The following is a 141,284-nucleotide window of genomic DNA, read 5'->3' on the forward strand; positions in this document are numbered from 1 at the left end:
GAATTATACGGACCTCTAACCCCGGAGGACACATAACCTGCTTTGCTTCATATGTCGTCTCGGGCAATGTGTTCTCTTCAGGAAGCATGGCCTTCAGTATTCCCAAAAGTTATGTAAAACTCTTGTCTATCCATCCACTACTTGTATTCAGCTTCATTAGGTCCAAGGTAGCTGACAATTTGGTGTGTTTTGGCTTGCATCCGTCGTATAGAAGTGTCTCCGAGTCACTGACCAACCTGCTGAACTTCATGAAATCTCTCTCATTGTAAGTTGGGTCCTCAACATCTCGTGACATGTCTTGCAGCAGATCAGGGTCCACATCAACCATTTCACCGCCAAATGGAGACGGTATAAACATGTCATGCTCATCTTCATCTCTTTCTTCATGATTGTCTGCACTATTTGTGTCTGCAACTGCACCACTTCCCGATTCTTGCTCTCCATACTTCACCCAACATGCATATCCCTTCATGAATCCTCGTCATATCAAGTGAGCGTGTATGTCCTCCCTTTTTTAAACATAGTCTCATTCTTGCAATCGCTACATGGACAACACATGTATTTGTTGTTTCTTCTTCTCCTATCCTCCTCCGCGGCGTTCATAAAGCTTAATATGTCATCTCTATACTCCTTGAAATGATGTTTCGAAGTAGTCGCATACATCCAACTTTGGTCCATTGCTGCAAAAATAAACAAAATATTAGTTAACATCTTATAAGATAAGTACTACTAAATTAATAAGAAATGATTAAGCAACTTTTTACATACTTTTATGATTTTCCTTTTTTCTTTGAAAAAAATGACAAAAATTCGCCTCTTCAACCTCCCAGCAAAATAGTGTTCCGTGAACACTGGGATAACTTCAGACAACACATGGGTGGAGTATTTATAGTGTGCAAAACATATCTCAATCGGGCCAAAGAAACAAGATCTTTAACGAGCGCACAATTATCTCTGAAGGACATAAATAAAAGCCCGTCACCGATATGAATCATTAGTTGGGCTCGATTGAGATATAGGAGGTAATCTCAATCGCCCTAACAGTGTGCCCATCACAGATGAGTGTCATCGGCGACGGGGTATAGGTATATGCACCTCGATTATATCTGTACGAGTACATATACAACGGTGTAATTTTAGGCTCGATTAAGGTGACTTCTTTCTGACGGCCCACGTAGCCTAGGCATGTGAGGGGCTGTCACAGATGAGATTATCTCTACTAGTGGGAGGGACCGTGTGGTTGAAAGCTGACTGATAATGGAGATTGGATCTGATTGGTTGTTGTTGCTTGAGGATGAATGGGACGATGACAACAAACTACTACATCTTGATGGGGTTGACGGCTTGATGGGATGGCCGCCACTGGCGTGCCGGTGACATGCTTGGACTCATCCACTGGGAAGGAAGAAGATAAGGAAGAGTGAAAGGAAGAAGATGAAATTGATGAGTGGGTCCCACGTGTAGTTGAGCCAATCATCATATATGATCAGTTAGAGTGAAGTAGAGTCCACATAAGTAGTTAAGAGGATTTGCTTCCCACTAGCTGCATCCATAATACTATCGCTGATATTGGATTGATCGGAATAACAAGATAAATTTATCAGGCTTACTACTTCCTTCGTTCTAAAATATAAGTATTTTTGGATTTCGACCCAGTCTTCGAGATACTAATTTAATCAACAATATCTTTATATATTTTAAATGAAATGAGTTGCATATCACTATAAGAGTTTGTTTAATGATAGAGTTTGTTTAATGATAAGTACAGTAACATCAATTTTATATGATTGATTTTTTTTATCTTTCTGCTATTAATATTTAAAGTTAAGAATACAAAATCTCTATCCAGATTCGTGCTACTAGATGGTGTTTAATTTAGTATATATTTTTTCATGGCTTAGAGCTTGAACACATATTAAAAAACTCCAAACTAATTATAAACTTAAAGATTCAAACTTAAGCTCAAAAACTGGTAAGGCCCTCCAGTTTTTTTCCCCCCTGAAACCTCCCGATCATTTGCGAATATCAGCGAAAAGCTCCAAACTGACATATGCTACTACAGCTTGTCTAGAGCATTTCGGCGGAAAGCTCCCCGAAAACTAAAAATTTCCCCGCCTCTTCCCGCCTCGCCACCGCCGCCGCTCGCCTCACCGATGACGCCGTCGCACGGCGCCGCGGCTGCGGCGGCGTCGTCCTCCGCCGGCGCCGGGCGGAGGGCCGCGACATTCGCGGGGGCGAGCGTGTTCCTGTCGCGGAGCCTGGTGGCACCCGAGGTGTACGACGCCGTGCACGACGCGCTCCGCCTCAACGGCGCCGAGGTCTTCCTCTGCGCCGACCCCGCCCGGACGGGGCCGCTCGACTTCCACGTCATCTCCTCCTCCTCCCACGTACGCGAACCTAGCTCCTCCCCAACCCCCCCACATCCGCGCGATGATGCGGCTGGCTCTTTCGTTCCCCAAAACCCTAACAAAATGTTGGCTTCCGATCTGTTGCCTTCTTTTGCAGGAGAGGTTCGCGGATCTGAGAGCCAAAGGCTGCAATTTACTCGGTAAAATGCGCTGATCTCCCTGCAGTTTGGCGACGCGGCTATTAATTTTCTGTACTGGCTGTGAACTGTTAACCCCTTAGTAGCGGAATTAGCCCAGAGCGTAATTGTACTTAACTGATTTGAATACCTAGAAAATTGGAAATAGAGCAATTTGTGGATTGGAATCTACAAGTTTGTGCATCCATTACAGATTGGCTAAGGTTTTCGTGGCTAACTGTGCTAATTGCACTGAAACTAGTTGGTTTGGAATTGTCTTACAATAGAGGTTAGTTCTTCAGATTATTGCAGTACTAGATGACAATAGCTGAAGGGTTTGAGAGCATTTTAGATATGAGGGTTAGAGGATGCAGTTTGCTTGTGGTCAGCTAAAATTTTAATTTAGGGCTACCATTTCTTAAATCTGGATAGCATCTTCGAGAAGACGAGAATAGCTTACGACCTCAAAATGTAGTGAAGTTGGCTAAATTACTTTATTTAAGTAGCTGAATCTTCAGATTGAGAATCTGAGATTTCGGTGTGGCTCTGTCTGATAATGATTACTATTACGAGTCTTTTTCAGGACAAATTCCGTTATATTTTGAGTAAACATGCCTTTTTTTATGACTTAAATTTTCGTATGCTATACACTGCTTATAGTTCAGATATGTTGGCGCATGTTTTCACACCTGATGTGGAATAGTTTGGTGGCTAAATGTTCCACTAGTTTGTATGCTTCTCTTTCATAATGTTATTAGTTACTCCCTCCGTTTCATGTTATAAATCGTTTTACTTTTTTCTTAGTCAAAGTTCTTTAGGTTTGACCAAGTTTACAGAAAAAATTAGCAACATCTACAACACCAAATTAGTTTTATTAAATTTAATATTGAATATATTTTGATAATATGTTTGTTTTGTATTGGAAATGTTAGCATATTTTTCTATAAACTAAGTTTGACTAAGAAAAAAGTCAAACGACTTATAATATGAAACGCAGGAAGTACTAAAGATCGTTATTTTGAAAAAAATCAATCTACATAAAATGTTCTTGCAACTTGAAAATTTGATCTCATACATGTTTCTCTCTTCTATCATGCCTCTTGTTAATACAACTAAGATATGACATGTTTTCTAATTGCTGTAGCACATAAATTTTTCTAAGGTTGAAACCACTGTCAACCAAAACTATCACTTATTACCAGTGTTGTGGAAGATGCGATACGGGTGGTGGGCGGAGAGGGTAGTAGGGTACCGCCAAATGATTTATCAGAATTTGACGGAAATTTAACGTTATGCAAATATATGTATATATTTGATAATAATTTGCCTTTTTAAGAGGTAAATGCATACACCTACATATGTTGATCATATTCCTATAATAATGTTTAAATAGAACATCCATAACGTTCATAATGCATAGCTGTGCCTTAACTAAAAGAACTTCAAGCATGCACATCTGCTTAAGATTTAAACAAAAGATCAAAATAAGATCAACAATACATGAGAGATTATTGGATTTGGAAGAGAATTAGAGGGAAAGAAAAGAAACAAATGTACAGGCTGTACAACTAGCTATATACTACTAGTAGAGAAGATAGCTAATGGGCAAGGGTAGTTGTTTTGCAGACTGGGCCTTGTGATCACAATGGATTATGTGGCCGATTAGTCGGAAACGGCTCATTAATTGGCAATGATGGTAATTATGCGTTCTCAAACGACTAATGAAGACCGTTTTGCAAAAACGTGACAGACAACTCACTGACTCAGATTTAACAGCCGTTTATATGGCCGTACCAACCGTTTTCCACAACACTGCTTGTTACCACTATTGTTCTTAATTTAGCTTTAAATGTAAGACCAGGTTTAATTTGACAGGACCACAGTGCATTCTTTCCTGTGCGAAGGAACACCGCTTCCTACCTAAGCAAGGTTATACTTGTTGTCTTGCAATGGATGGGGTTAAGATACTTTGCTCAGGTTTTGAAAAAGATGAGAAGGTATATGTATCATAACTTATTGTACTGTCATAGTTCCAAATGCACAATGTATTTATCTCTATTTTGTTTTTGTTGTTCCAGGCAAAGATTGAACAATTAGTGACAGCTATGGGAGGTACTTTACAAAACAAAGCATACACGGATGCTAACTTTGTAATTGCAAAGGATGTATTGGCTGCCAAATACAAAGTAAGTTACGCTTAAAGCAGTTAACATGGAGCGGACTTGATTTGCTAATTTTGCTATTTCACTTGCTGTAGTATGACAAATGGTATATGCTTACTTTACACTGATATTTTCTATATAGCTTATCTACAATTAGGAGTAAAACCTTTGGCGTTAATTAGTTGTTAATAACTTAATATAGAAAATTGCCATGGTATATGTACTGTTCAAACAAATTCCTTCACTTCTGTTAGGAAAATGTTCAGGTCTGTCCATAGTTGCTGTTTAGTCCTCCTAAAACTAAAAGCATTACGCATTTGTGGTATTTCATTCGTTGTTATCTGGTCCTATGCATACCTAGTGCCCTATTTAACTCTATTGCATTCCTTCATTATCTCTCCTTTGGTTACCCTCTAAAGTTCTTAAACTAGAAATTACACTAACACATGAAACTGAAGCTTGGTTTATTGCCTTTATTTTTCACTTGCATTTATAACATGAGATGGTTCTGATTTTGAGGGGTAGCTTGGCATTGCTGTGCTGTGCCATGCTGGTAAATCTGGTTAGATCAGAAAAGCAGGTCATTGACTATTAATTTAAAGATATATAATTGACACTGCTGATTATAAACCACCGTAGTGCCAAATTATGCCATAATTCATCTGGTCTCCATCTCACCACAACCTAATGGATACCATTTTCTGGGCTTTTGGGACTTGTATAGCAAACCTTAACAGAAAATTTTGTTTGATTTATTGCTCATATTGAGGCTGGCACTTTTGTGCTGAACAGAGCCATTTGGTTCAACTAGATAGGGTTGATTATGACTATATTAACATTTAACATGAGTAATTTTCATGGAAGATTTATGTATCTTCTTACCTCTCCCTCCGTTCCAAAACATAAGCATTTCTAGGTTCTTTAGCAAAAACTAAGTTAGAGGGAAAATATTCTCTTTTGGTCATTTCAATGGTCAAATTTTGAACTTTGAATTGCCTAGATTCCCTTCCCAAGCATCTCATTTGCTGAAAATGTATAGATTTCCGTGCATGGGAATCAGTGCCCCAGAAATGCTTATATTGTGGTATAAATAATGAATCCTATAAATGCTTATATTTTGGGAGTATTATTTTACCAGTTGAGCTTCTGTATCACTATCAAAAGCTCTTATGCTGTAAAACTAGCAAGACTAATTATCTGCTATCTTTGGTTTCTGATAACTTCTTAAAATCTGGAAGGTTAGAAATTATTGTTTTGTAACTTGACATCACACTGTTACTGCGGTTGACATGATATGACTAATAGAGAAACTGCAAAATGCTTTAATATTTTTGTTTTCTGCAGTGGGCTGTGAATACTCTGAAGAAGCCTATTGTCAGCAGGAACTGGTTAGAGCAATGTTGGATTGAACATCGTGTTGTACCTCATGAACCTTACAGAATCCCTCCTTTTTCTGGGTTGAATATTTGCATCACCAAACTGAATGTAGGTAGGTGCAGCTGAATTCTATTTTAGCTGGAGATGGAGTGAGCTCAACTTTTCTTAAACAATTCATATGCTTTATTTTGTTTAATCAGACGAACGGAGGGAGTTGGCAAAAATAATAGTGCAGAATGGTGGCCAGTATTCAGCAAATCTTACACGGCGGTGCACTCATTTAGTTTCAAATATATCCTTTGGTGTTTCTGCATATAGTTTTCCTGATTTGGGATTTTGTTTGTTCAAACCAGTCATTGCATCTCTTTTATTTTTAAGCTTATACTTCTAATAAAGGATATATACTTTGCTGGCCAATATTCAGCTAAAACAAGTAGTATTGCAACAAGATAAAGACCATCCACATGGCTTCAGTGAACACATCCAAAGACATTCAGCTAAAACATCTGATGATTAATATTTCCATATACGAGGCCAGAAATATTAGTTCAAATTCCTGCAGGCCATGCATCTGACACATCCATCCCTACAATGAAAACTACCATTGGTAGAAACTAACTCTAGATTATGAGAATTGACTTAATTTTTACTGTACTGTTGGTGGCATGTACTGCTTAGCACACAGTAAGTGTTCTTCATTTTATCGCAATGCATTTATATATTATTGTTAGAAATTTTAAGAAAACTTTTCTTAACATGCCATTTTACGAACCTGGAGGTGACAAGTATGTTGTGGCCCAAAAATGGGGTAATATCCACATAGTAGTTCCCAAATGGATCGACCAATCTGTTGCTCGAAAAGGTAAAACAATCTACCTACATGGGCTATTATTGATTTTGCTGGTGTGACATGTTTGTTTCTCCTACAGAAACTCTAAAGTTTGTAAGGTTAAACTAACTTCATGATTTCTTTCTTCACTGAAAAACAGTTTGCCTTGATGAAAGTGCATACCTTGTTTGTCAGAATTCCACTAATATTAATGGTGTAAAACATTCCCTTAAGGAACAACACAACCCTGAGATCAGTAGTGCAAGTTTTCAACCTGTTCCAACAACATCTGTAGATGACTCAGTATCAACGTCACAGTATGTGCCTGCTTCATTTGATGACGCTTCAAAGATCTGCAGTACTGATATTGGCGCACCTAGTTTCCAAGAGACAAAAGAACTACAGGTTGATAGCCATGTTGCTGAGGACTCAGAGGCAGAAGATGATGACCTTTATTTATCAAATTGTAGAATTTCTCTGGTGGGTTTTGAGGAGAAAGAGTCGTCAAGGTTAGTCATGATGATACGCAATGGTGGTGGATCCCGGCATGTTATGTTAAGTGAGAGACTCACACATATTATTCTTGGTGCACCATCAGAGGAGTAAGTTCATCCTACCATGTCTTCTTCATTTGCCAGTTTTATTGTGAACTGGGTAAGGTAGCAGCAAATGATACTTATGTCTTAGCAGAGAAAAAAAGGAGGTGAGACGTCTGGCTGCTTGGGGTGTAATCAATGTGGTAAAAGCAACATGGTTAGAAGACTGCAACAAAGCAAAAAAGGAGGTGAAAGTATCCCCAAGTTATGTGGCTAATGAGTTGCTCGCGAAAGGTATATATTATAGAATCACCAGGTCTATTTGTATCCATATTATTGAGATGAATCACACTAAATCATATTTTTTCCTTGACTTCATTTTCTATTGTGTTTTCTACCTTTTGAACTCAGAGTTTTCATGTGCGGTTATGGAAAAAACTGTTATGCGGGAAACAAAAGCAGCCAAAAACTCAGGTGGAATTTTTCATATTCCAACCGTCAATGACTTGCATGATAAACAACTTGGAAACGATCTGTCATCTGAAAGAAAATCAGCACGGGGCAAACATGAAACCATGAATAGTAACCGGACAGCAACGAAGTCTGCAATATCAAGTCAACAGAATGGAGTGGCTAGTACTAGCGAGTACCACCCCAAATTTCAAGTAAACTCTTCTGCAATAAATCGGCAGAGTAGCAGATCATCAAATACTTTCAAAGGGAGAATATTTTGTTTCTCAAATTCATTTTCCCACGATCGGGTATGCTAAGGCATTAATATGCCAATAACTTCTGCTGTTGCTATCAATTTTTTATTTGTGCCACCTCCCTTTTCCACTTAAGATGACTTACAATCAAATGAACAGTAATATGCTGTTAAAGTAATACGAGTTGCTTCCTGCAGAAAAAGAAATGTTGATCCTTCAACATTTTGTTCCAGAACTACAGAAAAAAAAGCTTAATCATATTCATCTATGTGTTGTATTCATTTGCTGTATTTTCTGTTAACACAATGGCCATTTTCATCTTTGATCAGAGAGCTCAGGTTGTTGACTGGGTCAGAGAAGGTGGAGGCATTATGGTGGATGATGCACAATCAACAGTTGTGGATTTCATTATCGAGAGCCACGGACAGAATAGCATGCTCCGCGACTCTTCTCATTCAACTGCTGTTTCCACTCATTGGATACGCTCATGTTTGGAGGTACATCCCTATGAGAATGGTCACTTCTTCACTCTGTTATTTATTTCAAGAAGCAGACAGTTGATGTCCTACACTTGTTTCAAATCCTTACATTAGAAGTTTTGTGTAGGAGGGCTGCTTCCAAGATGTGGGAAGCCATCCTATTTTCTCACCTTTGTGCTGTCGCATCCCGTTTCCTGGGTTTGAAGATTTTCGTTTCTGTGTGTCACAATATGAAGAGAAAGATAGACTTCTGCTGAAGAACTTGTGCTTTATCCTCGGAAGTAAATTTACAGAGAAAGCAACAAAGAAAGTGACCCATCTTATCTGCAAATTTGCAAGTGGTCCAAAGTATGAGGCTTACTATAGTAGGGGAATTCCAACCATAACAGCAGAGTGGCTCTTTGAGTGTGTAAGACAGGTATCATCTTTCATGCAATCACGCATTTTTTTTTGTTGGGTGCTATGGTCTTGTTGATGATGGTTTGTGAGTTGTGACCATTGGATTGATTAACACCTAAAGATATATAGCACACTGTTTGCAGGATAGAATTGTCCCTTTTGACCAGTTTCAGCCAAAACCACCTACTTCTCAGGACAGAGATGCTGGTCTATGCACTGTTAGTCAATATCCCACACAGGCCGCAAAGACAATTTCCAGATTTGACTGCTCTGAGTCGCATACTGAATCTCAATTACCAAGAAGCAGTTCAAAATACAACTCCGGTAATTGTTATTGTTACATGTTATGAGAAATAATTTCCTTTTGTCAGAACAAACTTATCAGTGTTAGATTAGCAGGTAATGCCTCTGTTAATGAGGAACCAAATGATCCTGGTGTTAGTAAAAGGAGGCGATTATCCGAGTTTGGCAAAGCTAATGATACATCTGGAAACATAGGAAGAACTGAGGAACTCCAGGATAGTACCCCTGTTCCTGATGTTGCAGATGCAATAGAGGACCTACTGGTTCAATCATCCAAGGTATATAATTCGTAGATATTACTATTTCAAGTAGACAAGAGCATGCATTGATGCATATGTTTATAGCACACTGCCTAAAAGAGCAACCTACATCGTTCTTCTCATTGCAGATTCAGGACGTACAACCTCCTAGGAGTGTATCCTGCACATATTTGAGATTTGTGCTTGATTACTTGTTCTTTGCTGTTTACTCTCCATACTTAAGTCATCATTTCTAGGATCCTTAACTTCTAATGCAGATTTTTGCACCCGATGATTCTGTTCTTAATCAAGATCAGGAAAATACACACTCTTTTGGCATTTCAAGGCACTGGTTGAACATGTAAGTTGGTCATTGTTCAGCCTTTTCCATCATGTCTGTCATACAGGAACATCGAAACTTCTGATTTTTGTATATTTCCTTAAAGTGCACAACTACATGGGATAATGGATTATTCTGCAAATATAAACTTCTATGGCTACTATAACTTTCCTTTTTTTGTTTATCAAGCTGTAGATCGTCCCTAATTGTAATAGCTTTTGCAATCCTGTATACACCGATCTATTCAATCACAGATATCTGCTTGCTAATGCTTGCAATGTTAACATGCAAATTTGAACAGATCAGCATGTTTCTCTTTCCTAATCCTTATCTCACATAAAACAACATATGCAGTTACTATCAGAACTCAGCAGAAATTTTATAGTTGCATTGTATTTACTCACTTGCATCTCAATGTGTTTCCCTCGCTGCCATCTTTTTCATTCAGGCCACAGAAGCTACACAGCACCCCTGACACGAAAGTTCAAAGTGGGAACTCAGCCACCACCTCTGCTGCCCCTCCTGCCGCAGCCACTGCCTATTATCCTTTCAGTGAAACTCAGACTGAGTCTCAGGTTTGCAGTCTATTGTGCTTCCTATTTGGCAAGTTTATACCACCAGTGCCCAACTCATGCAAAGCACCGGTCTATTGCGCAGGTCGTTGGCTATGAAGAAGATTTGACTGGCAGGCAAAAGATTATCGACAGAGTTCGTTCTCAGAGCATTAATGTCACCCCGGCAGCTGAAATGTCTTCCGATACTTAGGAGACGATCAGATCTGTCCATAAATTGCAGTGGAAGAACAATAGTATCATGAAATCTACCTGTCCAGCCTTGTTGGTATTTTTCAGCAAGACAGCAAGAGTGCAAGACAGATGGAATATAATCTGGAGGCTATTCCAAGGCAGAGAACATGTGCGAATGGTCACCAAGTTCAGAAGATTCTCATGGAATGTCACTGAGCAAAGTGCCTGTACCTCAACTTTGGCATCCAGTAAATCTAACCCAGCTGTATATTACCAAGAACGTTTCTTGATTATTAGATCCGAGGGTAGCAAAGCTAATGGAGACGCTCTTTTTTTTTTTGGTTGAGTACAGTGGCTCTGGAGCGTGTAGCATGTCAAAAAGGCTGTACACTCTAGTATTTAGCAGCTCAGTTGGTGACTTGGTGTTATGGTTGGCTTATGAAAGCACCAGAGGCCAAATTTTGTTCATCTCTCGTATGATGTACAGGGGCAGATCTGAAAGACGGAGAAGCAGGTTAGAGTCCAGAACTGAAGGGCCAAACTTTGTCCTGTTTCGAATTACAATTTGGCTGTTTTGCACAATTCAACGGAAAATTTAACACAGGCAAGTAATCTGTCTGTAAGTAACACAACGTTGCGTGATCTATTCTGGTCGACCACACGAGCTACTGACTTGCAGTTGCAAGTTACGAGTAGCCTCCTTTGGAAATTAGAATGCGGGATATTTCCTAATTACTACTTAATCAAATTGGGGATAAGAATGTGGGATATTTCTTAATTACTTTTATTCAAATTGGCATGTGTTTCTTGAATTTGAACAGCGAAGCCATTTGGAGATGGTTTGCATGAGAAGACTTCTGTGATGATGACTTATGCCGCCGTCCTATCATGCTTTGAGACGTGACATGCCGTCGGATGAGAGTGGCATGCCTCCAGCCCTCTGCCCTACATGCAACATTGTACTCCCTCCGTCCTAAAATAAGTACAGTTTTGTACTATTTACGTTCAAGGTTTGACCATTCGTCTTATTTGAAAAATAAAATTAGTATTTTTATTGCTATTAGATGATAAAACATGAATAGTACTTGATATGTGACTAAATATTTTTAAATTTTTCACAAATTTTACAAATAAGACGGACGGTCAAACGTTGGGCACGGATATCCACGGCTGCACTTATTTTGGGACGGAGGTAGTAGTTGTCTTGTCTTTTCGCTTATGCTTATCAGCTAAAATTTAAATATTCAACCTTAAATTTATTTGGAGTTGATTTTAGGGTTTTTTTTCATTGAAATTTATTTTTCAGCCTTTGCTTTTAGATCACTAAGAAGTAAGAACACGTATATAAAAGTTTTATTCAATAATTATTTTTCGTTTGTAAATATGCTGCTCGAATAAGCGAAACAATGGGGCCGGTTTCATCCTACTTCTCACGATTCACAGGTTAGGACTATTTAGTGGAAAACTTTTATGAATTCCTATAAGGAGTTCCCTTGTGTAATGAAATACTCCCTTCATAAAAAAAAAAGGTCCAATTCTAAGCAATAAACCTTATAGGCAGTGAGTTTATCTAAATACAAACAACAAGGCACTATAACTTTGGACATAACACGAGTGATTCCTAACTTCTTCATCCCCAAAATCCTCGACAACACAAATCATTTTCACCCCAAAGTTCCTAACAAAGGATAAAGCCATTTATTTCTTTCCTTTTTTTCACATCAATTTAACTGAACTACAACAGTCTAGAAACTCAACCACATATTGTGGGTCCATGATAATCCCCAACTTGAACCTCATCCATTTAACAAACCTCCAAAAATGTCAACCTCAAAAGAGAAAAAGAAAAGCCTACAAAATTTTTCCTCCTTACGGACTTCTTCCAAGTTTTATTGTGTACTACATCTTTTATTATTTCTTTCAAATTTCATTGTTTTTTTTGTGCTTGTGTTGTGTGTTCTTCCATCTGGCAATGGCATCTGCAGCAGCATGACCCACCGACTACTATAATACTCCCTCCGTCCCACAATATAAGGGATTTTCAGTTTTTGCTTGCAACGTTTGACCACTCGTCTTATTCAAATTTTTTTTCAAATATAAAAAACGAAAAATTGTGCTTAAAGTACTGTATATAATAATAAAGTAAGTCACAAATAAAATAATTAATAATTTCAAAAAAATTTGAATAAGACGAGTGGACAAACGTTACAAGTAAAAACTCAAAATCCCTTATATTATGGGATCGGAGGGAGTAGATTATACTAGTATAATAAAAATAGTATTACCTTTCTTACTCCCTCAAAAAAGCCACGGTTTTTTAAGTTTTTTACACACGCACCGCCGAATACTTGTGTGGATGCCATCGGAGAGCGCGCCGAGAACACAACCTCCGCGACAGCGACGCGCTCCCTCCGCCGCCGCCGCCGCCGCCGCTGCCACGCGAAAGGCTCCGTCCTCGTCCTCGCCGGCTCCGCGGGACCCTGCTTGATGCTCGCCGTCTGCGCGCGGCACGGGCCCGCGAAGCTTCCGCCGCCGCCGCCGCCGCTCGCCGGGGAGCGGGCGGCCGCATGGGTCGTCGGGAGGTGGTGGTGGAGGCCGGCGGCGGCGGGGCGGCGCGGCGTCGTCGCCGCGCGGGCGTCGTTCTTCAGCTCGCGGATCGGGCTCGACTCCCAGGTTCGTCGGTTCGATCGCCCGCCGCTCGTGAGCATTTCGTCGAATATCTGCGGGGCGGTCCTTGCCGCGCTGCTTTCTGGGGGTCGTTGCAGCGTAGTAGTTCTTGATTTTTAGTTATCAATTTCCGTTGCTTTCTTGTACATATGGCTGATGAGTGATGACCTGTGCTTTTGTTCACCTTGAGATCATCTGGTACTCTGGCTTGGGGTGCATTTAGTACAACAGTTTGATAGTACTCTACAAATGAGCTTGAATTTTTGTTTCTCGATTGTTTGTACCGATAGCTGCATATGAAGTTTGATTTCTAGTTCATTAGGTTTGAAGTGAAATGATTATGTGTTGATTGATCAAGTGATTTCTTGTAGAATTATCACACAAGGGACCTGTCCCAACTGTTGTGGGTGGGTCCGGTGCCCGGCGACATTGCAGAGATTGAGGCATACTGCCGCATATTCCGTGCAGCTGAGCAGCTCCACACTGCGGTCATGTCTGCACTCTGTGATCCAGAGACAGGGGAGTGCCCTGTCCGCTATGATGTGCAAACCGAGGACCTGCCAGTACTGGAGGACAAGGTCGCTGCCGTGCTCGGATGCATGCTGGCATTGCTGAACCGGGGCCGGAAAGAGGTGCTCTCAGGTCGATCAGGTGTTGCGAGTGCATTTCAGGGATCTGAGGACAGCACAATGGATAAGATTCCACCTCTCGCCTTGTTCCGTGGGGATTTGAAGCGATGCTGTGAGAGTATGCAGGTTGCACTTGCCAGCTACCTTGTGCCAAGTGAGGCCCGAGGGTTGGATATATGGAGGAAGCTGCAGAGGCTGAAGAATGCCTGCTATGATGCAGGTTTTCCAAGGGCTGATGGTCATCCTTGTCCAACTTTATTTGCGAATTGGTTTCCGGTGTACTTTTCAACTGTGCCAGATGATTCATTATCAGATGAGTTAGAGGTTGCATTCTGGAGGGGAGGGCAAGTCAGTGAGGAGGGACTGGAATGGTTATTGTTGAAGGGATTCAAAACTATTGTTGATCTACGGGAGGAAGATGTTAAAGATGATTTGTACCTTTCAGCAATTCATGAAGCTGTCTCATTGGGAAAGATAGAGGTGGTGAATTTGCCTGTTGAGATTGGGACTGCGCCCTCTGCTGAACAGGTTCAGCGATTCGCGGAAATTGTGTCTGATAGTGCGAAGAAACCCATTTATCTTCATAGCCAGGAAGGGATTAGTAGGACATCTGCGATGGTTTCGAGATGGAAGCAGTACGTCACTCGTGCTGAGAGACTGGCTACTCAGAACCGTTCATTAAATGGGAATGGTAAGCATGTGAGGAATGATCAAACAGAACAGCTCACAAACAGCCCAGGTTTCTCCTCAGAAGGTAGCGAAAACGGTACACCTCTGGAATCCGATAGAACCATGGAGGGGGAAACATGTGACATAGACATTGAAACAGCACGTCATAATCTGGAAATCACTAATTCCCTTCCCAGTGAACAAAGTACTGAACAAGGTGAACTGCATGGCACCAGGACAGAACTTCAGTCAAACTTTAGACTAGAGAGTAATCCTCTTAAGGCACAATTTCCTTCTTGTGATGTTTTCTCCAAAAAGGGGATGACTGACTTTTTTAGAAGCAAAAAGGTATATCCAAAATCTGTTTTAAACCCTCGGAGACGGTCGAATAGCTTGTTGGTCTCAAGGAGAAAACAAAGTCTCAGTGCTGAACAAAATGGAGCCATTGACTATGAAGCAGCCGAATTTAAAGTTCTAAAAAGTTCGAATGGAGCATCGTTCGATAATGATTATATTCTATCAGTTGCTTCAGGTATTACTAATGGAAAACCATCCAACAATGGAGCCTCCACATCTGTTGAGGACAGGGAAATGGAAACCTCAGTTGTAACAGTTGATCCTAGGACATCTGATACCAGCAATTCTAATGGCAATGCTCCACTTGGATCACAAAAATCTGCTGAAAGGAACGGTTCTCTTTATGTGGAGAGAGAAAAATCAGATCATGTTGATGGAAATATGTGTGCATCTGCAACTGGTGTTGTTAGACTTCAGTCAAGAAGAAAAGCAGAGATGTTTCTAGTACGCACTGATGGATTTTCCTGTACAAGAGAAAAAGTAACTGAATCATCTCTGGCTTTTACGCATCCTAGCACCCAGCAGCAGATGCTTATGTGGAAATCTCCTCCAAAGACTGTCCTACTATTGAAGAAATTAGGTGATGAGCTCATGGAAGAAGCTAAAGAGGTGTGTACATAATATTTCCCTGCTTATGGATGTATCTTTAACACTTCTAATCACATATACAGCATACATCTTGTGTCAGGTAGCAAAATATAGTTGAATCATCTGAAAGGAAACATTACATTTCCTGCTTATGGATGATATACATCCATATCATTGGCTTGTACGATGCATATAGTGTTAGAGAATATATTTTTTTTTGAAAGTTGTATGCTTCATGGTCAGAAGTCACTTACTTTTTTGTATTGGTACTGAGCAGTCAGCATTTCATTGGTTTATAGTAAGATGCTGGACTGCAACAATTAATTGAAAGCTCTTTAGGGTTATATCAGGAATATTTTGATCGATCAACTGTTCTGATTCAAGTTCTTGCGTCAAAATTCAAATGAGCTGTATGAATCAATATGGACATGTCTGGCTGGTTATTGAATTGATTGGATAAAATAGCCCTTTTTCATGTGCGGTGGATTTAACTGGTAGAACTCATTTCATGGTATGGATATTTTGTGTGACTTCACAGTGTTGTGGATGAAGTAACTCTTAAGGATTTAACGTGTATAGCTCATGCAGTGTATGTTTTTCTTTGGCAACATATCTTTGTGAGTGTCAAAGATGGTCATGATTTAGTTCTCTTCTAAAAACTGATTACTACTGGCCACTTAGGCTATATGTTTCATGTATTTCCACATAATTCCCATCTCTTTTTGGAAACAAGCATAGCTTTTGATCTTCTGTAAACCTTCCAATCATTTTTTTTCAGGTTGCTTCATTTCTGCATCATCAAGAAAAGATGAATGTTCTAGTGGAGCCTGATGTTCATGATATATTTGCTAGGATTCCTGGTTATGGTTTTGTGCAGACCTTCTATACTCAGGATACCAGGTACATCTTACATATATTTCAGTTTCTGATCCATAAGTTACATTAGTTTCCATATTGATATTTACTAACATTGCGTCTTGCTAAAAATCAGCGACCTTCATGAGAGAGTTGATTTCGTTGCTTGCCTGGGTGGAGATGGCGTCATTCTGCATGCGTCAAATTTATTTAGAACTTCTGTACCACCTGTTGTCTCTTTCAATCTTGGATCTCTTGGATTTCTGACTTCACACAATGTATGATTTAACCTCCTTTCAGACAACACTTTATCATGTTAACTTGTTTATTTGTCAAATCTAAGCATGCTATCATTTTGTTTACCTCAGTTCGAAGGTTTCAGACAAGACTTGAGGGCTGTCATCCATGGGAACAATACACTTGGAGTTTATATAACCCTTAGAATGCGTCTACGATGTGAGATCTTTCGCAATGGAAAAGCAATGCCTGGAAAAGTATTTGATGTGCTAAATGAAGTTGTTGTTGATCGGGGTTCTAATCCTTACCTGTCCAAAATTGAATGCTATGAGCATAACCATTTAATCACAAAGGTAAGATTCAGAAGTTATTAGAGAAATACATTTCTCTTAGCATATTTTTGCTTAGTGGCTGTGTTCATCATGGTGTTTTTCTTTCTGTTATTTCTGTTTGGAGATTTAATGGTTGGAGTCATGAAGCTAGGCCCTTTTCCCAATTGTATTATGCTTGACAATGTTTAGGCAGCAGCTGCATTGAAATAGAAAAGTCACAACCACTTTGTTTTACACTGTTTGTATGATAAAAACATATATTAAGTTCATATTTCTCCAAGATGAATTTGTCCTTCACCACATTCGTTAATGAGATCCAATGTTTCACTTAGGGAGACAACTCCTGTCACTTGATTGCATGAACCAAGCGTTTGTGGCAACTAATTATTAAATACTAATGTAGACACACTTGAGCAGTTAAGTCTGCCTGCTTCACTCTCATAATCTTGGAGATTATATAATTGTTGTTCTATTCTAGCATTTATTTATAAATTCAGGATTTTTGTTGATATTATTTTAGCTACTTACTCAAAACTTTTTTTTTTTAATCTGATGGAAAATATTTCTAGGTTCAAGGTGATGGGGTGATAGTAGCAACACCGACTGGCAGTACAGCATACTCTACTGCAGCAGGAGGCTCAATGGTAGGTTAATTCTTACAAGTATAAATCCTGGGAAACACTAAATCAACCCATGTGAAGTGATAAATGCCCATGAAACAAAAATCATGAAACAAAAATGTCTATAAATGTCCATGGAAAAAGCATTGTGCAGTGTTATTGAATCACACCTATTTGTTATATATCTTTTCACTCCATGTTATAAATAGATATTTGATATCTCCCATTGATGAAACACATGCCAAACATTTTTACATGAAAATACACATTTTTTGTTGTATAAATAGAACTTCTCTCTAGTAATGCATACTGTACATATTCAAGAGGAACATCTGAAAAGGCTAGTCATGCTTGCTAGTGATTCATGAAACCTTTTTGCTAAGCTTCAAAAGAAACATTCCTAATCAGCATTTACTTTAATAACAATAGTAACATCCAATCTCCATCACGTATGAGCTAAATATCAGTTTCTTCTTAACTGTCATCAGAAATATATAACATTGAATCTGGTTCTTGCACTGAAGATAGTTTTCATTTTTTATGCTCTGCGAAATCCAGTTTGGTATTTGAAAGCTAAACAATGAGAAATGATGGGGTTGATTGTGTGCTTCTATGGTGGTCATGTGTTCTTGTTTCATTCAAATGCGTTGTGTTCAATATACTATGAGCGCTATGCAATATGGAATCACATGACGCATGTTTGTTAGCCTCTTCATATCTGCCAGTGAACTGTTCCTTTTCAAATGCATGCTACATGTACCAATTGAACCGAATAGTTGTTCACTATGATCATTGGTTTTTTGTTGTCTAGGTCCATCCAAATGTCCCGTGTATGCTGTTTACTCCAATCTGCCCGCACTCGCTATCATTTAGACCTGTCATCCTTCCTGATTCTGCTCGTCTTGAATTGAAGGTACGGAACAAATGGCATTCAACAATGGATGAAATGTCTTATCATTTTCATGCAACCTTATTACCACCTTAACTATGATTATTCCACTGGTTAGCTATACCTCATCAGTTTGCCTTTTGGTTAGCTAACTAGTACACTGTTTTGGAACTTGCAACTTCCACAGATTCCAGATGATGCAAGAAGTAACGCCTGGGTATCATTTGATGGCAAAAGGAGGCAGCAATTATCAAGGGGAGACTCTGTTCAAATATCCATGAGTCAGCACCCGCTCCCAACAGTTAATAAATCTGACCAAACTGGTGACTGGTTCCGCAGCTTGATCAGGTGCCTGAACTGGAACGAGCGACTGGACCAGAAGGCATTATAGGCATTAGAGGCTAGTTTTCCCTTGTACATACATACATAGCCCTACACATATAGATACACTTTTTAACAGGTGCAATGGCTAATCAATATCGATAGTATATAGTTCCAATCCGTCTCATGTCCAACCCGACCACCAACCAACTACGTGTTCCATGGATTTAATTGTTTATACATTGCTCTTGTGCCAATATTATACTCACCCCGTTCAAAAATATAAGCGTTGTAGAATTCAAAATTTGTACCACAGTATAAGCATTTCTATGGCTTTTATGGAGAACCTAGAACTGATCTAGAGGCAAGTCGTGGGTGGCCCTGTGGCACTAAGACTGCAAAATAATCTACCATGGCTCTGTGCTGGAGATTTTAATGAAATTGCACGATGAAAAGAACAGAGGTTTTTGGTTTGGTGCGAAAGTAAATCAAAAATTTGAAAAGAGAGCTAACCGAAGCAAAAAACCAGAGGAACTGGCATCTTTAGATAGGAAGTCATGTACAAGCAGCGCTTTCACGTCAGGAATGGTTGAAGTCAAGACATAAAAACATGAAGCAAAGTTTACCCTTTGAGTTTGAGTGAAAAAACGAAAATGCGAGAAAAATTCCAATCCCTGTGACGTAATAGTGCACCGACACGCTTTTATCGATATTGTTTTTTTACCAGAAGACCTAGAGTTAACTATCGAGACTTTGGGCTATCTAGACAATGTTGGCAACTTTTTTAGCAAGAAGACAATCATGATCGCAATACCTAAATACCTTGCGGTGATATAGAATCACCAACCACCTCAATCCAGCAAAAAGCTAAACCAAGATGGGTTTTGATAGATTAAACCGGCTAGCGAAGCCGATTTAGATAGAACAATGGATAACTACCTGTCTCGAGGGCAAACGGAAGGTTTACAGGACAAACCTACAAAGGATTTTGCACTCTCACAGCGAAGGCGGACGATTTATGGCGCAAATCGATAAAGATGGATGAACTAAAGTAGAGCTATATAAAAAAAGTAGAAGTAATATTGAAAAAGAAAATTCAATTGATTGTGTAGATTGTGAATACATTGTTTGAACCGGCCTTATCCCTTATATAGGGATTGGTTTTGCCTCCTACAGGACCTCTTCCACGTCCAACTCGGGGTAGAAATAAAAGGAAACCCGAAACAGCCTCCTGAGACCCGACGAAAACAGAGTTTGTCTTGGACTCCGTCGGTTTGGCCGGCCACATGCCGCCAGTCTGACCGGCTCTCAGGCTGCTGTCTAACCGTCCCTTGTACGGCGGTCAAACCTACCCTATGGAGGAAACCGACAGATTTCCCAAATCTTGGCAAATTTCCCTATTTCGATCCTAGATGGCAAATTTGGGTGTAAACATATGCCCCCCCTGCCTTTTTGATGAACATTGTGAATCTAAAAACATAGAACATGCTGTCTTAGGGCGATAATCCATTTACCGACCATAGGACCTCCTAAGCATCTTGCCAAACGCATGGAAAGTATTTCTTCAAGTATTTCCTATTGATTGTTATCTGAAAACGCTTTCCTTAAAGTGTCTCCAAAAAAATATGCATTTCCTCGAACAATCCTGCACACTCGGTAAGGACCTTCCCAACTAGGTGACTACCTATCAAACTCCTTAGATCGAGAACCCAAAGGCAAAATTGTCTTCCATACCAAATCTTCTATTTGAAACAACTTTGCTTTCACCCTTCGAAAAGAGAGCTAACCGAAGCAAAATAACAGAGGAGCTGGCATCTTTAGATAGGAAGTCATGTACAAGCAGCGCTTTCACGTCAGGAATGGTTGAAGGCAGGACATAAAAACATGAAGCAAAGTTTGCCCTTGAGTTTGAGTGAAAATTAGAAAATGCGAGAAAAATTGCAATCCCTGTGACGTAATAGTGCACCGACACATCTTCATCGACGTTATTTTTTTTGACCAGAAAACCTAGAGCTAACTATCGAGACTTTGGGCTATCTGGACACGTACTTCAAGAAATGGTTTATGTATATTTGTTACCGGGTGCAAGAAGATCCAGTTGATAAGGATAAAATACCCTTCGTATTTGTATGGATTTCTGGAATTGATGATCGTAGAGAAAAGCCCTCTTTACCATTCTGTATAAATGGACTATTCTATTTGTATAGATATGATAGAGGGGCGTTTTTCAACCTCCCTTTTATCCACTAGTTCCTCTCTCTTTTAAGGCAAGAGCATCACATGGAAGAGTAATTAATACTAAAAGGATTAGATGGATCGTTTGGTTGCCTGCACATGTCTTAATTATGAAAATGAAAGGAGGTATAATCTCACCTTCAAGAAAAGAAGGTAACCAAACTCAGCTTCATGCAACAATCAAACAAAATCTGTAACCTCCAATATGTTTTCATGCAAGCAACCAAACAACATACACTGATTTTAACACCGAAGGTACAATCCCTAGCTAGAGCTACTCACCCAGTTTATACCCATAAGTTTATGCAATATAATCTCCTGTACAAAATTGCTTCAAAAAGGTTCCACCAAATAGATTGAAAACAATTCTCCTTAAAGTGCATTTGGTCCTGATAGGCTAATTAATTACTGATATTAATTATTTTCAACGCATATTAGTGTATCCATACTTTGCTGAGAAGGAAACCAAGAATACCGCTTTGTGCGGTCAAACTACATACTACAATGAAAGCTTATATATGATCGATCGGGTGAAACGACACTTGGCCTGGAACTATGCATAGAAGGCTTGGTTTAGGCTAATCAGTGGCCAGGCTAAAAGCTATTACAACCAATGTTTAAAAAGGACAAGACGATGAGAAAGGAAAGGAAATGAATGGACGACAAAACTATGGGCGACCATGGATGCAAAACTTGTTGGTCAAATGCATGCATACGCGTACGTGCGTGCTGTTAAGTGTTAGCTATAGAGAGAACCATTCATGCATGCATGCAGATGCAGCGAGAAATAAGGTAGCAGGAGTAGTTGCTTGCCTCCTGATCGATCCCCACTAATTAACCCATTGATTCATTGTGTTATATATGCATAAGCATAACGCAATGAGGAGCTCACAGCTCGATCGCAGGGAGTACGTAGCAAATGGCGGCCGTCGGCCTGTTAGTACTACTCCTGGTGGTGGGCGGGTGGGTGGCGGCGCAAGAAGCAGGTGATGCCCCGGCGAGCATCGTGGGGCCATGCTCGCGTACAGGAGACAAGAAGGCGTGCGTGGAGTTGTTGTCGGGCATCCCGGAGGCCCGGAAGGCGACGACGGTGGGCCCTCTCGCGGAGCTGTACCTGCGGGCAATCGCCAACCAGACGACGGAGGCCAAGGCGATGGCTACCAAGCTGCTAGCCACCATGAAGGGGAAGGGCGTGCCACCCGTGTGCCTCCAGCAGTGCACCGCCAGCGTCGACACCCTCTCCAACGCCCTCGCCGCCTTCTTCTCTGCCTCCGCCGACGTCAACAAAAAGTACAGGGACTTGGACGGTTTTCTCGTGGGCTTTCTTAAACAACCGCCCATCTGCATGAGCGCGTGCCCCATCCGGTCGTGCGATATGGAAGAGGTCACTATCGCCGACAAGTTCCACCAAGCCTGGAAGATGTTGGGTGTCGCACACGACCTCATCACGCAGATCCTAGGCACAAAGTCCTAGATACATTAAGGGGCGGATCCATAACAAGATTTAAGGGGAGGACTCGTGATCTCTTTCTTCCTTGTTCAGTCCTCTCTACTTTTCATTTTCTCTCTATTTTTCCCCCTTTCATTTCCCCTTCTACCAATGGTGGTCCAGCGGGATAGGGGGGACTCGAGTCCCCCTAGCACCCACGTTGGATCCGCCCCTGGATACATTCTATATGTTGGACATTTTGATTTGCCATCCTACTACCAGAATTTACCTATCAAATAAATCTTTCTAGGTTAGCAACCCAAATACTTCCTTACAACTGTTTTTTTATTTATTTTGACGGGTGCGCATGTGTCTGTTCCCACCTCCAATCGAGGAATAGGAATTTTTATCATACCAGTGTGGGTATTATTGTTATATACTCCTATGTTGTTGAAATAACTGAGATCGTTATTTTTAAGATGTGCACATTGTAACTATTTCTATGGGGAGAATGATTTCTATATATTGACTTGCACTAATAATATGTAGCGGCTTTTGATTCTCTTATATATTGGCAAATGTTCCCCTAAAAATATATATTGGCAAATATGAAGTTAATAACCAGATATGTGGTCATTTGACAGTTTTTTTTGAAGTGACGATTTAGGAAGGATGACACAGTTTTCTGGTCACTAATGTATTAACAGCCACATATTAGCCTAGTAGTAAGAACAACACAATCACACTACCCTATCATTGATGGTTGAGGAAAACCCGATGCTAATTATAAGGGGTTTCCTACCAACACCCCTCGCTCGCACCCATTGTAAGCAAGAACTGGTATTGATGCCAACACATCAGTTCCTCTTCATAAAAAGTAATCATTAATAATAGTAGTATCAATTCATTAAAAAATATATGATAAATAGGTAGGAAAATATATGAACCAAACCAGAGCAACCCAAGAGGTTGAAGCGATGCAGCCTTGAACGACGCCAATGCAGCCAATACAATTTCCAGGGCAGGCAGAACATTGGACTTACCCTTTCGCTGGAGATCAAAAGCCGATGCAGTCCCGTGTCAGGTGTCAAGTTCTGCCGTGATAAGTAAAAATCTTAGGAAATAGGGTGGCAATGCGCCGAGAGTAGTTGTATTGATCTATGAGATAGTTTACAATGACCTCGGTGTACATATTTATACCCATGGGTAGATACTAGTCCTTCTTGAATAAGAAAGAAACTTTCCTAAAGATAAAAGGAAAAACATAAAGTCCTTCTCGGACACTAAACACACTTTCCTAAATATAAAATAAACTAGCAAACTCTTTCTAATTAATAGATAAACTGCCATGCCGTATCCTGCTTGAACTTGGTCACTTCTGGATAAACTTTCTTTAATAGATTAATTTCCTTAACTAAATTTACTAAGAATCCGACTATTGGTGACTTCCAATCAGCTGATTCTAGGACTCTGAAGCTAATACTGACTCTAGAGCGATGATGACTTTGGGGCTTACCAAATTTCACTGTTAACACCTACTAGTACACCAAATTATAAATGTCCTTTCTTTTTCTTCTTATAGAATTTTCATTTAAATTACTTATCCGATCTATAATCCGATTACACCATTGTGTTCATTGCAATTAAATCTTTACAACAAGATCTTACGTGACTATATTTTGATAAAAGAAATATCTGTGTTGTAAACTACTTTTATTATATATGTAAGTTACTTTTATCATATATGGATGCGCTAAACCGCACCCAGGGTGCGCTATAACTAAACTAGTCCCCTCACAGCATCCCCTCCCCCACCCCCACCCTAGCCCCCCCCGGCAACCCCCCACCCCCATCCATCCCGCACAAACTCCCCCATTACTCCCTCTCCAAAAAAAAATCGTTAAGTAAATCAATTACTATCAATGGTTTTAGTTCGATAAGTGAACAAGTTACTATCAAAAAGTTCCCCACACTATCAATCCCGCAGAAAATAGCCCACACTTTTTTTTCTTTCCTTCCACACTTCTTTCGGATTGGCCCATTAGTAACAAGATTACTGAGTCTATCAGTGTATGAGTAAACAAGTTACTAACACTCCCGCACTCCCAAATTTATTTCTTCTCTCAGTAAATGGATTACTCTCAGTTGTTTTCAGCCTTCTCAATTTGGTTCCTTTTCTCAGTAAATGAATTGCTCTCATGTAGTTGTGAGCTCTTCTCTTAGTAAATAAATTACTTAGGATATTAGTATTCCCAATTGGTTCGTATACCTTCTTAGTAAGTAAATTACTTAGAATTAACGTATTGTTATCGCCACGAGATTCCTCTTAGTAAATAAATTACTATTACACCGATGGTTCTCAACACAACATATTGATCTTGCCATAAAATTTCTCGTAGTAACCAAGTTACTATTACACTGATGGTTCTCAACATTGTCTCTTAGTAACTAAATTACACCGATGTTGCCCCTTTCATATGTCGAACAATCAGCACTTCTATATGTTAGAGAATTTGGACTTATGATCAATTCTACCAATTTATAAAGTTCTGGCCAATTTTGTGTTCTATATGCTATAATATTATACAAATAGTAATGTGTGATATTATACCAATCAATTATTAGACTTCTGGAGCTAAAAAGAATTTTGTTTTACCCCTACCTATTTCGAATGCCCAACGTCTAAATCCTAGGCCCGCCCTTGCCTCTCACTTCTTGTCTCATCTTTTCCCTTTCCAGCCTGCTATTGCGTGCCCCCTCTTTCTAGATTGAGCGGCTTGTCCGGGAGGCCGGCGAGTCCAGATTGAGTGGCTTGACAGAGAGGCTGGGAAGACAGGAGAAGATGGCAGGCGGGGAGAAGGGTGGAGGAGAAAGACGATGCCAGCAAGAAGAAGGGAAAGGTAGCACCGGAGGACTCCTACTCCTGATCTGGACATGTTCCCGTTACAAAGAGACGGCGGTAAGTAGGCTCAATGAGGATGATCGCAGCGAAGGAGATTGACGACAATGTCGGGTGGCTCTGCTAGGATGGCGGCAGTGAGTCTGATCTGGTGCTATTGTTCTTGAATGGGGATTGGTTATGTGTATGCTGATTCTTTGAACCGTCCTCCCATTTTTTGTGCTTTGTAGAAGCACGTTAGTGCTGGTTCCTAATCCGACACTAATGCCACCTCCCTCATCGGTGCTCAAAGAGTAGTGCTTTTTAGGGAACCCACACTAATGAGGGTTTTTACAATAGTGTCTGGAGGCCTTCGCTATAGTGGCCCATATATGTTGTTGTCTCCCACAAACGGTGGCGCATGTACGGAGCCCTCCCTTACTTCTGGCTACCGAGCCACATATATAGGCCCCCCATCATCAACCCTGCCCATCTAGCCATATTGGCCCGGCCTGCGTGCACCTTGCCATCTTGTCATATGCACCCCTGTTGATGTGAAAAACACACACTGGCCCAAAAGATCTGCTTAACTCCTGTGCAGGTCCAAAATCTTGCTTTTAGGTTCGTGAGCGTGCCAGTTGATTTGATCCCACAATCAACAAGAAGAAAAAAAACAAGAAAACGAGGTTAAATCCATAAACGATAGCCGATCGGCTAGGAGCCGATGACATATCGTCAATCGTTGAGCCGATGATATTGGCAATAGATCGGCAACAAAGAATAAAGCAATATAAAACTAAATCTACCCGATCGGCTGTAGATATCAACGATATATAATCTTTCTCTCGATGTATATTTAAACTAAGTGCTTAGGATAGATCGAACAGCATGTCGAGACAGTATAAACTTAAGTCTAAAGATGCATTAAAGTAAGGATTATATAAACGCTTATAGCATAGCCGATCAAATAGATCTAGCATGTATCGGCAAATACTCTGATACCACTCTATATTAAGATATTAAAACAGATAAAATATATTAAACATAAAGCCTAATATACTCTAATGCGATAAGATCTTAATATAAAGGGATGATTTAGCATAATAATCAAGCATATAAGGTATAAAATAGCTAAATCAGGTAAGATCGGCTAAAACCCCGATACTATCTCTATCGATCGTCATAAAACAAGCTAGATATTATAATTATAGACAATACTTAATAGATCGAACTCAACCGATGCAGCATTAAGCATACAGATTTAGATTAATAAAGATCTAGACCAGTTGATGAAAACCTCTAAGAGATGGTGGATATGCTATATAATTTAGATTAATAACAAGATCTAACTCTATCGACTACTCTCTAACAATAAAAACCAACCGATTGCGGGTTAGATGGCGCAACTAACAAAGATTATGGAGCATATATGATAACTCGACGAATTACATAAACAAGATTAGAGTGTCATAAAGATGGAAGCACTAATCCCGAGAACGCTAACCGCCATGACAAGTTTACCTCCTGTTGAAGATCGAAATCGATACAGCTCAACCCGAAAGCAAGAACTCGTCGAAATAAATGAAAGTAAAAAGGGTGGCGATGCGCCGAAAGTATTATTGAATTGTTGTTGTAAATTACATGGGGTCGGGTTATATTTATACCCGAGATACATATAATAGGTCCTTGCCGGACACGACTATTATCTCTAACAAACTCTAAGACATACATAAGTCTTTACGACAGACTTTTACCCAAACATATCTCTAAGGAAACTATTCAAAATATCCTAAATAATAGATACAATTGCCTATCTGAGAACATATCTCCATCGTGATAATCCTTGTGTAGCACATTGATCGATTCCAGAAACGGCTTTACAACCATCTTAATGGAATCGGCTGTCCTCTGTCCGATGCAACTCAGCCGATGCAGACTTCAGCCGATGCCTCCGCAGCCGATGCGCACTCTGTTCTTCGAACACAATCCTCTGCTGAATCCACTTCGATTCCAATGCCGAACCTGGTTCATGACTTACCAAATTTGGTCGTTAACAACCCCACCACACAGTGCACTAGCATCACCAGCTCTCAGCTCCATGCCTGCTCACCGTAGAAGTTAGACCATCACTGTCGTGGGCCACAGCCTGCTCTTCCTCTCGTTATGTTTGGGCCGGGGTAGAGAATGATTTAGTGAACAGGTGGTTGGAGGCATGTGATGTATTTTAGGTGGTAGAACCATTTTTTCTATTTTCTAAATCAATTTTCCTTCAATTTACCAACTCCGAGCCCATAACGATAATATCAAACAGGAGTAGTACCACATCTTATTGATGATGGTCTATTTATCTTGCAGTATGCGGATGACACATTGATTTTTATGAAAATATTTGCTATATGTTTTAGAACAACTACCTATCCTCAATATTAATTTCCATGATAGTGAACTTTTTGCTTTGCCTAGACTAAAGACTCCGAGGAACAATATTTGTAGTTGTTTGGTTGCCAGATAGGTATTGTCCTTTTAGATATCTTGGTATACAACAATTGCAGCAAGTGAGGGCAAAATCACAAACCGTAAAAAGCAAAGGCAAAATCATAATTGCAGCAAGTAAAGGCAAGAATACAATTATGCCTAAAAACTAAATTCAAACACATGCTAAAAAAAAACATAAATTTGGTTATGATAGATGCTTGCTGTATAAATGCTGCAATTATTTTTCAGAACATTTTGTAACTATTTGAGTGATAAGGAAGCAAGCACGTGTATATGCACTTGTGTGGTGAAAAATCCAATTCCATTTGTAAGGATTAGAACACTATTTTGGACAGAATAAAAGACACATGCAAAACAGACAGTAATACAGTGAGACTCTAACCGATGGATCAAATTAAATGGGCTACTATATATATACTGCAAAAATTAGTGAAACTTGAATTTTAAATGCTCTGTGTGAAGTCTTAATTATTTCTTAATTAGATACATAGCATAGCATATATATGCGTGTAGCTAGTGTATATATGGATTCCATGTGCACTGCACTGTGTGGTGTGGTCGATCAAAGCGAATGAATTAGATGCTGCACGTAGATATCTAGCTGCTCATGGCGCCGTGGACGCTGCAGCGGGAGATGGTGTCGTCGTCTTATGTTTAGCACCGGTGGCAGTCTCAGAAAGATATTCCGGGAGGACAGCTTCCAGGAGATCCAACAAGGTCCATATATACTTGAACTTTGTGGCGAGGATGGCCTCGCCCTCCGAAGACGACCTCTCCGAGCATCCACTCTTGCAGAGCGGCAGCGGGTGGCCGCCGTGGAACAAGACGGTGAGATTCTGGTGGATCATAGGGGGCCTGTCTTCCATGTAGGTGTTTCCGCAGGTCTGGATGGCGTCAACGTCGCCGATGGTCTTGTTGCAGCTCAAGAGGCACTTGCCGGGATGTGTTTTTGTCGTTATCGCCTCGTCCCCTTTCCACTGCGGGAAGAAGGTGGCGATGATCACGGGGTCGGCGGCGGTGGTGGTTGCAATCATGGATTCTGCGAGCGATGAGGCCTCGTAGATCTTGACTCCACAGTAGTCGTACAGCCGTGTGTAGAGCTGCTCGTTATCCTGCGACTTGGCGACGTCGTCCGGGAGTGTTGGGTACACCCTGAGGCACGACGCTACGTCTGTCGTCTTGGAGCAGAATGCCTTGGGATCGTAGCTGCCGGTGGCGCCACTGACTGCAGCGGCTAGGAGGAGGAGGAGGAGGCGGAGGCGGAGGCGGAGTGGCAGCAGCAGTGAGCATATTTCTAACAGGTGCTCCGGTACCAACACTCATGTATGACGCCGCCATTATCATGGATCCTCGTCGGCTCGTCGTTGCTTGTCTGCTCATGATCAGTGACGCTATCCTGGCCGCACTGCCGCAGGCCGCCTCGCGTGGTGCTGGCTCTAATCGCAGGGACTGTTAGACTTAATCTTGTCGTTTGTGTTTTTTCATCCTATCAAGTCGTGTTTAGCTAATTAGTGGTTTGTGTCCACGTTAGTCTTTCCATGTGTGTACTGAGCAGTGAGCAGGTCAATAGTATGTGTGATTTAGTTTGATCAGGGAGGCCATGATCTGCATGCAAGTGAAGCATGGATTCTTGGCGAGAAGGCTGGATCAGATGGCTCATGCATGTGTTAGTGATTTAGTGGTGCTCTGCATGCAGCGAGTTGTGCCTTGCATGTAGGAAGGTGATTAGAGGATAATCCACGGGAGGTGCTTGCCGGTTTGTGCGGCAAGACGTGGCTTAACCTGTGCGTGTGTGTGCTCTATTTAACCAATGTAATCAGCATTTGTTAAAGTGTGTCAAAAGTGAAGTGAAAAACAAGTGTTTGTGCTGTGCGCGCTGGTGTGCAGCGTGGAAATTCCTTGCGTACTGTTCATCTTGTTCCTCCGTCAGTTCATCATCTCTGTGCGTGTATTTCATCAAGTGAGAAAGAGAGAGGTGTGTGTGCGAGTGAGTGTTTGGGCTGACAGGGACGAGCAAAGGTTGCCGAGCTCGCCAGCTGCTTGCTGCCTGCAAATAGAGTGAAAAAAAAAACAGGTGCAAATAGAAAAGGAAAAAGAAACCGAGTTCTGAAATTTTAGGAGCCACAGATGCCGGAGATGGTCACGCTGCTGACGGTGACATAGAAACGCACACTCCCTACTGGTTGCCTCATTTGAAACAAGGTGTAGAGAGATGGGAAGGAAAAAGATGGGAGGATGAAGGAAGATGGAAATGACATGTGGGTCCCACGTGCAGATGAGGAGATGGATGGGAAATGTGACGTTAGTGGCATGGTTCTAATTTTGTAAAATTTTAGTGGCATGGTTACGAATAGATGAATTGTAATGACATTTATTTAAAATGGCATGGATTGAATTAACCCTTGTAAAACGTATGGAAATTGAGGGATGGAGTCCTATTGGAAATAGGAGCTCTACACCTACTTTGAGTCGGCGGGCTTTGTGGTATAAATAGATGAGGGGTTGAGACTAGAAGATATTGACTTTTTGGGAGAGAAAAGTTGGGGTTTACTTCGAGGTTTCAATCCTAGTTCGTGAGTTGAGAGAGGAGTGCTTTAGATGCACTTTTGAAACACATATTGATGCAATGAAATTGATCTACTTTCAAGAGTTTTGTTGATACATGTTTTTCTGGATCTGACGGTTAAATCGGAGGCAAGTCGGCGGTCTAACCCAGATGGCGGTCCAACTGGCGATGAGGGGGTGGTCAGACCGGAATAAATCTAACGGTCAGATCGGCTATGTCGAGATCTCCATCAATTTGAAGGTAACTTTTTATTTCCACTAAAAGTTTTTGCCTTTTTTGTTTTCCCTACCATTCACCCCCTCTGGTAGGTTTGTTTGGTCTTGTTTCGATCGTACAATAGTGGTCCATATATGTCGTCATCTCCCACGAACTGTGGCACATGTGCGGAGCCCTCCCCTACTTCTGGCTACCGAGACGTAAGCTCCTCCTCACTAACCCTGCCCATCTAGCCATACTGGCCCGACCTGCATGCACGTTGCCATCTTGCTATATGCACCCCACCACACAGTGCAATAGCACCACCAACTCAGCTCCATGCCCGCTCACCATAGAAGTTAGACCGTCACCGTTGTGGGCCACTGGTTGCTCTTCCTCTCATTATATTTGGGGTACCTAATGATTTTGAGAACATGTGGTCGGAGGCATGTGATTTATGTAGGTGGTAGAACCATTATTTTTCTATTTTGTAAATCAATTTTCCTTTAATTCACCTATTCTGAGCCCATAACGATCATATAAAACAGGAGTAGTACCTCATCTTAACGATTATATAAAACAGGTGCAGTATGCGGATGACACACTGATTTTTATATGGATCATAATTTAGAGCAAGCTGAAAATATTTTCTATATGTTTTAGAACAACTACCTATCCTCAATATTAATTTCCATAAAAGTGAACTTTTTGCTTTGCCTAAACTAAAGACTGAGGAACAATATTTGTAGTTGTTTGGTTGCCAGATAGATATTGTTCTTTTAGATATCTTGGTATATCACAATTGCAGCAAGTGAGGGCAAAACCACAAACCGTAAAAAGCAAAGGAAAAATCACAATTGCAGCAAGTAATTAAAGGCAAGAATACAATTATGCCTAAAAAACTAAATTCAATCTTTACATGCCAAAAAAAAAACATAAGTTTGGTTATGATATATGCTTGCTGTATAAATGCTTTAATTATTTTTCAGAACATTTTGTAACTATTTGAGTGATAGGGAAGCAAGTATGTGTATGTACTTGAGGGGTGAACATCCAATTCCACTGTAAGAATTAGAACACTAACTGATGGATGAAATTAAATGGGCTACTATATACTGCAACAATTAGTGAAACATGATTCTTAAATGCTCTCTGTGAAATCTTGATTATTTCTTAGATACATAGTATATGCGTGTATATAGGGATTCCAAGAGCACTGCACTGTTGTGGTCTGGTCGATCGAATCGAAGGGACTGCATGCTTGTAGTTGCTCATGGCGCCGGGGCCGCCGCAGCAGCGACGTAGGGAGATGGTACCGTCGTCGTCGCAGTCCCAGTCTCAGAAAGATATTCCGGTAGGACAGCTTTCATGAGATCCAACAAGCTCCATATATAGTTGAACTTGGTGGCGAGGAGGGCCTCACCCTCTGACGACGAGCCGTCAAGGCATCCACTCTTGCAGAGTGACGGCGGGTGGCCGCCATGGAACAAGACGGTGAGGTTCTGGTGGATGATGGGGGGCCTGTCTTCCATGTAGGTGTGTCCGCAGGTTAGGATGGCGTCAACTTCGCCGATGGTCTTGTTGCAGCTCAGGAGGCACTTGCCTGGAGGTGTTTTTGTCGTCATCGCCTCGTCCCTTTTCCACTGCGGGAAGAAGGGGGCGCTGATCTTGGGGTCGGCAGCGGTGGTGGTGGCAATCATGGATTCCGCGAGCGACGTGGCCTCGTAGGTCTTGAAAGAGCAGTAGCGGACCAGCCGTTTGTACAACTCTTTGTTGTCCTGCGCCTTGGTGACGATGTCTGGGAGTGTCGGGAACACCCTAAGGCACGATGCTATGTCTGTCGTCTTGGAGCAGAACGCCTTGGGGTCGTAGCTGCCTATGGCAGCGGCAACGAGGAGGAAAAGAAGGAGGAGTGGTAGCAGCAGTGAGTGAGGCGATGCAAGAGAGGAGGAGCCGGCCATGCTTGCTAGGATGGGAATTGAGGGTAACTAACATATGCACATGGTCAGAATTTGATATATATACTCTCTTTCTCTCTCTATATGTAGGAAAATTTCTTTTCCCTGCATGCATCGCTGGCTAGTAATCAGGAGAGCTTCACAAGTGTTGGGTTCAGTTTTGTTATGAATACTCTCCATTCATTCTTGTACCCTCTCTCTCTCTCTTTGTTTTTAATTTCAAGATTTTCTTTTTGAGGTTCTCTAGGTGTGTTTGGACCCTCCATTCATCTTTTGATCCCATAAGCCTGATATAAGGACAAGGCGTTTGAGGAGAGTTGTGACCATTTTACCGCTAGAACCAAACTTATTTGCTATTAGACGCGCTCACTACCTCTAAATAGAGATGTGACCAACAACAACACCGGTGGTCACATGCGGAGTAATTGCTCTCGGGTTTAGAAAAATACTCCCTTTGTACCTGTTCATATGAGTACATCACCGATTCCAATTTCTACCAATTTCATCTGTTCCAGTGGCACATTTGCTATATATTTCAAAATTTGTGCCTGTTCACATAGTACATGACCATTCCAATTTCTACAAATTTCATCTGTACTCCAATGGCACGCACACCATCGATCTTCCGCAAAGAGGAATAAAGCAAAAGCCAAATGTCGACAAATTTTGGCACAACGAGCCGACTTTCTTTTTCCGTTTGCATGACATTTGCACTGTTATACGAGAACGGTAGTTGGGCATTTCAGAAAACTGCTAGGTGATAGAAGTAGCCATAATAAAAAATACCAGAAGTTGAGCAGAGGCATGATATATTCAACCTGGTGTTGAACCAACACCAGAAAAATTCAGAGAACTGCAAGCCTAACAACTAAATTTTCTTAAATTCTATAGAGAGAATCATTCGGACCAAAAGCAAAATAGCGCGTGAGCGCTTATAGATAATTTTTAGAACAAATGTGTCCTAGGAATCCCTTCAAGCAGCTATGTTCATTCAGGACACAAAAATGCCCCAAAAAGCAAACATATGTGAGCAGCTATTGATGGCTTGAATCAGAACGAACAGCCTCCAAAAAAAAGTTTCCCTGCTATCTTAATTCTCTCTTTGTGCAGGGGAGGTTAGGTCTGTGCCTAGTATGTCAGTAGGTTAATTAGCAGACCACTGTGTAGTGTAGAAGTATCCTTCTCGATCCCTTCCCCACACTAATCCCCACCATTAGAAAATATATTAATGATAATCTGGAAACAGTATTCGGTGTGAACTCGATCGCACTGAGGTAGCTAGGGTAGGCAGCAAGGATCGGCTAGTCATAATCAAGGGCCATATACTTGTGTCGTACTGATCTACTAGATCGCATATGCAGTATAGGTACTAGCTAGTGTTTTTGTATGCTTAACTATACAAAGATTTATACGTACTAAACAGGCAATTGATTATATATAATACAAGTGCACGAGCACATGGCTCATGCATCTTTATTTATTTATATATACATACCATGGATGTACGTACCAACAAATACAATATAAGGTACGTACATATGCAAACAGTAGAGTATATAGTTACAGACATACCCAAGCAACATGCTGCCTTAGCTGATTATCAGGTGTTCTTAACCTAGCCGATGCATGTTGCAAGTTTTGCTGTTGAATCGGCTGAACCGTATGTTGCCTCAGTGGTGTTTACTGATTCGGCAATGACTGTACTGGATCGGCAGTAGGTGGATTTGGCAGGAACATAGCAGCCACCTGCTCCTGAGTCAGCCGATTGACATTTTGCCCACCATGCTGTGGCTGTTCTCTAGTCAACAATCGAGGATTGGTCATTTGCCTTTGTGCTGATGATGGTGCAGTTGGTGCAGGAGCTGAAACTGATGCTGCTGGCTGAACTGGTGGTACATTGGAAGAACCCTGTTGATTGCCTGTGACCAAAGGCCTATAGTTTGGGAAAACACCACCTGGTAAATAGACGGGCCCTGTGGCTTGATGTTTAGCTATTATACCATTAACCAATGACTTCACCATGTTTGTTAAGGTATTGACTAAGACTCCTGATTGATTGATCAAAGCATGTTGCACGGCGTAGTCAATCCGATCTTGGAAGTTGTTAAACGGTGGTGGTATTCCATTGCCATCTGGACCAAGATCCTCAACCACTCGTTCCTGAAAACCGTCACCTTTGTCGCAAGGCCTTATGCGACCTTGGAGCCAGCGTCAGCGTCATGCCAAAAGACGTTTTCGACAAACTCAACTTCACGGTGTTGGCACCAACACCAATGAGCCTTCAACTGGCTAACTCATCAGTCCGTTACCCGGCAGGGATAGTGGACGATGTGCCAGTCAAGATACGGGATTTCTTCATCCCGGTTGACTTTGTGGTGCTGGACATGGACATGGAGAAGTAGACGCCGCTCATTCTGGGGCGTCCGTTCCTTAGCACCGCAGGAGCCAACATTGACGTGGGAACGGGGAGTATCTGTTTCCATATCAACGGGAAGGAGGAAAAGTTTGAGTTTCAACCGAGGACGGAACAATGCTCCACGGTCAGAGTCAAGTACGGGCCAAACCCGCAGAATATTCAAGAGGTCGAAGTGGAGCCACCCAAGACGGACAGCCTGGTGAAATTTATGTAGAACTTCCTAGAGAAGGAAACAACAATGCCTAGGAACCGTTATTGGAGGACGCCGGTAAAATCACCTGTACCGGCCAAGAAGTTAGAGCAGCCGGCTCAGAAGAAGCCATCTTCCACACCGAAATCAAAGAAGGTGTGGAAGGAAAAGCCAAAGACGCCTGCTCTACCACCTCCGGAGACGGGTGGAAAATCCATCAACTGAAACGCAAGGAGGTACGGTCTTGCACGTCGGACTTTAAATGACGCGACCTTCGCCAACAGGTAAATTGGTATGTGTCCGCATATTTGCTTTCAACAATTTGAATTTGTGCATCACCACATGTTTGAATTTCAAAATTGCATTTAGGATTTTTGAATTTTGAGGAAATTTTTCAAATGAATTTTTCGGAGCAAACCAAAATAAAATTTTCAATGAAAATTTACTGTGCCACGACCGCACTGTCCGTTGGAATCCAATGGCCAGAAGTGGGGCCGGTTGGGCCCACCAGGGGTTCGGCCGAACCGGCCAGGCCAACGGTCGGCTGCCTCTTCCTTTGAGGCAACGGCTAGTGGGCCCCACAGGTCGGTTTTGACCGTTGTGGGTGCACTACTTAAGCCAACCGGCCGGGAGAAGGGACTTCACCCCATTTGAACACATTTTCATTCCCTCTCCAAAGTTTGCTCTCAAGTTCATTCAAGCTTTGATAGTTTCCCTCAAATTCAAAAATTTAGTTGCATATATACAAGTTGCTTTGGTGAAACTAACCAGTGGGTAAAACTCTTGTCATTTCTAACCCCCGCCGAGTTAGCATGTTCTTGCTCCATTGTGCAGAATGAGGAGGCGACTGTCGCGTCCGTTCAAGGGGTCCGGTTCTCCATCAAGTTGTCATGACGAGTCTAGTACTCATTCATCAGCTGATGTCTCGATGGAAGACGCCGTAGCTCCGTGACGACTCCTAAACAACGCTGACCTCGACCTTGTCAGTGATCGGGAGAGACAAGCCTACTACATGCTGAGCGACCGGGAGTATGCTCACACGTGAGAATACTCACCGGAGTTGCTGAAAAAGATAGGTATGGATGTTGAATTTCGTTCTATTTGGAAAGCTATTGGTTGGCAGAGATTCGCTGTGGTAGATGAGCCTGGTTCTCGTTTGCTTACTTTGCAATTTATGTGCACTTTGAAAGAAATAGAAGATGGTATTTCTTTTCACTTTTTCCGTAAGGAGTTCACACTCACATGGAAAGGCTTGAGTACACTTCTTGGTTTTCACGATTCCTGTAAAATCAATCTCCAGAAAGGAATTTCTAGGTTCGAGAAAAATAGGTTTTGGGAAGACATTTCTGGTGCTCCAGTTTGCAAGAAACCTAGAACGAATGATATCCATAATCCTAAACTTAGGCTCATGCACAAATGGATTGCTATGACTTTGTTTCCTAGAAGTGATCTGAGACCCATTAGGGGAGATGAATTAATTATCATATTTGTCATGGTTAGAAAGATCAAAATTTCTCCTGTGAAATGTATGATAAGGCAATGGTTAGAAATTATAAAGTTCTCTGCTCCTGTTGAGTGCAGTTCTCTGATTACTCGGATAGCAAAAGGGCTAGGGGTTGTTAGCGACCAAATTGCTTTTATCTCAGCCGCTCGTCCACGTATTGATGAGGCTTATCTAGTGCAAGGGCATATTTTGAAACATGGAGCAGATGGATCTTTGATATACTTTTTCCCCGGTTGTACAAATGAAATCCCGTTGCCAAATGCGGGGTATCATTTGTACAACTGCCATGAACTAGCCATTCCCCTGCAGACCATAGAAGAATCTCGTGCAGGTGGAACATACAGGGAGACGCGCAACATGAAAAGGAACGAACGAGAGAGTTCATCATCCTCAACACCCGTGCAGATGTATGAGGCAGGTTGGGCACCAACTGGGGATGCCCCCGGATGGACCCAAGCTCGATGCCCTAGCATCGGAGTCTCAACCTGGGTAAGCGCTAGTGAGGACCAGTGGCATGCGCCTCATGACATCCACTGGGGGGACAACCAACCCTCCAGATCAAGTGGTGTGCCTCCATCTCCAAGTGAATGGCGTTCGAGTTCCTCTCGTTGGGACTTGGGTGAAATCACAAAGAGAATGGATACCCTTGATGTGCAGACGGGGGAAATCCAGTACAACCTCACGGAACACATAGCTCAAACGCAAGAATGGCAACAATCTGCTGATGCTTAGTTCGCCAACATCAACAACATGATGCAGCAACAGCATGATGACCTTCAGGCATACTTTCGATTTCAGGGGTTCAATCCTTATCAAGGACCCTGAGCAACAGCCAAGCTTGGGGGGGGAGACATCGCTCCCCCCACTGAGGTAACTTGTATCACATTGCATATTTCCCTTTCCAATTGTATATTTGTTTTCCAATTGCATCTTATAAAACTTGAAAACAATATAAAAATTTGCAAAGTAGAAAATACCAAAAAGATAGGATATGTTTGACTCATGCTAGGTAAGACAAGCAAGTTCTCTTTGTTGAAATGATGAATAATTGCTATGTTTTATATCTCTGATATATGGGTTCTTGGTAAATACTCTCTCTCAAAGGTTAAATATAAGTTGCCAACAATTATCCGGGAACCTGAGGTAAATGGGCAGCACTTGCTGATCTAAGTCTAAGCTGTTGCGAGAAATGAGATAGTAAATATAAGTTGCTATAATCCTGAAACTAGTTTGACTTGAATTCCGGATGTTTTGTTTTTCAAAATGATAAAATTGAAAGTTCTTCATTTGATATAAATTCCTACCAGAGCCAAAAATGTGCTATCATGATTAAACCATATACATTTTGGTTGCTTGACATTCCATTGAACTTTGTCAAACTCTTGTAACTTATGTAGATACTTCTCATGCTCTATGATCAAGATCATGCACCCACATATATGCACATGCTAAACTCCTACACTGGGAGCTAAGCAATATTCCATTCCATTTCCATATTACCACCAAAATAAATTCTCCATGCTTTCATGTACTTTCTGCTCCTAAAAAGAAAAAAATCCTTTTGAAAAAAAAAGAAAGGAGGGAAAAGCATGGTTTTGATATATATATATATATATATATATATATATATATATATATATATATATATATATATATATATATATATATATATATATATATATATATATATATATATATATAAGCATGAGCATGATGTTGAAAAAAAAATGTAGCCATGCCCTCTCCTAATCAATAAAAGAATGATTTTTTTTTGGGAGAAGAAAGTAAGCACAAAGGAGAAGCATTTTTCTTTTATCCTCATATATCATTTCCACTATATACCACACACACATTATGCATGATCTTGATCTTGAGTATGTTTAGTTATCTGCTTTAGTCTAAGATTTTGACTTAGTAATAAATGTGAACGCAAGTATGCCATGTTTGATCCCTACCGAGCCCCACATATCAAAACCTTAGATTAGGAATAAAAAATGCATCATTTGGTGAGAAATTCAAATTGATACACTTAGAGAGACTGAGTGAATCATTTGAGGAACTTGGCTTTCTTTTTCAAAATCATTTGAAAACTTCCGGAATAAGAGTTGAATAAAAATCGGGTGATTGGTGCTCTAATTGTTGTTCTGTCTTTCAACCGCCCAAGGCAAGGAGAAGCAGTGTCTCGTGGGAATCAGGGGTAAGGGTAAGACACCGTGCCAAAAATTATTTAATCTAAGAGATAGTACATATACCTTGCACCTGTATCTTTGAGATATGCAGCATAGTAGCAACTCCTAATCAACAACCAAGTCTTTGTTTCCTTTCGTCCTTCACTCGGGACGAGCAAAGGTTCAAGCTTGGGGGGTTTTGTTGACGGTCGTTATCGATCAGTTTCGACCGTCAATATTGCTGAAATAGGAGAGAACTAGTGATGCTTGCAATGCATATGTTTGTTAGAATAATAATATTCCACTAGTGTTAGGTTTACTAACCTTTTGCAGAGAATGATCATAAAGTAGAGGAGAATCGACATCAACTCAGACGATAAATCAATCAGACGATGTCGAGAACCAGACTTGTGTGTGAATAGGCCAAGAACTCAGAATTGACACGATGAATTGGGCCAAAATTCACAAGTCTACGGAGTGGAGCAATAGAGGAGGCCACCAGCCAAAATTGGGCTGGATTGGGCCAGCCCCAGGTTCGGCCGAACCTGGTGGTTTGGCCGAACCAATCCTGGCGCCGTTGGATCCAGGTTTTGGCATGGATGTCCAGGATTGTATCCAAATGACGGTTGAAGGGTACTTTGGACAATTTCCCTTCCACAACCATCATAACTACCTCTATATAAGGAGCTCACTCTCTTCACTTCAACACACACCTCAAGCAATAGCTCTCTCATTTCTCTCAAGTTTAGTGTAGTAGTATTTAGCTGGTGGAATAGAATTAGAATAGGAGTGAGGAGTCTGGAAGCCTTCGGAAGAGTTCAGGTATGGCTCTAGTAGCTTTTCTCTTCTCTTTTGTAAGCTTTGTACTTTTATTAGAATACTCTTCTATATACATTTATGGTATTGAAATACTTTCCGAGTATATGAGTACCTACTTTACATTATGTTCATATTATACTGAATATATAGCTAGCTTATCTGGGAGATGCTTTGGTGCGGGTATAATGCTTGCATATGCAATTACTCTATGCCATGACGATGATATTAGAGTAGTATCTGGTAGTTTAGACGTGGTGTCTAGATTACGGGATATCATTATTTGGGGTTATATATTGCGCATGAGAGGTGGGCCGCTGATGGTGACAGCTCAGTACGGGTATTCCTCCGCGCCTATATATAAATCTAAGTTAATTTCCTGGGAGGGTATTCCTCCGTATTTAGCCCCGGTTGTATAGTCATGACGGGCTGTCGTAATGAACTCGGCAGTCAGGGGTGGCTTCTCGAAGTACTAGGAGGGCATCGGATAGAGGGTATTAGCTAGTATATTAGTTAACTAGAATGTATGTATACTATGTATACTAAAAGTATAGGAATAGATTTCCTTTCTCTTTTCTTTCCACTTAGCTTAGATGATATATTATGAGGATGAGTAGTTAAATGCTTGTGTGTCACTCTACCGTTGGATTATCTTAACCCCTGCTTAGAATATGATTATCACAAGTAATATATAAATTATTAGTTGAGTTCTCTCTACATGATCCTTCCACGGGATAAAATAAATACGATACTGTCAGGGTTATGGATACCACATACCTAATAGTAGTTGACTAAATCTCGGCATGATCCACCACATACCATGTCTTATACGGAAACAACCTTCGGATATGGATGGAGTTCCGGATAAGGAAAGACAACCAGAGTTCTACATGGAAACGACAAGGACTACTCGGATTGTATCCATATTGGTTTCCCTAGTTCTACTTGGACAAGGGGACACCTATGGGTATAAATACAAGGCCCCCTAGGAGGAGAGGGGAGAGACACCCACCATAGACGAAACAATCAACATACAAGCCAACATACGCCAAGACAAGCCGCCGGATATCGACATCAGAGATACGCCTGGATCGACACTATCCGGTACCTACAGAAGCCGGCCATAGGGATCTAGCGCTGTCTCTGATCTCGCCGGGCACGAACTCGAGGAGGAAGACTACCCTGTTGTCGACTATGAGTCAGACCTTCAGACCGCCATGTCGACAACAGTTAGATAGGCTGCCCCAAATATTGTATTGGTGTGATTATGGTGAATAAGAGCAATATTGGCTTCGGCCAACAAGATGTAGGGTTATTACCTGACAATTCAGGGGACCGAACCTGTATAAAAATCTCTGTCTTCATCTCTTTTACCTCAGTCTCGTGTATATCCTACTACCAATGATCCCCATACTATGCAAATACCGGAATCGCGACATCAAACGTCGACAGATACCCTTGGAATACTCTCGGGTGAAATGCTACAATGGTATATTTGTGCGCTTGCGGATGAACTCTGTAACCATAATATACCAGAAGTATTTCTACGCCATTGCTGGGAATTATATTTCTAGTAATGTCGTTAAGAAATACCAACAAGCATTTCTACCGCCATTGCGGGGAAGATTCATAATAGAGATTACTTGAACTAATACTTTATATTTCTCTTTTCTTTCCACTTAGCTTAGATGATATATTATGAGGATGAGTAGTTATTAGTTGAGTTCTCTCTACATGATCTTCCCACGGGATAAAATAAATATGATACCCTTGGAATACTCTCGGGTGAAATGCTACAATGGTATATCCATGCGCTTTGTGGATGAACTCTGTAACCATATCATACCAGAAGTATTTCTGCGCCATTGCTGGGAATTATATTTCTAGTAATGTCGTTAAGAAATACCAACACTCACCTCGGCGGTGATGGCGGCGCGGGCCATGGCCTTCTCCATGCGGGCGTTGGCAAAGCGCCACTGGAATAGACGCGCGGTGAGCATTCGCGCGCGGTGCGCCGCCTCCTCCTTCTCGGGCTCCTCCTTCTTCCACGTCATCATGTCCCTGAGCATCGCCGATCCTCTGGTGTTCCCAGTGTTCTCCTACGACGACGACCCCCCTGAGCCACCACCGCCTCCGCCTCGCTGGCTCCCACGTTCCCTCGCGGCGTCCGCCCCCCCCCCCAGCTCAGGCACCGATCGGTGCGCGGGAGAGGAAGGCAAGGCGGTGTCCGCATCGTACACGGTATTCTCCTTGCTGCTCAGCTCCCACCACCCGCCGCCGCCACCACTCAGGCACCCGCCCGCCGCCGCCGCCGCCGCTCGAGCCCCCGCCTGCCGCCGGCTCATGTCAAGGGGAGAGAGAGAAATATGGGGGAGAGGAGGAAGAAGGGTAGTGAGAGAGAGGATGACATGTGGGACCCACATGTCAGTGGTGCCCATAATTTTTTTTGTGTAAATGACAAATGGGCTCCGCTTATATTTTTTAATTTTAATGTCACATAAGCGCCACGTCAATGTCACGTGGAAAGAAGACCAAGTCAACACTGCCACGTGTACGCCATGTCAGCAAAACCGCTCTCCAAAACCACCAAGGGAGTCAAATTGTACCGGTTTTGTAAGTTCAGGGGTCAAGATTTCTGGTATTGAAGTTGAGGGATATGATTTAGATTCGGTGGTCAGTTGGGGGAGTCAAAGTGATCTTATTCCCCATTTTTATAGATGTACAACGGGTGTTAGCGCTAGCTTATGGCCTGGCGCTGAGATATTGGGCCTTAGTGCCAAGGCTCATGGCGTTAAAGTAGCAGTCTATTTTCAGCTATAGTTTTTGTCACCATCTAGTTATTATATAATAAGTTTATTAAAAGGCCTAAATTGTCAAAAATGGTTGGTCTTATATTTTATACATCCCTCTTTATGTTGGTTGGTTTAAATTGAACTGACCAAAATTATACAGTTGGATACTACTGCCTCCGATCCGTTTCATATAATAAGGTGTTTAACTTTTTTCCTAATTAAATTTAATCAAATTTATTGAAAAAATATAGTAGTATTTTGAACAAAACAAATATATTATCAAAATATATTCAATGTTAGCTTTAGTGAAAGTAATTTAATATTTTAGATGTTGTTAGATTTTTATATAAATTTGGTCAATAAAGTTTGACTAGAAAAAATTTCAAATGATTTAAAATATATAGAACGGATCGGGAGTAGTATTTTTGGACCAAATCCATATTCCACGCATATGCGTGCGCTTCCAAAAGAAGTTTCATTTGTATGGAGAGAGGTAGAGATAGAGAAATTTCCTTTCAAGAGTAATTAAGAGAGGGCGATGATGTGTACATATATGCACGTGAAGGCTGGACTGATTATTGATGACGGACGTAAGTTAAAGGATTATATTAATTAGAGAGTTAGCAGCAGAAAGAGAGCTATCAACAGGAATAAAAATCTTGTAGCTGGCTATAGACAAGTAGCTAGCCTAGTAGGTTGAATCGATCGATCGATTTAGCAAGACAGACAATCAGAGAATCTATATATCTACTCCTAGATTGGTGTAGTAGGTCAGGCTTGGTAGCACATGCGCGCAAGTCCCAGCGGGCGGGCATATGATCGAGTGTATATATATACACACATACAGATACAGTTACTCCAGGAAATTGATCGAGCAGGCAAAAACCAAGTGAATCGATCGGTCGCACACACAAAAACTAGCTAGTACAATGGCTGAAAGGAGGAGCAATATGATGATGATATATGGTTTTAATTTGTTGATCGTTGCTGCGGCTGTACGGTCGTCGTCGTCGAGCATTCTCGGCGACGCGACGGTCGTCAGCACCGACGACCGCTGGGTACGGAGGAGGCTCCTGCTCATCGATGGGATGGTGGACGGCAAGCGGATGAGGAAGACCGTGGTCGTAGCGAAGGACGGCACGGCCAATTTCACGACGATCACCCAAGCCTTGGGCGCAGCGCCGCCGAGAGGCAGGTTCGGCATCTTTGTGAAAGCAGGGGTTTACGAGGAAACGGTAAATATTACCAGACCAAATGTTGTGCTTTGGGGAGAGGGCATCGGCAAAACCGTGATTACTGGAAGCCGCTCTTGCCCCATAGAAAATAATAAGACCAAGACCGACATGATGCCTTGGACGGCCACAGTCAGTAAGTGCATATATACTACTCCTTTATATACATACTCAACTGCATACTCATTTTGGTATCATCCCGCCACTGGTAGACCGTAGACGAATTAGCTAGCGTAGACTTTTATTTTAATCTATATATATATATGCTCCTATATGTTAATAAAGCTTAGGTCTAAGCTACGGACTAGTATAATTCACACCCACCGTCCCAAATTACAAGGGCTCCTATATGTTTTTTACACATATGGTATATATGTGATCGTTTTTTCTTAAGAAAACATATATTAATTAATAAAGGGTTATAATATCAACACATCATACATTACTAAACTATATATTTTCAAATATTAACATATATATAATGATAGACATGCATGGCATTAAAAGATATTATTAGCTTGGTGATTTGTTAAATATTCCAATTGTTTTACTTCCATAAAAAAAGCACCTAATAACATTTTATTTTGGAATGGAAGGAGAAAAAAATAATTATATAACATATATACAAGATTAAAATAAAAAGAATTTATGCGTTTGGCGACTCGATCTACTAGCTAGCTAGTATATGTATCGAATCAAATCGATCAGCTAATTGAAAAGCTAGCTAGGAGTATAAAGAGATCGATCGACTTAATTTGGTAATTTTATTTATTACTATACTAATTTTGCATGCGCGTGCCTGTCTGTATATATGTATATGTGTATGTAGCTGTGCAAGGGCATGGATTTATAGCTCAGGACGTGACAATAGAGAACAAGGCGGGTCCGACCGGTACTCCAGCCGTCGCTCTGCGCTGCGACTCCAACATGTCCCTTATTCACCGCTGCCGCATCGACGGGTACCAAGACACACTTTGGGCCCAAAACAACCTGCAGGTGTATCTGCGGTGCGACATCGCCGGCACAATTGATTTTGTGTACGGTAATGCGAAGGCCATTTTCCAGTATTGCCGCTTACTGGTGCGCAACCCGGGCAACGGCAAGCACAACGCAATCACGGCGCAGGGGCGCAACGACCCAACCAGCGAGGAGTCGGGGTTTATATTCCAAGGTTGCAACATCACCGCCATGGAAGGAGAAAGCCTCGCGGGGGTGGATACCTATCTGGGGAGGCCCTGGAAGAACCATTCCAGGGTGGTTTTCATGGGCTGTTTCATGAGCGACATCATCAACCCTGACGGCTGGGTTCACTGGAACAAGGCAACACCTGTGGAGGAGACGACCAGGACAGTGGAGTACCTGGAGTATGGCAACAAAGGCGCTGGGGCAGAGACGGCCGACCGTGTGAAGTGGAAGGGCGTCCGGGTGATCACCGAGGCGGAGGCCAACCGTTTCACCGTTGATCACTTCATCAACGGTAACCAGTGGTTGCCCAACTTGGTCAACGGCGAGCAGATCAACTACACCCACGGTCTCATCTAGTTACACTCTTACACCATCATTGCATACATATATCACATGCTGTGTACTGGAGTATTGTATATTTGTATTGTATTGTACCGTATCAACAATGTCCCTTGTGTATGTCTGTAACTATATACTCTACTGTTTGCATATGTACGTACCTTATATTGTATTTGTTAGTACGTACACCCATTGTATGTATATATAAATAAATAAAGATGCATGAGCCATGTGCTCGTGCACTTGTATTATATACTGTATAATCAATTGTCTGTTTATTAGTACTCCAGTATAAATCTTTGTATAGTTATGCATACAAAAGCACTAGCTAGTACCTATACGTATATGCGATCTGGATCAGTACGATTACAAGTATATGGCCCTTGATAATGACTAGCCGATCCTTGCTGCCTACCCTACCTCAGCGCGATCGAGTTCACACTAGTACTGTTTCCAGATTATCATTAATTTTCTAATGGTGGGGATTAGTGTGGGGGAAGGGATCGAGAAGGATACTCCTACACCATACACAGTGGTCTGCTAATTAACCTACTGACATACTAGGCAAAGACCAAACCTCCTCTGCACAAAGAGAGAATTAAGATAGTAGGGAAACTTTTTTTTTGGAGGCTGTTCGTTCTGATTCAAGCCAACAATAGCTGTTCACATCTGTTTGCTTTTTGGGGCATTTTTGTGTCCTGAATGAACATAGCGCGCTGCTTGAAGGGATTCGGACACATTTGTTCTAAAAATTGTTCATAAGCGCTCACGCGCTATTTTGCTTTTAGTCCGAATGACTTTCTCTCTATAGGATTTAAGAAAATTTAGTTGCTATGCTTGCAGTTCTCTGAATTTTTCTGGTGTTGGTTCAACACCAGGTTGAATATATCATGCCTCTGCTCAACTTCTGGTCTTTTTTCTTATGGCTACTTCTATCACCTAGCAGTTTTCTGAAATGCCCAACTACCGTTCTCGTATGACAGTGCAAATGTCATGCAAATGGAAAAAGAAAGTCGGCTCGTTGTGCCAAAATTTGTCGACATTTGGCTTTTGCATTATTTCTCTTTGCGAAAGATCGATGGTGTGCGTGCCACTGGAGTACAGATGAAGTTAGTAGAAATTGGAATGGTCATGTACTATGTGAACACGCACAAATTTTGGAATATATAGCAACTATGTGAACACGCACAAATTTTGGAATATATAGCAAATGTGCCACTGGAACAGATGAAATTGGTAGAAATTGGAATCGGTCATGTACTCGTATGAACAGGCACAAAGGGAGTATTTTTCTAAACTAGAGAGCAATTACTCCGCATGTGACCACCGGTGTTGTTGTTGGTCACATCTCTATTTAGAAGTAGTGAGCGCGTCTAATGGCAAATAAGTTTGGTTCTAGCGGTAAAATGGTCACAACTCTACTCAAACGCCTTGTCCTTGTATCAGGCTTATGGGATCAAAAGATGAATGGAGGGTCCAAACACACCTAGAGAACCTCAAAAAGAAAATCTTGAAATTAAAAACAGAGAGAGAGAGAGGGTACAAGAATGAATGGAGAGTATTCATAACAAAACTGAACCCAACACTTGTGAAGCTCTCCTGATTACTAGCCAGCGATGCATGCAGGGAAAAGAAATTTTCCTACATATATAGAGAGAAAGAGAGTATATATATCAAACGACATCATCACCATGTGCATATGTTAGTTACCCTCAATTCCCATCCTAGCAAGCATGGCCGGCTCTTCCTCTCTTGCATCGCCTCGCTCACTACAGCTACCACTCCTCCTCCTTTTCCTCCTCGTTGCCGCTGCGATAGGCAGCTACGACCCCAAGGCGTTCTGTTCCAAGACGACAGACGTAGCATCGTGCCTTAAGGTGTTCCCGACACTCCCAGACATCGTCACCAAGGCGCAGGACAACCAAGAGTTGTACAAACGGCTGGTCCGCTACTGCTCATTCAAGACCTACGAGGCCACGTCGCTCGCGGAATCCATGATTGCCACCACCACCGCCGCCAACCCCGCGAATATCGCCACCTTCTTCGAGCAGTGGAAAGGGGACGAGGCGATAACGACAAAAACACCTCCAGGCAAGTGCCTCTTGAGCTGCAACAAGACCATCGGCGAAGTTAACGCCATCCTAACCTGCGGACACACCTACATGGAAGACAGGCCCCCCATCATCCACCAGAACCTCACCGTCTTGTTCCATGGCGGCCACCCGCCGTCACTCTGCAAGAGTGGATGCCTTGACGGCTCGTCGTCAGAGGGTGAGGTCCTCCTCGCCACCAAGTTCAACTATATATGGAGCTTGTTGGATCTCATGGAAGCTGTCCTACCGGAATATCTTTCTGAGACTGGGACTGCGACGACGACGGTACCATCTCCCGACGTCGCTGCGGCGGCGGCCCCGGCCCCATGAGCAACTACATATGCATGCAGTCCCTTCGATTCGATCGACCACACCACAACAGTGCAGTGCATACACGCATATACTTACTATGTATCTAAGAAATAATTAAGATTTCACAGAGAGCATTTAAGAATCAAGTTTCACTAATTGTTGCAGTATATAGTAGCCCATTTAATTTCATCCATCAGTTAGAGTCTCACCATGTTACGGTCCGTTTTGTGCCTTTTATTCGCTCCAAAATATAGTGTTCTAATTCTTACCGTGGAATTGGATGTTCACCCCTCAAGTGCATACACGTACTTGCTTCCCTATCACTCAAATAGTTACAAAATGTTCTGAAAAATAATTACAGCATTTATACAGCAAGCATCTATCATAACCAAACTTATGTTTAATTTTTTTTTGGCATGTAAAGATTGAATTTAGTTTTTAGGCATAATTGTATTCTTGCCTTTAATTACTTGCTGCAATTGTGATTTTGCCTTTGCTTTTTACGGTTTGTGGTTTTGCCCTCACTTGCTGCAATTGTGATATACCAAGATATCTAAAAGAACAATATCTATCTGGCAACCAAACAACTACAAATATTGTTCCTCAGTCTTTAGTTTAGGCAAGGCAAAAAGTTCACTTTTATGGAAATTAATATTGAGGATAGGTAGTTGTTCTAAAACATATAGAAAATATTTTCAGCTTGCTCTAAATTATGATCCATATAAAAATCAGTGTGTCATCCGCATACTGCACCTGTTTTATATAATCGTTAAGATGAGGTCCTACTCCTGATTTATATAATCGTTATGGGCTCGGAAATCGGAATAGGTGAATTAAAGGAAAATTGATTTAGAAAATAGAAAAAAAATGGTTCTACCACCTAAATAAATCACATGCCTCCGACCACCTGTTCTCAAAATCATTATGTACCCCAAACGTAATGAGAGGAAGAGCAACATGTGGCCCACAACGGTAATGGTCTAACTTCTATGGTCAGCGGGCATGGAGCTGAGTTGGTGGTGCTAGTGCACTGCGTGGTGGGGTGCATATAGCAAGATGGCAAGGTGCATGCAGGTCGGGCCAGTATGGCTAGATGGGCAGGGTTAGTGAGGAGGGGCTTACGTCTCGGTAGCACATGTGCCACAGTTCGTGGGAGATGACGACATATATGGGCCACTATTGTACGATCGAAAAAAGACCAAACAAACCAACCAGAGGGAACAAAACCAAACAAACCAACCAGAGGGGGTGAATGGTAGGGAAAACAAAAAACCCAAAAACTTTTAGTGGAAATAAAAGTTACCTTCAAATTGATGGAGTTCTCGACATAGCCGATCTGACCGTTAGATTAATTCCGGTCTGACCGTCTCCACATCGCTGGTCTGACCGCCCCCTCATCGCCAAGTTGGACCGCCATCTGGGTTAGACCGCCGACTTGCCTCCCATTTAACCGTCGGATCCAGAAAAACATGTATCAACAAAACTCTTGAAAGTAGATCAACTTCATTGCATCAATGTGTTTCAAAAGTGCATCTAAAGCACTCATCTCTCAACTCATGAACTAGGATTAAAACCTCAAAGTAAACCCTAACTTTTCTCTCCCAAAAAGTCAATATCTTCTAGTCTCAACCCCTCATCTATTTATACCACAAAGCCCGCCCACTCAAAGTAGGTGTAGAGCTCATATTTCCAATAGAACTCCATCCCTCAATTTCCATACGTTTTACAAGGGTTAATTCAATCCATGCCATTTCAAATAAATGTCATTACAATTCGTCTATTCGTAACCGTGCCACTAAAATTTTACAAAATTAGAACCATGCCACTAACGTCACATTTCCCATCCATCTCCTCATCTGCACATGGGACCCACATGTCAGTTTCATCTTCCTTCATCCTTCTATCTTTTTCCTTCCCATCTCTCTACACCTTGTTTCAAATGAGGCAACCAGCAGGGAGGGTGCGTTTCTATGTCACCGTCAGCAGCGTGACCATCTCCGGCATTTGCGGCTCCTAAAATTTCAGAACTCGGTTTCTTTTTCCTTCTCTATTTGCACCTGTTTTTTTTTTCACTCTATTTGCAGGCAGCAAGCAGCTGGCGAGCTCGGCAACCTTTGCTCGTCCCTGCGATTAGCGCCAGCACCACGCGAGGCGGCCTGCGGCAGTGCGGCCAGGATAGGGTCACTGATCATGAGCAGACAAGCAACGACGAGCCGACGAGGATCCATGATAATGGCGGCGTCATACATGGGATGACTCTCTGCGTCGGGCGTCCGATCGACCGATTTACGCGAAAAACTACTTTAAACTTATTTTCTTCACAAGTTTGAAATTTAAAAAAAAAAGAAGACAGTGGAGTACCTGGAGTACGGCAACTGGGGCGCTGGGGCAGAGACGGCCGACCGTGTGAAGTGGAAGGGCGTCCGGGTGATCACCGCGGCGGAGGCCAACCGTTTCACCGTTGATCACTTCATCAACGGTAACCAGTGGGTGCCCAACTTGGTCAACGGCGAGCAGATCAACTACACCCACGGTCTCATCTAGTTACACTCTTACACCATCATTGCATGCATATATCACATGCTGTGTACTGGAGTATTGTATTGTACTGTATCAATGTCCCTTGTACTGTATGTGTGTAACTATATCCTCTACTATTTGCATACGTACCGTACGTACTCGTGCCTTATATTGTATTTGCTGGTACGTACATCCATGGTATGTATATATAAATAAATAAAGATGCATGAGCCATGTGCTCGTGCACTTGTATTATATACTGTATAATCAATTGTCTGTTTATTAGTACTCCAGTATAAATCTTTGTATAGTTATGCATACAAAAGCACTAGCTAGTACCTATACGTATATGCGATCTGGATCAGTACGATTACAAGTATATGGCCCTTGATAATGACTAGCCGATCCTTGCTGCCTACCCTACCTCACTACACTGGCCAAGGTCACCTGTGACGGGCCCAAACCCTCATCTTTGACGGCTTCGCGCATGGTCAGTGATCAGTGGTCACTGGTGAGTCCAGTCACCTTTGACGGGTGGCCGGCCGTCACAGGTGACACCCACCTCTGACGGGCAAGTTACTAGAAGTCCGTCAGAGGTGTTGGTCTCCGCTAGCCTTGAGCGAGTTAGGACCCGTCACAGGTGACTCTTCTCTGACGGCCCTTTAAATAAAGGCCGTCAGAGGTTGAGGTCTCCGTAGTTAGAAGCTGTCACAGGTGATCTACCTGTGACGGCTCCAAAAGTAAAGGCCCGTCACAGGTAGGTCACCTCTGACGGGCCTTTATTTGCTAGTCCGTCACAGGTTATGTTACCTTTGACGGATTTTTGTTCCGACCCGTCACTGATGAGTTAATTCCAGAAAAAAAATAAATGCTAAATATTGGCTAGCCTCAGGATTTGCTAGCCATGCCCTCTGAAAAATAGAAACATCACAGATATATTCCAGTCACAGATCCATCACAGATACATCACCCCCCCAATATAACATCACAGATCCCCAACAACACATATATGCAGTTCAAATGCCACAATTTTGCACAGCAAATTCACACCCCTTGAAAGCCACAATTTCGGTCGTTGCTCATAGAACCGCATATATACTTACCAAATGGATTAAAGCCATAATGTCATCGACCTGCACAACCTGTCAATAAGGAAAAAAAAAGGAGAAAACAGATGAATAGTACAACATAAATCGTAGTTGATCAAATGTGATGACAATTTAGTAAAGTACCATAAATATTGCACATATGAAAAACATAATTTTTTACATCGCCAGAAATTATAAAAACATCTTTTTTACATCACAATAAATTATCTAGCCAAGTTCATGAGTCTATTTGGCATGAAAACGTCCTTTCTTGTTCATTATTTCTGCAAGAATAAAGGCGCACAATTCGCCTCTGATAGCGGGGGGGTTGATGGGTGAGATCTTCAAGCCAGCTCTACCTTTCTGTTTAATAAATAAGAGGTTAATTAGCACGTTTTGAATAGCAATGTAGATATTGAAATGAGCTTATTCGCCATTAGCAACAACCTCAGGGTCGAAATCTTTCACCTCTCTTACAAGTGTTGACATGTTGTGGCACACGTGGAAACCACATTGGTCTCCGATCTGTTGTGCGCATGCAAACTTGGTGTCATGATAAAGTTCATTCTTGCCCTCCTTGTGCCTACCACCCTTTTCCACATATGGGCCCCAAGCCATATTTAAGGCCTTGGTGATTTCACTGAAATCATAATCTTTGGACTTATTGGAGTTAAGGTAGGTAACCCTACTCCACTTAGGTACGATGACTAGGAGAATCCAATGTCGCCTGCGCAGTGGTTATGTAGCGTTAGTACTAAGAACCTTAACTTCAAAAACAATATACACGAAGGGTATTGTCCTCTTACTCTTGGTTGTGTGCGCACATGATGTACTCCTTGTCTTGATGGGCCCATAAACACCGGTTGACATAGTCAACCACCTCAGTGAAGCTCTGTCGTAAATTAACCTCATTCACCATGGATGGATCAAGGAACCCAACCTGATTACCATGGCGACGACTCTCGATCCAACACAACCTTAAAATATGTACGTATTAGAACTAATTTAATTAGGAGATATAGTCCAGTCATATCACAAGTATAGAAGGTATGCACTTACAAGGAGTAGCATTTTAGAAGACCAGTGTCCAACTTCCGGATCCTGAAAAGGTCGAAGAGGGCATCAAAGCCTAGAGTTATATATGCAGGCGACGATAGGAACGGCTGGTGGTCGTGATGTCCAACTATGGATGACTCCCTCATTTTCCGCTTGGCATTGCTTAGCTCCATGTATTGCTTATGTAGCTCTCGGCAAGCAATACCCATCACAGCTAACACATTGTCCTCCACCAATGGCATGCCTAGCTCAAATTGGGCTGGCGCCCTCACGACCTTCCCCGATTTGCTCACCGGCATCGACGTCGCAGCCTTGCCCCTTTTTGGCTCCGGCGCCAACTCCCCGACCTTCCCCTTGCCGCGTTCACGCTTCTGGCCCTTGACAAGTGGTGGGGAGCTATCGGCCTTTCTTGTGGTCTTTATTGGAGCCAAGCTTTGAGCTATATCTGCCAAGTCCATATCAGCTCCACCGGGAGAATGAGGTACTGACAATGCCGGTCCACGGGGAGCCTCAAATGATAGCTTAGACTTGGGAGGTGTAAGCTCCGTCGGTCGACTTGGACGAGGAGTCATCTTCACAACTATGTCTTCTTTGGGCCATTGTATGAACGTCTTGCGCGCATCGCCCAAAGTCATGATTTCATCATTTGGGGGCACGGGCAGCGGATAGCCGGACCAGGTGTCCTTTACTGTATCGATGGACACCTTGGCATACCCAGCTAGCAGGTCTGCGCCGTGGACCTTGTCTGTAACAGAGGGCTTGAAAGCCATGCCCTCAGCGACTTCAGGAGCGAAAGTTGGGTGGACTCTCGCTAGTAGGACACATTGTGCTGCGCCCTGCATAAGGTGAAAGTTTGAATTTAATATTGGAATGTGTACATGTCTTTTATTACATATGGATCGGATAACAACAATTACCTCGATGTGGTCCACTGCAGCTAGTGGTGCGATAGGGAGACCAGGGGCCGGCACCTCTGTGGATGCACAACTACTCCTATGCTGTGACGGACTCGCGTCGTGTTGTACACGAGGAGTTGGTTGCACAGCAGGTGTTGTGACTCGGGGTATATTCATGTCGGCGAGGACCTTGTTAACCCTTTCTTCCACCCTTGCATCCATGCTAGCTTCTAGTTCTTGAATGACCTCAACCTTAAGTTCGGCCTTCAAACGAGCGTCCCTCTCTTCCTTGGAGACTTTCCGTTTCCTGTATTGGGATCTGTACTGAGGGAGTCCATGCTTCCAGGGCACATCGCTACCAATTCCCCGAGTTCGGCCAGGATGTTCTTTGGTTCCGAGCGCCTTTGTGAGGATGTCATCTTCGCGCCTCTTCGGCGCGGACTCAACCTCGCTTTGTGAAGCTTGTTCAGCAACCAAGCCCAACTAGAAAAGAAGATAGTCGTTTATACGAACTTGTACTTTATACGAACGGAAATTAGTTAGGTTAAGTAGTGAACTCACCAGTTCCTGATAGACGACGGCATCACTTTTGTTCTCAAATGTGACAGAGCCGTCCGGGTTGACCTTACCCCTTGCCCGCGCCCAGTTGCGAGCTCTTTGTTCAGGGATGTCTGAAAACGGGGCAGGGACATTCGCTGCTGCAGCGGCTGCATCTTCTTGGGCCCATATTGCCTCCTTGCCGATGTACCCTGCGGTGCCCAGCCGATGCGGGTGCTCATTCCGCTGTTGCAGTACGCGATGTGCCTCGCTTGATTCCCTAAACTGTTGGGTGGTCTTGAGAGAGCAGAATTCCTCCCACACCGCTTCGGTTATTTGAGGGTATTCATCGAACGGCGTATGATTGCCGGGCGGGTTGACAAACTCGGTGAAGAGCTTCGACTTCCAATTCTTCCAAGCTTTGCCCATCTTTTGGAATGCCTTCCGCTTGAGCCTATCCTTTGCTTCGGCTGGAAATGTGAACCATTTCTCCATTGCCGTCCAAGCTCGCTCTTTCTCGGCTTCTGTGACCTTCCCGATATCTTTATGGAGGATCCCGAAGTTCTCACGTGCCGCTATCCCGCAGCAGTTAGACCATCTTCCAATGACAGTCCTGGGCGCCGTGGGCCTACCACTAGCGTCAACCTCTCTTATAACTTGCACTGTGGTCGGCCATATATTATGTGACCGCGGATTTCTACTAGACCTACTTGCACTTGTCCCGCCCGACATCGACGTATGTTGTTCATGCGGCAATTCTGCAGCACAAACAGAAGGCAATATTTGCTAAGGGGTGCTAGCTAAAATTTATGTGGTCATGTGGTGAAAATTTATCCTATAAATTACCATGAATTTCGTGTTGTTGGACCGCCGTTGTCGCGGGATGACCTTCTGCAACTGCCTCTGTGGCTGGGTTTGCTTCTTCCTGGACCCTCGCAGGTGTTGGGGAGGGTGGGTTTGCGCCGGGCGTTGACATGGTTTAACTTTCGCGAAAAAGATTATAAATTTCCTACCATTAGACTAAATAGCATTAGATCCAATGTAATACGGGGTATACTATGAAAGATATGGCCTCAGTTTTGCTGAGAAATATGCATCAATTACAATCATTTGCATGAAGGGATAAAAAGAGGAAATCAGCTACTAGGAGAAAAAAGCAACCCAAAGAAAATAGAACAAGTGTAGGTAATCTGTTCTTATCCATAAAGAAAAGAGCAAGTGCAGGAAATTAGAGCAGTAGCAACAGCATGGCCATATAATAGCAGCAATAAGAGCAGTAGCAGGGCCATATAACATCAGTACGGGTATATATGCCACAGGGGCAGCAACAGCAGGGGGAGATTCACATAAACAGCAACAGCAGGGTGGAAATTCACATAAACAGCAACAGCAGAGGGAAATTCACATAGACAGCAAGGATATATAAATCAACAAGTGTAGATAATCTGTTCTTATCCATAAAGAAAATAACAGGTATAGATAGAATGTTATTAAGCAATTCATCCTTGGCCATTTAACAAGAAGTACAGGGGCAACAACAGCAGTGGTATATAAATCATGCATATATTATTGTAGATAAAAAAATGAACAAGTGCAGAAAATATGTTCTTATGCATAAAAAAAGAGCAAGTGCACAAAATCTGTTCTTATTGAGCAATTCATCACTGGCCATTTAATAAGGAACACATTGGGCAGCAGCAGCAAGGGTATATAAATCATCAAAGAATGACAGAAAACAAAATGACAGGCAACCATAGGCAGCAGCATGGGCAAACATAGACAGCAAGGCATCAAAAAAAATTATATAAATCATGTATATAAAAAGCAATTCATGCAATTCACCTATTCATAGACAGCAAGGGTATATAAATCATGTATATAAACAACAATTCATGCAATTCACCTATTCATAGACAACAAGGGTATATAAATCAACAAGTGTAGGTAATCTGTGGCCAATCTATCAACAAGGGTATATAAATTTCAAACCCTAAACCTAATAAAGTTCCTTCATTATCAAAGAATGACAGAAAACAAAATGCATGGAGAATTTTGGTGTCTAGGTCGGTTCCGTCCATGGACTACACTGACCAATCCACCAAAATTCCCCATGCATTTTGTATTCTGTGATGGTTTGATAACCTCGGATTCCCCAAAGTTCATCATTCGTTCATCCATTCCATTGCATCATTCATTCATGCATTAACTGCACCATTCCATTCATCGGCATCAGAGAGAGAGGGGTACTTGGAGAGGAGACGACGAGCAGAGGAGGCGGCGCACGGTGACGACGAGTCCCGGCCGGCGCACGGCGCACGGCTTCTCGGCACGGCGGCGCGGCGGCGGCTTCTTGGCACGACGGCGCTGAGGAGGAGAAGAGGGGGTTAATCGGCGACCAATAGTAAACGAGGGGAGGCGGGGGCCGTGGGCTCACCGTGGAGGTCCCGGTGGCGGCGATGACGGTCCTGGCGTGGCGACTAAGAGGAGGTCCCGGCGGCGGTCGAGAGAGTGAGTGAGGCGGCAGCAGTGCAGAGGGCGGTGTAGAGGGTGGAGAGGGCGGCGGAGATGGCGGCGGAGAGGTCGAGGCGGCGGTGGAGAGGAGGGCGGCGGAGAGGTCGAGGCGACGGTGGAGATGGCGGTGGAGATGGACTGCGGCGGTGGTGGTGCAGGCCGGCGTCGGGAAGGTCGACGGAGAGGGTGAGCGGCAGAGAGGTCGGCGGATTTGGCGGCGGCGAGGGCGGCGGTGGAGAGGTCGAGGCGGCGGTGGAGAGGAGGGCGTAGAGGGTAGCGGAGAGGTCGATAGGGGCGAGGCGGCGGTCGAGAGATGAGAGTGGAGTGAGAGTGGGTGCCGGATCTGGATCGATGTCCAACCCTAGGTCAAGCCTAGTCAAACTCACCTGTGACGGGCGCCAACTATGTGGCCGTCACAGGTGGCCTCACCTGTGACGGGCGCCAACCGTGAGGTCACCTGTGACGGCCCTACAGATAGAGCCCGTCACAGGTGAGTTTGCCTAGAGCAATTTTATTTCACTTTCGTTCGCAAGTGCCGGATCGGAGCTTGACTTTTGGGTTGGGAACATGTAGTACTGTAGACCACTGTAGCAGTGTCAGGGCGTCAGAGACACTGGAAAATATTGAAAGCGGCAGCCTGGACGCCGTCTATGGCCGACACTTTCCGTCGCCGTGCCGTGCGATGCCGGGCAGGGGCTGGCAGTGGAGGTACTGTAGCATGCGAATTAATGGGTGTTTGCTACGCGGGTGAAAGAGATATTTGCTACGCGGCACCAATTGTGAAAGAAATATTTGATATGCACACACATGTGATTTCTTTAATAATAATTTTCATAATATGTGAAGATTCGGACATAAATAAATGGTAAACCATACAATCCTGAAAATTGAAGTACTGAACATACGACAAGCATTATGGATAACATCACCTACCTAATGGTAGTTATTGTACGCATCATCAGCAATACAGTCACGCAACATGCACATAGCGGCCTCGCTATTTGTTGCGTAATACATATGGTCGAATGAATCGTTCAGCAGCGGCACTGGATTGCCGTTGTAGAGAGCATTAGTGAACCGATAGGTCGGATCTTTACTATCCAACCTAAAGTTGTGTAGAGCGAAAGCTGCATGAATGATGCGTGCAGGGATGTCCTCATCTCGGTAATAAGGGATTTCTTTCAATATTTTCCACATCTTTTTTGCGATGCCAAATTGTCTTTCCACGATCCCTCGCAACGTGGAGTGTCGATGGTTGAAAGTCTCTTCCCGTCCTACGGGTGGCGGGGCTCCCTCGACCGCAAGTTGATCCCTGTGGTACCGTACATGTGGGTACGGTGCAAGGAAGCCCATCCTGGTAGGAAATCCGGAGTCGACAAGTAGGTACCTGCCTGGTTAACGGCGCATAATTAAATATTAGTGCACATGTATAGAATTAAATAAAATCAAGACATTTGGCAATAAAAAAAGTGTATTGACCGATACAACTCACCTAACGGTACCCGTGGGAAATCGTAGGGGTAAGCCTGCACTGCCTCATTGAGAATCCTTTGGTCGTGAACTGATCCAGGCCAGCCAGCATCACAGAAAATAATTCTCCCATCATGATCACATATTACTAGAACATTTCTGGTTGTTATGTGGTGACGGTTCCTGTGTTGCATAGCGCTAGCTGCATTAGGCAGAACTGGAATATGTGTGCCATCGACAGCTCCCACTGATTGGTAGAAAGGCTTGAAAGGATTCTCTTGCAGAATCTGAGGGTTGTAATCTAAGAAGTTGGGATCAACCGGTTTCAATATTTTCCCAGCGAGATCATTCATAGCCTGCAAAACATGGTGGAAGTGAACCGACACTGTCGAGTTGGAGCGGACCCACCGATTGTTCGCGTCTCTGATTGGACGATTTCCACCCATCGTGTACAAGAAAATACCAAGCTTTTCCATGGAACAGACCCCTGCTGTTCCTACAAGACCAAAAGAAGTGACCAATAGATCATGCAAATTGTGTATCTCCTCTGCAGTAAGCCTGAACATTGCCCTGCATTGGCTTCGATTTGCCATCGTGTCCATCATCCAACTGATACCGGTTTGCACCGGTATTCTCCTTGGTGCCCTCTCATTGAAATCAAGGGTAGCAGCCATGTACTCAATGATGGCATCTTCTTCTTCGCTGCTTGTGTGACCGCCTCCATTCCAACTCGATCCACCCGCGCCGTAACTCATCGCCGATTTCCTTTAACATATGAGAACCGAAGAATATGCAATGTTTGTCATAATCAAAAGGATAGAAATTAATAATGGCAGTGATCTATGCAATCGAAGAATTATTTGGATATAAAAGCAATGCAATGGAATACGTAGTTGCTCGAATTGGATATAAAGCCGCAAATGTTTACGGACTCACAGAATGTAAAAATTGTTAGCACACTGAGTTCTAAACATAAATAATGGTTTATTTGAAAAACATCGCCCATCACAACTCAAAGTAAAGTACAGTGCACAAACTACCAGGTGCCACCAGATGACTGTCCAGTACCACCAGTGCGTATAAATTCCAAGCGCCTAGCGGCGTCCTTGATTCGAACAAAGCATTTGCAGGTGAATGGGTCACGGAATAGCGCACAAGCAGCATACCACACACTTCCTCCAATTTCATGGCCATCATTTTCCACCAACTCCATGCACGCATCAAGGCCCATAGACTTCTCTGCTTCCATCTGAGCAACACGACTCTGGTAGCTCTGCTCTCGGATGTCCGCAATCCTCTCCAAAGCCAGTCCAGCGGAGTCGCTTCGTGACTTCTTGGAAGAACTCCCTGAGGCAGTAGTGTTTGCTGCTGGCCTCTTTCCCTTGCCCCGGTCTGCTGCCGTTGGGGGTGGAGTTGGAGGTGGTGGTCTATAAGCAGCAGCGAGCTGCGCCATGTCGATGGTCTGCCACTGAACTGCTCCTTGCGGTGCCTGTGGGGCTGCCCCTGCGACGGCGGAGTGGTTTCCGACAACTGTGTGCCCACTGAATACCGCGTGGTGAAGGTCAATGTGCTTCAGAGGATCATTCCTGAAGCTTAAGACACCTTTATTTTGCTGCAACATAAGTAGACAGTAAAAATAAGTTAGTACAAGGCAAGTGCATTAGGCTTGTGCAAACATTGAACATAATGAATATGTGCAGTCCAATGTGCATTACTACTAAAATGCTGGCAGTAAATGTGCACATTGGTACCAAGTTATCAAATATAATCAGGAGTACATGTTACAATGGGCCACACATCTGACAGAATGAAAGAAAGATAGTTTGAACATTGTAAACATAAGATAAACTGCATATATTATATTCTTTGTAGATGAGCACATTTTTGTTCATTCTCTCTATATACATCACAAAGAAGGTGTGTACAGCTAGTTGAATATGTATTAACATGTTCCTAAATGACTTGTACAAGATCTTTCCTAATTTACTGATACACTACATATACACTACATATAGATCTTTCCTAAACATCATTTTGTTAACTTAAATACAAGGGAATGGCACACATTACTAAAAACGACATGACAGTAACAACTATGAAACATATGTGATCACAATCCTTCCATTTTACTGCAGCTAGTCATTTGTTGGCACACACAATTTGAACAAAAAAATTATTACACCTCACAAAACTGTATTCATAATTGCATGCATGTACTAAATTTCAGATAATACCAATTGTAGGCAAAATTGTTGGTTCAAAATATTTATGGTCAAGTGTACGTACCGCATTCTTGCTTTCCCACCACTCATCATCGGCAACAATGGCTGATGTATGGGGATCACGACCCAGCCCGCTTGCATGCGATTCTAGCCACACCCACCTGTTGTACCGCTTCTTACACTGCCCCCAAATGTACTCCAATTGAGCCTTGTTCACCTTCTTCTTGCACTTGGTGTACATCTTGTGTATTAGGTTCTGCCATGCCTGCGGCTTGGGGGAGTTGGAGGTGATGGTGAACGCTGCCATCTCCTCCAAGCAGCTCTCAAGAAACACACGAACCTCCATATCGGTCCACCGGCTACGGCCATCGCCCATCTACTCCGTGCAAGTCAAATAAAATTGAATCGGAAATGAACAAATTAATACAAACCAATACCTTACATGACTCTTCCTCGCGGACGACGTCCCAATCAATCGAACGGCCGACGGTGGCAGGGCTCACTCTTCGAACAAAGTCGATGACGGCTCTAGGAGACTTGGCGCAAACTTTGCAGAGGGCATGCGCGATATGAAGCACGTCGTCGGGAGCAGCCTTGGCGCTGCCAGCGTCGGAGGTGACAGAGTCGGAGGAGTCCTCGCCGGACTCCAGATCGGCGCCGCGGACAGAGATCTCCCCTGTTTGAGGGGATTGAACAATCGTCCCCTCCTCTTGGATCGACAATAGATCCCGCTCTCGCTTCCGCTTCTTCGCTGTCGTCTCCATCGGACCACGCACACGCTCGGCCTGAAATAGAGACTCCTCAACTCCGCCAGCTTGGATGCCTTGATGAGACTCTTCAGGCCAGCACTGTCTGACCCGAGAGGCAGAGAGGACGAGCACACAGGCAGCCAGACTGCTTGCTGCTTCACAGCGAGCACGCCGGCCAGCTTTTACTCCCCTCGAGGACGACGCAGACAGCTCTTCCACTTCCCCCCGATTTTGAGCACCTTGAACCGACCGCTGCCGCAAGACGACGCGCGGACGAGAATCGATTGGGGGGGGGGCACGGGCCTGCAAGCCACAGTCGAAAGGGGAGGACGGGAGCCTGCAGCGGAGGGGAAGAAAGAGGGATTCTCCGCCAGGCCTGCGTCGCATCGACGACCGCGGAAGCAACAGCGAGAGGAGGAAGAAAGAGGGATCGAGAGCATTGGATGCCCTGACTCTGACGGAAAAGCCGAGGCGCAACGGCAACTTCTCACATCCGTTAACGCCGTTAACGTCGCCTCACAAGCCGTCCTTCTGGTACTGTGTGCGGGACCACGCTTCCAGTGCACGGAACATGAACCGGATCAGGACTCGCACAACGGAACATGAACCTGTGACGGGCGCCAACTATGTAGCCGTCACAGGTGCCCTCACCTGTGACGGGCGCCAACCGTGGAGCCGTCACAGGTAATACCACCTGTGACGGGCCCAACACTCTGGGCCGTCACAGGTGAGGTCACCTGTGACGGCCCTACAGATAGAGCCCGTCACAGGTGAGTTTGCCTAGAGCAATTTTATTTCACTTAGTTCTTTTATTTTCCTTAACATATTTTCACATACACTACATATTTTTTTATACTTAATTATTTTATTTCACTAACAGTTGTAATTGCACTTCATTACTATACTACTTTAATTATTTTAGTTCCAATGCTTATACTTGCTTAATTATTTTAATTCACTTCTAGTGGGTGCTTTACTTAATTATTTTATTTGACTATTTCATTGCGAACATATTAGAGTCATACAGATAACAGACATGTAGACATAAACTACGTACATAAATTACAAAAATAATCCTTCCTCATGGTCGACACGTGCATATTGAACTTCATCTTCTTCTTCCTCCTCTTCTAGAGGTATTTCTTGACCTATGCCGTGGACGTGCTGGTTGTAATCATCCTCGTCTGCAATGTTGTCCAATCCAACAATTCTCCTTTTCCCTTCACGAACAACATGTAGTTTCTTGTTACACGGGTCAACTATGTAGAACACTTGAACAACTTGTTTGGCGAGAACGAACGGTTCATCCTTGTACGCGTTGTTAGCCAAGTTGACAGTGGTGAAACCTTCATTGTCAACTTTTACATTGCGAAGATCGACCCATCGACAACGAAACAACGGGATTTTGAACTTCAAGTAATCTAGCTCCAATATTTGCTCAACTTTACCATAGTATTGATCACGACGACCACCGTCACTAGTAGCCTCGATGCGTAACCCACTGTTCTGCACTGTGCATTTGCTGTCTTGCTTTACCGTGTGAAAGGTGTATCCATTTATGTCATATCCTTGCCAGGTGGTGGCACTCCATTCAGGACCCTGTGACAAGCACTGAAGTGTTTCACTAGACAAGTTCTGCAACCTGGCAATTCGGTTCTTCAGCCACTCGTTGAAAGAAGACATGTGCTTATTCCTGACCCAACTCTCTGATCGGCCTGGGTTCTCATGTCGGATAACTGCAAGGTGTTCGTCAACGTACGGCACCACCTCAGTCATATGCTGTAGTACCGTGAAATGAGCTTTATCGTACACCTTCCGATCCAACCTAATAGTCTTTCTTCCTACAGTACCAACACCGTCAAGCCTCCCTTCGTGATGAGATCGTGGTAATCCAATTGAAGATGTTTCTGACATGTAGTCCACACAAAATTCGATGGCCTCTTCGGTGGTGTAACTCTCGATGATACTCCCCTCAGGGTGTGAACGGTTCCGTACATAACCCTTAAGGATCCCCAGGTACCTTTCGCAAGGATACATCTGCGTCATGAATGCTGGACCACAGCACTTTGTTTGCCTCACAAGGTGCACCGGAAGATGTTCCATTATGTCAAAGAAAGTTGGAGGAAAGTACATCTCAAGATGACATAGGGTTCTCACAAGTTCTGCCTGTAGTTCATCTAGTCCCTCGGGGTCAATGATCTTCTGGCCGATTGCATGGAAGAAAGAACACAACCGCTGGATCGTGTGTCGCACCTTAGGAGGCAAAATATTCCTTATTGCAACGGGCAACAGCTCTGTGATAAGAACGTGGCAATCATGCGACTTCATTCCAACCAACTTAAGATCTTGCAGTGAAACAAGCCTACTGATTCTTGATGAGTAACCAGATGGAACCTTTATACCACTCAAACATGTTAGCAAATCAATCTTCTCTTCTTTCGAGAGAGTGTAGCAGGCTGGAGGAAGGTAAACCCTGCCGGATTCCGTGGTTATGGGATGTAGCTCCGACCGAACACCCATATCTTCCAGATCTCGTCGGGCGTTGAGACCATCCTTTGTAGTACCTGGGTTAAGCAGTAATCCCATTAAACTCTCGCATACATTCTTCTCGACATGCATCAAATCTATGCAGTGGCGAACTTCAAGATCCTTCCAGTATGGTAGTCTCCAAAATATTGACTTCTTTTTCCACATGCTCCTCTCTTTTGTCTTTTGTTTTTCCACATGCTCCTCTGTTTTTTCCTTCGATGTGCTCTTCTCTTTTCGCTTTCCAACTTTCCTCTTTTTTCCAAACTCGTTGGTTATTCCCATCACTAAGTTGTGCACCTCTGTCCCTGTTAGCTCTGTCGGGGGTCCGGCTGTATCTCTGTGTCCATTGAAATTCTTTCTCATATTCCTATACGGGTGATACCTTGGGAGAAATCTCCTGTGACCCATGTAGACCGTCTTGTGTGAATGCTTCAACCATTTGCTTCTTGTTTCCTCCATACACTCCGAACACGCCCATTTCCCTTTCACAGTTTGGCCAGAAAGGTTGCCAAGGGCCGGATAATCGTTGATGGTACAAAACAGCATCGCATGGAGGTTGAAATACTCTTGTGCATATGCGTCCCATGTTCGTGTGCCCTCATTCCATAGCCTTTCGAAGTCATCGATTATCGGTTCAAGGAACACATCGATATCGTTGCCAGGTTGTCTCGGTCCTTGAATGAGCATGGCAAGCATAATGTACTTTCTTTTGAAACACAACCAGGGAGGAAGGTTATAGTTAACAAGCAGAACTGGCCATGTACTGTGACGACTGCTCAAATCACCAAAAGGATTAATGCCGTCCGTACACATTGCGAAACGCATGTTTCTTGGGTCATTTGAGAATTCCTGGTAAATCCTATCGATTGTCCTCCACTGTACTGAATCTGCTGGGTGCCTCAGCATAGTATCGACTTTCCGTTCTTCGGCATGCCAGCGCACAAGCTTAGCTTGTTCCTTGTTCGCAAACATTCTCTTCATGCGCTCCGCAATTGGGAGATACCACACCACCTTTGCTGGGCCTCCCCTCTTTGACTTACTTCCTTCACCTTCACTCTTTGCTCGTTTGTATCTTGATGCCCCACAGATAGGGCAGACATCCAAGTCAGCGTATTCCTTGTAATACAAAATGCAGTCGTTCGGACATGCATGAATTCTTCTGACCTCCAGGCCCAACGGACATAATACTTGCTTCGCTTCATATGTCGTCTGAGGTAAATTGTTCCCCTCTGGCAACAGATCCTTTAACAGCTCAAGGAGTTCTGTAAAACTCTTGTCCGACCAGCCATTACTAGCCTTAAGCTTCATGAGTTCCAACACGCATGACAACTTGCTGTGCTTCGACTTGCATCCATCATACAACGGCATCTGGCAATCTTCCACCAACTTACTAAACTTCTCATAATCTCTGTCGTTGTCCTCTGCGTCTTCAATGTCATGCAACATTGTAGATAGACATTGAGTGTCTAAATCTATGGTCTCTCCACCTAAAGGAGAAGGTACGAACATGCCTTCTCGAGCTGCGGCGGTGTTCTCTACATCCTGATCCAACACTTCTTCAGCTGCGACATCAGGCGCCTCTTGCTCTCCATGCTTGGTCCAGCAGGTATATTTCTTCATGAATCCATTCATTATCAAATGAGCATGCACTTCATCCTTGTCTTCGATCATCTGTTCATTCTTACAGTCCCTACATGGGCACAACATGTGCATGCTCATCCTACTTTTTCTGTCATTATCCGCAAATGTGACAAATTCAGTGACCCCCTCTCTATACTCGGTAGACGAACGATGCGCATAGTACATCCATCTACGATCCATCTGAAATCAACAACATACGAAGAAAAATAAATGATGATCGATATGTTGAGAATGAATGGAGAATAATGTGTTTTTTACCTTGAATTTTAGCAAAAAAATCGCCCCCCTTGCCCTCCCAACCGATGTGTGAGCAGTACAATGGTCGGGATGGAAAGCAGTTGGCAGTTTGGGGGTATTTATAGAGCCAACACACCTCAAACGGGTTAGATAAAAAAAGCCCGTCAAAGGTATTGCTCATACCTTTGACGGGCTTGTATTCAACGGCCCGTCACTGGTATCATCTCACCTGTGACGGGCCAGAAATTAAAGCCGTCACAGGTGGCGGCCCATCACCTCTGACGGCTTCTAATGTATTGGCCCGTCACAGGTGAGGGGATACCAGTGACGGGTTGGATTAAAAACTCGTCACTGGTATACCTCTGACGGGTTTTCCTTTCGGCCCGTCACAGGTGAGGGGATACTTGTGACGGGCCGCGGCCAGATGCCTCACCGGTGACTGCATCCCGTATAACCCGTCAAAGGTAATGGTCACTACTGACCAATTCGTTTGCCCGTCACAGGTATCCCGTCAGAGGTGTGAGGATCTGGCGTAGTGCCTCAGCGCGATCGAGTTCACACTAGTACTGTTTCCAGATTATCATTAATTTTCTAATGGTGGGGATTAGTGTGGGGGAAGGGATCGAGAAGGATACTCCTACACCATACACAGTGGTCTGCTAATTAACCTACTGACATACTAGGCAAAGACCAAACCTCCTCTGCACAAAGAGAGAATTAAGATAGTAGGGAAACTTTTTTTTTGGAGGCTGTTCGTTCTGATTCAAGCCAACAATAGCTGTTCACATCTGTTTGCTTTTTGGGGCATTTTTGTGTCCTGAATGAACATAGCGCGCTGCTTGAAGGGATTCGGACACATTTGTTCTAAAAATTGTTCATAAGCGCTCACGCGCTATTTTGCTTTTAGTCCGAATGACTTTCTCTCTATAGGATTTAAGAAAATTTAGTTGCTATGCTTGCAGTTCTCTGAATTTTTCTGGTGTTGGTTCAACACCAGGTTGAATATATCATGCCTCTGCTCAACTTCTGGTCTTTTTTCTTATGGCTACTTCTATCACCTAGCAGTTTTCTGAAATGCCCAACTACCGTTCTCGTATGACAGTGCAAATGTCATGCAAATGGAAAAAGAAAGTCGGCTCGTTGTGCCAAAATTTGTCGACATTTGGCTTTTGCATTATTTCTCTTTGCGAAAGATCGATGGTGTGCGTGCCACTGGAGTACAGATGAAGTTAGTAGAAATTGGAATGGTCATGTACTATGTGAACACGCACAAATTTTGGAATATATAGCAACTATGTGAACACGCACAAATTTTGGAATATATAGCAAATGTGCCACTGGAACAGATGAAATTGGTAGAAATTGGAATCGGTCATGTACTCGTATGAACAGGCACAAAGGGAGTATTTTTCTAAACTAGAGAGCAATTACTCCGCATGTAACCACCGGTGTTGTTGTTGGTCACATCTCTATTTAGAGGTAGTGAGCGCGTATAATGGCAAATAAGTTTGATTCTAGCGGTAAAATGGTCACAACTCTACTCAAACGCCTTGTCCTTATATCAGGCTTATGGGATCAAAAGATGAATGGAGGGTCCAAACACACCTAGAGAACCTTAGAAAATATTGAAATTAGAGAGAGAGAGGGTACAAGAATGAACGGAGAGCATTCATGATAAAACTAAACCCAACACTTGTGAAGCTCTCCTGTTTACCAGCCAGCGATGCATGCAAGGAAAAGAAATTTTCCTACATATAGAGAGGGAAAGAGAGAGTATATATATCAAATCCTGACCATGTGCGTATGTTACCCTCAATTCCTATCCTAGCAAGCATGGCCGGCTCCTCCTCTCTTGCATCGCCTCGCTCGCTACAGCTACCACTCCTCCTCCTTTTCCTCGTTGCCGCTGCCATAGGCAGCTACGACCCCAAGGCGTTCTGCTCCAAGACGACAGACGTAGCATCGTGCCTTAGGGTGTTCCCGACACTCCCAGACATCGTCACCAAGGCGCAGGACAACCAAGAGTTGTACAAACGGCTGGTCCGCTACTGCTCATTCAAGACCTACGAGGCCACGTCGCTCGCGGAATCCATGATTGCCACCACCACCGCTGCCGACCCCAAGATCAGCGCCCCCTTCTTCCCGCAGTGGAAAAGGGACGAGGCGATGACGACAAAAACACCTCCAGGCAAGTGCCTCCTGAGCTGCAACAAGACCATCGGCGAAGTTGACGCCATCCTAACCTGCGGACACACCTACATGGAAGACAGGCCCCCCATCATCCACCAGAACCTCACCGTCTTGTTCCATGGTGGCCACCCGCCGTCACTCTGCAAGAGTGGATGCCTTGACGGCTCGTCGTCAGAGGGTGAGGTCCTCCTCGCCACCAAGTTCAACTATATATGGAGCTTGTTGGATCTCATGGAAGCTGTCCTACCGGAATATCTTTCTGAGACTGGGACTGCGACGACGACGGTACCATCTCCCGACGTCGCTGCGGCGGCGGCCCCGGGCCCATGAGCAACTACATATGCATGCAGTCCCTTCGATTCGATCGACCACACCACAACAGTGCAGTGCATACACGCATATACTTACTATGTATCTAAGAAATAATTAAGATTTCACAGAGAGCATTTAAGAATCAAGTTTCACTAATTGTTGCAGTATATAGTAGCCCATTTAATTTCATCCATCAGTTAGAGTCTCACCATGTTACGGTCCGTTTTGTGCCTTTTATTCTCTCCAAAATATAGTGTTCTAATTCTTACAGTGGAATTGGATGTTCACCCCTCAAGTGCATGCACGTACTTGCTTCCCTATCACTCAAATAGTTACAAAATGTTCTGAAAAATAATTACAGCATTTATACAGCAAGCATCTATCATAACCAAACTTACGTTTTTTTTTTTGGCATGTAAAGATTGAATTTAGTTTTTAGGCATAATTGTATTCTTGCCTTTAATTACTTACTGCAATTGTGATTTTGCCTTTGCTTTTTATGGTTTGTGGTTTTGCCCTCACTTGCTGCAATTGTGATATACCAAGATATCTAAAAGAACAATATCTATCTGGCAACCAAACAACTACAAATATTGTTCCTCAGTCTTTAGTTTAGGCAAAGCAAAAAGTTCACTTTTATGGAAATTAATATTGAGGATAGGTAGTTGTTCTAAAACATATAGAAAATATTTTCAGCTTGCTCTAAATTATGATCCATATAAAAATCAGTGTATCATCCGCATACTGCACCTGTTTTATATAATCGTTAAGATGAGGTACTACTCCTGCTTTATATGATCGTTATGGGCTCGGAATAGGTGAATTAAAGGAAAATTGATTTAGAAAATAGAAAAAAAATGGTTCTACCACCTAAATAAATCACATGCCCCCGACCACATGTTCTCAAAATCATTCTGTACCCCAAACATAATGAGAGGAAGAGCAACCGGTGGCCCACAACGGTGACGGTCTAACTTCTATGGTCAGCAGGCATGGAGCTGAGTTGGTGGTGCTAGTGCACTGTGTGGTGTTGTGCATATAGCAAGATGGCAAGGTGCATGCAGGTCGGGCCAGTATGGCTAGATGGGCAGGGTTAGTGAGGAGGGGCTTACGTGGCTCGGTATCCAGAAGTAGGGGAGGGCTCCTCCGCACATGCGCCACAGTTCGTGGGAAATGACGACATATATGGGCCACTATTGTACGATCGAATAAGACCAAACAAACATACCAGAGAGGGTGAATAGTAGAGAAAACAAAAAAACCCAAAAACTTTTAGTGAAAATAAAAGTTACCTTCAAATTGATAGAGATCTCGACATAGCCCATCTTGTCTATCATGTAAGCGATATCTTGTGAGAGTGAGTGCAGCCGAGGAGAAGATTACCGCCTGATAAAGCTTTCCCTAATTGATTTTAAGGTGAGAAATTCTAACTTGGTCCACCTTCAAGTGTATCTTCTACTATTTATTTTGTTGTGTATTTTCTTGGACATATGAGAATTAACCTGCAGATATTTTATATTCATCTTTGCCTCAGGAAGCTTTGGTGAGATTGCTATTGTTGCTGGTGGGTGTGATAAGAATGGACAGGTGCTGAAATCTGCCGAGCTGTACAATTCAGAGACTGGTCATTGGGAGACTTTACCAGACATGAACTTGGCGAGGAGGCTCTCATCCGGTTTCTTCTTGGATGGTTTCTACAGGTTTATGTTGTCTTTGATTTACTAATGACAAACATGATTAATAGCTGCGTTAATTACATGTTCTTGGAACTAATTCTCCGGTAATTACAAAATTCCAATTCACCGGCCGACTAAAATCATGACCCTTTTGTGCCCGAATGATCTTAATTTTCCCCTTTTCTTTTACCAGTTTCCAAGCCTGCTGGATTTCCCGACCATCCGCATAGAGGATTCGAGACCATCACCTACATGCTCGACGTACGGATGATTAAACTTCTTGTTGTTGTTGTTTCATTTCATCTTACAGGTAGATGATGCCTTAATTATTGCCTTTTTATTCATTTTAGATGATATAGGCAATTGTCAAAGTTGCATCTGCCTGCAGCGAAAGTAATCCCTATCCCTATGTTTTGTGGTTCTCCCTGTTTTTTGTATTAGTCATTGAGAAGTGCCATCAGGCTTAGTTCTACTCGATGTCAATAAAATTCAGAGTCATCTTCCTGTTCCTCTTTTTTGTAGAGTATAAGGATATTGTGATCGAAAAGAGTTTAGGCACTGTGATTTGGCTTCTAAAGAGACCTCATGGTTTTGAGGCATCAAAACAAAAGGCTCATTCATTCTGTTGTGCATGAAACCAATTGGTCTAATTCCTGTGTCTGTAGATTCTATAGTTTCAAACTGCAGCAAAGAACAGACTACAATTATAGAAATGTTGGCTTCCCAGTTCGTAATGAAGATGTGCGTATCCCAGTGAACTGTACTCTCAGTGTCTGTAGTTTTAATCTACATTGGTGGCAATGTCTACCTTATAATCTTACAAACTTCAGTCACAAAATAATCTTGCTACCTGATTTTAGGTTCTAACATTGTGTTTTTCAGAACATCCATGAATAGGAGTGAAGCATCTGTGCTGGTAATGATTGCTAAGCCTAAAGTATTTACTTTTCCTTTTTCATTATATGCTCTTCTCGGTGTCATTGTGCCTTTTTTATTGACATTCTAAAAAGTTGCTCAAGTTACATTGTTGACTGTTTTTGACCATATTGAGATAATGAGAAATCAGAGATATATATAGCAATGTGTGGCTTAATTTGGCTTATATGAGAGCATTGCTACTGGTAAAAGTACCTAGCGAAAAATATTGCTCATGGTAAACTACCTGCACAATTTCACTAGTACCTTTTGTGATGCAGTAGTTGTTTATGCACTAAATGGTGGCCTCTGTTCCTGAAGGTCCAGTCCTATATTTTTGCTAGGTTGATCCAAATATGCTGATGTTCTTATTTCGATCTATATAATTGAGCATTTGGTCCTCTTTCCCATTAATTGTACTATGTTTTGGTTTAGCATGTGATATTAATTCAGTTTCTAGCTATATTGATCTTCCAGTTTCTTACAAGCTTATCACAATTGCAGGTTTAATTATACATTCAAGCATCAACTTCAGGATCTGTACCATCTATGTATATCATCTTTCTGTTATTGATTGATCAACCAAATAAATATGTTCCTAGCTATTGTAACTTTGGTTATTGCTTTAACTGACATGAACCATGAATTGCTTGTATGCTAATTATTAATTGTAACCTCTTTACTGAAATATATATTTCTGTTGGAATGTGTTGTGCTCTTGTGTGCTTGTTGGTGGTTTATATTGTGATGGAAATAAGCTCTGATGGATATAGTAAACAAATTGCAAATAGCATATATATTTTTTTATCACCACATGTTCTCTTACCGGGTGCTTCAAACACGGTAACGCACCACATGTTACCGGGTGAATGAAACACGGTAACACACCAAATGTTACCGTGTGTGAAGGACACTCGGTAAGCCACCGGTCCGTTAGGAGCTCCGTTACACGAGTCCAGCTACGCACGGCAGCCTTACCGTGTGCTCACACACGGTATGTGTTTTGGCCTTCCCGTGCGCATAATCGTAAAACACCCGGGAAGTGCGCACGGTAAACTGACGAAGCCGCCGAGTAGCTGTTCCCGTGCACTAGCACCTGGTAACGTCGTTACCGTGTGTTTTGAGCACACGGGAGCGTGGGACCCACATGTCATTTCCATCTTCCTTCATCCTCCCATCTTTTTCCTTCCCATCTCTCTCCACCTTGTTTCAAATGAGGCAACCAGCAGGGAGGGTGCGTTTCTATGTCACCGTCAGCAGCGTGACCATCTCCGGCATCTGCGCCTCCTAAAATTTCAGAACTCGGTTTCTTTTTCCTTCTCTATTTGCACCTTTTTTTTTCACTCTATTTGCAGGTAGCAAGCAGCTGGCGAGCTCGGCAACCTTTGCTCGTCCCTGCGATTAGCGCCAGCACCACGCGAGGCGGCCTGCGGCAGTGCGGCCAGGATAGCGTCACTGATCATGAGCAGACAAGCAACGACGAGCCGACGAGGATCCATGATGATGGCGGCGTCATAAATGAGTGTTGGTGCTGGAGCACCTGTTAGAAATATGGTCACAATTCAGTATATTTTAATCCAAAATATTAAGATAATAAATATAACTTTTGCAGGGAGTTAACTAGTGATCAAAAGTAGCAAACCTGAGATCATGCTTAGTAAAGGATAAGCATAGATATTTGTCACATGGGAATGCAATGAAAACATTGTACCTAACAGTAATATATGAGAAAGGAACGTAAACGCAATGAAAACAGAGTTATACCCTGAGAATGGCCCTCCGCTGGTGTTTGAGGCAATACTGCCTCCGCTGGTGTTGATATTCGTGGTGTTGTTGCCTCCGTAGACATGGTTGAAGTTGACGCCGACGACGAACATGAAAAGAAGATGAAACGCGAGCAGTCGTGCGAAAGCACTCCCCAAAAAACTGATCGCCCGCCTACCCGTATAGGTACTTAGGCAAAGGCGTGGTTCCGGAGGCCCTGCTCGTCCCGATCACTTGTGTGCACGCGATCAGAATCGAGGAGTACAGAAGCAGCACAGGAACAGATGGAAGATGAACCACCGCAGAGTAAACGATGAGGAGTAAACGAGATCGGACGTGGAGTAAACCTCCTCTCGTCTCATCTCTGTGATTCTTATAATGCGCAGGAGGGAAGGGGAAGTGGACGAGAATTAAGTTGAGATTCCGCCTCCGTTACCGCAGTAACAATGTAATCAATCAAGGAATTAAGTTGAGATACTCCACTTTTAATCTCTAAGGTGGTATTATTGTCCCTAGCATTAATTGTGGGCCCTTGAGATTTTAATTGAATTAAATTGGGCCTAGCCCATTTATTCCAACAGCACCTCGTCACCAGATCTACCGTTGCCGCTTCTTGCTCCACCATCGTCGCCGCTGCCACTTGCTCCACCATTGTCGCTTCCGCGTGCATGCCGAGTGCCCTGGTGCTTGCGCTGTAAAAGCTCACAGCGGCAGGCACCGTCAATGCTCGCAGCGGCCATGGATGGATGGACGATGGTGGTGGGTAAGAATGAAGATGGGAAGAGAGAAGGAAGAAAACGAAGGAGGAAAGAGATGGATGAAAAACTTGACGGTAGTGGCACGATTCTAATTGTAAAATTACAATTGCACAAATATAAATAAACGAATTGTAATGGTATTTTTCTAAAATGATATATTTGCAATGGCATAATTGAATTAACCCATTTCCAAACGTGAAGTTACTACAAGAATCTATTTAATCTGTGACGAAATTTGATGAAATTTTCTTGATGTTTTCAGAGATCGTCACGGATATGCAACTATGGATACAAGGCCCATAATACTGTTTATCGATTTCTTCATAAACCGGCCCAAAACCTGTGACGTTATAGCAATTCGTCGCAATTTGCAAATATAATATTAAATACTTGAAAACCATATAAGAAATATGTAAATTTTGTGAATAATATTACTATCACTTTATCGGATGAAGAAATGACCAAAATAAAAGTTATACATATTGATGAGTTATACAATTTTGATGTTGATGACCTTTTCAGTTGAAATCATTTAGTATTTGAAAATGTTTTTTAAATTTGTCATAATTTGAAATTCAAATTCAAATTATTGAAACAGAGTCATAAAGGAAAAATGACCAAACTAAAAGTTATATATATTGATGAGTTATACAACCTTGATCTTGATGCCTTTTTCAGTTGAAATCATTTAGTATTTGAAAATGTTGTTTGAAGTTGTCATAATTTGAAATTCAAATTCAAATTATTGAAAATAGAGTCATATAGAAAAATGACCAAAACAAAAGCTGTAGATATTGATGATTTATACAACTTTGTTGTTGATGACTTTTTCAGTTGAAATCATTTATTATTTGAAAATGTTATTTGAAGTTGACGTAATTTGAAATTCAAATATTATATAGGCCAATCAAACTCAGATGGAGAAATAACCAAAATAAAATTGGTAGATCTCAATAAGTTATACAACTTTGTTTTAATATTTTAAAATTAATTGAAAGGAGGGACGCAAAATGGACTTCTCGGCGAGGGATGAGCAAAAGGGCTGGCCTGTAACAGGCCTTTTTCTCATCCCTCGCCGAGAAGTTTATTTGCCACCCTCCTTTCAATTAATTTCAAAAGGTAGCTTTCCCCAAAAAATTATGGTATTGCCCTCTCCGGCTATTTGGCAATCTAGCTACCTTTTGTAATCCAGGGAGTTGACCCTCAGAAGCTCATATTGGCTCATAACAACCTTGAGGTGTTGCGTGAAGACCTCAGAAATTTATCTTCGTTTTTTCTTACAGTGATTTATACCGGGAAGAAAACAACAATTGTCCAGTAACTGAGCTGTCCCTTGTATATTCTAGACCTACATCCTGCGTTAGCATACTAAATTTATTAGTTTTGCAATTGGAACCCGACAATGTTTTCAGTTAACTTGAGAATAAAAGTACACCATACATATTAGTGTTTCATATTTTCATCCAGAAATTGACCTTGATGCAATCCTTTAGTAAGTATGTAAACCTTATGTTTCTTTCATTTGCTATGTGTAATCAAACCTGGGCAAAATTTGCATTGCCTCTTCATGGCACACTACATGCTTCCTTTTGAACATTTGGAAATAGTCCAAATTATCCAATCAAAGAACTAGTATATGTGATAACTAAATTGCTGAATATTTTCCTATGAGATTGATTGATCTAATATCATGCCACTGCCTTATATCGGTTTGTTTTTAATTTAGTTATCCTTTTGTTTGCAGGTTGTGGGCAATGATGGTTCTGTATCCTTTTGCCATAATGTAGTATGTAGTAATGTTTCTGCAGTACATTAGCATTTTAATTGAATTTTCTGTTTCTCTGAATCTCATAAGCTAACTGCTAATTTCAGCCGGTTTTATACAGTTAGGAAAAGTGGTTTGTTGTTTTAGTCCTGCATCTTTCCCTCGCAAAATGTTTGTTTTGGCTGGCTAATATAACTAACTCTTGTGATGAGAAAATGCCAAGTATTGATGGAAGTCTGCGGTTCCATGCTTTTTCTGAGTATTCTTCCAATCAACATACTGTATACACCATGGGCATGGCCTATTATAGTAGATACATGTAGTATTTTCTCTGTAATATTCACAGATTCTTAATAGTTTGGTCTTCAAGATTTCAATCAAGCACAATCCTTGACTAAGCCTAGCTTCTTCCGTGTGCAATTAATGCTTCCTGCGCAGCCCTTGTTTTTGCTGGCATCCCCTTGACACATCTTGCAGGTAAGTTAGTAATCTTTGCATGCTCATTGAAGAAATATATCTCATAAGCTTGTGTGATGCAGTTGCAATCGGTTGTGGAGTACTGGAGGATGGTGAAGTGATTTTGGACGCAAACAAAGCAGAAGAGCAGGTAGAAATTTCTCGTTTTTATTAATGGTCTTTTGGCTTTCTTGAAGCCTTGGAGTAGAACAGTAGAAGAAACTAGGATGATATGACAGTTACTGATGTTTTATCTTGTGCATATGCAGTGCTGCTAAGCTCACTTGGAAGATTTTGGTCATGCGACATCCGGTGAAATTTTGGTTGCTGTGATTGTATTTGGAATGTGACTGGATTTGGCTGTTAACCGTGTTGTAAATTTTGTGTTGTATTGGATGTTAGTCGAGTTGTGTGGTTTGAATCTGAGATGGTATGAGAAATTAGATTGAATTTGGTGGGCTCAAATTTAATGGGTCTGTTTAGGGGGCTTTGATATGATAGTTGGTTGACAAAATAGGCCAGTTCTAAAATGGGTCTAGTTCTAAAATAGTCCTATTTTAAAATGGGCCAGTTCTAAAAAAATAATGGGCCGCTGTTAAATAATTTATGGACCAATGTAAAAAATTAATGGACCATCAAAAAAATAATGGGATGTTAAAAAAATAATGTAACACGAATTTTTTGCAAATTTTTTGAAATCACGCCCACCCTTGCCTGGGAGCGTCGGCTAGAGAAAAGCTATACTACAGATCAAGCAGTTACCCATTCCCGCTTGTGGCAAGCGCTGTATGTCTTCCAATGCATCCCGCGAACCGGTCCTTAATTACCATGGGCGCGACTTGCAAAACCATGCACCCACAGCCCACCGTAGAATCGCATTTTAGTTGGATAACTACGACCATGAAACATTGTCGGATGTCTCGAGCACACAGCTCGTTCTGAAACTAACTGGTCTAATACTGCAATTATCCCATCAACTGAGCTATTGATAATTAAGCATGGCTAAGCATATAGTTCTAGCTAGGTCACATAAGTAACACGAGCTAGTCGATTTATTACCTAAGGTAACAAAGAACGGATATCAAGTAAACATGGCACAAGCGAGCAGATAGGTAATACCCGGATCCCATGTAATTAGCAAAATAATGCATGTTTATTTGCAAAAAGTAAAACATTTATAAAGTAGGCTCAATATGCTCAAGGGGAATGTGTGACTTGCCTTGCTTCTTCAAACAATCTTTTGAACTCTTTTCCTCGTGACCGCGGACTTCCGAAATGACGGATTCTACACGCTAGCACGCAAAACGAGGAAAAACTCTAATAAAAACCAAATAAACAGTAAAAAAAGTAAACATACATGTAGAGCTCAATTTTAGATGAATTTTGCAAGTTGAATGGCCCAATTCAGAGTTCGTATGAATTAGATATGAATTTTGGAAGTTTTGAGCCATTTAATTGGATTTCTAGAATTATTATCGAATTATTGTGCAATTATCAATTATTTTTACAAAGGAAAAAGCTAGGCGTTGACGTCATCAAAGAGGGGGCCGGCGCCGACATGCGAGCCCTACACGTCAGCGGCAAAGGGGAGAGCGCACGGTGGACACGGTCCACCGGGGCGGCACAGTGGACCGAGACCACGGGAGTGGTCCACGGGCGGCCACGGGCAGGGCAGCCAGGGCACGGGCGCGCCCGACCAACCCGCCGAGCGGCGGCGAACGGCGGTGGCGGCGCGCAAAAGGGCGGCCGGCGAAGGGGAGAGAGGAAAAGGGAGGGGGAGTGCTCACCGAGGGGCACGGCAATGGAGGGAGGCGGCCGATGGAGGGAGGCGGCAGCGGGCTCCTCGGGGTGAGGACGACGGCGGCGGTCCGACGGCGTACTGCAGGCGCGAGGCGGCGGACAGCGATCGGCATGACCTGGGGAGTGCAGTGGCAGGGTTAGGAGAAAGGGAAAATGCGCGAGGAGACGGGGAAAAGTGGCCGGAGGCCGGCAGATTGAGGCGAAGCTCACCTCAATGGGGAGAAGAAGGCTGCAGCGGCGATTGGAGCCAGTGGAGCGGTGGCCGACCTTGTCCTCACGGTGGTGGAGCTAATGGTGGTCGTGGCATGACTTGGGGTGGTCGCGAGCGGCGACGAGCGGCAGCCGGAGGTGGCAATTGGCCGTGGCGGCTCGGGTTCGCGGTGGGAGCAGTGCTTCGGGGGTGGAGGAGGGAGATGGAGTGGATGCCGAGCTGCGCACGATGGCTGCGGTGCCGGGGAAGGCGACAGCGCAGCGCGAGGTGGACCAGAGAGGTGACGCGGCGCGGCTGGAGGCGGTAATGGTGGAGGTGGCACGGGATGCACGGTGGAAGGGTGGTTGCGGCGATGGAATGGGGAAACGGAGCGAAGGCCGGGTGCGGCACGGCGAGGCGAAGCCTACGGCACAAACGGCGCGGCGCGGCGGTGGCTACAGCAACGGCAGCGTGCAGCCGGAGCTCGCCGGCGGGCGGCGGCGCGCGGGGCGGCGTGGGGAGAGCGGTAGGGAGTGCGGCGGCTTCGGGAAAATTGGGGAAAAGGGGGAGGATGGCACGGGGATCATTTTTATAGGCTCAGGGAGGAGAAATCGTGGCCGGACGTGGCGGATTTGGGGCGGCATCGGCCGGCGACGTGGAGCTCAACGTGGGCGGAGTGGGGACTCGATTTGGCGCCAAAAATTGGGGAAAAGTGGGGGATTTGGTGGAGGAGATGGAGGGGAACCGGTTTCACTTGGTTTGGGCATGAGGGCGCGAGCGGGAGTGGCCGATTTGGGGCGGAATCGGTGGACAAAGTGGCGGCGTGGGCGGCCTTGGAGCGGTTTCGGCCAGGGAGTCCGAAGGTAGGAGGAGCTCCTGACAGGTGGGGCCCATGGGTCCACCTGTCGGCTAAGGGAGAGAGAGGAGGGAGCCAGGGGGTTATGTGGACTTTGAGTGAGGGGGAGTGACTGGGCCGGCGGCCCAAGAGTGGAGGGGGGAGGCTGGCCCGAGGGGGAGGGGGGACTTCTTGGGCCAAAAACGGCCCAAAGACAAGGAATGAGATTCAAATTTGTTTTCTTTTTATTTTACTTGATTAAATGAACTTTGTTCTTTTAAAATTATTTCTTGAGCTCCGAAAATTCACGGAGAATTTCAGAGAGTATTTTAGGGCGCAAAGAATATTACAAAATATTCTCGGCCAATGATTTTTAAGGGAAAAATTTTAATTCTCCCATTATTTCACTTGATTAAATTGCTTAAATTTTTATTTAATTTCTGGAAAATACATTATTAATTGATTATTAATCCCGAACGAAAATCGAGGCGTTACAATTGTGGACAGAAGGAAGGAAGATGTAGAGAACGAAAAAGATGAGTGTGTGTGAGAGAGAGATGATTCCAAGTCCACTGGCCTGGTGAGCCGCTTGGTTTAGGTCGATGTCCCACACATTAGTGATGTTAGTAGTGATATTTTTTAATGAATTGATACTGCTATTATTAATGATTTTTTTTATGAAGAGGCACTGATGTATTGGCCTCAATGCCAGTTCTTGCTTTATGTAGGGGTGAAAACGGAGAGGAGAGGATTCAGATGGATAGTGGTCATATCATATCCTAAACCATATTTTGTAAACGGATTTGGAGTGGGTGCGGATAGTGTACGGATGCGGATCTGGAGCGGATTATTTTGGATGTCGATCGGAAATGGTGCGGAATCGGTTCAGAAACGGAATAAATTTATCGGATGTTATGTGTGTATGCAATCAATACAATATCGAGTTAGCAATGCAAGGAACAATAATACAATAATCAATAAACTACCCATTGTAATAATTATAGGCTTAAGTGCTAAACAACATAAATACATGATGTCCATAATGAAAAAAATACTACTACGCAAGTGTGACATGAGACGGTGAAAGCCTCGGACTAAGAAATCTAGATAAATTGATGAATTAGGCTATTGGATGGACCAACTTACGTTATATGCAATAGATAGAGTGGTTACATGTGTTGATAATTTCGGATTATCCAAAAAACGGCCTATCGGATAATCCGATAAAAATATCGGATAATCCGCATCCGCCGGATTTTAGAGATACTATATCCGCATCCGCATCCACATCATACTATCTATATCCACCGGATTAATTTCTAAAAGCACATACCATATCCTCGTTTCGGACGGAATCGAAGCGGAGCTAGCAGATTAGATATTATCCGCTCCGTTTTCACCCCTATCTTTATGGGTGCGAGCGAGGGGTGTTGGTAGGAAACCCCTTATAATTAGCATCGGGTTTTCCTCAACCATCAATGATAGGGTAGTGTGATTGTGTTGTTCTTACTACTAGGCTAATATGTGGCTGTTAATACATTAGTGACCAGAAAACTGTGTCATCCTTCCTAAATCGTCACTTCAAAAAAAACTGTCAAATGACCACATATCTGGTTATTAACTTCATATTTGCCAATATATATTTTTAGGGGAACATTTGCCAATATATAAGAGAATCAAAAGCCGCTACATATTATTAGTGCAAGTCAATATATAGAAATCATTCTCCCCATAGAAATAGTTACAATGTGCACATCTTAAAAATAACGATCTCAGTTATTTCAACAACATAGGAGTATATAACAATAATACCCACACTGGTATGATAAAAATTCCTATTCCTCGATTGGAGGTGGGAACAGACACATGCGCACCCGTCAAAATAAATAAAAAAAACAGTTGTAAGGAAGTATTTGGGTTGCTAACCTAGAAAGATTTATTTGATAGGTAAATTCTGGTAGTAGGATGGCAAATCAAAATGTCCAACATATAGAACGTATCCAGGGGCGGATCCAACGTGGGTGCTAGGGGGACTCGAGTCCCCCCTATCCCGCTGGACCACCATTGGTAGAAGGGGAAATGAAAGGGGGAAAAATAGAGAGAAAATGAAAAGTAGAGAGGACTGAACAAGGAAGAAAGAGATCACGAGTCCTCCCCTTAAATCTTGTTATGGATCCGCCCCTTAATGTATCTAGGACTTTGTGCCTAGGATCTGCGTGATGAGGTCGTGTGCGACACCCAACATCTTCCAGGCTTGGTGGAACTTGTCGGCGATAGTGACCTCTTCCATATCGCACGACCGGATGGGGCACGCGCTCATGCAGATGGGCGGTTGTTTAAGAAAGCCCACGAGAAAACCGTCCAAGTCCCTGTACTTTTTGTTGACGTCGGCGGAGGCAGAGAAGAAGGCGGCGAGGGCGTTGGAGAGGGTGTCGACGCTGGCGGTGCACTGCTGGAGGCACACGGGTGGCACGCCCTTCCCCTTCATGGTGGCTAGCAGCTTGGTAGCCATCGCCTTGGCCTCCGTCGTGTGGTTGGCGATTGCCTGCAGGTACAGCTCCGCGAGGGGGCCCACCGTCGTCGCCTTCCGGGCCTCCGGGATGCCCGACAACAACTCCACGCACGCCTTCTTGTCTCCTGTACGCGAGCATGGCCCCGTGATGCTCGCCGGGGCATCACCTGCTTCTTGCGCCGCCATCGACCCGACCACCACCTGCAGGCCAACTAGTACCAACAGCCCGACGGCCGCCATTAATTTGCTACGTACTCCCTGCGATATGATCGAGCTGACCGGCCTCCTAATTAATTGCGTTATGCTTATGCATATATAACACAATGAATCAGTGGAGATCAGGACGGAGGCAAGCAACTACTCCTCCTACCTTAATTCTCGCTGCATGCTTCTCTCTAGCTAACACTAACAGCACGTACGTACACGTATATATGCATGCATTTGGCCAACCAGTTTTGCATGCATGGTCGCCCGTAGTTTTGTCGTCCATTCATTTCCTTTCCTTTCTCATCGTCTTGTCCTTTTTAAACACTGGTTGTCCTACATAATAGCTTTTTTCAGCGTGGCCATTGATTAGCTAACCGCATTGCCCGCCATCCTCCTTTCTCCTCGGCACTACTCATCTTATAGAAATGCATTTCTATAGTAGGGGTGGGCATAAGATTTTTGAGGATGAGGTGTTTAAAATTTATACTGATCCATTGGTGGGACGGGCATAAGATTTTAGGTAGTGTTCGGCAAATGGGAAAGAGAAATGATTTCCCACCCATCTTTAAATCCTAACCATTAATTCTCCCTCTTCCATTTAATCCTAACCCTTTATTCATTTCCCAATCCTAATTCCACCCTCCATTTTTCATTATCCAAACACACCCTTAAGGATGGGCATTGAAGATTTTGTACTATAACATCAATAAAAATATATCATTGATGAAAAACAAGATGTATTTATTAAAAAAATAATCAGCAATAATTAACGTGGGGCATAAGGTTATCTAACACAGAACACATTGAATGGGTGCAAAACCTGCTAACTAATTAATTGTACAATATATTTTTATGCTTAGATTGATAGCTATTTTTTAAAAAAAATAATATAGGTATTCATATGTGAATACCAATGATCCCCTCTATGCCTGCTCGTGACCCTTAGCATCACGTGGCTTAGCGGGCTGAGGTTGCACTGGCTGGATCCAGCGAAGGTGGAGGGAAACTGAGCGGTTTGTAAGGACGGGGGAGTGAGGGGAAGCTAAGAGGTGCAGCACTGCCTGCCAGGAGGGAAGGAAGAGGCAGAGGCGAGCATCCCTCAAGTCAAAGCTGAGACCATAACCTGTCAGCCTTCATGTCCTTGTAAGAGCATCCCCAGCAGCTCTTCTATCCAGACATCCATCCTGTGTTTGGCGTATGGAGGTGAAAAATTGCACTCCAGCAGAATCTCCATCATACACGCCATTTTTAGAGGTCCTCCAAACTGAGCCCTTCACAAGCCAAAAATGACGGTTCTCTCTCCTCACGCCATCCTCAACTGCCGACCTCGCTCCACCATATGGAATGCATACCGTGGGAGAGAGGAGGTGCGTACCAGATTTAGAGGTGGAGATCGCCGGAGTAGAGGCGGAGAGGCAGCGGATCTAGCAGTGAGGTCGCCGCCGTCCCCGCCGCTCGGGGTCTCCACCCGCGCCGCCGCTCCTCTGACCCCGCCGCCCCTCTGCCCCGCCGCTCCTCCGCCGCCTGCGCCGCCCCTCCTCCGCGGATCTGGCAGTGGGGAGATGGACACGCCGGGAGGAGGGAGATGGACTCGGCGGGAGGAGGAGGGAGATGGACCCGGCAGTCGCCTCCCGCCGGCCGCCCCTTGCGCCGCTCCTCCGCCCCTCCGCCTAGCCGCTCCTCCGACCGCGCCGCCCCTCCGGTCGGCCCTCGTCCTCCCCGTCCTCTCGGCGCCGGCGGTAGAGAAGTCCGAAGAGAGAGAGGTGGGGAGATCGGCGGAGACGAAGAGATAAAGGGGGGAGTTTTTTTTTTTAGAGTGGTGATAAATATGTGGTAATTGTAAAATATTAGTAAAATATAGGATGTTGGTATATGGAGGATGTAATATGGATGATCTGTTGGAGTGAAAAGTAATATGGAGTAGGAATCTTTTTGGATGACTATTTATATGAGAGTATGGAGGATGAAATTTAGATGAGCTGCTGAGGATGCTCTAACCGCCCTTGGGCTGCTGTAATGCTCTGGTGGCAACAACGACAAGTTCTTGTGGTGTGTCTCCACCGGGGTGACATCTACAACAGTCCAACTTCGCAGGGGAACTTGATCAGCCACCATTGTCGCTAGGTAGAAAATTTGAGATATGTCTGTAAAAAGTTAACATATGCATGTGTAGAAATTTGATATTTGCAAAAAAGTGTAGAAATTTGATATTTGCATGTGTAGAAAAAGTTAACATCTACAAAATTTGATATTTGCATGTGTAGAAATTTGAGATATGTCTGTAAAAAGTTAACATATGCATGAAGTGTCTTGAAAATAAAAAAGAGATATGTGTGTTTAAAAGAAACCGAGGCATGGCCGTATGAAAGTTTTACATGTATGTGAGAAAGCGTATATAAAATATGAGATGTTATTTTCGGCTTTTTGGAGAGAGTATTTTTCTAAACCCGAGAGGTGAGTGGCAATGACTCCGCATGTGACCACCGGGGTTGCCGTTGGTCACATCTGTAATTAGAGGTAGTGAGCGCGTCTAGTGGCAAAGAATTTTGGTTCTAGCGGTAAAATAGTCACAACACTATTCAAACGCCTTGTGTCCTTATATCAGGCTTATGGGATCAAAGATGAATGGAGCGTCCAAACACACCTAGAGAACCTTAAAAAGAAAATCTTGAAATTAAAAAGAGAGAGAGGGCACAAAAATGAATGGAGAGTATTCATAACCAAACTGAACCCAACACTTTTTTATAAATTACTACCAGGAATTTGCCCAGTAGTTATATATTAAAAGAAAAGAAATTTATGTACAGAGAAAAAACAAAACACCAAAGACAATTACATACTTTGTATATTAAACCAGCTAAGAATGGTTATGTTACGAACCCAATACTTGTGAAGCTCTCCTGATTACCAGCCGTCGATGCATGCAGGGAAAAGAAAATTTCCTACTAATTAGTGAATCTGTGAATATAACTGAATTTGCAATTTATGAATTGTGATTACTGATTAGCTAGTAAATGTGAAAGGTAAGCAACGTCAGTTCAGTTTTGTTTGGCTTCATAAGTATAGTTGACTTGAATATAGTGTGGCTAAGGATGTTAGGTTTTGTATAGAGTGAGGTAGTGGCTTTGTAATTTCCTATTTACATGTAAGATCTATGTTGAACTATCTATATCTATATTGTAATATTGCATATTTTAGTAAGCCGCTTATTGATGTTATAAGACATCATTTCTATCGCATTTTCATCAATTTTGTGCTTGTATATCGACTTTATGGTGTTAGAAAATTTTAGCATGTGGTGTGAACCTATGAATTAGGACTACCTAAGAAAATATTCATGGCTACGCCACTGGCCCTGTGACCTATAACTAATTAGCTAACAACGATACTCGTTATTACTGGTACAATAGAAATACTATTAAATACACATTGCTTATTGTTTTATTATATGGTCAATGTGTAAGATATTTTATTCTTTTTCATTCTTTATTACCACATTTCTCATAGGAGGTGTTTAAAGGGTTGAGAACACCCTCAAGGTACAATTTTGCTTTTTAAATTTTTTTCTCTCTTCATCCAAATCATGTATCTAATGGTTTATATTTGTTTGATGATGTAGCTCATATTGATGGACAACTTGGGATTTTCTTTTCACTAATGTAGATATGTAACTTTGTTTTCGATATATATATATATATATATATATATATATATATATATATATATCACATGAGTACATGTGATATATATATATATATATATATATATATATATATATATATATATATATCACATGAGTACATGACCGATTCTAATTTCTACAAATTTTATTTGTTCCAGTGGCACGCGCACCATCGATCTTCTGCAAAGAGAAATCTCTACTATTATAAAAATTGAAGATGATTTTGCCTGTATTTTGGTACGTTATCCGTGTATGAGTCGGTTTTTAAGTTCGTTTGCTTTTAAAAATACATATTCATATTTGAGTCGGTTTTTAAGATCGTTCACTTTTGGTAATATAGAAGGAAATCATATAAGAAATCTGTTTAAAAAACACGCATGCTAACTTGAAACGATCGGACTCCTAACTGCAGCTCAAGATTTCTAAAAATATATATATCGAAGCGAACTCCCACAGTGAATTTTATTTTAACTAAATCATATAACAGTAATAAGATCAAAATAGACTTCACCCGTTGCAACACACTGGTATTTTTTCTAGTAAAACAAAAGCCAAATCTCGACAAATTTTGGCACAACGAGCCGACTTTCTTTTTCCGTTTTGCATGACATTTGCACTGTTATACGAGAACGGTAGTTGGGTATTACAGAAAACTGCTAGGTGATAGTAGTAGCCACAAGTTGAGCAGAGGCATGATATATTCAACCTGGTGTTGAACCAACACCAGAAAAGTTCAGAGAACTGCAAGCCTAACAACTAAATTTTCTTAAAGAGTAAATTGCATCCACGGTACAAAAACTTGGCAGGTGGGTGTGATATAGTACAAGAACTTGAGAATTGAACATCCGAGTGCAACAACTTGACAAGTGGATGCGTTCTGATACAAGAACTTGACAATTTAGTATTTTGATGAATCAATTTGGCTAAGCATATGCTAGGTGAGATTTTTCACGATGTCAATATGCCAATACAAAGTAATCCTACGGATATTATCTTATAATATTGAATTTAATCTTTAAGAAATATATTACACATAAAATTATATTCAGTTACCTTTAAGAATTTTTTGTTTTCTTCACCTTCTCAAATGTCAACCGAAATATAATAATTCGTTTAATTGACTTTCAGTTATTAGTTATTAGGATAAAAATATAAATATGTTTATACAAATCCACGCTAGTATATTGTCAAAATACATACTTAAAAATTTTAATCCACCTGTTAAGTTGTTGCACCGTGGGTGCAATTTACTCTTTCTTAAATTCTATAGAGAGAAAGTCATTCGGACCAAAAGAAAAACAGCACGCGAGCTTATGGACAAAATTTTAGAACAAATGTGTCCTAGCTAGGAATCCCTTTAAACAGCTCTGTTCATTCAGGACACAAATATGTCCCCAAAAGCAAACAGATGTGAACAGCTATTGTTGGCTTGAATCAGAACATACAGGCTCCAATAAACAACACCCCCCCCCCTCCTCTCTTTGTGCAGAGGAGGACGGTTTGGTCTTTGCCTATGTGAGTGGGTTAATTAGCAGACCACTGTGTAGTGTAGGAATTTTTTTTTTGAGAATTTAGATCTTTATTGAACTTAGAAGCATAATACATCAACCAAAGATACATTCTCCATAAAAGGAGAAGATTCCAAAGCTGTCTTAGTCGGACAGTCAGAATGAGAACATAAGTGGGAAATATTTTGACAAACTATTTGATTCAGATTTTGCCTAGATTTATTCCTGGCTTTTTTGGCCAGAAAGTCAGCCATCTTATTAACTTGTCTTGAAATCCATTTGATGTTGAGAGCCTGTGTTCCTGCAAGGGAAATAAGATCTGAAAGTAAAGGGTTTAAGCTCCAATGATGATCCTGAGAATAGTAGTCTTGAACCTGCAAAAGGCTAACTAGTTCCTGATTGTCTGAAAGAAGAGTAACATCAATAATATTTTACTTTTGACAAATCAAGATGGCTGTCATGATTGCTGCAAGCTCAGCTTGTAAAGACGAGGAGAAGAAATTAGAAGCAGCTTGAATAAAAAGAGCTTTATGAGTATCAGAGTTATGGATGAAGATTCCAATACCAGTATTACCATCTTTCCAGGAGACATCAGTATAACAACGAATTACTGAAGCAGAATTGAGAGAAGCCCGGTTGTTAGCATCATGATTTTGAGATTTATGATCTTCATCAATAATATCAAGACAGGAAACAAAGTTTGAAGACATGATTTGAGTTGCAAAATTAACCTGTATGGGTTCCCAGATTTTCTTTTTAAAGTAGAAGTCATTTCTAGCTTTCCAAATCATCCAAAGAAGAATAGAAGCTTTTTGTAGGCTTAATTCAGAGTTGTTTGTAGCTAAAACATAGGCTAAGATATCACAGACCTTTTGCATGGAGGCAATGATGGTTGTATCTAGATGAAACTCAGACAGTTTCCAAACCAGATTTACAAAAGCACATTGAAAAAACAGATGAGCACATGATTCAGATAAACCACAATGAGAGCAGGAGTCTGAAATAGTAGGGATTCTGAAGTTCAAATTTTTTGCAGTTGCAAGAGCATTTATAAGAAGTCTCCAAATAAAGGTTTTAACTTTTGTAGGAATAAATTTGCATTTCCAAGTTTTCTTTAAAAGGTTTAATTGCAGATTTGAAATATTAGCAGAAGATAGCATAGAGTTGGTTGATAAGACTTTATAAGCACTTTGAGAAGTACAAATACCTTTTGAGTTATGAATCCAGTAAAGTTTGTCATCAGCATTAGAATACACAATATGAGTTTTTAAAATTTCATTTGAAACTTGAGGATCAAAGATCTGAGACACTTTGGAAATATCCCATTCTTTCCTATCATTCCAGAGATGAGAAACTTTTGTAGGTAAATGAAGAGCCATTGCAGAATCAGTAATATGATTAGGAAGGGATTTCCAAACAGAACACCAAGGTTGATTCCAGATTGAGATATCACCTTGAGAAAGTTGCCAGATGATAGAATTATCCAAAAGATGTCTAATTTTCAGAATAGAACTCCAAAAAGCAGATTTAGGAGTTTTTGTTGAAGCTTTCCAAAAGGATCCATGAGGGAAATACTTTTCTTTTAGGATCTTAGAAACTAAGTTATTTGGATTTTCAAGAATTCTCCAAGCACACTGAATAAGCAGACTTTTATTAACAGTTAGCAAATCTCTGATTCCCAAACCTCCTTGATCAAAAGGTTTACAAATGTCAAACCAAGATTTCCAACAAATACGTTTTTTACTGTCTTCATCATTGTTACCTGTCCACCAGAATTTCCTGATAATATCAGTTAATTTATTTAGAAGTTTCTTGGAGTGTAAAATGGTAGACATATAGTAAACAGGGATGGAAGCAAAAACAGATTTTATTAAAGAAAGTCTACCAGCATGAGATAAAGTTTTTGCTTTAATAATTGACAGCCTGGTTTTGAATTTTTCAATGATAAAGTTGTAAGCAGAGTTTCTGGCTTTAGTATTCAGAATGAGAGGATGACCAAGATGTTTGGAAGTATTGTTCATTAAGGAGACAGGGAAAATGGATAAAATATCTTGAGTGTCATTGATGGGAGTATGCGAGCTGAACAGAATAGAAGATTTATTCCAACTTAGAGTTTGCCCTGATTGATTGCAAAAAACTTGAATGATTTGGAAGATGCTTCTAGCTTCTTCAGGAGTGGCTTGACCTACAATCATAAGATCGTCAGCATACATTAAAGAGTGAATAATGGTACCATTTGGAGTTAAAGAAGCTCCTTTGACTTGACCTGTTTGAATAGCATTTGATAGCATTTCAAAGAGTTCATTTAATGCAAGAACAAATAAATAAGGAGATAAAAGGACAACCTTGTCGTATTCCTCTTTGAGCTGAAAAGTGACCATATGACTGGCCGTTAAGATTGACAGAGAAGTTTGCCGAATTAATGCAAGCAAGGACAAGATTTATAAAATGACCTTGAAACCCTTTACAATGAAGAGCCTTCTCAATAAAGTTCCATTCTAGACGATCAAAGGCTTTTGCAAGATCAAGTTTCAGCAAAAAAGCATTTTGCTTAAAAGATTTTAAATTAAAAGAGTGAACTATTTCTTGGGCAATAATAAGATTATTTGCAATGCGACGACCTTTTATAAAAGCTTGTTGAGAGTCTGAAATTAAATAAGGAAGAACGCTTTTGGTGTGATAGCCAAAGATTTAGAAATGATTTTATAAGAAACATTGCAAAGACTGATTGGCCTAAAATCAGCAGGAGAAGTAGGACAATTTTTTTTAGGAATAAGAGTAATATTAGTATCATTCATACCTTTTGGAAATTGGCCTGAAACATAAAAGTTTTGAACCATTTGAGTGATGTCAGATTTAATCCAAGGCCAAGTAGCTCTATAAAAACCAACATTATATAAGGCCATCAGGTCCAGAAGAAGCATCTTTTTTCATACCTTTAAGAATATTAAGGATTTGATCTTTAGTTGGAGGTGAAGGATCTTCTTGCTGAGTAGTGTTCAGGCTTGTTTCTTCATTCATGGATTGAGTAAATTCTGAATTACTATAAGAGAACAGATTAGTGAAGTAGTTAATAAAAATGGAAGCAATTTCATCCGGATTATGAGTCCAACCATTATCTGTCAAAATAGCAGCAATTTTGTTTTTCCTTCTTTTATGAATAGCTTGCTGAAAAAAGGAAGTATTTCTGTCTCCTTTTTGAATCCAGTGCTTTTTTGCTCTTTGTTTGTAGAAATCAGAAAGTTTACCCATGAGAGCATCATGAAGTTGCTCCAAATTTTTTTTCTTCCAAAAGCAAAAAAGGTCTGTTGGGAGAGCTTTGAATCTGCAAAATCTGACTTTCTACTTGCTGAATTTGATGTTGTAAAGGTTTTTTATTTTTTGCCCAACATAATAAATGTTTTCCTAAATGCACAGCTTTATTTTGAAAGTTGTCATTTTTAAAGAACCAGCCCTTCTTAGCTTTAGAATCAAAGTCTTTTTCTGAAAGCCACCAGTTTTCAAATTTGAAATTCTTTTTTGGTTTTCAATGAGTAGGATTAAGGATAGCAATAATAGGAGCATGATCACTATAAAGCTGTGTAGTGTAGGATCGAGTATCCTTTCTCGATCCCTTCCCCCACACTAATCCCAACCATTAGAAAATTAATGATAAACTGGAAACAGTACTCGGTGTGAACTCGATCGCGCTGAGGTAGGGTAGGCAGCAAGGATCGGCTAGTCATTATCAAGGGCCAGATACTTGTATCGTACTGATCCAGATCGCATATACAGTATAGGTACTAGCTAGTGATTTTGTATGCATAACTATACAAAGATTTATACTAAACAGACAATTGATTATATATAATACAAGTGCAAGAGCACATGGCTAATGCATCTTTATTTATTTATATATACACAAACCATGGATGTACGTACCAACAAATACAATATAAGGTACGAGTACGTACGGTACGTATGCAAATAGTAGAGTATATAGTTACACACATACAGTACAAGGGACATTGATACAGTACAATACAATACTCCAGTACACAGCATGTGATATATGTATGCAATGATGGTGTAAGAGTGTAACTAGATGAGACCGTGGGTGTAGTTGATCTGCTCGCCGTTGACCAAGTTGGGCAACCACTGGTTACCGTTGATGAAGTGATCAACGGTGAAACGGTTGGCCTCCGCCTCGGTGATCACCCGGACGCCCTTCCACTTCACACGGTCGGCCGTCTCTGCCCCAGCGCCTTTGTTGCCATACTCCAGGTACTCCACTGTCCTGGTCGTCTCCTCCACAGGTGTTGCCTTGTTCCAGTGAACCCAGCCGTCAGGGTTGATGATGTCGCTCATGAAACAGCCCATGAAAACCACCCTGGAATGGTTCTTCCAGGGCCTCCCCAGATAGGTATCCACCCCCGCGAGGCTTTCTCCTTCCATGGCGGTGATGTTGCAACCTTGGAATATAAACCCCGACTCCTCGCTGGTTGGGTCGTTGCGCCCCTGCGCCGTGATTGCGTTGTGCTTGCCGTTGCCCGGGTTGCGCACCAGTAAGCGGCAATACTGGAAAATGGCCTTCGCATTACCGTACACAAAATCAATTGTGCCGGCGATGTCGCACCGCAGATACACCTGCAGGTTGTTTTGGGCCCAAAGTGTGTCTTGGTACCCGTCGATGCGGCAGCGGTGAATAAGGGACATGTTGGAGTCGCAGCGCAGAGCGACGGCTGGAGTACCGGTCGGACCCGCCTTGTTCTCTATTGTCACGTCCTGAGCTATAAATCCATGCCCTTGCACAGCTACATACACATATACATATATACAGACAGGCACGCGCATGCAAAATTAGTATAGTAATAAATAAAATTACCAAATTAAGTCGATCGATCTCTTTATACTCCTAGCTAGCTTTTCAATTAGCTGATCGATTTGATTCGATACATATACTAGCTAGCTAGTAGATCGAGTCGCCAAACGCATAAATTCTTTTTATTTTAATCTTGTATATATGTTATATAATTATTTTTTTCTCCTTCCATTCCAAAATAAAATGTTATTAGGTGCTTTTTTTATGGAAGTAAAACAATTGGAATATTTAACAAATCACCAAGCTAATAATATCTTTTAATGCCATGCATGTCTATCATTATATATATGTTAATATTTGAAAATATATAGTTTAGTAATGTATGATGTGTTGATATTATAACCCTTTATTAATTAATATATGTTTTCTTAAGAAAAAACGATCACATATATACCATATGTGTAAAAAACATATAGGAGCCCTTGTAATTTGGGACGGTGGGTGTGAATTATACTAGTCCGTAGCTTAGACCTAAGCTTTATTAACATATAGGAGCATATATATATATAGATTAAAATAAAAGTCTACGCTAGCTAATTCGTCTACGGTCTACCAGTGGCGGGATGATACCAAAATGAGTATGCAGTTGAGTATGTATATAAAGGAGTAGTATATATGCACTTACTGACTGTGGCCGTCCAAGGCATCATGTCGGTCTTGGTCTTATTATTTTCTATGGGGCAAGAGCGGCTTCCAGTAATCACGGTTTTGCCGATGCCCTCTCCCCAAAGCACAACATTTGGTCTGGTAATATTTACCGTTTCCTCGTAAACCCCTGCTTTCACAAAGATGCCGAACCTGCCTCTCGGCGGCGCTGCGCCCAAGGCTTGGGTGATCGTCGTGAAATTGGCCGTGCCGTCCTTCGCTACGACCACGGTCTTCCTCATCCGCTTGCCGTCCACCATCCCATCGATGAGCAGGAGCCTCCTCCGTACCCAGCGGTCGTCGGTGCTGACGACCGTCGCGTCGCCGAGAATGCTCGACGACGACGACCGTACAGCCGCAGCAACGATCAACAAATTAAAACCATATATCATCATCATATTGCTCCTCCTTTCAGCCATTGTACTAGCTAGTTTTTGTGTGTGCGACCGATCGATTCACTTGGTTTTTGCCTGCTCGATCAATTTCCTGGAGTAACTGTATCTGTATGTGTGTATATATATACACTCGATCATATGCCCGCCCGCTGGGACTTGCGCGCATGTGCTACCAAGCCTGACCTACTACACCAATCTAGGAGTAGATATATAGATTCTCTGATTGTCTGTCTTGCTAAATCGATCGATCGATTCAACCTACTAGGCTAGCTACTTGTCTATAGCCAGCTACAAGATTTTTATTCCTGTTGATAGCTCTCTTTCTGCTGCTAACTCTCTAATTAATATAATCCTTTAACTTACGTCCGTCATCAATAATCAGTCCAGCCTTCACGTGCATATATGTACACATCATCGCCCTCTCTTAATTACTCTTGAAAGGAAATTTCTCTATCTCTACCTCTCTCCATACAAATGAAACTTCTTTTGGAAGCGCACGCATATGCGTGGAATATGGATTTGGTCCAAAAATACTACTCCCGATCCGTTCTATATATTTTAAATCATTTGAAATTTTTTCTAGTCAAACTTTATTGACCAAATTTATATAAAAATCTAACAACATCTAAAATATTAAATTACTTTCACTAAAGCTAACATTGAATATATTTTGATAATATATTTGTTTTGTTCAAAATACTACTATATTTTTTCAATAAATTTGATTAAATTTAATTAGGAAAAAAGTTAAACACCTTATTATATGAAACGGATCGGAGGCAGTAGTATCCAACTGTATAATTTTGGTCAGTTCAATTTAAACCAACCAACATAAAGAGGGATGTATAAAATATAAGACCAACCATTTTTGACAATTTAGGCCTTTTAATAAACTTATTATATAATAACTAGATGGTGACAAAAACTATAGCTGAAAATAGACTGCTACTTTAACGCCATGAGCCTTGGCACTAAGGCCCAATATCTCAGCGCCAGGCCATAAGCTAGCGCTAACACCCGTTGTACATCTATAAAAATGGGGAATAAGATCACTTTGACTCCCCCAACTGACCACCGAATCTAAATCATATCCCTCAACTTCAATACCAGAAATCTTGACCCCTGAACTTACAAAACCGGTACAATTTGACTCCCTTGGTGGTTTTGGAGAGCGGTTTTGCTGACATGGCGTACACGTGGCAGTGTTGACTTGGTCTTCTTTCCACGTGACATTGACGTGGCGCTTATGTGACATTAAAATTAAAAAATATAAGCGGAGCCCATTTGTCATTTACACAAAAAAAATTATGGGCACCACTGACATGTGGGTCCCACATGTCATCCTCTCTCTCACTACCCTTCTTCCTCCTCTCCCCCATATTTCTCTCTCTCCCCTTGACATGAGCCGGCGGCAGGCGGGGGCTCGAGCGGCGGCGGCGGCGGCGGGCGGGTGCCTGAGTGGTGGCGGCGGCGGGTGGTGGGAGCTGAGCAGCAAGGAGAATACCGTGTACGATGCGGACACCGCCTTGCCTTCCTCCCCCGCGCACCGATCGGTGCCTGAGCTGGGGGGGGGGGCGGACGCCGCGAGGGAACGTGGGAGCCAGCGAGGCGGAGGCGGCGGTGGCTCAGGGGGGTCGTCGTCGTAGGAGAACACTGGGAACACCAGAGGATCGGCGATGCTCAGGGACATGATGACGTGGAAGAAGGAGGAGCCCGAGAAGGAGGAGGCGGCGCACCGCGCGCGAATGCTCACCGCGCGTCTATTCCAGTGGCGCTTTGCCAACGCCCGCATGGAGAAGGCCATGGCCCGCGCCGCCATCACCGCCGAGGTGAGTGTTGGTATTTCTTAACGACATTACTAGAAATATAATTCCCAGCAATGGCGCAGAAATACTTCTGGTATGATATGGTTACAGAGTTCATCCACAAAGCGCATGGATATACCATTGTAGCATTTCACCCGAGAGTATTCCAAGGGTATCATATTTATTTTATCCCGTGGGAAGATCATGTAGAGAGAACTCAACTAATAACTACTCATCCTCATAATATATCATCTAAGCTAAGTGGAAAGAAAAGAGAAATATAAAGTATTAGTTCAAGTAATCTCTATTATGAATCTTCCCCGCAATGGCGGTAGAAATGCTTGTTGGTATTTCTTAACGACATTACTAGAAATATAATTCCCAGCAATGGCGTAGAAATACTTCTGGTATATTATGGTTACAGAGTTCATCCGCAAGCGCACAAATATACCATTGTAGCATTTCACCCGAGAGTATTCCAAGGGTATTTGTCGACGTTTGATGTCGCGATTCCGGTATTTGCATAGTATGGGGATCATTGGTAGTAGGATATACATGAGACTGAGGTAAAAGAGATGGAGACAGAGATTTTTATACAGGTTCGGTCCCCTGAATTGTCAGGTAATAACCCTACATCTTGTTGGCCGAAGCCAATATTGCTCTTATTCACCATAATCACACCAATACAATATTTGGGGCAGCCTATCTAACTGTGGTCGACATGGCGGTCTGAAGGTCTGACTCATAGTCGACAACAGGGTAGTCTTCCTCCTCGAGTTCGTGCCCGGCGAGATCAGAGACAGCGCTAGATCCCTATGGCCGGCTTCTGTAGGTACCGGATAGTGTCGATCCAGGCGTATCTCTGATGTCGATATCCGGCGGCTTGTCTTGGCGTATGTTGGCTTGTATGTTGATTGTTTCGTCTATGGTGGGTGTCTCTCCCCTCTCCTCCTAGGGGGCCTTGTATTTATACCCATAGGTGTCCCCTTGTCCAAGTAGAACTAGGGAAACCAATATGGATACAATCCGAGTAGTCCTTGTCGTTTCCATGTAGAACTCTGGTTGTCTTTCCTTATCCGGAACTCCATCCATATCCGAAGGTTGTTTCCGTATAAGACATGGTATGTGGTGGATCATGCCGAGATTTAGTCAACTACTATTAGGTATGTGGTATCCATAACCCTGACAGTATCGTATTTATTTTATCCCGTGGAAGGATCATGTAGAGAGAACTCAACTAATAATTTATATATTACTTGTGATAATCATATTCTAAGCAGGGGTTAAGATAATCCAACGGTAGAGTGACACACAAGCATTTAACTACTCATCCTCATAATATATCATCTAAGCTAAGTGGAAAGAAAAGAGAAAGGAAATCTATTCCTATACTTTTAGTATACATAGTATACATACATTCTAGTTAACTAATATACTAGCTAATACCCTCTATCCGATGCCCTCCTAGTACTTCGAGAAGCCACCCCTGACTGCCGAGTTCATTACGACAGCCCGTCATGACTATACAACCGGGGCTAAATACGGAGGAATACCCTCCCAGGAAATTAACTTAGATTTATATATAGGCGCGGAGGAATACCCGTACTGAGCTGTCACCATCAGCGGCCCACCTCTCATGCGCAATATATAACCCCAAATAATGATATCCCGTAATCTAGACACCACGTCTAAACTACCAGATACTACTCTAATATCATCGTCATGGCATAGAGTAATTGCATATGCAAGCATTATACCCGCACCAAAGCATCTCCCAGATAAGCTAGCTATATATTCAGTATAATATGAACATAATGTAAAGTAGGTACTCATATACTCGGAAAGTATTTCAATACCATAAATGTATATAGAAGAGTATTCTAATAAAAGTACAAAGCTTACAAAAGAGAAGAGAAAAGCTACTAGAGCCATACCTGAACTCTTCCGAAGGCTTCCAGACTCCTCACTCCTATTCTAATTCTATTCCACCAGCTAAATACTACTACACTAAACTTGAGAGAAATGAGAGAGCTATTGCTTGAGGTGTGTGTTGAAGTGAAGAGAGTGAGCTCCTTATATAGAGGTAGTTATGATGGTTGTGGAAGGGAAATTGTCCAAAGTACCCTTCAACCGTCATTTGGATACAATCCTGGACATCCATGCCAAAACCTGGATCCAACGGCGCCAGGATTGGTTCGGCCAAACCACCAGGTTCGGCCGAACCTGGGGCTGGCCCAATCCAGCCCAATTTTGGCTGGTGGCCTCCTCTATTGCTCCACTCCGTAGACTTGTGAATTTTGGCCCAATTCATCGTGTCAATTCTGAGTTCTTGGCCTATTCACACACAAGTCTGGTTCTCGACATCGTCTGATTGATTTATCGTCTGAGTTGATGTCGATTCTCCTCTACTTTATGATCATTCTCTGCAAAAGGTTAGTAAACCTAACACTAGTGGAATATTATTATTCTAACAAACATATGCATTGCAAGCATCACTAGTTCTCTCCTATTTCAGCAATATTGACGGTCGAAACTGATCGATAACGACCGTCAACAAAACCCCCCAAGCTTGAACCTTTGCTCGTCCCGAGTGAAGGACGAAAGGAAACAAAGACTTGGTTGTTGATTAGGAGTTGCTACTATGCTGCATATCTCAAAGATACAGGTGCAAGGTATATGTACTATCTCTTAGATTAAATAATTTTTGGCACGGTGTCTTACCCTTACCCCTGATTCCCACGAGACACTGCTTCTCCTTGCCTTGGGCGGTTGAAAGACAGAACAACAATTAGAGCACCAATCACCCGATCTTTATTCAACTCTTATTCCGGAAGTTTTCAAATGATTTTGAAAAAGAAAGCCAAGTTCCTCAAATGATTCACTCAGTCTCTCTAAGTGTATCAATTTGAATTTCTCACCAAATGATGCATTTTTTATTCCTAATCTAAGGTTTTGATATGTGGGGCTCGGTAGGGATCAAACATGGCATACTTGCGTTCACATTTATTACTAAGTCAAAATCTTAGACTAAAGCAGATAACTAAACATACTCAAGATCAAGATCATGCATAATGTGTGTGTGGTATATAGTGGAAATGATATATGAGGATAAAAGAAAAATGCTTCTCCTTTGTGCTTACTTTCTTCTCCCAAAAAAAAATCCTTCTTTTATTGATTAGGAGAGGGCATGGCTACATTTTTTTTTCAACATCATGCTCATGCTTATATATATATATATATATATCAAAACCATGCTTTTCCCTCCTTTCTTTTTTTTTCAAAAGGATTTTTTTCTTTTTAGGAGCAGAAAGTACATGAAAGCATGGAGAATTTATTTTGGTGGTAATATGGAAATGGAATGGAATATTGCTTAGCTCCCAGTGTAGGAGTTTAGCATGTGCATATATGTGGGTGCATGATCTTGATCATAGAGCATGAGAAGTATCTACATAAGTTACAAGAGTTTGACAAAGTTCAATGGAATGTCAAGCAACCAAAATGTATATGGTTTAATCATGATAGCACATTTTTGGCTCTGGTAGGAATTTATATCAAATGAAGAACTTTCAATTTTATCATTTTGAAAAACAAAACATCCGGAATTCAAGTCAAACTAGTTTCAGGATTATAGCAACTTATATTTACTATCTCATTTCTCGCAACAGCTTAGACTTAGATCAGCAAGTGCTGCCCATTTACCTCAGGTTCCCGGATAATTGTTGGCAACTTATATTTAACCTTTGAGAGAGAGTATTTACCAAGAACCCATATATCAGAGATATAAAACAGAGCAACTATTCATCATTTCAACAAAGAGAACTTGCTTGTCTTACCTAGCATGAGTCAAACATATCCTATCTTTTTGGTATTTTCTACTTTGCAAATTTTTATATTGTTTTCAAGTTTTATAAGATGCAATTGGAAAACAAATATACAATTGGAAAGGGAAATATGCAATGTGATACAAGTTACCTCAGTGGGGGGAGCGATGTCTCCCCCCCCAAGCTTGGCTGTTGCTCAGGGTCCTTGATAAGGATTGAACCCCTGAAATCGAAAGTATGCCTGAAGGTCATCATGCTGTTGCTGCATCATGTTGTTGATGTTGGCGAACTAAGCATCAGCAGATTGTTGCCATTCTTGCGTTTGAGCTATGTGTTCCGTGAGGTTGTACTGGATTTCCCCCGTCTGCACATCAAGGGTATCCATTCTCTTTGTGATTTCACCCAAGTCCCAACGAGAGGAACTCGAACGCCATTCACTTGGAGATGGAGGCACACCACTTGATCTGGAGGGTTGGTTGTCCCCCCAGTGGATGTCATGAGGCGCATGCCACTGGTCCTCACTAGCGCTTACCCAGGTTGAGACTCCGATGCTAGGGCATCGAGCTTGGGTCCATCCGGGGGCATCCCCAGTTGGTGCCCAACCTGCCTCATACATCTGCACGGGTGTTGAGGATGATGAACTCTCTCGTTCGTTCCTTTTCATGTTGCGCGTCTCCCTGTATGTTCCACCTGCACGAGATTCTTCTATGGTCTGCAGGGGAATGGCTAGTTCATGGCAGTTGTACAAATGATACCCCGCATTTGGCAACGGGATTTCATTTGTACAACCGGGGAAAAAGTATATCAAAGATCCATCTGCTCCATGTTTCAAAATATGCCCTTGCACTAGATAAGCCTCATCAATACGTGGACGAGCGGCTGAGATAAAAGCAATTTGGTCGCTAACAACCCCTAGCCCTTTTGCTATCCGAGTAATCAGAGAACTGCACTCAACAGGAGCAGAGAACTTTATAATTTCTAACCATTGCCTTATCATACATTTCACAGGAGAAATTTTGATCTTTCTAACCATGACAAATATGATAATTAATTCATCTCCCCTAATGGGTCTCAGATCACTTCTAGGAAACAAAGTCATAGCAATCCATTTGTGCATGAGCCTAAGTTTAGGATTATGGATATCATTCGTTCTAGGTTTCTTGCAAACTGGAGCACCAGAAATGTCTTCCCAAAACCTATTTTTCTCGAACCTAGAAATTCCTTTCTGGAGATTGATTTTACAGGAATCGTGAAAACCAAGAAGTGTACTCAAGCCTTTCCATGTGAGTGTGAACTCCTTACGGAAAAAGTGAAAAGAAATACCATCTTCTATTTCTTTCAAAGTGCACATAAATTGCAAAGTAAGCAAACGAGAACCAGGCTCATCTACCACAGCGAATCTCTGCCAACCAATAGCTTTCCAAATAGAACGAAATTCAACATCCATACCTATCTTTTTCAGCAACTCCGGTGAGTATTCTCACGTGTGAGCATACTCCCGGTCGCTCAGCATGTAGTAGGCTTGTCTCTCCCGATCACTGACAAGGTCGAGGTCAGCGTTGTTTAGGAGTCGTCACGGAGCTACGGCGTCTTCCATCGAGACATCAGCTGATGAATGAGTACTAGACTCGTCATGACAACTTGATGGAGAACCGGACCCCTTGAACGGACGCGACAGTCGCCTCCTCATTCTGCACAATGGAGCAAGAACATGCTAACTCGGCGGGGGTTAGAAATGACAAGAGTTTTACCCACTGGTTAGTTTCACCAAAGCAACTTGTATATATGCAACTAAATTTTTGAATTTGAGGGAAACTATCAAAGCTTGAATGAACTTGAGAGCAAACTTTGGAGAGGGAATGAAAATGTGTTCAAATGGGGTGAAGTCCCTTCTCCCGGCCGGTTGGCTTAAGTAGTGCACCCACAACGGTCAAAACCGACCTGTGGGGCCCACTAGCCGTTGCCTCAAAGGAAGAGGCAGCCGACCGTTGGCCTGGCCGGTTCGGCCGAACCCCTGGTGGGCCCAACCGGCCCCACTTCTGGCCATTGGATTCCAACGGACAGTGCGGTCGTGGCACAGTAAATTTTCATTGAAAATTTTATTTTGGTTTGCTCCGAAAAATTCATTTGAAAAATTTCCTCAAAATTCAAAAATCCTAAATGCAATTTTGAAATTCAAACATGTGGTGATGCACAAATTCAAATTGTTGAAAGCAAATATGCGGACACATACCAATTTACCTGTTGGCGAAGGTCGCGTCATTTAAAGTCCGACGTGCAAGACCGTACCTCCTTGCGTTTCAGTTGATGGATTTTCCACCCGTCTCCGGAGGTGGTAGAGCAGGCGTCTTTGGCTTTTCCTTCCACACCTTCTTTGATTTCGGTGTGGAAGATGGCTTCTTCTGAGCCGGCTGCTCTAACTTCTTGGCCGGTACAGGTGATTTTACCGGCGTCCTCCAATAACGGTTCCTAGGCATTGTTGTTTCCTTCTCTAGGAAGTTCTACATAAATTTCACCAGGCTGTCCGTCTTGGGTGGCTCCACTTCGACCTCTTGAATATTCTGCGGGTTTGGCCCGTACTTGACTCTGACCGTGGAGCATTGTTCCGTCCTCGGTTGAAACTCAAACTTTTCCTCCTTCCCGTTGATATGGAAACAGATACTCCCCGTTCCCACGTCAATGTTGGCTCCTGCGGTGCTAAGGAACGGACGCCCCAGAATGAGCGGCGTCTACTTCTCCATGTCCATGTCCAGCACCACAAAGTCAACCGGGATGAAGAAATCCCGTATCTTGACTGGCACATCGTCCACTATCCCTGCCGGGTAACGGACTGATGAGTCAGCCAGTTGAAGGCTCATTGGTGTTGGTGCCAACACCGTGAAGTTGAGTTTGTCGAAAACGTCTTTTGGCATGACGCTGACGCTGGCTCCAAGGTCGCATAAGGCCTGGCGACAAAGGTGACGGTTTTCAGGAACGAGTGGTTGAGGATCTTGGTCCAGATGGCAATGGAATACCACCACAGTTTAACAACTTCCAAGATCGGATTGACTACGCCGTGCAACATGCTTTGATCAATCAATCAGGAGTCTTAGTCAATACCTTAACAAACATGGTGAAGTCATTGGTTAATGGTATAATAGCTAAACATCAAGCCACAGGGCCCGTCTATTTACCAGGTGGTGTTTTCCCAAACTATAGGCCTTTGGTCACAGGCAATCAACAGGGTTCTTCCAATGTACCACCAGTTCAGCCAGCAGCATCAGTTTCAGCTCCTGCACCAACTGCACCATCATCAGCACAAAGGCAAATGACCAATCCTCGATTGTTGACTAGAGAACAGCCACAGCATGGTGGGCAAAATGTCAATCGGCTGACTCAGGAGCAGGTGGCTGCTATGTTCCTGCCAAATCCACCTACTGCCGATCCAGTACAGTCATTGCCGAATCAGTAAACACCACTGAGGCAACATACGGTTCAGCCGATTCAACAGCAAAACTTGCAACATGCATCGGCTAGGTTAAGAACACCTGATAATCAGCTAAGGCAGCATGTTGCTTGGGTATGTCTGTAACTATATACTCTACTGTTTGCATATGTACGTACCTTATATTGTATTTGTTGGTACGTACATCCATGGTATGTATATATAAATAAATAAAGATGCATGAGCCATGTGCTCGTGCACTTGTATTATATATAATCAATTGCCTGTTTAGTACGTATAAATCTTTGTATAGTTAAGCATACAAAAACACTAGCTAGTACCTATACTGCATATGCGATCTAGTAGATCAGTACGACACAAGTATATGGCCCTTGATTATGACTAGCCGATCCTTGCTGCCTACCCTAGCTACCTCAGTGCGATCGAGTTCACACCGAATACTGTTTCCAGATTATCATTAATATATTTTCTAATGGTGGGGATTAGTGTGGGGAAGGGATCGAGAAGGATACTTCTACACTACACAGTGGTCTGCTAATTAACCTACTGACATACTAGGCACAGACCTAACCTCCCCTGCACAAAGAGAGAATTAAGATAGCAGGGAAACTTTTTTTTGGAGGCTGTTCGTTCTGATTCAAGCCATCAATAGCTGCTCACATATGTTTGCTTTTTGGGGCATTTTTGTGTCCTGAATGAACATAGCTGCTTGAAGGGATTCCTAGGACACATTTGTTCTAAAAATTATCTATAAGCGCTCACGCGCTATTTTGCTTTTGGTCCGAATGATTCTCTCTATAGAATTTAAGAAAATTTAGTTGTTAGGCTTGCAGTTCTCTGAATTTTTCTGGTGTTGGTTCAACACCAGGTTGAATATATCATGCCTCTGCTCAACTTCTGGTATTTTTTATTATGGCTACTTCTATCACCTAGCAGTTTTCTGAAATGCCCAACTACCGTTCTCGTATAACAGTGCAAATGTCATGCAAACGGAAAAAGAAAGTCGGCTCGTTGTGCCAAAATTTGTCGACATTTGGCTTTTGCTTTATTCCTCTTTGCGGAAGATCGATGGTGTGCGTGCCATTGGAGTACAGATGAAATTTGTAGAAATTGGAATGGTCATGTACTATGTGAACAGGCACAAATTTTGAAATATATAGCAAATGTGCCACTGGAACAGATGAAATTGGTAGAAATTGGAATCGGTGATGTACTCATATGAACAGGTACAAAGGGAGTATTTTTCTAAACCCGAGAGCAATTACTCCGCATGTGACCACCGGTGTTGTTGTTGGTCACATCTCTATTTAGAGGTAGTGAGCGCGTCTAATAGCAAATAAGTTTGGTTCTAGCGGTAAAATGGTCACAACTCTCCTCAAACGCCTTGTCCTTATATCAGGCTTATGGGATCAAAAGATGAATGGAGGGTCCAAACACACCTAGAGAACCTCAAAAAGAAAATCTTGAAATTAAAAACAAAGAGAGAGAGAGAGGGTACAAGAATGAATGGAGAGTATTCATAACAAAACTGAACCCAACACTTGTGAAGCTCTCCTGATTACTAGCCAGCGATGCATGCAGGGAAAAGAAATTTTCCTACATATAGAGAGAGAAAGAGAGTATATATATCAAATTCTGACCATGTGCATATGTTAGTTACCCTCAATTCCCATCCTAGCAAGCATGGCCGGCTCCTCCTCTCTTGCATCGCCTCACTCACTGCTGCTACCACTCCTCCTTCTTTTCCTCCTCGTTGCCGCTGCCATAGGCAGCTACGACCCCAAGGCGTTCTGCTCCAAGACGACAGACATAGCATCGTGCCTTAGGGTGTTCCCGACACTCCCAGACATCGTCACCAAGGCGCAGGACAACAAAGAGTTGTACAAACGGCTGGTCCGCTACTGCTCTTTCAAGACCTACGAGGCCACGTCGCTCGCGGAATCCATGATTGCCACCACCACCGCTGCCGACCCCAAGATCAGCGCCCCCTTCTTCCCGCAGTGGAAAAGGGACGAGGCGATGACGACAAAAACACCTCCAGGCAAGTGCCTCCTGAGCTGCAACAAGACCATCGGCGAAGTTGACGCCATCCTAACCTGCGGACACACCTACATGGAAGACAGGCCCCCCATCATCCACCAGAACCTCACCGTCTTGTTCCATGGCGGCCACCCGCCGTCACTCTGCAAGAGTGGATGCCTTGACGGCTCGTCGTCAGAGGGTGAGGCCCTCCTCGCCACCAAGTTCAACTATATATGGAGCTTGTTGGATCTCATGAAAGCTGTCCTACCGGAATATCTTTCTGAGACTGGGACTGCGACGACGACGGTACCATCTCCCTACGTCGCTGCTGCGGCGGCCCCGGCGCCATGAGCAACTACAAGCATGCAGTCCCTTCGATTCGATCGACCAGACCACAACAGTGCAGTGCTCTTGGAATCCCTATATACACGCATATACTATGTATCTAAGAAATAATCAAGATTTCACAGAGAGCATTTAAGAATCATGTTTCACTAATTGTTGCAGTATATAGTAGCCCATTTAATTTCATCCATCAGTTAGTGTTCTAATTCTTACAGTGGAATTGGATGTTCACCCCTCAAGTACATACACATACTTGCTTCCCTATCACTCAAATAGTTACAAAATGTTCTGAAAAATAATTAAAGCATTTATACAGCAAGCATATATCATAACCAAACTTATGTTTTTTTTTTGGCATGTAAAGATTGAATTTAGTTTTTTAGGCATAATTGTATTCTTGCCTTTAATTACTTGCTGCAATTGTGATTTTTCCTTTGCTTTTTACGGTTTGTGGTTTTGCCCTCACTTGCTGCAATTGTGATATACCAAGATATCTAAAAGAACAATATCTATCTGGCAACCAAACAACTACAAATATTGTTCCTCAGTCTTTAGTTTAGGCAAAGCAAAAAGTTCACTTTTATGGAAATTAATATTGAGGATAGGTAGTTGTTCTAAAACATATAGAAAATATTTTCAGCTTGCTCTAAATTATGATCCATATAAAAATCAGTGTGTCATCCGCATACTGCACCTGTTTTATATAATCGTTAAGATGAGGTACTACTCCTGTTTTATATGATCGTTATGGGCTCAGAATAGGTGAATTAAAGGAAAATTGATTTACAAAATAGAAAAATAATGGTTCTACCACCTACATAAATCACATGCCTCCGACCACATGTTCTCAAAATCATTAGGTACCCCAAATATAATGAGAGGAAGAGCAACCAGTGGCCCACAACGGTGACGGTCTAACTTCTATGGTGAGCGGGCATGGAGCTGAGTTGGTGGTGCTATTGCACTGTGTGGTGGGGTGCATATAGCAAGATGGCAACGTGCATGCAGGTCGGGCCAGTATGGCTAGATGGGCAGGGTTAGTGAGGAGGAGCTTACGTCTCGGTAGCCAGAAGTAGGGGAGGGCTCCGCACATGTGCCACAGTTCGTGGGAGATGACGACATATATGGACCACTATTGTACGATCGAAACAAGACCAAACAAACCTACCAGAGGGGGTGAATGGTAGGGAAAACAAAAAAGGCAAAAACTTTTAGTGGAAATAAAAAGTTACCTTCAAATTGATGGAGATCTCGACATAGCCGATCTGACCGTTAGATTTATTCCGGTCTGACCACCCCCTCATCGCCAGTTGGACCGCCATCTGGGTTAGACCGCCGACTTGCCTCCGATTTAACCGTCAGATCCAGAAAAACATGTATCAACAAAACTCTTGAAAGTAGATCAATTTCATTGCATCAATATGTGTTTCAAAAGTGCATCTAAAGCACTCCTCTCTCAACTCACGAACTAGGATTGAAACCTCGAAGTAAACCCCAACTTTTCTCTCCCAAAAAGTCAATATCTTCTAGTCTCAACCCCTCATCTATTTATACCACAAAGCCCGCCGACTCAAAGTAGGTGTAGAGCTCCTATTTCCAATAGGACTCCATCCCTCAATTTCCATACGTTTTACAAGGGTTAATTCAATCCATGCCATTTTAAATAAATGTCATTACAATTCATCTATTCGTAACCATGCCACTAAAATTTTACAAAATTAGAACCATGCCACTAACGTCACATTTCCCATCCATCTCCTCATCTGCACGTGGGACCCACATGTCATTTCCATCTTCCTTCATCCTCCCATCTTTTTCCTTCCCATCTCTCTACACCTTGTTTCAAATGAGGCAACCAGTAGGGAGTGTGCGTTTCTATGTCACCGTCAGCAGCGTGACCATCTCCGGCATCTGTGGCTCCTAAAATTTCAGAACTCGGTTTCTTTTTCCTTTTCTATTTGCACCTGTTTTTTTTTTCACTCTATTTGCAGGCAGCAAGCAGCTGGCGAGCTCGGCAACCTTTGCTCGTCCCTGTCAGCCCAAACACTCACTCGCACACACACCTCTCTCTTTCTCACTTGATGAAATACACGCACAGAGATGATGAACTGACGGAGGAACAAGATGAACAGTACGCAAGGAATTTCCACGCTGCACACCAGCGCGCACAGCACAAACACTTGTTTTTCACTTCACTTTTGACACACTTTAACAAATGCTGATTACATTGGTTAAATAGAGCACACACACGCACAGGTTAAGCCACGTCTTGCCGCACAAACCGGCAAGCACCTCCCGTGGATTATCCTCTAATCACCTTCCTACATGCAAGGCACAACTCGCTGCATGCAGAGCACCACTAAATCACTAACACATGCATGAGCCATCTGATCCAGCCTTCTCGCCAAGAATCCATGCTTCACTTGCATGCAGATCATGGCCTCCCTGATCAAACTAAATCACACATACTATTGACCTGCTCACTGCTCAGTACACACATGGAAAGACTAACGTGGACACAAACCACTAATTAGCTAAACACGACTTGATAGGATGAAAAAACACAAACGACAAGATTAAGTCTAACAGTCCCTGCGATTAGAGCCAGCACCACGCGAGGCGGCCTGCGGCAGTGCGGCCAGGATAGCGTCACTGATCATGAGCAGACAAGCAACGACGAGCCGACGAGGATCCATGATAATGGCGGCGTCATACATGAGTGTTGGTACCGGAGCACCTGTTAGAAATATGCTCACTGCTGCTGCCACTCCGCCTCCGCCTCCGCCTCCTCCTCCTCCTCCTAGCCGCTGCAGTCAGTGGCGCCACCGGCAGCTACGATCCCAAGGCATTCTGCTCCAAGACGACAGACGTAGCGTCGTGCCTCAGGGTGTACCCAACACTCCCGGACGACGTCGCCAAGTCGCAGGATAACGAGCAGCTCTACACACGGCTGTACGACTACTGTGGAGTCAAGATCTACGAGGCCTCATCGCTCGCAGAATCCATGATTGCAACCACCACCGCCGCCGACCCCGTGATCATCGCCACCTTCTTCCCGCAGTGGAAAGGGGACGAGGCGATAACGACAAAAACACATCCCGGCAAGTGCCTCTTGAGCTGCAACAAGACCATCGGCGACGTTGACGCCATCCAGACCTGCGGAAACACCTACATGGAAGACAGGCCCCCTATGATCCACCAGAATCTCACCGTCTTGTTCCACGGCGGCCACCCGCTGCCGCTCTGCAAGAGTGGATGCTCGGAGAGGTCGTCTTCGGAGGGCGAGGCCATCCTCGCCACAAAGTTCAAGTATATATGGACCTTGTTGGATCTCCTGGAAGCTGTCCTCCCGGAATATCTTTCTGAGACTGCCACCGGTGCTAAACATAAGACGACGACACCATCTCCCGCTGCAGCGTCCACGGCGCCATGAGCAGCTAGATATCTACGTGCAGCATCTAATTCATTCGCTTTGATCGACCACACCACACAGTGCAGTGCACATGGAATCCATATATACACTAGCTACACGCATATATATGCTATGCTATGTATCTAATTAAGAAATAATTAAGACTTCACACAGAGCATTTAAAATTCAAGTTTCACTAATTTTTGCAGTATATATATAGTAGCCCATTTAATTTGATCCATCGGTTAGAGTCTCACTGTATTACTGTCTGTTTTGCATGTGTCTTTTATTCTGTCCAAAATAGTGTTCTAATCCTTACAAATGGAATTGGATTTTTCACCACACAAGTGCATATACACGTGCTTGCTTCCTTATCACTCAAATAGTTACAAAATGTTCTGAAAAATAATTGCAGCATTTATACAGCAAGCATCTATCATAACCAAATTTATGTTTTTTTTTAGCATGTGTTTGAATTTAGTTTTTAGGCATAATTGTATTCTTGCCTTTACTTGCTGCAATTATGATTTTGCCTTTGCTTTTTACGGTTTGTGATTTTGCCCTCACTTGCTGCAATTGTTGTATACCAAGATATCTAAAAGGACAATACCTATCTGGCAACCAAACAACTACAAATATTGTTCCTCGGAGTCTTTAGTCTAGGCAAAGCAAAAAGTTCACTATCATGGAAATTAATATTGAGGATAGGTAGTTGTTCTAAAACATATAGCAAATATTTTCATAAAAATCAATGTGTCATCCGCATACTGCAAGATAAATAGACCATCATCAATAAGATGTGGTACTACTCCTGTTTGATATTATCGTTATGGGCTCGGAGTTGGTAAATTGAAGGAAAATTGATTTAGAAAATAGAAAAAATGGTTCTACCACCTAAAATACATCACATGCCTCCAACCACCTGTTCACTAAATCATTCTCTACCCCGGCCCAAACATAACGAGAGGAAGAGCAGGCTGTGGCCCACGACAGTGATGGTCTAACTTCTACGGTGAGCAGGCATGGAGCTGAGAGCTGGTGATGCTAGTGCACTGTGTGGTGGGGTTGTTAACGACCAAATTTGGTAAGTCATGAACCCGGTTCGGCATTGGAATCGAAGTGGATTCAGCAGAGGATTGTGTTCGAAGAACAGAGTGCGCATCGGCTGCGGAGGCATCGGCTGAAGTCTGCATCGGCTGAGTTGCATCGGACAGAGGACAGCCGATTCCATTAAGATGGTTGTAAAGCCGTTTCTGGAATCGATCAATGTGCTACACAAGGATTATCACGATGGAGATATGTTCTCAGATAGGCAATTGTATCTATTATTTAGGATATTTTGAATAGTTTCCTTAGAGATATGTTTGGGTAAAAGTCTGTCGTAAAGACTTATGTATGTCTTAGAGTTTGTTAGAGATAATAGTCGTGTCCGGCAAGGACCTATTATATGTATCTCGGGTATAAATATAACCCGACCCCATGTAATTTACAACAACAATTCAATAATACTTTCGGCGCATCGCCACCCTTTTTACTTTCATTTATTTCGACGAGTTCTTGCTTTCGGGTTGAGCTGTATCGATTTCGATCTTCAACAGGAGGTAAACTTGTCATGGCGGTTAGCGTTCTCGGGATTAGTGCTTCCATCTTTATGACACTCTAATCTTGTTTATGTAATTCGTCGAGTTATCATATATGCTCCATAATCTTTGTTAGTTGCGCCATCTAACCCGCAATCGGTTGGTTTTTATTGTTAGAGAGTAGTCGATAGAGTTAGATCTTGTTATTAATCTAAATTATATAGCATATCCACCATCTCTTAGAGGTTTTCATCAACTGGTCTAGATCTTTATTAATCTAAATCTGTATGCTTAATGCTGCATCGGTTGAGTTCGATCTATTAAGTATTGTCTATAATTATAATATCTAGCTTGTTTTATGACGATCGATAGAGATAGTATCGGGGTTTTAGCCGATCTTACCTGATTTAGCTATTTTATACCTTATATGCTTGATTATTATGCTAAATCATCCCTTTATATTAAGATCTTATCGCATTAGAGTATATTAGGCTTTATGTTTAATATATTTTATCTGTTTTAATATCTTAATATAGAGTGGTATCAGAGTATTTGCCGATACATGCTAGATCTATTTGATCGGCTATGCTATAAGCGTTTATATAATCCTTACTTTAATGCATCTTTAGACTTAAGTTTATACTGTCTCGACATGCTGTTCGATCTATCCTAAGCACTTAGTTTAAATATACATCGAGAGAAAGATTATATATCGTTGATATCTACAGCCGATCGGGTAGATTTAGTTTTATATTGCTTTATTCTTTGTTGCCGATCTATTGCCAATATCATCGGCTCAACGATTGACGATATGTCATCGGCTCCTAGCCGATCGGCTATCGTTTATGGATTTAACCTCGTTTTCTTGTTTTTTTTCTTCTTGTTGATTGTGGGATCAAATCAACTGGCACGCTCACGAACCTAAAAGCAAGATTTTGGACCTGCACAGGAGTTAAGCAGATCTTTTGGGCCAGTGTGTGTTTTTCACATCAACAGGGGTGCATATGACAAGATGGCAAGGTGCACGCAGGCCGGGCCAATATGGCTAGATGGGCAGGGTTGATGATGGGGGGCCTATATATGTGGCTCGGTAGCCAGAAGTAAGGGAGGGCTCCGTACATGCGCCACCGTTTGTGGGAGACAACAACATATATGGGCCACTATAGCGAAGGCCTCCAGACACTATTGTAAAAACCCTCATTAGTGTGGGTTCCCTAAAAAGCACTACTCTTTGAGCACCGATGAGGGAGGTGGCATTAGTGTCGGATTAGGAACCAGCACTAACGTGCTTCTACAAAGCACAAAAAATGGGAGGACGGTTCAAAGAATCAGCATACACATAACCAATCCCCATTCAAGAACAATAGCACCAGATCAGACTCACTGCCGCCATCCTAGCAGAGCCACCCGACATTGTCGTCAATCTCCTTCGCTGCGATCATCCTCATTGAGCCTACTTACCGCCGTCTCTTTGTAACGGGAACATGTCCAGATCAGGAGTAGGAGTCCTCCGGTGCTACCTTTCCCTTCTTCTTGCTGGCATCGTCTTTCTCCTCCACCCTTCTCCCCGCCTGCCATCTTCTCCTGTCTTCCCAGCCTCTCTGTCAAGCCACTCAATCTGGACTCGCCGGCCTCCCGGACAAGCCGCTCAATCTAGAAAGAGGGGGCACGCAATAGCAGGCTGGAAAGGGAAAAGATGAGACAAGAAGTGAGAGGCAAGGGCGGGCCTAGGATTTAGACGTTGGGCATTCGAAATAGGTAGGGGTAAAACAAAATTCTTTTTAGCTCCAGAAGTCTAATAATTGATTGGTATAATATCACACATTACTATTTGTATAATATTATAGCATATAGAACACAAAATTGGCCAGAACTTTATAAATTGGTAGAATTGATCATAAGTCCAAATTCTCTAACATATAGAAGTGCTGATTGTTCGACATATGAAAGGGGCAACATCGGTGTAATTTAGTTACTAAGAGACAATGTTGAGAACCATCAGTGTAATAGTAACTTGGTTACTACGAGAAATTTTATGGCAAGATCAATATGTTGTGTTGAGAACCATCGGTGTAATAGTAATTTATTTACTAAGAGGAATCTCGTGGCGATAACAATACGTTAATTCTAAGTAATTTACTTACTAAGAAGGTATACGAACCAATTGGGAATACTAATATCCTAAGTAATTTATTTACTAAGAGAAGAGCTCACAACTACATGAGAGCAATTCATTTACTGAGAGAAGGAACCAAATCGAGAAGGCTGAAAACAACTGAGAGTAATCCATTTACTAAGAGAAGAAATAAATTTGGGAGTGCGGGAGTGTTAGTAACTTGTTTACTCATACACTGATAGACTCAGTAATCTTGTTACTAATGGGCCAATCCGAAAGAAGTGTGGAAGGAAAGAAAAAAAAAGTGTGGGCTATTTTCTGCGGGATTGATAGTGTGGGGAACTTTTTGATAGTAACTTGTTCACTTATCGAACTAAAACCATTGATAGTAATTGATTTACTTAACGAATTTTTTTTTTTGGAGAGGGAGTAATGGGGGAGTTTGTGCGGGATGGATGGGGGTGGGGGGTTGCCGGGGGGGGGGCTAGGGTGGGGGTGGGGGAGGGGATGCTGTGAGGGGACTAGTTTAGTTATAGCGCACCCTGGGTGCGGTTTAGCGCATCCATATATGATAAAAGTAACTTACATATATAATAAAAGTAGTTTACAACACAGATATTTCTTTTATCAAAATATAGTCACGTAAGATCTTGTTGTAAAGATTTAATTGCAATGAACACAATGGTGTAATCGGATTATAGATCGGATAAGTAATTTAAATGAAAATTCTATAAGAAGAAAAAGAAAGGACATTTATAATTTGGTGTACTAGTAGGTGTTAACAGTGAAATTTGGTAAGCCCCAAAGTCATCATCGCTCTAGAGTCAGTATCAGCTTCAGAGTCCTAGAATCAGCCGATTGGAAGTCACCAATAGTCGGATTCTTACTAAATTCAGTTAAGGAAATTAATCTATTAAAGAAAGTTTATCCAGAAGTGACCGAGTTCAAGCAGGATACGGCATGGCAGTTTATCTATTAATTAGAAAGAGTTTGCTAGTTTATTTTATATTTAGGAAAGTGTGTTTAGTGTCCGAGAAGGACTTTATGTTTTTCCTTTTATCTTTAGGAAAGTTTCTTTCTTATTCAAGAAGGACTAGTATCTACCCATGGGTATAAATATGTACACCGAGGTCATTGTAAACTATCTCATAGATCAATACAACTACTCTCGGCGCATTGCCACCCTATTTCCTAAGATTTTTACTTATCACGGCAGAACTTGACACCTGACACGGGACTGCATCGGCTTTTGATCTCCAGTGAAAGGGTAAGTCCAATGTTCTGCCTGCCCTGGAAATTGTATTGGCTGCATTGGCGTCGTTCAAGGCTGCATCGCTTCAACCTCTTGGGTTGCTCTGGTTTGGTTCATATATTTTCCTACCTATTTATCATATATTTTTTAATGAATTGATACTACTATTATTAATGATTACTTTTTATGAAGAGGAACTGATGTGTTGGCATCAATGCCAGTTCTTGCTTACAATGGGTGCGAGCGAGGGGTGTTGGTAGGAAACCCCTTATAATTAGCATCGGGTTTTCCTCAACCATCAATGATAGGGTAGTGTGATTGTGTTGTTCTTACTACTAGGCTAATATGTGGCTGTTAATACATTAGTGACCAGAAAACTGTGTCATCCTTCCTAAATCGTCACTTCAAAAAAAACTGTCAAATGACCACATATCTGGTTATTAACTTCATATTTGCCAATATATATTTTTAGGGGAACATTTGCCAATATATAAGAGAATCAAAAGCCGCTACATATTATTAGTGCAAGTCAATATATAGAAATCATTCTCCCCATAGAAATAGTTACAATGTGCACATCTTAAAAATAACGATCTCAGTTATTTCAACAACATAGGAGTATATAACAATAATACCCACACTGGTATGATAAAAATTCCTATTCCTCGATTGGAGGTGGGAACAGACACATGCGCACCCGTCAAAATAAATAAAAAAAACAGTTGTAAGGAAGTATTTGGGTTGCTAACCTAGAAAGATTTATTTAATAGGTAAATTCTGGTAGTAGGATGGCAAATCAAAATGTCCAACATATAGAACGTATCCAGGGGCGGATCCAACGTGGGTGCTAGGGGGACTCGAGTCCCCCCTATCCCGCTGGACCACCATTGGTAGAAGGGGAAATGAAAGGGGGAAAAATAGAGAGAAAATGAAAAGTAGAGAGGACTGAACAAGGAAGAAAGAGATCACGAGTCCTCCCCTTAAATCTTGTTATGGATCCGCCCCTTAATGTATCTAGGACTTTGTGCCTAGGATCTGCGTGATGAGGTCGTGTGCGACACCCAACATCTTCCAGGCTTGGTGGAACTTGTCGGCGATAGTGACCTCTTCCATATCGCACGACCGGATGGGGCACGCGCTCATGCAGATGGGCGGTTGTTTAAGAAAGCCCACGAGAAAACCGTCCAAGTCCCTGTACTTTTTGTTGACGTCGGCGGAGGCAGAGAAGAAGGCGGCGAGGGCGTTGGAGAGGGTGTCGACGCTGGCGGTGCACTGCTGGAGGCACACGGGTGGCACGCCCTTCCCCTTCATGGTGGCTAGCAGCTTGGTAGCCATCGCCTTGGCCTCCGTCGTGTGGTTGGCGATTGCCTGCAGGTACAGCTCCGCGAGGGGGCCCACCGTCGTCGCCTTCCGGGCCTCCGGGATGCCCGACAACAACTCCACGCACGCCTTCTTGTCTCCTGTACGCGAGCATGGCCCCGTGATGCTCGCCGGGGCATCACCTGCTTCTTGCGCCGCCATCGACCCGACCACCACCTGCAGGCCAACTAGTACCAACAGCCCGACGGCCGCCATTAATTTGCTACGTACTCCCTGCGATATGATCGAGCTGACCGGCCTCCTAATTAATTGCGTTATGCTTATGCATATATAACACAATGAATCAGTGGAGATCAGGACGGAGGCAAGCAACTACTCCTCCTACCTTAATTCTCGCTGCATGCTTCTCTCTAGCTAACACTAACAGCACGTACGTACACGTATATATGCATGCATTTGGCCAACCAGTTTTGCATGCATGGTCGCCCGTAGTTTTGTCGTCCATTCATTTCCTTTCCTTTCTCATCGTCTTGTCCTTTTTAAACACTGGTTGTCCTACATAATAGCTTTTTTCAGCGTGGCCATTGATTAGCTAACCGCATTGCCCGCCATCCTCCTTTCTCCTCGGCACTACTCATCTTATAGAAATGCATTTCTATAGTAGGGGTGGGCATAAGATTTTTGAGGATGAGGTGTTTAAAATTTATACTGATCCATTGGTGGGACGGGCATAAGATTTTAGGTAGTGTTCGGCAAATGGGAAAGAGAAATGATTTCCCACCCATCTTTAAATCCTAACCATTAATTCTCCCTCTTCCATTTAATCCTAACCCTTTATTCATTTCCCAATCCTAATTCCACCCTCCATTTTTCATTATCCAAACACACCCTTAAGGATGGGCATTGAAGATTTTGTACTATAACATCAATAAAAATATATCATTGATGAAAAACAAGATGTATTTATTAAAAAAATAATCAGCAATAATTAACGTGGGGCATAAGGTTATCTAACACAGAACACATTGAATGGGTGCAAAACCTGCTAACTAATTAATTGTACAATATATTTTTATGCTTAGATTGATAGCTATTTTTTAAAAAAAATAATATAGGTATTCATATGTGAATACCAATGATCCCCTCTATGCCTGCTCGTGACCCTTAGCATCACGTGGCTTAGCGGGCTGAGGTTGCACTGGCTGGATCCAGCGAAGGTGGAGGGAAACTGAGCGGTTTGTAAGGACGGGGGAGTGAGGGGAAGCTAAGAGGTGCAGCACTGCCTGCCAGGAGGGAAGGAAGAGGCAGAGGCGAGCATCCCTCAAGTCAAAGCTGAGACCATAACCTGTCAGCCTTCATGTCCTTGTAAGAGCATCCCCAGCAGCTCTTCTATCCAGACATCCATCCTGTGTTTGGCGTATGGAGGTGAAAAATTGCACTCCAGCAGAATCTCCATCATACACGCCATTTTTAGAGGTCCTCCAAACTGAGCCCTTCACAAGCCAAAAATGACGGTTCTCTCTCCTCACGCCATCCTCAACTGCCGACCTCGCTCCACCATATGGAATGCATACCGTGGGAGAGAGGAGGTGCGTACCAGATTTAGAGGTGGAGATCGCCGGAGTAGAGGCGGAGAGGCAGCGGATCTAGCAGTGAGGTCGCCGCCGTCCCCGCCGCTCGGGGTCTCCACCCGCGCCGCCGCTCCTCTGACCCCGCCGCCCCTCTGCCCCGCCGCTCCTCCGCCGCCTGCGCCGCCCCTCCTCCGCGGATCTGGCAGTGGGGAGATGGACACGCCGGGAGGAGGGAGATGGACTCGGCGGGAGGAGGAGGGAGATGGACCCGGCAGTCGCCTCCCGCCGGCCGCCCCTTGCGCCGCTCCTCCGCCCCTCCGCCTAGCCGCTCCTCCGACCGCGCCGCCCCTCCGGTCGGCCCTCGTCCTCCCCGTCCTCTCGGCGCCGGCGGTAGAGAAGTCCGAAGAGAGAGAGGTGGGGAGATCGGCGGAGACGAAGAGATAAAGGGGGGAGTTTTTTTTTTAGAGTGGTGATAAATATGTGGTAATTGTAAAATATTAGTAAAATATAGGATGTTGGTATATGGAGGATGTAATATGGATGATCTGTTGGAGTGAAAAGTAATATGGAGTAGGAATCTTTTTGGATGACTATTTATATGAGAGTATGGAGGATGAAATTTAGATGAGCTGCTGAGGATGCTCTAACCGCCCTTGGGCTGCTGTAATGCTCTGGTGGCAACAACGACAAGTTCTTGTGGTGTGTCTCCACCGGGGTGACATCTACAACAGTCCAACTTCGCAGGGGAACTTGATCAGCCACCATTGTCGCTAGGTAGAAAATTTGAGATATGTCTGTAAAAAGTTAACATATGCATGTGTAGAAATTTGATATTTGGAAAAAAGTGTAGAAATTTGATATTTGCATGTGTAGAAAAAGTTAACATCTACAAAATTTGATATTTGCATGTGTAGAAATTTGAGATATGTCTGTAAAAAGTTAACATATGCATGAAGTGTCTTGAAAATAAAAAAGAGATATGTGTGTTTAAAAGAAACCGAGGCATGGCCGTATGAAAGTTTTACATGTATGTGAGAAAGCGTATATAAAATATGAGATGTTATTTTCGGCTTTTTGGAGAGAGTATTTTTCTAAACCCGAGAGGTGAGTGGCAATGACTCCGCATGTGACCACCGGGGTTGCCGTTGGTCACATCTGTAATTAGAGGTAGTGAGCGCGTCTAGTGGCAAAGAATTTTGGTTCTAGCGGTAAAATAGTCACAACACTATTCAAACGCCTTGTGTCCTTATATCAGGCTTATGGGATCAAAGATGAATGGAGCGTCCAAACACACCTAGAGAACCTTAAAAAGAAAATCTTGAAATTAAAAAGAGAGAGAGGGCACAAAAATGAATGGAGAGTATTCATAACCAAACTGAACCCAACACTTTTTTATAAATTACTACCAGGAATTTGCCCAGTAGTTATATATTAAAAGAAAAGAAATTTATGTACAGAGAAAAAACAAAACACCAAAGACAATTACATACTTTGTATATTAAACCAGCTAAGAATGGTTATGTTACGAACCCAATACTTGTGAAGCTCTCCTGATTACCAGCCGTCGATGCATGCAGGGAAAAGAAAATTTCCTACTAATTAGTGAATCTGTGAATATAACTGAATTTGCAATTTATGAATTGTGATTACTGATTAGCTAGTAAATGTGAAAGGTAAGCAACGTCAGTTCAGTTTTGTTTGGCTTCATAAGTATAGTTGACTTGAATATAGTGTGGCTAAGGATGTTAGGTTTTGTATAGAGTGAGGTAGTGGCTTTGTAATTTCCTATTTACATGTAAGATCTATGTTGAACTATCTATATCTATATTGTAATATTGCATATTTTAGTAAGCCGCTTATTGATGTTATAAGACATCATTTCTATCGCATTTTCATCAATTTTGTGCTTGTATATCGACTTTATGGTGTTAGAAAATTTTAGCATGTGGTGTGAACCTATGAATTAGGACTACCTAAGAAAATATTCATGGCTACGCCACTGGCCCTGTGACCTATAACTAATTAGCTAACAACGATACTCGTTATTACTGGTACAATAGAAATACTATTAAATACACATTGCTTATTGTTTTATTATATGGTCAATGTGTAAGATATTTTATTCTTTTTCATTCTTTATTACCACATTTCTCATAGGAGGTGTTTAAAGGGTTGAGAACACCCTCAAGGTACAATTTTGCTTTTTAAATTTTTTTCTCTCTTCATCCAAATCATGTATCTAATGGTTTATATTTGTTTGATGATGTAGCTCATATTGATGGACAACTTGGGATTTTCTTTTCACTAATGTAGATATGTAACTTTGTTTTCGATATATATATATATATATATATATATATATATATATATATATATATATATATATATATATATATATATATATATATATATATATATATATATATATATATATATATATATATATATATATATATATATATATATATATATATATATATATATATATATATATATATATATATATATATATATATATATATATATATATATAGGATACCCATATGTGACTCCATGGTGCCCGGGCTCTAAGGTATAAAACACACAAATTCTCTCAAATTTTTAAAAATTTTCAAATTGTGAGTATATACCTAGGTATATGAATTTGATTCATACAAATACCTAACAACAAAACAACTCCAACTCAACTTTATTTCACAATTTATTATTACATATCTAATGAATTATATGTTTGGAAGTTATATACCTAGAACCAAAATCTAACAAAAAAAAAAGTTCAAACTTGTTTGAACTTGTTAGTAAAGAAGTTAATGTTCATATCTAAACATTTAAAAAAAATTCATACTCATTTAAATTGGGTATATTCTCAAGCTGTAGGAGCCTCTTCTGCAGTAATTTTTTTAAAAAAAGTATTAAGTGACATTTTTTTCAGTATATTTTAGTGACTGATATATTTTATTAAAACCAGTGGGCAGTGGCATCTGTGTTTTTAAGTAGTCGTCCAGTCCAACCCAACTGGGACATAATTTACTATTTACGATTCTCCTAAAATGCCAGTTTTCAAATGTCACTCTACTAAATTTTCATTTCTATTTGTCACCCGGTCCCCACTAATTCTCTCCTATGTGTCACTATTTTCACTTTTTGCGTTCACATGACATCAATTTTTGCATTTCCCTCCCTCTGACATGGAGGATGAGGCCAAATGACTGGAATGTCCTCAGGCCCACCTGTAAGGCTTCTTTCTCACACCTAGTTGAGCAGAAAGAGGAGGGGGAGAACTAGACACCGTCAGCAAGATTGACGACGCCGGCGTATCCTCCTCGATGGTGACCATCTGCAGTCGCGCCGCCCGTCGTGGCCACACTCTAGCCTGAGCCCACGTACTTCTTCTTCCCGCACCTAGTTGAGCATAGAGAGGACGGAATGAGAGAGCGAGCCACCGCCGACGAGATGGAGCTGACGGCCACGACATCGGCATGTCCTCCCCGACGGCGACACCGCAGTCACGCCGCCAACCACGACAACGACTCTAGTGATTGACTCCCTCGACGAGCTCCCATGACAACGTCGCGAGTCCTCCTTTCCTCCCTCGACGGCGGTGAACCTCAACGAATCTGAGGACGGTGGCCGGTGGACAAGGCGTCGACAGATATGTGGCTAGCCGCGATAGACCAGGGGCATCGATAGGAGGTGGAGGACGGCGTCATGGCCGTGGCAGGCAGTGGGCAGCAGTGTGATCGGGAGTGCTCACCGTCGGGGACGCGTCAACACCGAGCGGCCACCGGCCATCTCTCCTCTCTGCTCCACACACTCCGTGAGTGGAAGGAGGGAAGAAGAAGCCTTACAGATGGGCCCGAGTACGTTTGAGTCCTTTGGCCTCATCCTCCACGTTAGAGGTAGGGAAATGGAAAAATTGATGCCACGTGAATGCGAAAAGTGAGAATAGTGGCACATGAGAAATAATTACTAGTGGGGACTGTGTAGCAAATCTATACCTAATAAAAAAATTCGTAAGGTTTCCGTATGATTTTTTCGTCCGTCATCCGAATCAGAGTCACGTTGCTAAAATCGTTTTAATCCGCTCAATAGTCGGGATGGATCCTTTTCTCAAAACTACGGTTAATATAGAACATGTATTAATTGATGTAACATGTGAACACAAGTAGCGGCTTGCCTACTTGGTCAGTGGAGAAAATCTTTATTGTGGCCACCAGGGTTCGATTCCCACCACCCTCTCCCTTTTACATCAATTATTACGGGCTTTGGCCCAATTAAGTTTGACTCATACCTATTGTTTCCTTTAGTTGTTTTTTTTTCTTTTTCCTTGGGAAAAAATTCCTCCCGACGCTTTATCTTTTTTTTTCCTTTTTTATGCCGTAAATTAGGATAATAACAGGTAGGGAATTCACTAAAAACAAAGTTCAATAGAAAAAACACATAAATAATTTAGTTAAAACTTTTAAAAGAATAGTTGAAAATTTCAAATATGTAGTTGAAAATTTTCAAAATCGAGTTGAAGTTTCAAAATCTTGAATTGAAAGTTTGAAATCTTGGTTTGAAAGTTTTTAAATATTGGGTTGAAAGGTCAAAGTTCGAGTTAAAAGTTTTCGAAATCCGAGTTAAAAGTTTTCAAATCTCAAGTGAAAGTATTCAATTTTGGTATAACTTATTTTTTATAACTTTTTAATTATTAAAGTAATTTTTAATTTTTAGTAAAAAAGAAAAGAAGTAAAGTAGATTGTAATACGTAAAAGGAAAAAAAGAGGTGCGAAAACAGAAAAGAGGGGACACGGTGGCAACCAACTGCGCGAATTTTTTTTCAATTTTTGATCCGACTCCGTGCGCAAGAGGTGCGAAAAAAAATAGAGAAGACACTATGGCAACCAACTGCGTGAAAAAGAAGTCTCGAAACAGAAGATAATAAAAAAAAGGAAAATAGGTCGCGTGCGACTGTGCGATGGATGGGCTCAAAACGCGCGCCACTTAAATTCGCGACGCGTATGCACTATCTAGGAGTTTCGTATTATTACTTGCACTGTCTATGGGCCTCTCCTAGGCCAGATTGACCTACCCTATCTAAAACTTTTACACTTATTATTACTCGGAATAAGTCTACTTTGTCTCCAGATCTCAAATCCTATTTGCGCGCATTTTTTTTCTCTCCGCCACTAGCACAGACCATGCACATCCTTTTTTTTTTCTCTCCACCATTAGCGCAGACCATGCACATTCGATGGCGTAAAAGTCATAAGTTTTGTACCTCTTTCTTCAACAGATATTTAGTGATTCTGAAATCTTATAATGAACCAGTTTTTAATTTGAAAATTAAACATAATTATTTTTTTTCTTTTCGTCATCTGCAAAACACGACATATTAGAGTCTGCACCATCTATCGTCCACGCATGAGCCGTTAAATGATCCGTCTCCACGTCAGTCCGTGTTGGATTTTAGAAGTTATATCAGGCGCGTGCCATGCAAGAGTTGAGAGAGAGGGCGCGTGCCATGCAAGAGTTGAGAGAGAGAGCGTGCGTTATGACAATATAAGTACTATATCAATATGCAATGGTGTTTCTTATTAGTCTTGATTATCATTAACCTAATGAACGGTTTATCTATCTTAAAATATTATTACATACATGTTAACCGTGTATTTATAGCATTTAACTTTTCATTATACCCGTAGCGAAGCACTGGCATTTTGCTAGTGAGAATAAAATTTTGGTAAATTGATATTTGGAAACTGGAATTTTGGGAGGATGGTAAACGGTAAATTTTCCCCACCTGTCCCTGGTCCAAAGTCCAAACCCCCTCAAACCCCATCCCCTCCCCCAATCCTTCCCCCGAACCCCCAATCCCGGCGGCGGCGGCGAAGATGATCATACCAGTGCGCTGCTTCACCTGCGGCAAGGTATCCCTCGTCTCCCCTTCCCACGCTTCGCGCCTTGGTGATGGTAGGGTTTTGGTTCGTTCTTCCATCGCGTTCGTTTAGGGTTTAGTGGCCTGTTACGCTGATTACGATACTTTCGTGATTTGTTTGGTTGTTTTGGTTTCGCAGGTGATCGGCAACAAGTGGGATCTCTACCTCGACCTCCTCCAGGCAGACTACACCGAGGGGTAGGGCGATTCTTTTTTTTTTTTTTTTACTTTGCCCAAGTTAGCATTCCACGATTTGATATCTGCTCTGCAGCGTGTTGCAATCTTTCTTTACTGTGTCAAAATCCGTGGATGATTGGGGGAGTCTGTACATGTTGGGTGTGGATTATATATGGAGCCGTACGGGTTCTTGGCCTTGCTAGGGAACTCGAATTTCAACCATGCCTCTTTTGGTGGGATGAATTCAGTTTAGTATGTATTGCCAAAGTGTGGGTTGTGCGGCGATGTTGCACCTTTAATTTACAGGAGAAGGCTCGATTATGGGTTTTTAAGGTTTTAGGTAGTCGAGCAGCCTCTTGGATGCAATAGACGTGCACAATGGCTGCTGCTGCTCTTCTAGGAGATAAGTCTGCTGGTCTTTTCTTGAAATATAAATCTTGGTTCAGCCCATGTGAACACAAGGGTTGATGTGGAGTAACTAGAGTAGTAGTAGATTGTAGAATAGATTTAATCAGGGGTTACAATACGAGCGACAGGTTACAAATGGCATGCTTCCATGGCCACTGAATCCATTCCTTCTTGGTATCCATTTATGTGCACATGGTATGTTAAGGATGTGTTTTGGCCCTGTAGGAACTCGCAACTACCTGTTTAACAGCTTAAGTAGGAGGTTAGCTAATGTCTCGTGGTGTGTGGTAGCATGCTTCTTTTATGTCATCTGCGTTAAGGATGCCTCAGTGCCACTGCCTCCATCTCAGATTGGCTTGTTTTCTAAACCATGCTGTAATTCTGGCTTATGCTTTATCTGGATACTTTTAGCACAGCCAGGAATCATTAAATTTCCAGTCAGTCTAAGCATGTCCATAGCATTATTCTCACAAGTAATTTTGTAGCGGTAGGGTACTATTCCTTACACAAGGATTTAATAGAACCTTTTGATCACAGTTACTTTTGATGTTTGCTGCCTCTTTTGGTTCAAGGCTAAGTTTGGACACCATTGAACAAAAGCTACCTGTGCCTGTTTTTTTCCTATGCATTCTAAAGTTGTAAAAATGGTAGTTCCTTTTTTGTCAGATTAACAAATCCCGAATGGTATTTTTGACAACCTTCTATAGCAAAGTACAGTTTCTTATCAGTGTGCTTATAGCTGATATAAATCACAGTATGAGATCATCCGCTGTGATCACTGTATATGATCTAAATTGCATATGAATGGAGGGTGGGTAGAAGTTTCTTGAGTATTGGCTTGGCCTTCTTTGTTATTTCAAACTCTGGTACCCTGTGTATGGTTAATTTCTGATTTTAGCTTGCTACCAAGATCATGATCATTCTGTATTTACACCTATTTTCAGGGATGCTCTGGATGCTTTGGGCTTAGTCCGTTACTGCTGTAGGCGAATGCTGATGACCCATGTTGACCTCATTGAGAAGCTGCTCAACTACAACAGTAAGTTGATTCCGTTTCGTTGCACAATCTTGGCATTGTTTCTCTGCTTCCAGCAAATGCCACCAGCCACTAACACTACTATTCGTTGCCAGCTCTGGAGAAGACTGAGACCACTGCTGGCAATTAGATGAACCTCGCATACTCCACCGCTTCATTGCACCTAGTATCCTTTAGTCTAGTGTTTATGCTGTGTTTGACACATCTAAACAAACAGTGCTGCTATGCTTATGCAAAAAGCTGTTCTTTGCACATTAGTGAATATGGATGGACTTGACCATTTCCAATGTACCCAGGAATTCTCCAGCTGTGTTTCTTCTATCATCTATGTAACTGTTGCTAATGTGTATTGACAGCTTGAAAGCCAACTTTATTCTGAATGTCATCTCGTCATTTCACGGCAATTTATCACTGCTTATCTATTGCTTGAGCTATATACAACTGACAAATGCATGATATTAAAATACTTCATGTGTGGTGCATTTGGCCTCCATTGTAAGATCTGTGATTCCATGAGATGGTTACTACAATCGTGTGCTGTTGCCTGTTAGAACTGTAGCTCCATTTGATGAATGGCTTCTTCAAAAGGGGGAAAACCATCCATACATTTGTCCCTAGCACAATCCAGAGAGGCATGTGACCTGAAGGTGTTTAGCAGTTCAGGCTAGAGGTATTATTTATTCTCCATGTTCCTAAGTGTCACTGTTATTCTTTTTTTTTCCATTCTTGTCGGCAAGTAGGATGGTCATGGCATGATGTCGGTTTGCTCATGTTGGCATGCATGCACAAAAATGCTTTTTTTTCCAAGATCCCTTCAGTTGTCGGATGCACACTGTTTCTCAAGGGGTTTAGTCCATGTGAATTTGTTATGCCCCATGTGATGTAACATGTCCCAACTGGGCTCTTATGATATGATTTAGCTTTCGTTTTCCACGATCTTTTTAATAAAATTCGCCGTACCGACCTGATCTAATCGTCCAACGTCATGATGCAGATGAATGATTATTTGTGAAACCGACACTACTGATTAATTAGAGGGTAGGATTTTTTTTTTCTTAAAAGGTGTTTAATGATGGCCATACATCTTCCTATGAGGTGCATATTGTAGCTTGATGTTTTGCAGAGGTGACCACATGTCATGAATTTAATCATCTTGGGACAATTTGATGAGGATATATATCAATTTTAATTCTTTAAGCAGAGATGTTTACTTTATCCAAAAGAATGACAAAATGGATTATATCCAACAAGAGTGACAAAGTGGATACAGGAAAGGATTGATTTGGGAGAAAACCTGCAATAACAATCTTCCTAGTTTATTTCCCACTTTCTCATCCTTTGGATGAGAGAATTTTGGTTTATAACAAGGAAATTACATCCTTCTGAGATGATAGAACAGACCCATAACTTATGGGAGAACAAGATCTAAGACATCAGATTAAAGGACAGACTTGGAGGAGGGCATTTTGCATGTGCCACTTCTCATCCAAGGAACAAAAGAAGTTAACTTAAGAAGAAGGGGAAAAAAGATCTATACCTACTATACAAAAATGACTAGTATACCATGGACTGATCAATCAAAGCTCGACGATCGGCTCCATCTTCCTCGTAAATACTCTTCCAGGGAAGTGTTCGCAGCGATGAAATCGTTGCTGCTGACAGAGGCAGAATCGTCATCGACATCGAATGCAAGATTGATGTAGGACTGGATGTTGCGGTTATTCTCTGGCAGTGTAACCACAGGTTCATCACCATCGCTCTCGTATGACAATCCTACTTCTGATCTAGCCCACTTCAGAATACCATTGTCGCCGTTAAGTAGCTTCAGAACCTGGTATATACACCAAGCTGTGTGTAAGATACAGCACAATGGAAACAATATATGAACTTAGGCATTGGATGCATCAGAAAAACAAAATCTTACAACTGCAATGTGAGGACGGCGTTGAGGTGTTGGTCTGATGCAGAGGGAAGCAGCAAGGGTCATCCTCTCCACTTTGTTGGCATGGTCCTCTGTAGGCAAGTTAGGATCCACAAGTTGTGTGAGTTTTCCTCCCTGTATGATGGAGTTTGCCTACATACAAAAACAACCCTCATTATCTGCTCTTTATCATTATGCAACCTAAGCTTTGGGTCCAAAGAAATGAAGGATAGAACATGACACTTACCCACATCACTAGGCTCTCCTGACCTTTCGGACAACCAGTGCAAAGCGGTTTCTTGCCTGAAATGAGTTCAAGAAGGACGACACCAAAAGCGTATACATCAATTTTGTCATTCACCTTGCCATGCATGAAATATTCTGGAGCCAAGTATCTGCAAAAGATATGCATACACTGGTAAGGTAAGGTTGCCACAACCCAACAAAAAAAAAGGTGAAATAGCAAACAATCAATTAGCTAACAAACCCGAAAGTTCCAGCAACATCGTTGCATGTGATCTGCGATGTTGCATCAGTGTCCCAGAGCGCGAGGCCAAAATCTGATAACTGCATAACAAGACGTTGAAATTGTAAGCTCACTTAATTTGATACAGCACAGGAACTGAAGATTTTTCATGATGTTGAATGGGCAAATGTTACCTTTGGCTCAAAATCCTGTGAGATGAGGATGTTTGATGACTTGACATCCCTATGGATCACTGGACGATTGTTGCCACTACCATGGAGATAATCTAGTGCATGAGCAACTCCAAGGGCCACATTGAACCTCTCGGTCCATCCGAATAAGTTGTCACATCCTTTCTCACCTGTGTGACATCAGAATAAGATGGTTTTCTTGATAAATGGCAATGTTAAAGGGAGAAAAACTAACAGGTGGTAGAAGTTACATAACATACCATGCAGTATCTCTTCCAGACTGCCTCTTCGCAAGTACTCGTACACCAACAGAAGGTCAGTGTCCTTGAAGCAGAAACCGGCAAGCGATATAATGTTCTTGTGGCTGAGGGAGCTGACAATCTCAATCTCTGAGACGAACTCCTTCAGCACTTCATCGGAATACTTCAAGATCTTTACTGCCAATTCCTTGCCATTTTCTAAGCAACCTTTGTAAACTTGGCTAGTGCCACCTTGTCCAACTATACACTCTGCAGAAAACAACCAATCTGGTCACTAAACCTAGCATGTCTAAAAATTTTAGCAATAACAGAGAAAAAGTGAAATTCTTACCAGGTGAGAAATCAGAAGTGATCTTTGCAAGCTCGCTGTGACTGAAGGTAGAATAAACGGAAGGGAATTTTTCTCTGAGTGCAATCAACTCCTCTGGAATTTCTTTATCCGAGGAATTATCCAATTCCTCGATCACCACAGAAGACTTTCCTGAATTGCTTCTCGAAGGGACAGCCACCCGGTCACGCAAAATACGACTAGCACTTGTGATGCCATCTGGTGTTGTGGTTCTGTACTCTGAACAGACTGGTGAAGCTGACGAATACCTACTAGGTAGCCGCATTGCCCACTGCACCACGGACATCTTCGATCTGTCATGCGAGGCAGGTTTTCTGTCAGGCAGGAACTTCTTCCTAAGGAAGGACCAGCCAGTTGCCACTTCTGGTGATTCACGACGGTGAACCTTCATTGGGACTAATGCCAATGAAACTTCTCTCGTTGGTGCCGGAGAGCTTGGTGGCATGGTGACAGCCCGGAAAATGGACCTGTTATCTTGTTCACACTCATCCCGAAGTTTCTCCCCAATCACAGAAGTCAGGAGCTTCCGGTAACTCCTCCTTGGTGTCTCTGTCACTGCATTCCATTTTACAGACTTCAGCATATGCTGAATTTACAGCCGCCCATGCCAAGAAATGAGAATAAACTGAAAATGAAATTGTGTGAGTAGCATACTTGTGCTAGCACTATGGTATGGTTCTTGCTGTACTGCATCTTTATGAAAAAGAATCTTGCCGTTGTTCACTGCAAGAACCGAGCATCCAGTAGGAACCCTCTTTGCACAGTACTTGGCAACAGAAATGGAGGAGGATCTACTGTTTGGGAGCAAACAATAGTTCCAACATCAGAGAACAAATTATACTTAGGATCAACACACAGTAAAAGTGTGTCAAATTAATTAGGTACCTAAAAGATAGAGAATTCTTCGCAACACCAAGGATGAGATGCGCAGCGCCGTAGGAAGCCGCTTCTTTCACCAGAGTTTTCCGGATAGATGATCCTCCACAGACCTTGAGCTCCAAATTAATCTGACGAATTTAAAGAGGAAAAGCACGATGAAAAGAATTTTCTAGCCAACCTCTCAGCTAAACCCCAAGCGGTCAACTAGCAAGCGAATAATTTTACAAGCATCAGAAAATTAATTCTTCATGAATACTGAATGAACAAAACTCTAGCTGTCAAAATTTACGGTCCTGAAATTTCCGACGCGCTCAAATCCTCAAAAAAACGATGTGAAAAAAAAATCAGATCATCCAGTAAAAAATAAAAATTTAGGGACAGTTACCCAGTAAAAGGGGAAGAGAAACAGCTCAAATACTTGAGGGAGCAGCCCAATCAATTATGAGCCGAATTTGGAGCCGTTTGCGAGGAAAAAAGTTGCACCGCCACCATTGAATAGGAGGCGAGAAAGAAGTAACCGATGCGAAAAAAGCAGAAGCACAAGAAGAAACGGAGATCACTGACCTGCTTGAGGTTGCAGAAGCCGTCGTACACGGCGAGCACCGACACCAGCGAGTCCTCCGCCGCGTCGCTCCTCTCCTCCAATCCCACCGCTCCTCCTCCTCCTCCTCCTCCTCCTCCTGCTGCTGCCAAAAAGGAGCCCAAGATGAGAAAAAGGAAAAAAAAAATCCCCAAAAAAAGATAAATCCCCAAAAAAAGATGAGCAAGCGAGGCACAAGGAAATGGCAAGAGATTAGAAGCAGCGAGCGAGACTCGCACCGGCGGCGGCGGCGGCGGCGACGTGGAGGGCGACGATGCGGTCCCCGGCATTGGCGACCTTGACGAGCGCCCACGTCAGCAGCTCGCGGCTCGCCGCGTCCCTCCTGATCCCCACCACCACCGTCCTCCTCCCCCTCCCCACCGCCGGCGACGCCGCCGCCGCCGGGAGCAACCCTCCTCCTCCTCCGCCGCCGCCGCCGCGCGCGCCGTCGGGAACAAGCAGCCGCATGGCTGCCGCGCGAGCTCTCTCCCCTCTCCTCTCCTCCCTCGCAGCCGCAGAGAGAGAAGCAAGAGAGAGAGAAAGTAGAGAGAGAGATTTGTGTCAGCGATCCGAGGGAGGCTGCGTCGTTTTATGCGGCCGCTTGCTCAAGTCAGCGGCGTCCCTAAACCCGTAATTAATCCTTAATCCCGTTGGTTAATCACCTGATTCAACCGCCGTTACCTGCCGTTCCCCCCCCCCCCCCCCTCCCCCACCCAACTGCTGTTACTTCCTCCGCAGGTATACTCTTCGTAGTTACTAGTACAGCTTCTTTTTTTTTCCTTTTTCTTTTTCTTCGCTACGTTGCTACTACTAACTATTTTAAAAATAGAGTAAATTGTGTTTAGGGCCACTTTTTATCACCGAAGTTTTACTTTAGACTACCCTTTAAACCATCTTTTCATTTTAGATCAGATTAGTTTACCTTTGTTTCACTTTGAACCATCCCAAAAATTTTTCTCGAGCACATAAATGACTTTAACCACATTGGCACATAAAAACCAATAATCTTCCCGACTTACATGCAGACTATTCTTCACAAGATTAGAGGGTAGATGCAGCTAGAAAAGTGACTTGTGTGGTCCAAACTGCAACAACGTAATCTTACCTAGTCTAAAGTGAAAATATTAGCTAGAGGGTAGACCAAAGTGCAATTAACTCTTAAAAATATAGCACAAATACATATGCTCACAGTGAGCGCATATTCATTCCTAATCCTATGAGTATCTTGGAAAAGGTGGGTATGTATATTTATGGATGTCTCGTTGTCGACTGATATATTTAGGACTAAAATCCAGGTGTCATTCGTCAATAGTTATCTTTTAGGAGGTTTTCCTTTCTATTATTTTATTCTATTTATATTCCCCGTGTATTCTCTTCTTCTATCCTCTAGGGCCTCCCTGTGCTGAAGCCTGTCTTATGTAAGAACATTTGCTCAATGTACTTAGGTGGCAAAACTCTCTCCCCGGTGATTTGGTAAAAAAAATTCGGGTGAGCTGATTCTATCACAGAAAATCTAACCAGTTGAGTTAGGGGGTGTTTGGGAGAGAGGGGCTAAACTTTAGCCCCACTCAAACACCCCCTTAAGCTCGTTAATAATGGGTAGTTACCGTGATTAATCTAATCACGGTGCCACTTGGCTAATCGTCTCGTTAATCCCTCGCTGTCAACACCGAGGTTAATGTGGGGAATTGTGCTTTGCCTGCTTCCGAGGGGTGGGGTCACATGGAAAGATGCCTGGATCGGGCACGGTGTTATTGGGATTATCATCATTAAGGTGATTGTGCATTTGTTTCGAGAGAGATTAAGATGAGCATGTTGATGATGGGGACGCGTTCATCATCAGCGATCCAGCTGCATCATCATCATCATCCTCCTCCTCGATCCCTGTCATCATGTGCCTCTTTTTCTTTAGGATAGATCTCCGTACGTAAAACGGTTATAAAGTGCAAATGTTTCAGATTGATATTTATGTTTTCGCATGGTTTAAGTTAATTGTTCTAAGTCATTAGGAACGGTGTGGGCGGGTTAATTTGAGTTGATCTCCGGTCAGTTCTTTATTTTCTGGAACACCGTCTCTGTGGACTCGATAAATCATGTTTCAGAATGGTTAAGCTATTCTGAGTTTCTGACTGTGGACCAGACACGGTCATGTTCAGTTGGCAGTTGGCTACTTCGATCTCGTAGTAGTATATGTTTTTTTCTATCCGGATAAAAATTTATACCATGTTACATCGAATGTTTGGATACATGCATAGAGGATTAAATATAAATGAAAAAATAACTAATTACATAAACTGTGTGTAAATTGCGAGACGAATCTTTTAAGCCTAATTGCGCCATAATTTAACAATATGGTGCTATAGTAAACATTTGTTAACGACGGATTAATTAGTATTAATAAATTCGTCTTGTGGTTTACATGCGGATTTTGTAATTTATTTTATTATTAGACTACATTTAATACTTTAAATATGTGTTCGTATATCCGATGTGATACGCCAGAACTTTACACTGCTGGATCTAAGCAAAGCCGTAGATAATCTCAAAAGTCAATCAGTACAGAAGAAGGCTGTAGTACTACTAATTGCAGACAGATTTTTCAGTCAGGGCTAGAAATTAAAAGTCACAGACCATACGAGACAACCTATTATTCCAGCCTAATACCTGCAGTGTCTTGTCTCTGATGACGTGTATATGTGGGTTCTTGGCGTTTGATGCGTACAAAAGAAAAGTTCCAAATTACTCGTAATTATAAGGTTTCATGCGTGCAAAGAATTTCCAGATTAATTAAGGTTTCATGCGTACAAGACGCAGATGGCTGCTGCCGTGTAACAAGGGGCCATTTCGTACAAAGAGTTTCCAAATTAATTCAAAGCTTGGATGGGTTCGTTACCACGTTTATACGTCGCATTACCAAAGTTGGTTGTAGGTGCAAACCAATAAAACACTCCAAAGTTTTGAATGGGAAAAACCGCCGTCACAATGCGTGTGTATTGGTGTTTGGTACTACAATTTCTTCTTTGATGAATAGTTTTTGTGTATTTGTTATAGGTTTATTTATCGTTCTGTTTATCTTATCTCTCGTATTTCCAAAATATCGGTGAGGGAATAAAGTAGTAGAAGAAATGCTAGTGAATTATTTACTTGACTATGGGACAAATAAAATCTAAGCAATATGAATCTATTTTTAGAAAACATGCTTTTGGAAGCTTTGAGTAAATAATCGGGACATTTTACTATTTGTCACTCTTAGTTTTGGTGTTTGACCATTTGTCATTTACGTGCTAATGATATATAGACCCTCATGTGTCTATAATATATGGATCTAGGTGGTAAATGGTTAATTGCCAAATATTCCCAAATAATCTGATGTATAATCTGAAAAAAAGAACATGACCTAAATATGAAAAAGAAATTCAGCGGGAAGGATTTTATAGTCCGTTGTTTTCAGTTTATGGGAATTGATTTTTTTAATAACTTTTTAGAACATCAGTACTCTTTAGATAATTGGTCCTAAACTACTTTTAGTTTATAATATATAATGTATAATTCATTTCTATAAGCAAATGTCCATATATGTCCAATCATTATCATGAACAGAGCGTTATCTCATTTTCTTCAAGATAATTAACTCCAAACGAGTTCTGAACCATTAAGCCATCACATACTCCAATTTGAGTAAAAATTGTTGAGACATTGGACTTGTGAGTTGTGACTTAGTCTATGAAATATTGCAGTATTTCTTTAAAATCCAATTTTATTCGGTGTTGGTTGTATTATTATGTCTCTATGTTTATGAAGAAATTATTTTAGGACGCGTGCAACCAAATATTGAAGTAGTAGATCACTAATATATGAAAAAGAATTGCTAAGATATGATATGTGAAAAATAACATCATTAGATTATCATTTTAAAAAAATTATATGGTTTTATTTTTTAAAATATTGTAAAGATATCGTGTTGATATCTAAAACGATAAAGATAAAAATGTTAGTAGAAGTATAGATGGATGTATTTCTAGGGCAGAAATTAGATACTCCCTCTGGTTTTAATATATGATGTCGTTGATTTTGTTCATGTATGTGACAATTTATCTTATTTAAAAATATATAATTATTATTTATTTTATTGTGACTCAATTTATCGTCAAATACTTTTTTAAGCATGACTTATATTATTTTATATTTGCACAAAAATTTTGAAAAGATTATTGGTCAAACGTTTATCAAAAGGTTAATGGCATTTTATATTAAAAAAGAGAGATAGTATATGGTGATAGTGTGTAATTAAAAAAAGAAATGGGAATTACTCTTTGCTTATTTTGACGACTGATAAATATAGGACATGACTACACAGCTAGTGGTAGCTGGTTTGTCTAAACCAGCTACCACTCCATCGATGAGAGAGACTCTATCCACCTATACTTCAAATAAAATTTTCTATTAAACTACTCATCGGATCTACGATCCGATTACACCGTTGTGCTCGTAATAATAAAATCTTTATAACAAGATCTCACATGATTATATTTTGATGAAAAATCACAAATTACTTTTATGATATGTCTAAATTACTTTTAGATTTCACTAAGTTATTTCTTATACATATAAAAGTAAATTCAGCAAAGACTAAAGGTAATTTACATATATTATAGAAATAACTTAGAACAAAAGAAAGTAACTTTAATGCATGCATTTTTCATTGGACATGACTACACAGCTAGTTGTAGCTGGTTTATACTCCATCTAGTGTCTCCTTTCAACTTGATAAATGCAATAGTATGTATCTTATGTGTGTTGAAGTTAACATTGAACTTACTTTTAAAATTTGTTAAACTTATGTGTTGATCTGTACTGATTAAATAAAGTTTTCTATATAAATTCATATTTTATCCCTACAATGAATTTACTTCTAATGTCGTGACAAAGTTACTTCCGTTTTGTTTTAAGTTACTTTTATAATATATATAAATTACTTTTAAACTTTATTAAATTTACTTTTATATGTCTAAGAAGTAATTTAGTCAAATCTAAAAGTAACTTATATATATGATAAAAGTAACTTACGTATATAATAAAAGTAATTTACAAATATAAATATTTTTTCATCGTAATATAATCATGTAAGATCTTGTTGTGAAGATTTAATTGTAACGAACATAACGGTGTAATTGGATTGTAGATCGAATAAGTAATTTGAGAGAAAACTTTATTTGAAGAGAAAAAAAGGCATACATGTATATCTCAGTCCTTCCTGCTACGTGGGTGTGTCAGCCTGTCTGCAGTCAAGTACTAGTGGAGAAAGCGATAACGTAAGCCGAAAATGAATAGATAACGAGATCGGACGGTCGGAGGTGCGTCGTGCGATTAGACTAAAACGAGAGCGCGCACTGTTTAGATTTTACGATAAATATACGTGAGATCACTGGCTTCCATTAATCTTAAAGCTCACTGATTTGTCTGAAATTTTTCCATCTACCACTAGCTTTAATCTGGACTTGTGGTAGAGATGTGCTCACGTGGCGATCACCATTCGATCCGACGTGTCACATCATGCTCAGCTACCCTCCTACGTGGCAGCTCTCTCCGTTCGGCATGCAGATTATTAATTATCCATCGAGCCCGTGAAATTGATTATGTCACGCGAGCCGACCATCGATCGCGTCGAAAGTGCCAAGTGTCATCAAGATTGCCACGTGGATTTACAATTCTTGCGTGAGATTTCTCCACCGTTAGATGCCGATCCGGATGAAACTTCTTTTAATTAATTTCCTTTTGTAAAAAGAAAAGTGAAATGCCGGCTTGCTTTCTCCATTATGATTTGCATACTGTATGTTTTATAATAATGGAAATGGTTTACTTCGTTTACATATGTGAGATATTTGCGAGATCTTAGCAGCTTAACCCACGATTACGATCGGCGTACGGACTAATCACTTGCTTAGATGATTACCGATCAAGCTTAATTAACTAATTAATTTGCGACCGATGATATTCTGCTACCTAATTTGATTTGCATTATCTTCATAATTCAACTACTTACGCAACAAATATTTCTGGCCGATGGATTCATGGATATATAATACGTACGGAGTACTACTTTCAGGTTGCGATGAAGAGGTTTTAATTATTGTCGAAAAAAAATAGGCAACTCATTAGTAACTTTATTAAGATCCTAAACACAAAAGGGATCATTAATCAAAGTGATTAGTTGCGGAATTTATCAAAATCGGAAACTTTTACTTGGTTTAACTTTTTGGAGTAGTTTCTACGTTTTTGTACGTTGGCCGTTGCATCACAAATTTAATGAACTGCTTTAAATTAAATCGGATTTCTTCAGACGTATGGTCATATACAAGTCGTATCCTTAATTATGTCTTGCTTGATCTGATTAAACAAGTCATCCGATAGCGTTATGTATTATTGTCTCCACGTACTCTCCATTTTGCCACATCAATGATCAATCTAAAGCTCATTGCTAGGTTTCAGAAAGTAAAAGTTCCATTTAAAAGGAAAAGGTGCAATTAATTCTCTAATAAAATTATATTATGCATGTGATAATTTAATTTGTTTGCCCTTTTGGTACAAGATGCTACCACCTGCCATCATTATGTTGAATTAAATTAAATTGTGCATATGCATATGAACACACACCTAGCTAGGCTGCTAGGGTCAGTTACCTTGACATACTTTTCCACATGGTTTACGGAGCACAACTCTAGTTATTTACTTTTATCAATTATATAAAAGAGTATATACTGCATGAACTGGTGGCAAATCAAGTCAATTGTGTACATAAACCAAACCGAAGGTTATTTACCCTATATTTATCTGCAGTTAATTAAGGTTTAAAATTATTGGAGTATATTTGTTTTACTTAAAAGGAGTTTTAAGTTATAATTGTTCACCTTCCTTCGTCAATTTAAGTTTTTTGTTGAATTATGATAGATGCATGCAACCTAATATGACAATAGAGCTAGAGATATCTAATATATGAATCCTGAGTAGCTCACAATTATGGATACATTTGGAACACAAAGATTTTAGAAATAATACAGGAATATTAAAATTCTAGGGATAAAATGTCATGCTCTTTAGAATCCTACAGGATTTTCAACACACACAGAAATACTAGAGTTGATGTCTTTGGTGGTTCAAAAAAGTAAATATAGGGATTTTAAAGGAAAAGCCTCCACGCGAAGGGGAGTGTTGGAGTAAATAAATTGTTCGGTTGGCTAGTTAGCTCTACATATTGTCCCTAAAGCACAATGCTGTGGATTGGGTAAGAAAGAGGATGTCGGTGAGAATGAAAATTGCAGGTTGGTATTGCACACACACATGACACATGCATGTACACAGGACCTCCATTAGCCAAAGGAGTCCTTTTTGTACTCTCCCTTTTCCTCTCTTCTAGCATTCTCCTATCTATCTTCTTCGCCAATTTGATTGCTACATTTCAGATTGCACCACCACTTTATACCTACTTGACCTATATGCGTGCGTACATGGTCATCTCTCGTGGTCCACAACGAACTCAACCTGCATATATAGGTGTATTATTTTACAAAGAGATGAAGGCAACAGTGGAAAGTAAACTATGAATCCTACCTTGATAGATCCTGTGATATGATATCTAGATTGGTTTCTTTAAAGTGGAATTGCAGCTTGGGAATGATTTGTTTGTGACCAAATTGATGGCTCTCCTTTGAACTCGAGAAGAAGATCGAATCAAAAAGGATGAGTGGCATGTGACCATCATTCCAATCGTGAGACTAAGAATGTTCTTTCCTAAAAGCTAAAGTAAACCGTACATGCTATAATCTACTTATATACCCACCGAGTAGGTAAGCATCTATTCCTTTACTCGTGGTATGCATTAGGGCTATCTGTAACAAAGAAAAAAAGTGAAGGATCTTCTAAGGATTTGAATTCTTAGGATAAAACTCCTAAGTCATTTGGAACAAAAGATTGATGCCTAAAATTTCTTGTGGATATCTTATAGGTAGTATAGCATAAGCCATTTAGTAGGAATTTTGGGGAAAAACAAATATGAGATTGTACCTTGTGGATTTATCTTCTTGTATATGAGATTTCTTCGTTTTTCTTGTGTGAGATTCATATATTTATAATTTCAGTAGGAATTCGAAAGACGGGCTATTGTAATTATGTGTTCATCTTCTATTTATATGTGTTTTGAAAGGCACCCCCACCCCCAATCCATAAAAAAACAACTTGTATCTTCCTACTACCCTTTACCCAAATCAAGAATTTTATTCCTTAAAATAGCTCTTACTAATCCACCATTCGATACAACTTTTACATCAATGGAGGATATTTTGATCCTTTCACCTATCTACTATTGTTATATTGGGATTCTAGGAATTTATTTTTTTTATAAGATAGAGTGAGCTAGTATGTTTGAAGAAAAGCTCAATAGAAGATTATAGTAATATACTACAAATAAATGAAATGTATCTGTTTTGGTTTTGACCTTGCCATCTATTGTACATGTTATGTATCTTGCTCTTTTATTGTTCCCAGCACATAATCTTGCTTGGTAAGGCTGCAAGAGAGCGGCGTGGCATTGGAGGCCACTCCAAATATAGCAATTTAATACACTGTGAGATTTATCCTAATACAACAAATTTAATATATATCTATTCAGATTTGTTGTAAATGTATCATATCCTATATCTCTACTATTTAAAAAAACCGTAGTGGTGGCGGTGAGTCCTGATCAATCGAACGGCTGACATCTGTTTTAGGATCCTCCCGTACGATCTAACGCACCAGCCTGCTCCCCATCCTTCTGCGCTCGCATCGCCCGCATCCACCGAGGCACCGACCCCCGCGCCTCCATCCACGCTTGCACAAAGTAACCGCTCCTCCCACTTTGATGTCGAGCCGCCGTCGATTCCCTTCACTGCCCCCTCCCCTTCCAAATCACTTGCGCCGCCGCAAGAAAGGGCATCCTTGCCGCCGCCCTTGCCGTCCTCCACCACGAGCTTCCTCCCTTCCCTCCGGCCCGTGCCCCGCCCACCGCAAGTGCCACCGACGCCGCCATCGATCCTCTGTTATTGCTTGCTCTGGAATCCGTTCCTAATCTGCGGCCATCGATCCTTCCTCATTAAGGGCGTCATCTCGCCGAAGTCGTGAAGGCTGTCTTATCCCCGAAACAAACTGCCCCAGCCCTGTCGATGCTGCCACCTTGCCCTTTGGCCTCTGACGCCGCCCTGCCACCTCCCTACATCCTCGACGCTTCCCTCGCTGCCTGGACAGCGGGGACGGAGGAACAGGTAAGATTATTAGTGCAGTACCATGTTTGTGCATTTTTCCCGTTCCCTGTTGTGCTAGCGTACATTAGTTCATCGTTTTTGTGTGAACCATATATCAATCTCATTATATGTTTAATTGTTAGAACGATAAAATTCTGAATATTCCATACCGTTGAAGTAAATAAACTCTTGTCATAAGATGGCTAAATTCCCTTTCCTGAATCTGAAGTTCAATTCATGTGCTTCATTTCCTTTTTAGCCTGAGATGCAGAGGTTTGCTAACAAAATGAACACCTGTCATGAGATGATTAAATATGATCCTTTTCCTCTAATACTGAATCAGTTCTACTGATGTGCTTCATTTCTACGTTAGCCTTGAGATGCAGAACTTACTACATTTCCTTCAAAACCTTATTTGTGCATATCCTTCAAAATAATATCTCTTGCATATTCCTTTTATCCATATTGAAAGGAAACATCAGCTACTAGGCTCTGTTGAGTTGAGGTTGTACTGACTTCTTTAGCACCACCACAACCACAACAACGGCAACAAATTTCAATTATAAATTTGAGCTTGACATTTTATATCCTACTAGCTATTCAGGTCCATTTCGCGGTATATACAGTGGAAATTATTTTTATTTCTGAGCAATAATCATTAATTATCTGAGATGAAAAATTAGAAAACATAGTCTGTTTAGGCCATGTATGCTGAAGTGGTATATCCACTTCTGCTGTCCGGTTCAGTTTCTGTGATATGGTCAACAGTGCTCATTGAGAATTGGCTAAAGATATTTAAATATCCAGTTTTAGCTAATTAAAGACATTTGCTTGATTGAAAATCTCAGGTTTTCAAATCTGTTAACAATACATGACTCAGGTTTTCAAATATTAAGTTTTCAAATTGCAAGTTTTTTAAGTTTCCTCTTGGTGGATTTGCCATTTGCTATTGTTCTTTACTAGACATGAGATTTGGCTTAACGACCGCTCAGGTTAAAATGCTTTGTTCTGTTTTTCTTATTGGTACTTTTAAATCGTCTCTTCAATGGAGGCAACTTCGTTGGCCAGAAGAACGCTGTTCTGTTTCTTGTTCGAGCTTCAACTAAAACATATTTAAGCTTTTCTTTATTTTAGAATTCATTTGTTTTGTTATGACGGGATGGGGACATGAAGACTTCATGTGCATAGCTATAAAGTTATTGTGCACAAAGTTTCTACGGTAAAAAGTCCATGTGCATAAAGTTTATACATCAACAAGCTTACACACAAAGTTATAATGTAAGAGAAAAGGAAAATTGTATCGTGGATTAGATGTAAGTGAATAAAATAAATTCCTCGCCCTCCGCTGCTGGCTGCCGCGGGTCGCCAGGACCACCTGTCCCTCACGATGCCTCCACCCCCGTCGCTGCAGTCGTCACCGGCAGAAAGAAGAGCCTGGTGTCAACGTCCTCCCCGGCTCTTGTTTTTGCTGTTGCTGGATGCTGGTATGTTCCTCTTGCTGATTTGGTATGGATTTGTTTCTGCTCCACGATGACCTGGAAATGTGCAGTGCATATTTATCTTGATTGTTTCTAAAAGCAATTTTTTTCAGCATTGTGTTTCATTAATGGTGGGGATGTGCAACATATCGATTGGTTTGCTCATATTTCCTAATGCTCGCAAGGAATTGGAAATAATGAGGTTTGTACTTCTTGATTTATCTGCACCTATTTTCATGCTACACAGATGCTCACTCTCGTAATTTTGTAGAGGGGTTTCAACCTGATCCTTTTATTTTTCACATTTGCTATCATTCAAGTGACTATGGTCAGGGAATCATCAACTGACCACTAGAAAGTCCCTTTTAATTTTGAGGAGGCGTTGGAAGGAGATCCTTTTTCCTGTTTGACAAAGTTCTGTCAGTAGAAGAACTGCAGCAACTCAGCAGGTATATCAGACATTCATGCTCTTTTTTCTTCTTTCTTCAAACCAGAAAAAACTTTCAGCAAATTTTGACAATTTACAAATTTTTCCTGAGTTGGGTGAAGGGAAAAGGTTGCAGAGAATACAATCTCTACTTGTACAGAGTAATACGCAGTTTTATCATTCTTATCTCACCTAAATGATATATGTTCTCCTGACTCTTGGCTATATCATCGGTGTTTGTTTTGTAAACTGAGCTCTACTAAAATTATTGCAGTTTACTTCTGGGATCAATTTTAGATAAATATATGTATTATTGTTCATGTTGGCGGTGCAGCTATAGTTGTGTTAAGAGGCCACTAATCCGATCAATTTTGAAGAGACAAGAGGATAGATGATGCCAGACGTTTTTGTAATTTTATAGATTAGGGAAGAGAAGACCTCAAAGCTGTGGTAAAGAGCACTTCTAAATGTGGATGTCTTTCAACATATAGTCAGGTACCATATGAATATGATGATGAAAAGCACTTTTGTAGGGAAGAAATGTTTAGATGATTCAGCAATCTTCTGAAATTTGTATATTAGTCCATTTTTATTTAATGATTTTTACATGGACAATGGAACCACAATTGTGGAGATTTAAGAACTTCAGAACCAGTACATCAAGCTATATATATCTTTGTCTTGATAGTTTGGTGCACACGGTGTAATTGCTCTGCACCACATATAGCTACTGTTTTTTCATGTTACTGACGGTAAATTTTTTACAGTAATAAGAATAGGAAGCAAAGATAAATTGAACTATGTGTACTGGTCTCTGCCTTTACTGTATTATGTTGTTATTAACACTCAAGAAATTGAAGTGAGCCTCTCATTTGTTATCCTTATTAGGTTAGCCATCACAGTATTTTTTTTCCCGTTGCAACGCACGGGCACCTAACTAGTTAAATTATTATATTTTAGGATGGAGGCAGTAGCTGCAATTTAGCGGTTGAAAAAAATAAAGACGATTTTGGCAGCGGTCGGTGTATTCCTCAGTTGGAGACAGCCGGTTTACTTGGCGCGAGAGATCCGAGGCCACGCCCACGCGCCAGCCAAAAGAACACCACGAGCCTACTACTATCGTGTCCTATGCGTAGGGTCCGAAATCAGAGCGTGTGTTCCCCTCTCCGTATGGCGGCCGCCGTCTATTGCTTTCGACACACGACGACACGGGCTGGCTCGCCCGGTCGCGCGCGGCGGATCCGCGCGTCGGGTGTATGTGGCATGTGGGGGGGTAGAATCTGTTGCTTTTCGCGCGCGCGCGACGCGACGCGAACCCACCCGCGCCCGCCCCTCCGGCAAACGCACGGCATCACCGGCCAGCGGCCATGCATGTGCCCGGCGGCGGCGGGTGAGAACAAACGCGGCCGTTTTGACCTCACCGGGTCCGGGGGGTTGGTTGATTGCGCGGCACTTGCTGAGGAGTGCATGTACGTGCGAGCGGGGCGGTGGCGTGGTGGTGCATTGCTGCTCGATCTGCGCACAAGTGCAGAGAGAACCAGAGAGAGGAGAAGAGAGGCCCGGCAGCGGCTAGAACTAGAAGGATTCCATTCACATATGGGTCACGTCACATGGGCTGATGGGCACGGGTCCATCTGACCATCTCAGTAGTAAAATATAAGGATGAATGGAGGTGATACTTCGTAATACTCGAATCCGGACATTGTTCACATTTATCGAAATGTCTCGTCCGACTAAAAACCTCCTTATTTTAGAACGGAGGGAGTAGTACATAGTACTACATCGTCGAGATTGCTAATTAGCGCAGACGAGCAAGATTAGTAAGTCGCGCGTGTTTTATTTTACGTTCGCAGCCCCTACGCTTCGCGCGTGACATGGGTCTACTGGGCCCATCAACGAGGAATTCCGTACATATATACACAAGTGAAAGCCAAACTTAATAAGTACTTCCTAACTATAATTTGACACATTTGTAAATATTTTCACTGTGATTGATTAGTAAGTTTAATTAAACGTTTTAATAGAAGGCTTAATTTTAAATTTGAAAATTTTGAGTAAAATTTAATATAAATTTGAAAACTTTCAATTTAAATTTTGAAAATTTTCAACTCAAATCTTAAAACTTTCAACTCAAATTTAAAACCTGTAAACTCAAATTTGAAAAACTTTCAACTCAAATTTTGAGAACTTTTAACTCGACTTTGAAAACTTTCAACTTGAAATTTAAACTTTCAACTCGAATTTGAAAACTTTCAACTCGAATATTGAAAAATTTTAACTCAAATTTCAAATATTTTAAATAAAAATTTAAGACTATTAACTAAATTATAATTTATGTTTTTTTAAAAAAAATATAATGGTAAGAACTGTCATTAGAGTTAAGCACTATCATTAGCGATATTAACATGAGCATTGTGGTGAGGCGCAGCTACACCACGCACGCAACCTAAGCATACAGAGCGCACGCTCGAACTAGGAGGCCCCCCTACATCGGTATATGCAGCAAGCTAGTGCCGACCGCATGCGTTGCCTACGTGGCCATGGGAACCCATCCCTGTCACCGGCCAGCTAGACCCATATGTACTGCACTGCAATCAGTCACCAAGAGCTCTTTCTATTTTATATTATAAATCGTTTTGAATTTTCTTTTTTCAATTTTTGTAAAAGTTTAATCAAATTTATAGGAAAATATAATCATATTTTACACTATCAATTTAGTTTCATTACATCTACATTGAATATATTTTGATAGTTTTATGTTAAAAACATTAGTATTTTTTATAAATTTTATCAAACCTATAAGGTTTGGCTTAAAAAAAAAGTTAAAACGATTTATAATATGAATAGGAGGTAGGACCACCTACTCCCGACTACCCTGCAGTCCTGCACAAGGCCACCTAGGTTACCTCTCTAAGTTTGTTTGGTTGGTTAATTGTTTCGGGTGTTCGGTTGGTTGTCCCAGAATGTTTAAGCTTGTTAAGCATTTGTCATATTGCCAATACATCTTGATTATAGGAATCTCATAAGATTTTAATTTTTATAGGATTTTTTTCTAGGCATTACACATTATGAAATCGAATGTAATTAACTATTATGTAATGTCTCATGCAAGTTTTGAGGAACATTAATTTTAACACAAGATCTGCATTCTGACAAAACAGTCATACATGTATTTTTTTTATGTGTTGCATTTCTATGCTTTACCCTTTATAATCCTATCATAAATATATCTTATGTGTTATCCGGCCTATTCTTGCATTTTCTCAATCCTACATTTTAAACAAGCCCTTAATCAAATTATACAATACCAATTAATCGATCTAAATTGCGATATTGATATTACCTGGTAGGAGTATTAGTATATACTTATCATACTACACCGCCACTCATCATTGCAAACTACAACAACATTTCGAACAATGGCTATATATATAATTTTGTCTTTGCTACTATTATGTATGTGTCCATGTGCATCGCACCCTATATTAGAGCAAAGGAAGCTTCCGATATTTTTTTCCCTTTTATTTTGAGGAAGATCTAGTTTTTTTTAGAGGAAGATTGTTCAAAATTATTATTGTTAAGCCGAATTAAAGGTTGATAACTTGATATATCATATGCCCATGCATCGGCACACGAGCAATTATATGGCAATCACTTAATCAAATAATTAATTAGTACAGATATATCTATAT

General features: G+C 42.0%; 17 protein-coding genes and 2 long non-coding RNA genes across 27 annotated transcripts; 10 read left to right on the forward strand and 9 right to left on the reverse strand.

Annotated features, from left to right (window-relative positions):
• Window positions 1–2,052: 2,052 nt before the first annotated feature.
• LOC4349978 (uncharacterized) lies at window positions 2,053–11,273 on the forward strand. Its single transcript, XM_015761495.3, has 18 exons — window positions 2,053–2,387; window positions 2,506–2,548; window positions 4,400–4,521; window positions 4,603–4,710; window positions 6,031–6,175; window positions 6,264–6,355; window positions 6,832–6,925; window positions 7,053–7,494; window positions 7,583–7,722; window positions 7,840–8,189; window positions 8,465–8,632; window positions 8,742–9,032; window positions 9,157–9,337; window positions 9,413–9,594; window positions 9,705–9,731; window positions 9,834–9,916; window positions 10,344–10,470; window positions 10,553–11,273. Exons 1-18 carry the CDS (start codon window positions 2,154–2,156, stop codon window positions 10,658–10,660), a joined length of 2,937 nt encoding a protein of 978 aa, XP_015616981.1. The 5' UTR covers window positions 2,053–2,153; the 3' UTR covers window positions 10,661–11,273.
• Window positions 11,274–12,996: 1,723 nt separating this feature from the next.
• Window positions 12,997–19,147, forward strand: LOC4349979 (probable NAD kinase 2, chloroplastic). Its single transcript, NM_001423177.1, has 8 exons — window positions 12,997–13,314; window positions 13,680–15,572; window positions 16,330–16,451; window positions 16,543–16,684; window positions 16,775–16,996; window positions 17,545–17,619; window positions 18,407–18,508; window positions 18,672–19,147. The coding sequence occupies exons 1-8, from the start codon at window positions 13,129–13,131 to the stop codon at window positions 18,873–18,875; spliced, it is 2,946 nt and encodes a 981-aa protein (NP_001410106.1). The 5' UTR covers window positions 12,997–13,128; the 3' UTR covers window positions 18,876–19,147.
• A 2,782-nt stretch (window positions 19,148–21,929) lies between these two features.
• LOC4349980 (uncharacterized) lies at window positions 21,930–23,008 on the forward strand. The gene has a single exon (XM_015761189.3). The coding sequence runs from the start codon at window positions 21,960–21,962 to the stop codon at window positions 22,512–22,514; it is 555 nt and encodes a 184-aa protein (XP_015616675.1). The 5' UTR covers window positions 21,930–21,959; the 3' UTR covers window positions 22,515–23,008.
• Window positions 23,009–28,284: 5,276 nt separating this feature from the next.
• LOC107279339 (uncharacterized) lies at window positions 28,285–30,945 on the reverse strand. Its single transcript, XM_015760651.3, has 2 exons — window positions 30,846–30,945; window positions 28,285–29,137 (listed from the first exon to the last, which is right to left on the reverse strand). Exons 1-2 carry the CDS (start codon window positions 30,943–30,945, stop codon window positions 28,449–28,451), a joined length of 789 nt encoding a protein of 262 aa, XP_015616137.1. The 3' UTR covers window positions 28,285–28,448.
• Window positions 30,946–31,437: 492 nt separating this feature from the next.
• LOC4349981 (uncharacterized) lies at window positions 31,438–32,594 on the reverse strand. The gene has a single exon (XM_015761160.3). The coding sequence runs from the start codon at window positions 32,563–32,565 to the stop codon at window positions 31,876–31,878; it is 690 nt and encodes a 229-aa protein (XP_015616646.1). The 5' UTR covers window positions 32,566–32,594; the 3' UTR covers window positions 31,438–31,875.
• Window positions 32,595–43,308: 10,714 nt separating this feature from the next.
• LOC4349982 (pectinesterase 2) lies at window positions 43,309–45,455 on the forward strand. The gene is made up of 2 exons (XM_015761089.3): window positions 43,309–43,816; window positions 44,510–45,455. The coding sequence occupies exons 1-2, from the start codon at window positions 43,378–43,380 to the stop codon at window positions 45,220–45,222; spliced, it is 1,152 nt and encodes a 383-aa protein (XP_015616575.1). The 5' UTR covers window positions 43,309–43,377; the 3' UTR covers window positions 45,223–45,455.
• A 1,430-nt stretch (window positions 45,456–46,885) lies between these two features.
• LOC9268138 (uncharacterized) lies at window positions 46,886–47,885 on the forward strand. The gene has a single exon (XM_015761090.3). The coding sequence runs from the start codon at window positions 46,938–46,940 to the stop codon at window positions 47,625–47,627; it is 690 nt and encodes a 229-aa protein (XP_015616576.1). The 5' UTR covers window positions 46,886–46,937; the 3' UTR covers window positions 47,628–47,885.
• A 9,265-nt stretch (window positions 47,886–57,150) lies between these two features.
• Window positions 57,151–58,442, reverse strand: LOC107279340 (uncharacterized). The gene is made up of 2 exons (XM_015760652.1): window positions 57,710–58,442; window positions 57,151–57,608 (listed from the first exon to the last, which is right to left on the reverse strand). The coding sequence occupies exons 1-2, from the start codon at window positions 58,440–58,442 to the stop codon at window positions 57,151–57,153; spliced, it is 1,191 nt and encodes a 396-aa protein (XP_015616138.1).
• Window positions 58,443–58,610: 168 nt separating this feature from the next.
• LOC107279451 (uncharacterized) lies at window positions 58,611–61,523 on the reverse strand. The gene is made up of 2 exons (XM_015761183.3): window positions 59,974–61,523; window positions 58,611–59,299 (listed from the first exon to the last, which is right to left on the reverse strand). The coding sequence occupies exons 1-2, from the start codon at window positions 60,283–60,285 to the stop codon at window positions 58,724–58,726; spliced, it is 888 nt and encodes a 295-aa protein (XP_015616669.1). The 5' UTR covers window positions 60,286–61,523; the 3' UTR covers window positions 58,611–58,723.
• Window positions 61,524–66,837: 5,314 nt separating this feature from the next.
• On the forward strand, window positions 66,838–67,843 carry LOC9269994 (uncharacterized). The gene has a single exon (XM_015761196.3). It carries the CDS (start codon window positions 66,869–66,871, stop codon window positions 67,583–67,585), a length of 717 nt encoding a protein of 238 aa, XP_015616682.2. The 5' UTR covers window positions 66,838–66,868; the 3' UTR covers window positions 67,586–67,843.
• A 791-nt stretch (window positions 67,844–68,634) lies between these two features.
• LOC107279438 (uncharacterized) lies at window positions 68,635–70,869 on the forward strand. 2 transcript variants are annotated; one of them, XR_001541294.3, is made up of 5 exons: window positions 68,635–68,983; window positions 69,102–69,267; window positions 69,437–69,504; window positions 69,594–70,159; window positions 70,663–70,869. It is a non-coding gene; the product is annotated as an uncharacterized lncRNA (long non-coding RNA). The 2 variants fall into 2 exon arrangements; XR_010737564.1 differs by having other exon boundaries at window positions 70,126–70,159.
• Window positions 70,870–70,924: 55 nt separating this feature from the next.
• On the reverse strand, window positions 70,925–77,802 carry LOC107279263 (uncharacterized). The gene is made up of 4 exons (XR_010737563.1): window positions 76,912–77,802; window positions 76,689–76,817; window positions 76,121–76,193; window positions 70,925–71,698 (listed from the first exon to the last, which is right to left on the reverse strand). It is a non-coding gene; the product is annotated as an uncharacterized lncRNA (long non-coding RNA).
• A 1,602-nt stretch (window positions 77,803–79,404) lies between these two features.
• On the reverse strand, window positions 79,405–80,639 carry LOC9272432 (uncharacterized). 2 transcript variants are annotated; one of them, XM_066305365.1, is made up of 2 exons: window positions 80,609–80,639; window positions 79,405–80,450 (listed from the first exon to the last, which is right to left on the reverse strand). In XM_066305365.1, the coding sequence occupies exon 2, from the start codon at window positions 80,422–80,424 to the stop codon at window positions 79,918–79,920; it is 507 nt and encodes a 168-aa protein (XP_066161462.1). In that variant the 5' UTR covers window positions 80,425–80,450; window positions 80,609–80,639; the 3' UTR covers window positions 79,405–79,917. The 2 variants fall into 2 exon arrangements, with proteins under 2 accessions (XP_066161462.1, XP_015616597.1); XM_015761111.3 differs by having other exon boundaries at window positions 79,405–80,639.
• An 8,955-nt stretch (window positions 80,640–89,594) lies between these two features.
• LOC9268011 (pectinesterase 2) lies at window positions 89,595–91,629 on the reverse strand. Its single transcript, XM_015761184.3, has 2 exons — window positions 91,122–91,629; window positions 89,595–90,428 (listed from the first exon to the last, which is right to left on the reverse strand). Exons 1-2 carry the CDS (start codon window positions 91,558–91,560, stop codon window positions 89,716–89,718), a joined length of 1,152 nt encoding a protein of 383 aa, XP_015616670.1. The 5' UTR covers window positions 91,561–91,629; the 3' UTR covers window positions 89,595–89,715.
• A 10,632-nt stretch (window positions 91,630–102,261) lies between these two features.
• Window positions 102,262–103,164, forward strand: LOC107277816 (uncharacterized). The gene has a single exon (XM_015761163.3). The coding sequence runs from the start codon at window positions 102,291–102,293 to the stop codon at window positions 102,978–102,980; it is 690 nt and encodes a 229-aa protein (XP_015616649.1). The 5' UTR covers window positions 102,262–102,290; the 3' UTR covers window positions 102,981–103,164.
• A 746-nt stretch (window positions 103,165–103,910) lies between these two features.
• LOC107277926 (uncharacterized) lies at window positions 103,911–106,627 on the forward strand. The gene is made up of 2 exons (XM_015760653.3): window positions 103,911–104,010; window positions 105,719–106,627. The coding sequence occupies exons 1-2, from the start codon at window positions 103,911–103,913 to the stop codon at window positions 106,405–106,407; spliced, it is 789 nt and encodes a 262-aa protein (XP_015616139.1). The 3' UTR covers window positions 106,408–106,627.
• Window positions 106,628–111,823: 5,196 nt separating this feature from the next.
• Window positions 111,824–113,070, reverse strand: LOC4349984 (uncharacterized). 2 transcript variants are annotated; one of them, XM_066305366.1, is made up of 2 exons: window positions 113,040–113,070; window positions 111,824–112,881 (listed from the first exon to the last, which is right to left on the reverse strand). In XM_066305366.1, the coding sequence occupies exon 2, from the start codon at window positions 112,853–112,855 to the stop codon at window positions 112,349–112,351; it is 507 nt and encodes a 168-aa protein (XP_066161463.1). In that variant the 5' UTR covers window positions 112,856–112,881; window positions 113,040–113,070; the 3' UTR covers window positions 111,824–112,348. The 2 variants fall into 2 exon arrangements, with proteins under 2 accessions (XP_066161463.1, XP_015616584.1); XM_015761098.3 differs by having other exon boundaries at window positions 111,824–113,070.
• Window positions 113,071–120,059: 6,989 nt separating this feature from the next.
• LOC4349985 (DNA-directed RNA polymerases I, II, and III subunit RPABC5) lies at window positions 120,060–122,170 on the forward strand. Its single transcript, XM_015760344.2, has 4 exons — window positions 120,060–120,137; window positions 120,285–120,343; window positions 121,675–121,769; window positions 121,862–122,170. The coding sequence occupies exons 1-4, from the start codon at window positions 120,102–120,104 to the stop codon at window positions 121,894–121,896; spliced, it is 225 nt and encodes a 74-aa protein (XP_015615830.1). The 5' UTR covers window positions 120,060–120,101; the 3' UTR covers window positions 121,897–122,170.
• Window positions 122,171–123,061: 891 nt separating this feature from the next.
• Window positions 123,062–126,940, reverse strand: LOC4349986 (protein kinase STUNTED). Of its 6 annotated transcripts, none has more exons than XM_066305370.1 (11): window positions 126,652–126,940; window positions 126,397–126,512; window positions 125,839–125,960; window positions 125,608–125,744; window positions 124,936–125,508; window positions 124,605–124,853; window positions 124,348–124,514; window positions 124,175–124,254; window positions 123,935–124,082; window positions 123,691–123,840; window positions 123,062–123,597 (listed from the first exon to the last, which is right to left on the reverse strand). In XM_066305370.1, the coding sequence occupies exons 1-11, from the start codon at window positions 126,878–126,880 to the stop codon at window positions 123,340–123,342; spliced, it is 2,229 nt and encodes a 742-aa protein (XP_066161467.1). In that variant the 5' UTR covers window positions 126,881–126,940; the 3' UTR covers window positions 123,062–123,339. The 6 variants fall into 6 exon arrangements, with proteins under 6 accessions (XP_066161467.1, XP_066161465.1, XP_066161466.1 ...); XM_066305368.1 differs by having other exon boundaries at window positions 125,608–125,747; XM_066305369.1 differs by having other exon boundaries at window positions 126,397–126,515.
• Window positions 126,941–141,284: the final 14,344 nt, after the last annotated feature.

This window comes from Oryza sativa, chromosome 11, assembly GCF_034140825.1.
Source record: "Oryza sativa Japonica Group chromosome 11, ASM3414082v1".
Classification (NCBI taxonomy): Eukaryota; Viridiplantae; Streptophyta; class Magnoliopsida; order Poales; family Poaceae; genus Oryza; species Oryza sativa.

Coding starts and splice junctions, on each gene's coding strand:
- LOC4349978 (XM_015761495.3), top strand. CDS start 2,154: ATGACGCCGTCGCACGGCGCCGCGGCTGCGGCGGCGTCGTCCTCCGCC. Junction 4,522..4,602: donor GTTTTGAAAAAGATGAGAAG/GTATATGTATCA, acceptor TTGTTGTTCCAG/GCAAAGATTGAACAATTAGT. Junction 6,356..6,831: donor GCACTCATTTAGTTTCAAAT/ATATCCTTTGGT, acceptor ATGCCATTTTAC/GAACCTGGAGGTGACAAGTA.
- LOC4349979 (NM_001423177.1), top strand. CDS start 13,129: ATGCTCGCCGTCTGCGCGCGGCACGGGCCCGCGAAGCTTCCGCCGCCG. Junction 15,573..16,329: donor TCATGGAAGAAGCTAAAGAG/GTGTGTACATAA, acceptor ATTTTTTTTCAG/GTTGCTTCATTTCTGCATCA. Junction 16,452..16,542: donor TTCTATACTCAGGATACCAG/GTACATCTTACA, acceptor GCTAAAAATCAG/CGACCTTCATGAGAGAGTTG.
- LOC4349980 (XM_015761189.3), top strand. CDS start 21,960: ATGGCGGCCGTCGGCCTGTTAGTACTACTCCTGGTGGTGGGCGGGTGG.
- LOC107279339 (XM_015760651.3), bottom strand. CDS start 30,945: ATGGAGCTGAGTTGGTGGTGCTATTGCACTGTGTGGTGGGGTGCATAT. Junction 29,138..30,845: donor AGTATGGCTAGATGGGCAGG/GTTAGTGAGGAG, acceptor AGCACCTGTTAG/AAATATGCTCACTGCTGCTG.
- LOC4349981 (XM_015761160.3), bottom strand. CDS start 32,565: ATGGCCGGCTCCTCCTCTCTTGCATCGCCTCACTCACTGCTGCTACCA.
- LOC4349982 (XM_015761089.3), top strand. CDS start 43,378: ATGGCTGAAAGGAGGAGCAATATGATGATGATATATGGTTTTAATTTG. Junction 43,817..44,509: donor GCCTTGGACGGCCACAGTCA/GTAAGTGCATAT, acceptor ATGTGTATGTAG/CTGTGCAAGGGCATGGATTT.
- LOC9268138 (XM_015761090.3), top strand. CDS start 46,938: ATGGCCGGCTCTTCCTCTCTTGCATCGCCTCGCTCACTACAGCTACCA.
- LOC107279340 (XM_015760652.1), bottom strand. CDS start 58,442: ATGAGTTACGGCGCGGGTGGATCGAGTTGGAATGGAGGCGGTCACACA. Junction 57,609..57,709: donor TTTCCCACGGGTACCGTTAG/GTGAGTTGTATC, acceptor GCCGTTAACCAG/GCAGGTACCTACTTGTCGAC.
- LOC107279451 (XM_015761183.3), bottom strand. CDS start 60,285: ATGGGCGATGGCCGTAGCCGGTGGACCGATATGGAGGTTCGTGTGTTT. Junction 59,300..59,973: donor GGTGGGAAAGCAAGAATGCG/GTACGTACACTT, acceptor CTTATGTTGCAG/CAAAATAAAGGTGTCTTAAG.
- LOC9269994 (XM_015761196.3), top strand. CDS start 66,869: ATGTTACCCTCAATTCCTATCCTAGCAAGCATGGCCGGCTCCTCCTCT.
- LOC9272432 (XM_015761111.3), bottom strand. CDS start 80,478: ATGGCGGCCGTCGGGCTGTTGGTACTAGTTGGCCTGCAGGTGGTGGTC.
- LOC9268011 (XM_015761184.3), bottom strand. CDS start 91,560: ATGGCTGAAAGGAGGAGCAATATGATGATGATATATGGTTTTAATTTG. Junction 90,429..91,121: donor GCCTTGGACGGCCACAGTCA/GTAAGTGCATAT, acceptor ATGTGTATGTAG/CTGTGCAAGGGCATGGATTT.
- LOC107277816 (XM_015761163.3), top strand. CDS start 102,291: ATGGCCGGCTCCTCCTCTCTTGCATCGCCTCACTCACTGCTGCTACCA.
- LOC107277926 (XM_015760653.3), top strand. CDS start 103,911: ATGGAGCTGAGTTGGTGGTGCTATTGCACTGTGTGGTGGGGTGCATAT. Junction 104,011..105,718: donor AGTATGGCTAGATGGGCAGG/GTTAGTGAGGAG, acceptor AGCACCTGTTAG/AAATATGCTCACTGCTGCTG.
- LOC4349984 (XM_015761098.3), bottom strand. CDS start 112,909: ATGGCGGCCGTCGGGCTGTTGGTACTAGTTGGCCTGCAGGTGGTGGTC.
- LOC4349985 (XM_015760344.2), top strand. CDS start 120,102: ATGATCATACCAGTGCGCTGCTTCACCTGCGGCAAG. Junction 120,344..121,674: donor CAGGCAGACTACACCGAGGG/GTAGGGCGATTC, acceptor ACCTATTTTCAG/GGATGCTCTGGATGCTTTGG. Junction 121,770..121,861: donor GAAGCTGCTCAACTACAACA/GTAAGTTGATTC, acceptor ATTCGTTGCCAG/CTCTGGAGAAGACTGAGACC.
- LOC4349986 (XM_015762526.3), bottom strand. CDS start 126,880: ATGCGGCTGCTTGTTCCCGACGGCGCGCGCGGCGGCGGCGGCGGAGGA. Junction 126,519..126,651: donor CGCCGCCGCCGCCGCCGCCG/GTGCGAGTCTCG, acceptor CCTTTTTGGCAG/CAGCAGGAGGAGGAGGAGGA. Junction 124,515..124,604: donor TCTGGAAGAGATACTGCATG/GTATGTTATGTA, acceptor GATGTCACACAG/GTGAGAAAGGATGTGACAAC.